Source organism: Cyprinodon tularosa, unplaced genomic scaffold (genome assembly GCF_016077235.1).
Source record: "Cyprinodon tularosa strain WSP-4 unplaced genomic scaffold, ASM1607723v1 ctg985, whole genome shotgun sequence".
NCBI lineage: Eukaryota > Metazoa > Chordata > Actinopteri > Cyprinodontiformes > Cyprinodontidae > Cyprinodon > Cyprinodon tularosa.
This window is the reverse complement of record NW_024039768.1, coordinates 29,309-167,500: the sequence shown is the minus strand read 5'-3', so window position 1 is coordinate 167,500 and position 138,192 is coordinate 29,309. Positions and strand designations below refer to the sequence as shown.

General features: G+C 48.0%; 2 protein-coding genes across 3 annotated transcripts in view; one reads left to right on the top strand and one right to left on the bottom strand.

The window, feature by feature from the left end:
• Nucleotides 1-11,165, top strand: part of LOC119777171 (prolyl endopeptidase-like) — an 18,705-nt gene extending 7,540 nt beyond the window's left edge. Inside the window, exons 8-15 of the mRNA XM_038275971.1 lie at nt 7,433-7,624; nt 7,746-7,943; nt 8,015-8,118; nt 9,223-9,359; nt 9,483-9,577; nt 9,645-9,776; nt 9,856-10,012; nt 10,809-11,165. Of these exons, the coding sequence (XP_038131899.1) occupies nt 7,433-7,624; nt 7,746-7,943; nt 8,015-8,118; nt 9,223-9,359; nt 9,483-9,577; nt 9,645-9,776; nt 9,856-10,012; nt 10,809-11,103 (1,310 nt within the window). The 3' untranslated portion in view covers nt 11,104-11,165. The remainder of the gene's footprint in view (nt 1-7,432; nt 7,625-7,745; nt 7,944-8,014; nt 8,119-9,222; nt 9,360-9,482; nt 9,578-9,644; nt 9,777-9,855; nt 10,013-10,808) is intronic.
• An 8,445-nt stretch (nt 11,166-19,610) lies between these two features.
• Nucleotides 19,611-126,954, bottom strand: LOC119777173 (ephrin type-A receptor 7-like). 2 transcript variants are annotated; one of them, XM_038275974.1, is made up of 18 exons: nt 121,008-121,187; nt 83,732-83,796; nt 82,140-82,812; nt 49,903-50,058; nt 46,011-46,340; nt 43,107-43,231; nt 39,045-39,297; nt 37,567-37,675; nt 34,768-34,823; nt 34,323-34,448; nt 34,059-34,244; nt 25,959-26,020; nt 25,750-25,866; nt 25,590-25,676; nt 21,963-22,115; nt 20,953-21,143; nt 20,714-20,878; nt 19,611-20,643 (listed from the first exon to the last, which is right to left on the bottom strand). In XM_038275974.1, the coding sequence occupies exons 1-18, from the start codon at nt 121,084-121,086 to the stop codon at nt 20,529-20,531; spliced, it is 3,048 nt and encodes a 1,015-aa protein (XP_038131902.1). In that variant the 5' UTR covers nt 121,087-121,187; the 3' UTR covers nt 19,611-20,528. The 2 variants fall into 2 exon arrangements, with proteins under 2 accessions (XP_038131902.1, XP_038131903.1); XM_038275975.1 differs by lacking the exon at nt 121,008-121,187 and adding an exon at nt 126,895-126,954 and having other exon boundaries at nt 19,612-20,643.
• Between the last annotated feature and the right edge of the window lie 11,238 nt (nt 126,955-138,192).

Below are 138,192 nucleotides of genomic sequence, written 5' to 3'. Positions count from 1 at the left end.
AGAGCTAGCTGGTAGCTTAGCTAATATGGCTCTGATGTCCCAGAGCTAGCTGGTAGCTTAGCTGATGTGGATCTTATGTCCCAGAGCTAACTAGTAGCTTAGCTAATATGGCTCTGATGTCCCAGAGCTAGCCGGTAGCTTAGCTAATGTGGCTCTGATGTCCCAGATCTAGCTGGTAGCTTAGCTAATGTGGCTCTGATGTCCCAGAGCTAGCTGGTAGCTTAGCTAATATGGCTCTGATGTCCCAGAGCTAGCTGGTAGCTTAGCTAATGTGGATCTTATGTCCCAGAGCTAGCTGGTAGCTTAGCTAATATGTCTCTGATGTCCCAGAGCTAGCTGGTAGCTTAGCTAATGTGGCTCTGATGTCCCAGAGCTAGCTGGTAGCTTAGCTAATATGGCTCTGATGTCTCAGAGCTAGGTGGTAGCTTAGCTAATGTGGATCTGGTGTCCGAGAGCTAGCTGGTAGCTTAGCTAATGTGGATCTTATGTCCCAGAGCTAGCTGGTAGTTTAGCTAATGTGGCTCTGATGTCCCAGAGCTAGCTGGTAGCTTAGCTAATGTGGATTTTATGTCCCAGAGCTAGGTGGTAGCTTAGCTAATGTGGATCTTATGTCCCAGAGCTAGCTGGTAGCTTAGCTAATGTGGCTCTGATGTCCCAGAGCTAGCTGGTAGCTTAGCTAATGTGGATCTTATGTCCCAGAGCTAGCTGGTAGCTTAGCTAATGTGGATCTTATGTCCCAGAGCTAGGTGGTAGCTTAGCTAATATGGCTCTGATGTCCCAGAGCTAGCTGGTAGCTTAGCTAATGTGGCTCTGATGTCCCAGAGCTAGCTGGTAGCTTAGCTAATGTGGATCTTATGTCCCAGAGCTAGCTGGTACCCAATGGCTTTGCTTTCTCAGGCAGAGCATTATGACTGCTGCCAGAAGGTCCTGCTTGGTTCTTGTACACTAAACTTTATTAAAAATGATTTAGGGAGTAATGTCGTTAACAATGGAGACAAAAGGGAGGAGAGGAAGAACAAGGGATGAGAACTAAGGGGAGAGAGAGAAAAAAGGAAGAGGCAGATTTCAGAACTCTGTGGTTTCTGTTTTTGTGAGAACTTCTCAGACCGGGTGTCAACACTTCCTGGGTGCAATGTGGTTCTGGTTCCTCTGGGCCCGCAGTAACATCTGGTTCTGGTTCCTCTGGGCCCGCAGTAACATCTGGTTCTGGTTCCTCTGGGCTCCCAGTAACATCTGGTTCTGGTTCCTCTGGGCCCGCAGTAACATCTGGTTCTGGTTCCTCTGGGCCCGCAGTAACATCTGCTTCTGGTTCCTCTGGGCCCGCAGTAACATCTGCTTCTGGTTCCTCTGGGCCCGCAGTAACATCTGGTTCTGGTTCCTATGGGCCCGCAGTAACATGTGGTTCTGGTTCCTCTGGGCCCGCAGTAACATGTGGTTCTGGTTCCTATGGGCCTGCAGTAACATCTGGTTCTGGTTCCTCTGGGCCCGCAGTAACATCTGGTTCTGGTTCCTCTGGGCCCCCAGTAACATCTGGTTCTGGTTCCTCTGGGCCCGCAGTAACATTTGGTTCTGGTTCCTCTGGGCCCGCAGTAACATGTGGTTCTGGTTCCTCTGGGCCCGCAGTAACATGTGGTTCTGGTTCCTATGGGCCCGCAGTAACATCTGGTTCTGGTTCCTCTGGGCCCGCAGTAACATCTGGTTCTGGTTCCTATGGGCCCGCAGTAACATCTGGTTCTGGTTCCTCTGGGCCCGCAGTAACATCTGGTTCTGGTTCCTCTGGGCCCGCAGTAACATCTGGTTCTGGTTCCTATGGGCCCGCAGTAACATCTGGTTCTGGTTCCTCTGGGCCCGCAGTAACATCTGGTTCTGGTTCCTATGGGCCCGCAGTAACATCTGGTTCTGGTTCCTCTGGGCCCGCAGTAACATCTGGTTCTGGTTCCTCTGGGCCCGCAGTAACATCTGGTTCTGGTTCCTCTGGGCCCGCAGTAACATGTGGTTCTGGTTCCTATGGGCCCGCAGTAACATCTGGTTCTGGTTCCTCTGGGCCCGCAGTAACATGTGGTTCTGGTTCCTATGGGCCCGCAGTAACATCTGGTTCTGGTTCCTATGGGCCCGCAGTAACATCTGGTTCTGGTTCCTCTGGGCCCGCAGTAACATGTGGTTCTGGTTCCTATGGGCCTGCAGTGACGTGTGGTTCTGGTTCCTATGGGCCCGCAGTGACGTGTGGTTCTGGTTCCTATGGGCCTGCAGTGACGTGTGGTTCTGGTTCCTATGGGCCTGCAGTGACGTGTGGTTCTGGTTCCTCTGGGCCCGCAGTAACATCTGGTTCTGGTTCCTCTGGGCCTGCAGTAACATCTGGTTCTGGTTCCTATGGGCCCGCAGTAACATCTGGTTCTGGTTCCTCTGGGCCCGCAGTAACATCTGGTTCTGGTTCCTATGGGCCCGCAGTAACATCTGGTTCTGGTTCCTCTGGGCCCGCAGTAACATCTGGTTCTGGTTCCTCTGGGCCCGCAGTAACATCTGGTTCTGGTTCCTCTGGGCCCGCAGTAACATCTGGTTCTGGTTCCTCTGGGCCCGCAGTAACATCTGGTTCTGGTTCCTATGGGCCCGCAGTAACATCTGGTTCTGGTTCCTCTGGGCCCGCAGTAACATCTGGTTCTGGTTCCTCTGGGCCCGCAGTAACATGTGGTTCTGGTTCCTATGGGCCCGCAGTAACATCTGGTTCTGGTTCCTATGGGCCCGCAGTAACATCTGGTTCTGGTTCCTCTGGGCCCGCAGTAACATCTGGTTCTGGTTCCTATGGGCCCGCAGTAACATCTGGTTCTGGTTCCTCTGGGCCCGCAGTAACATGTGGTTCTGGTTCCTATGGGCCCGCAGTAACATCTGGTTCTGGTTCCTCTGGGCCCGCAGTAACATCTGGTTCTGGTTCCTCTGGGCCCGCAGTAACATGTGGTTCTGGTTCCTCTGGGCCCGCAGTAACATCTGGTTCTGGTTCCTCTGGGCCCGCAGTAACATCTGGTTCTGGTTCCTCTGGGCCCGCAGTAACATCTGGTTCTGGTTCCTATGGGCCCGCAGTAACATCTGGTTCTGGTTCCTATGGGCCCGCAGTAACATCTGGTTCTGGTTCCTCTGGGCCCGCAGTAACATGTGGTTCTGGTTCCTATGGGCCTGCAGTGACGTGTGGTTCTGGTTCCTATGGGCCCGCAGTAACATCTGGTTCTGGTTCCTCTGGGCCCGCAGTAACATGTGGTTCTGGTTCCTCTGGGCCCGCAGTAACATCTGGTTCTGGTTCCTCTGGGCCCGCAGTAACATCTGGTTCTGGTTCCTATGGGCCCGCAGTAACATGTGGTTCTGGTTCCTATGGGCCCGCAGTAACATCTGGTTCTGGTTCCTCTGGGCCCGCAGTAACATCTGGTTCTGGTTCCTCTGGGCCCTCAGTAACATGTGGTTCTGGTTCCTATGGGCCCGCAGTAACATGTGGTTCTGGTTCCTATGGGCCCGCAGTAACATCTGGTTCTGGTTCCTCTGGGCCCGCAGTAACATCTGGTTCTGGTTCCTCTGGGCCCTCAGTAACATCTGGTTCTGGTTCCTATGGGCCCGCAGTAACATGTGGTTCTGGTTCCTATGGGCCCGCAGTAACATCTGGTTCTGGTTCCTCTGGGCCCGCAGTAACATGTGGTTCTGGTTCCTATGGGCCCGCAGTAACATGTGGTTCTGGTTCCTATGGGCCCGCAGTAACATCTGGTTCTGGTTCCTATGGGCCCGCAGTAACATCTGGTTCTGGTTCCTCTGGGCCCGCAGTAACATGTGGTTCTGGTTCCTATGGGCCTGCAGTGACGTGTGGTTCTGGTTCCTATGGGCCCGCAGTGACGTGTGGTTCTGGTTCCTATGGGCCTGCAGTGACGTGTGGTTCTGGTTCCTATGGGCCTGCAGTGACGTGTGGTTCTGGTTCTTCTGGGCCCGCAGTAACATCTGGTTCTGGTTCCTCTGGGCCCGCAGTAACATCTGGTTCTGGTTCCTATGGGCCCGCAGTAACATCTGGTTCTGGTTCCTCTGGGCCCGCAGTAACATCTGGTTCTGGTTCCTATGGGCCCGCAGTAACATCTGGTTCTGGTTCCTCTGGGCCCGCAGTAACATCTGGTTCTGGTTCCTCTGGGCCCGCAGTAACATCTGGTTCTGGTTCCTATGGGCCCGCAGTAACATCTGGTTCTGGTTCCTATGGGCCCGCAGTAACATCTGGTTCTGGTTCCTCTGGGCCCGCAGTAACATGTGGTTCTGGTTCCTCTGGGCCCGCAGTAACATGTGGTTCTGGTTCCTATGGGCCCGCAGTAACATCTGGTTCTGGTTCCTCTGGGCCCGCAGTAACATCTGGTTCTGGTTCCTCTGGGCTCCCAGTAACATCTGGTTCTGGTTCCTCTGGGCCCGCAGTAACATCTGGTTCTGGTTCCTCTGGGCCCGCAGTAACATCTGCTTCTGGTTCCTCTGGGCCCGCAGTAACATCTGCTTCTGGTTCCTCTGGGCCCGCAGTAACATCTGGTTCTGGTTCCTATGGGCCCGCAGTAACATGTGGTTCTGGTTCCTCTGGGCCCGCAGTAACATGTGGTTCTGGTTCCTATGGGCCTGCAGTAACATCTGGTTCTGGTTCCTCTGGGCCCGCAGTAACATCTGGTTCTGGTTCCTCTGGGCCCCCAGTAACATCTGGTTCTGGTTCCTCTGGGCCCGCAGTAACATTTGGTTCTGGTTCCTCTGGGCCCGCAGTAACATGTGGTTCTGGTTCCTCTGGGCCCGCAGTAACATGTGGTTCTGGTTCCTATGGGCCCGCAGTAACATCTGGTTCTGGTTCCTCTGGGCCCGCAGTAACATCTGGTTCTGGTTCCTATGGGCCCGCAGTAACATCTGGTTCTGGTTCCTCTGGGCCCGCAGTAACATCTGGTTCTGGTTCCTCTGGGCCCGCAGTAACATCTGGTTCTGGTTCCTATGGGCCCGCAGTAACATCTGGTTCTGGTTCCTATGGGCCCGCAGTAACATCTGGTTCTGGTTCCTCTGGGCCCGCAGTAACATCTGGTTCTGGTTCCTATGGGCCCGCAGTAACATCTGGTTCTGGTTCCTCTGGGCCCGCAGTAACATCTGGTTCTGGTTCCTCTGGGCCCGCAGTAACATGTGGTTCTGGTTCCTCTGGGCCCGCAGTAACATCTGGTTCTGGTTCCTATGGGCCTGCAGTGACGTGTGGTTCTGGTTCCTATGGGCCCGCAGTAACATGTGGTTCTGGTTCCTCTGGGCCCGCAGTAACATCTGGTTCTGGTTCCTCTGGGCCCGCAGTAACATCTGGTTCTGGTTCCTCTGGGCCCGCAGTAACATGTGGTTCTGGTTCCTATGGGCCCGCAGTAACATCTGGTTCTGGTTCCTCTGGGCCCGCAGTAACATGTGGTTCTGGTTCCTATGGGCCCGCAGTAACATGTGGTTCTGGTTCCTATGGGCCCGCAGTAACATGTGGTTCTGGTTCCTATGGGCCCGCAGTAACATCTGGTTCTGGTTCCTATGGGCCCGCAGTAACATCTGGTTCTGGTTCCTCTGGGCCCGCAGTAACATGTGGTTCTGGTTCCTATGGGCCTGCAGTGACGTGTGGTTCTGGTTCCTATGGGCCCGCAGTGACGTGTGGTTCTGGTTCCTATGGGCCTGCAGTGACGTGTGGTTCTGGTTCCTATGGGCCTGCAGTGACGTGTGGTTCTGGTTCTTCTGGGCCCGCAGTAACATCTGGTTCTGGTTCCTCTGGGCCCGCAGTAACATCTGGTTCTGGTTCCTATGGGCCCGCAGTAACATCTGGTTCTGGTTCCTCTGGGCCCGCAGTAACATCTGGTTCTGGTTCCTATGGGCCCGCAGTAACATCTGGTTCTGGTTCCTCTGGGCCCGCAGTAACATCTGGTTCTGGTTCCTCTGGGCCCGCAGTAACATCTGGTTCTGGTTCCTCTGGGCCCGCAGTAACATCTGGTTCTGGTTCCTCTGGGCCCGCAGTAACATCTGGTTCTGGTTCCTCTGGGCCCGCAGTAACATCTGGTTCTGGTTCCTATGGGCCCGCAGTAACATCTGGTTCTGGTTCCTCTGGGCCCGCAGTAACATCTGGTTCTGGTTCCTCTGGGCCCGCAGTAACATCTGGTTCTGGTTCCTATGGGCCCGCAGTAACATCTGGTTCTGGTTCCTCTGGGCCCGCAGTAACATCTGGTTCTGGTTCCTCTGGGCCCGCAGTAACATGTGGTTCTGGTTCCTATGGGCCCGCAGTAACATCTGGTTCTGGTTCCTATGGGCCCGCAGTAACATCTGGTTCTGGTTCCTCTGGGCCCGCAGTAACATCTGGTTCTGGTTCCTATGGGCCCGCAGTAACATCTGGTTCTGGTTCCTCTGGGCCCGCAGTAACATGTGGTTCTGGTTCCTATGGGCCCGCAGTAACATCTGGTTCTGGTTCCTATGGGCCCGCAGTAACATCTGGTTCTGGTTCCTCTGGGCCCGCAGTAACATGTGGTTCTGGTTCCTCTGGGCCCGCAGTAACATCTGGTTCTGGTTCCTCTGGGCCCGCAGTAACATCTGGTTCTGGTTCCTCTGGGCCCGCAGTAACATCTGGTTCTGGTTCCTATGGGCCCGCAGTAACATCTGGTTCTGGTTCCTATGGGCCCGCAGTAACATCTGGTTCTGGTTCCTCTGGGCCCGCAGTAACATGTGGTTCTGGTTCCTCTGGGCCCGCAGTAACATGTGGTTCTGGTTCCTATGGGCCCGCAGTAACATCTGGTTCTGGTTCCTATGGGCCCGCAGTAACATCTGGTTCTGGTTCCTCTGGGCCCGCAGTAACATGTGGTTCTGGTTCCTCTGGGCCCGCAGTAACATCTGGTTCTGGTTCCTCTGGGCCCGCAGTAACATCTGGTTCTGGTTCCTCTGGGCCCGCAGTAACATGTGGTTCTGGTTCCTATGGGCCCGCAGTAACATGTGGTTCTGGTTCCTCTGGGCCCGCAGTAACATCTGGTTCTGGTTCCTCTGGGCCCGCAGTAACATCTGGTTCTGGTTCCTATGGGCCCGCAGTAACATCTGGTTCTGGTTCCTCTGGGCCCGCAGTAACATGTGGTTCTGGTTCCTCTGGGCCCGCAGTAACATGTGGTTCTGGTTCCTATGGGCCCGCAGTAACATCTGGTTCTGGTTCCTATGGGCCCGCAGTAACATCTGGTTCTGGTTCCTCTGGGCCCGCAGTAACATGTGGTTCTGGTTCCTCTGGGCCCGCAGTAACATCTGGTTCTGGTTCCTCTGGGCCCGCAGTAACATCTGGTTCTGGTTCCTATGGGCCCGCAGTAACATCTGGTTCTGGTTCCTCTGGGCCCGCAGTAACATGTGGTTCTGGTTCCTATGGGCCTGCAGTGACGTGTGGTTCTGGTTCTGGTCCCTCCTGCAGGGCTGCTGCCGTGGGTCCGGCTGGTCGACAGCTTTGAGGCTCAGTACTCCTATGTGACCAATGAGGGGAGCCTGTTCACCTTTCGCTCCAACCTGGACGCCCCGCGGTACCGCCTCATCAACATCGACATCCAGAACCCGGACAGACAGAACTGGAGCACGTTGATCCCGCAGCACGACAAGGATGTTCTTGGTGAGACCCCCCCCCAGAAGAACTAGGAGATAACCCAGAAGTTACTACATTGTTCTTCTGCCGTCTTCATTGCTGACCTTCCTCTGTTTCTATGGTTACCGTTCTCCTCTGTCTGCTGCAGGGTTCGTCTCCTGTGTGAACCAGCACCATCTGCTGGTCAACTACGTCCATGACGTGAAGGACATCCTGCAGCTGTTTGATCTGAGCAGCGGTCAGCTCATCAGGGACCTGCCCCTGGACGTGGGGACCATTGCTGGAGTCAGCTGCAAGAAGAAGCACTCCGAGTTCTTCTACAAGTTCACCTCCTTCACCACTCCAGGTAACCCGCCTCATTTCTCCTAATGGGCGCTACAGCAGCAGGACGCAGTATCATCAGCTTCTGTGTTCCAGGAATCATCTACCACTGCGACCTGAGCACCTCCAACCCGGAGCCCCGGGTCTTCAGGGAGGTGGAGGTCAAAGGCATCGACCAGGAGGACTTCCGGACCAGCCAGGTGAGTCCTCTCAGGGTCCCGCTCTTTAGGTTCTCGCTCTGAGCGTTCCCGCTCTGAAGGTTCCCGCTCTGAGGGTTCCCGTTCTGAGGGTTCCCGCTCTGAGGGTTCCCGTTCTGAGGGTTCCCGCTCTGAGGGTTCCCGCTCTGAGGGTTCCCGCTCTGAGGGTTCCTGTGAAGAGGACTTTGTTCTGTGAAGAGACTGTGAAACCTGCCTTTATCTGACAGCAGGAATTATACCAAGATAATAAATAAATATATAACATTTTGCATTAGAGATAAAAACGTCCGTCCGTCCGTCCGCTTGATAATCCAGAACTTAGTTTAGTTTCATCTGGTTTAATTCTGTAAAAATACACGTTAAGGAACCTTAGACTATCAGATTATTAATCCTTAGTTGCAGCACTAGTCGGGTCAGAACCAGCTGAGGAGAACTCTGGAACCTGCTCTGCAGCTGAAAGTCCGATCTGTTGGAACCATCCAGATGGTTCTGCTGGCTTTGGGCCATGAAACGTCTCCTAAACTGAAGGTTCTTCTCTGAAGACCAGGATCTTCTGCTGTGGGTGGGTCAGAACCAGGAGGCCTCAGGTCTGGTTTCCTCTGCAGAACTTTAGATGTTCCCTCTTCTCCCCCGGCCTGGGGGACCGGCTGGACTTCGGTACCGGACGACCCAAAGGCCTGTTTGGTTCTGATCCTCAGAAAGTCCAGTTCCTCCAGAGGTTTGATGTTCTGTTGGGTGATCAGTGAGGGAACGGCGCCACCTGGAGGAGAAAACTACAGACTCCACAGAACTGGAATGACAAAGTCTGTGAGGAAGGTTCTGGACGGATGGCCCGGTTCGGTTTGTTCCGACGGGTTCATGTCTTCATAATTAGATATAAAGATGGAACCTGAGGTTCTGTTCAGGTTCTAATAAAAACTGGACCAGACGTTTAGGCCGGACTAAAGGTTCTCCTCCTTCGGGTTCTGTTGGAGTTTTGAGCAGAACCAGATGTATTCTGGGCCTCAGAACTTTCCTCTGGTTCTGTCTCTTTCTGCTCCAATCGGAGCCAATAGAGTTGTTCTACTAGTCTGATCTCGTCCTGTCCGGTTCTGGTCCGGTTCTCAGGTTTTCTATCCCAGTAAAGACGGAACCAGGGTTCCCATGTTCCTGGTTCACTCCAAGGACCTGAAGCGGGACGGAACCAACCCGGTCTTCCTGTACGGATACGGAGGCTTTGAGGCGTCCATCCAGCCTTACTACAAGTGAGTGACTGCAGCCGGTTCCGATCCGGTTCTGTTTATAGAACGCTGGTTCCCATTGGATCCGGATCAGCTGCTGGTTTGGTTCCAACAGAACCAGGTTCTGAGTTCTGTTTCCTGATGCAGTGTGGCCTACCTGCTGTTTGTGCGACACCTGGGGGGGGTCCTGGCCGTGGCCAACATCCGAGGAGGGGGAGAGTACGGCCTCACCTGGCATAAAGGTACCGGTGCCGTCACAGAACCGGGTCGACCATGGTGACCCGCTCTGATCATCTTCCCTGTCTGCAGCCGGAACGTTAGGGAAGAAGCAGAACTGCTTCGATGACTTCCAGAGCGCCGCCGAGTTCCTGATCCAGGAGCAGTACACCGCCGCCAGCCGCATCGCCATCAACGGCGGTTCTAACGGAGGCCTGTTGGTCGGTGAGTCCGGGGTTCTACAGGAGGTTCTGGAGAATGACCCGTCTGTGTTTGGATTAAATGATGGCGGTTCTGTTCCCAGCGGCCTGCATGATCCAGCGCCCGGAGCTGTTAGGCTGCGTGGTTGCCGAGGTGGGAGTCATGGACATGTTGAAGTTCCACAAGTTCACCATCGGCCACGCCTGGACCACCGACTACGGCTGCTCTGACGACCCCCAACAGTTCCAGTGGCTGATCAAGTACAGAAACCACTCTGCAGCAACCGGCTCTATCAGAACCGCTTTTCAATTCAATTCATTTCTATACTCCAATTCACAGCAGCTGCAGAACTATAGAGATAGAATGAAGCAGAATGATGAAAAAGGGGTCCCTATGTCCTCCAGCAGTCTAAGCCTATAGCAGCAGAACTATAGAGATAGATCAGGATAACCTGAGCCACTCTAACTAGAAGCTTTATCAAAAAGGAAAGTTTTAAGCCTAGCCTTAAAAGTAGACAGGGTGTCTGCCTCACGGACTAAAACTGGTAGTTGGTTCCACAGGAGAGGAGCCTGAGAACTAAAAGATCTGCCTCCCATTCTACTTTTAGAAATTCTAGGAACCACTAGTAAACCTGCAGATTGAGAGCGAAGTGCTCTGTTAGGAACATAAGGAACAATCAGATCTCTGATATCAGATGGAGCTTGGCCATTTAAGGCTTTATTATCAGAAACCAGTTTAATCCAGATGAAGTGACTGACTAATCAGCTTCTTTTTCAGAGACTCCGGTCCAAAGACTAGAACTTCTGTTTTGTCTGCGTTCAGAAGCAGAAAGTCTGTAATCTATGGATTATAATCCAGCTTCATCTGGATTATAGACAGATATAGAGGGCAGCACTGAGGAAACATTAAACTAGTCATCCATAGATCCACTTTCTAGTGCTTTTATGTTTTCTGTTGTGGGGTGAGTCACACTTTAAAGTCCCCTGCAGAGTTCAGTTTCCTGTGATGCTGATGGTTCCTGCTCTGACCTTTATCCACCGCCCTCCTTGTCTCCAGGTACTCTCCTCTCCACAACCTGCCTGAGCCGCCGTACGCCGGCCCACCGTACCCGGCGGTGCTGCTGCTGACGGCTGACCACGATGACCGCGTGGTGCCCCTCCACACGCTGAAGTTCTGCGCTGCCCTGCAGCACGGTGTGGGCAGCAGCCCTCAGCAGCAGCAGCCACTCATGGTCCGTGTGGACACGCGCAGCGGACACGGAGCGGGAAAGCCCACGGCGAAGGCCATCCTGGAGGACACGCACATCTTCTCCTTCATCGCCGAGACGCTGGGACTCGGCTGGAAGGACTGAACGGGATGATCCTGTTTGGAGTTCTGTTGGAAGCTTTCAATAAAACTTGATTCTGATCCGCAGCCTCCTGTCGTCTTTCAGAGAAATCCACTGGAACCACAGATCAGACAGGAAACGGGCGACCCGGGATGCTGTGGATCCAGCGGGTCGACCCGGTTCAGGTCCTCTGGTTCCTTTGATGCAGCGCTCCGCTAACATCTGCAGAACCCAAACAGAACCTGATGGTTCCTTTGGTTGTTTCTGGAGGACAATGGACGTCGGGTCCCTTTCAGAATCTTCTCCCTCTTCTTCTTCTGGCCCATTTCCTTTGCTTTCATCAGTGGTGGTCCAATCAGAAGGGTTAGTTCCACGTTCTCTTCAAGGAGGAAGCTGCTCTGATTCCCCTGCAGAGTTCTGAGCTGGTTCCATGGAGGAGAACCGGATCAGAACCTCTTCCAGTGTTCAGCTTCTCTGCTGCTTTTAGTCTGAAATCACAGCAGCTGCTGCTGAAGCTGAAGGTTCTGGTTCCAGAAGAACCAAATCCTTCCAGAACCCGGCAGCCATTAGTCTGAAGGAGCTCTAAGCAGAACCGCAGGATGAAGCTGCTGGGTTTATAGAACATCTGGTATCCTTCAGAACCTCTGCTTCAGAACCTCTGCTTCAGAACCTCTGCTGCAGAACCTCTGCTCCAGAACCTCTGCTTCAGAACCTCTGCTTCAGAACCTCTGCTTCAGAACCTCTGCTCAGAACCTCTGCTCCAGAACCTCTGCTCCAGAACCTCTGCTGCAGAACCTCTGCTCCAGAACCTCTGCTCCAGAACCTCTGCTCCAGAACCTCTGCTTCAGAACCTCTGCTTCAGAACCTCTGCTGCAGAACCTCTGCTCCAGAACCTCTGCTCCAGAACCTCTGCTGCAGAACCTCTGCTCCAGAACCTCTGCTCCAGAACCTCTGCTGCAGAACCTCTGCTCCAGAACCTCTGCTCCAGAACCTCTGCTGCAGAACCTCTGCTCCAGAACCTCTGCTCCAGAACCTCTGCTGCAGAACCTCTGCTCCAGAACCTCTGCTCCAGAACCTCTGCTTCAGAACCTCTGCTTCAGAACCTCTGCTGCAGAACCTCTGCTCCAGAACCTCTGCTCCAGAACCTCTGCTGCAGAACCTCTGCTCCAGAACCTCTGCTCCAGAACCTCTGCTGCAGAACCTCTGCTCCAGAACCTCTGCTCCAGAACCTCTGCTGCAGAACCTCTGCTCCAGAACCTCTGCTCCAGAACCTCTGCTTCAGAACCTCAGCTGCAGAACCTCTGCTCCAGAACCTCTGCTGCAGAACCTCTGCTCCAGAACCTCTGCTCCAGAACCTCTGCTGCAGAACCTCTGCTTCAGAACCTCTGCTGCAGAACCTCTGCTTCAGAACCTCTGCTGCAGAACCTCTGCTCCAGAACCTCTGCTCCAGAACCTCTGCTCCGGAACCTCTGCTTCAGAACCTCTGCTCCAGAACCTCTGCTGCAGAACCTCTGCTCCAGAACCTCTGCTGTGGAACCTCTGCTTCAGAACCTCTGCTCCAGAACCTCTGCTCCAGAACCTCTGCTCCAGAACCTCTGCTCCAGAACCTCTGCTGCAGAACCTCTGCTCCAGAACCTCTGCTTCAGAACCTCTGCTCCAGAACCTCTGCTGCAGAACCTCTGCTCCAGAACCTCTGCTGCAGAACCTCTGCTGCAGAACCTCTGCTCCAGAACCTCTGCTCCAGAACCTCTGCTCCAGAACCTCTGCTGCAGAACCTCTGCTGCAGAACCTCTGCTCCAGAACCTCTGCTCCAGAACCTCTGCTGCAGAACCTCTGCTCCAGAACCTCTGCTTCAGAACCTCTGCTCCAGAACCTCTGCTGCAGAACCTCTGCTCCAGAACCTCTGCTTCAGAACCTCTGCTCCAGAACCTCTGCTGCAGAACCTCTGCTGCAGAACCTCTGCTGCAGAACCTCTGCTTCAGAACCTCTGCTTCAGAACCTCTGCTCCAGAACCTCTGCTTCAGAACCTCTGCTCCAGAACCTCTGCTGCAGAACCTCTGCTCCAGAACCTCTGCTTCAGAACCTCTGCTGCAGAACCTCTGCTGCAGAACCTCTGCTGCAGAACCTCTGCTTCAGAACCTCTGCTTCAGAACCTCTGCTGCAGAACCTCTGCTGCAGAACCTCTGCTGCAGAACCTCTGCTTCAGAACCTCTGCTGCAGAACCTCTGCTGCAGAACCTCTGCTGCAGAACCTCTGCTCCAGAACCTCTGCTTCAGAACCTCTGCTCCAGAACCTCTGCTGCAGAACCTCTGCTCCAGAACCTCTGCTGCAGAACCTCTGCTCCAGAACCTCTGCTTCAGAACCTCTGCTCCAGAACCTCTGCTGCAGAACCTCTGCTCCAGAACCTCTGCTTCAGAACCTCTGCTCCAGAACCTCTGCTGCAGAACCTCTGCTCCAGAACCTCTGCTTCAGAACCTCTGCTCCAGAACCTCTGCTGCAGAACCTCTGCTGCAGAACCTCTGCTGCAGAACCTCTGCTTCAGAACCTCTGCTGCAGAACCTCTGCTGCAGAACCTCTGCTGCAGAACCTCTGCTGCAGAACCTCTGCTTCAGAACCTCTGCTTCAGAACCTCTGCTCCAGAACCTCTGCTTCAGAACCTCTGCTCCAGAACCTCTGCTGCAGAACCTCTGCTCCAGAACCTCTGCTTCAGAACCTCTGCTGCAGAACCTCTGCTGCAGAACCTCTGCTGCAGAACCTCTGCTTCAGAACCTCTGCTTCAGAACCTCTGCTGCAGAACCTCTGCTGCAGAACCTCTGCTGCAGAACCTCTGCTTCAGAACCTCTGCTGCAGAACCTCTGCTGCAGAACCTCTGCTGCAGAACCTCTGCTCCAGAACCTCTGCTTCAGAACCTCTGCTCCAGAACCTCTGCTGCAGAACCTCTGCTGCAGAACCTCTGCTTCAGAACCTCTGCTTCAGAACCTCTGCTCCAGAACCTCTGCTGCAGAACCTCTGCTCCAGAACCTCTGCTGCAGAACCTCTGCTTCAGAACCTCTGCTGCAGAACCTCTGCTCCAGAACCTCTGCTCCAGAACCAAGGCGTTAAAGGTGGACCGGGTTGTTCTGACAGAACCTGACGGCCACTAATGTTCGGGGAGCTTAGCTCCATGCTGCAGTTCAGTGAGTTGGCCACTAGATGGCAGCGTGACTCTGCTACATGGCAGCAGGTCTGGATCTGTTGGCTGTGAAGGTTCTGAAGGAGGCAGGAGACCTGAAGGTGGATGCGGCCCTCAGGAGGTTCTGATCAGACTGAAGGAGGTGAGGCGCTGGGAGAAGGAGGAGGATCTGCTGCATTAATGAGATGGACCCGCCATCAGCCTCAGTGAGGCTCCCAGGGGCCCCAAGCCTTCATCTTTTTCCCTTCCTTCATTCAGCAGCTGCTTTCAGCTCTTTGTTCCTCAGGAGGAACGAGCTTTTACGTCCTGAGCCTCCCTGTCCTCCTCCAGTTGTTTACCTTCTCCTCCTTATGAAGCTCAGATTAATCCTCCAAAGCCGATTTGAACCTTTGTTCATTTTCTCCTTCACAGTAGCTTAGTGGAGGATCTGCTCCTCTTTCTGCAGCTTTCTTCTGTCCGGGAGCATCTTCTTCCTCCTCCTCCTCCTCTTTAGCTGCAGGTCTCTACAGGTTCTTGTCCAAAAAAACAGGAACAAACATGGAAGCTGAGACCAAACTGAGGAGTTTAGCTTTAGATTCCATTAAATTCATTAAATCAATCAGCAATGAATTAATAAAAAAATTACAATTTAACAGAGAATAGATTTATATTTTCTCCTCCAGCTCGGCTCTTAGTCTACATTTAGTTTGACCTTTTATCATCATACATGATTAAAAAGTCAAAACAGACATAAAAACCTGGATGACTCTTAACTTTCTGCTTCTGAATGCAGACAAAACAGAAGTTATAGTCTTTGGACCAGAGTCTCTGAAAAAGAAGCTGATTAGTCAGTCACTTCATTTGGATGGGATTAAACTGATTTCAGATAATAAAGTAAAAAATCTTGGTGTTATTTTTGATCAGGACCTGTCATTTAAATCCCAGATCAAAGAGGTTTCTAGAATTTCCTTCTTTCATCTGAGGAACATTGCAAAAATGAGCAATCTGCTGTCCAGGGGTGATGCTGAGAAACTAGTCCATGCATTTGTTACTTCAAGGCTGGACTATTGTAATTCTTTACTATCAGGAAGTCCACAAACTGTAGTTAAAAGCCTTCAGCTGATCCAAAATGCTGCAGCCAGAGTTCTGATGAAAATTAAAAAGAGAGATCATATCTCTCCTATCCTGGCTTCTCTTCATTGGCTTCCTGTTAAATCAAGAATAGAATTTAAAATCCTCCTTCTCACATGTAAAGCCTTAAATGGCCAAGCTCCATCTGATATCAGAGATCTGATTGTTCCTTATGTTCCTAACAGAGCACTTCGCTCTCAATCTGCAGGTTTACTAGTGGTTCCTAGAGTTTCTAAAAGTAGAATGGGAGGCAGATCTTTTAGTTCTCAGGCTCCTCTCCTGTGGAACCAACTACCAGTTTTAGTCCGTGAGGCAGACACCCTGTCTACTTTTAAGGCTAGGCTTAAAACTTTCCTTTTTGATAAAGCTTCTAGTTAGAGTGGCTCAGGTTATCCTGAGCTATCCCTATAGTTCTGCTGCTATAGGCTTAGACTGCTGGAGGACATAGGGACCCCTTTTTCATCATTCTGCTTCATCTATCTCTATAGTTCTGCTGCTATAGGCTTAGACTGCTGGAGGACATAGGGACCCCTTTTTCATCATTCTGCTTCATTCTCTCTCTATTCTCCCACTCTGCAGAATCTGTTAGTTCAATCTCTAACGTTCTGCTCTCTCTGCTTTTTCTCATAGTAGCTTCATCTGGTCTGTTCCTGTTTGGCTGTGACTCCATCCTGGAGAGAAATATCAGCTGTGCTGCTGCCATCAACACCTTTGTTTCTAGATGCTGGAGCTTGGCCTGTTTTCCAGTGTAGTCCTGTTTCTCTGACTGTGACTAACTGGATGTGCTCTCTTCATCCTCTGACATGGGAGCTGGCTCGGAGCTCGTCTGCCTGGCTGCGTGTTTCCTGGACGGGGCCGCCTGTGGAGCTGGTTGACAGTTGCCTTTTGTATCTATGCTTCTTTTTCTATGTCTGCTTCTGTCTCCTTGAACCCCAGTGGGCCTCAGCAGATGGCCGCTCACACTGAGCCTGGTTCTGCTGGAGGTTTCTTCCTGTTCAAAGGGAGTTTTTCCTCTCCACTGTCGCTACAAGCATGCTTAGTGTGAGGGATTGCTGAAGAGTCAATGAGTCGATGCAATCAGCTGGTTTTCCTTAGATAGAAAACTTTGAATCAATCTGACTGGATGATCTGGATCTATAAAGTGACCTGAGATGACATGATGTGAATTGGAGCTATAGAAATAAACTGAATAGAATTGAAATGAAAATAATGTTTTTGTTCTGCTCCCTGCTTAATGTTTTTCTGCAAGTCAGAGTCACCCATAGAGGGGGCCGAGCAGCAGGGCATCCACCCCTGGGGGGCGCCCCTGCTGAAGCTCCCAGGCCTGATCTGCTGGTCCTGCTGGTGGATCTGGGGCCTGAAGAAGCGATTCTATTAGAGGATCATCTTTCAGGGAGAAAAGGGGAGGAGGGTGATCCTCTGATCAGAAGCAGCAGCTCTACCTTCTGATGCTGCTTGATGTCTGAAGGTAAAAAGTGAAAGGCTAACCTTAGCTAACCCGCTCTGAAGCACAAAGATCTACAGCGAAGAGATCCACACACATGTGCTTACATCTGGTCTGACATTCCGGATCCTCTGGATGGTTGGAAGGAGGAACTAATATCAGTTTCAGGCTGATGAGGAGAGAGAGGAGCTAAAGCTGCAGTAATGAATGAAACAAACAGAGGAGCAGAGCTGGGCTGTGTAGGAGGCGCCAACAGATTCACTACCAGATGAAACTCATTAAGCCTCCAACTCCAATCCTCAAGTCCAATAAAACTGTAATATAAAAAGTATGGATTGGTGCTGCAGCTTTATGAGATAAATAAAATGGTCTCATTGTGTATGCATGCTGTGATCTCATTCGCTCTGACCTAAACAATCAGCCATGTCCAGGTTTGTGACAATAGGAACCTTCCCTGCTTGCTTTAGGAACTGGTTTTAACCATAAGGGTCTTTGGCTCAGCATTAACACGTTAACTTATTAACAATGAAAGCCGACTTATGAGTCAGCAGATATTCATCTGCAAGAACAGCAGCTGGAGTGTTCTCTGTCTGTTCATTTAAATCCAACGATCTGGAATATACTTCCTAAAGTCTAACAATATTAGCTGACGTAAAGCATCATGGTTGACCTTGGAAGCAGCGCTCCACTTATTAAAGGGAACGCCTTTCTGTCTGCCAAACTCAACATACGTTTGTCCAAAAGTTTTCTTTTTCTGTCAAAACTTTTGTCTAAATGCTTCTGGGACCGACTTAAAAGCTTGTTAGACAGCAGCTTTAACCGGATCGTATCTTTTAAAGGAAGCACTGCCAACACCTTGAGCTTTACCAGGAAACTTGCATTTTCACTAAACAGGCCAGGTGTCCCCAGCAACGCGCTCAAATGCTGCAAAGAATGACTCAACCTCAGATTCTCTGAAACAGGCACTAACGAAATACACTTACTAATATCGAATGGCATCGCAGACATGGAGGTGGAACCTGGTGTGACAGAGGCAGGGGGGGGGGCGTGATTCTGGGCCTCCAGCTGTATATCAGCCTCTATGTCCCGCCTCCTGATCTTTCTCCTGTCCTGGGCTTTTTCCTCTGCCTCCATCTGGAGACGCGCCAACCTCCCCTCCAAACGTTCTCCATCTCGTCCTTCTGAGCTCACAGAAGACGTGGATCATAGCGAGGGATGAACCAGGTGTCTGCACTGCAGCAGCCTCAGACAGATCAGCTCTTTGATCACACCAACCCCCACCAACCTTTCCACATTCCCATCACTCTGCCCCACAGCATCATACTGCCACCACCATGCCTCACTGCAGAGAATGTGTTCAGGTTGTCCTGCATGTCTCCTGCGATCAGATGTTCTCCTCCCTCATCTCCACTCCTCCATAAAACCTGATTTAAGGTGTAAAGAAATGAAGACGGCCAGATTCTAGTTTGTATGGAAGTTTTTTAATAAGACGTTTAAATATAGCAACAGCCATCAGAGTTCAATCTACAGGTAAAAATCATAAAAAAAACACTTTATATTCCAAAGGTAGAGCTATGGTTCGGTAGAACCGTTACACAGTGAGCAGATAGATCAACCAACAATCAAACAAATTATAAAAATAGATTTGCCTTTTCCAGGTTTATATTTACAGTAATAAACACCCCCCCCCCCGCCCCACTGTGAGCTTCGGGTCCAAATCAACCAGAACCAGATCAATCAAAGCTTCCTCTGAGGACAGAATAAATACAGATAATAGATTTAAAACAGGACAGCTTCCAGAAACCAGAACATGATGAAAAAGGTCAACCAGATTCTATAGATCTATAACACATAGAGTGAACCATTTCATGCTTATCCTTAAGTAGCTTCAGTGGTTCTGGTTTACTGAGAAATAAAACCCACTTTAACCAGAATCAAACACCCTCTGAATTTAACCCCCCCATTGGGGAGCAGAGTGGGGGTTAACCCAGAGTGGCAGTCTGTGGGAGTGGGGTTCGAACACAGAACTTCTGGATTTCAAGCTCTATGCCCTAAACACTCAACTTTCTGTTTCTGTTCTTTTAAAGGAAAAGTTCAGTCAGCAGGAAGAATCAATGGATCATTATTTATACCTTAAACTAAAACGTTTACCGTGATTTAATGAATTTAACGTTTATCAGTAAAATAAATTAAAACAATATTTTTCATCTCGATCACTGAGTCTGGGAGCGGCCATTTTTTCCCAAATCTAGTAGCCCCTCCCTCCTGCCATCTTCCAGCAGTGACGTCACGGTGCGGTAAGCCTAGCGCCATTCTCCCAGCTTTCCAAGCTAAATCAATGGGAACTACTAGACACATCTGCAATCAACAACAATTATTGAAGATTTCCAGAGGACTTCACCATTGAAATTCACCAGAGCTATAGTGAAACTGACAATGCCCACGTGCATGGCAGCTGGATGCTGGAATACATCGGGTAAAAGTGAAATAAAGAGTTATTCCACCTTTCTGATTCCTGATCCTCCACGGACGGGTTGGTCGTTGGATCGCCAACTTGAAGAGGGAGGATTTGCCATCGAACTTCTGGCCAGAGAAAAAACCCGTAATATGTAGCCAACATTTGGAAGAAGAATGTTTTCAAGATGACTTGGATAATAGCGCGTTGTGACAAACACCAGATACAGCACTGGGACTTGATCAACAGCCGATACCGCACCGTGACAATGTCACTAACCAGTAGGTGGCAGTAGTGTTCTTTGACAAACATGGATGCCTCCAGTATAGCACATTCACATGAAAATGACTCTGAATTAAAAACACTGATCATTTATTGAACAGGATGGAATCATTTCAGATTTAAAGAACTTTAAAAAGTTTAAATTCTGATTATGAGCGACTTTTCCTTAAACAAACTACCTGAAAATAATATGAATTAATCTTCATTTTAACTCCAATTATATGATTATTCTGTTTGTTTGGCTAAAGAATATTTTTTATGTTATCAACCAATGAGAGCAGAGCAACAGAAACCAACCTGATTGGGTGTGTAGCGGGAGGGCGGGGCTTAAAGTCAGTGTAGATGAGCTCCATGTTTGTCCAGTCTGTGGGACGCCACCCTCCTTTCTTTGCAACTTATACTTTATATTAATTAAAAGCAAATAACATAATTTTATGAAAATAGAAAAAAAACATTTTTTCAGCTAATTTTCTCCCAGTTGTCTGACCCCTGTAGCGCCCCCTGGTGGCCCCCTCTGTAGAGGAGGGAACCTGGGCGGGTTTGGATGGAGGAGCTGCTCAGACTGAAGCCTCCATCTTGAACTTTTTTTACAATGTTCTTCGCGTGACGCAGCGGTTCCTCATCCGGCACGAAGAAAAGCACCAAGGAGGAGAGAAGTTGGAACCTTTCACTGCGTTCGTTTCACCATCAGACTCAATGGGCCAGAAGCAGCGTGCCGCCGCCGCCGCTGACTAAAGCCCCGCCCACATCGACGAAGCCAGCAGCCCTCAGCGTTGGAGCGGCGCCGGATGGCCACATCAGAAGGTTTGTCTTAAAGGGTTGTTCCACCAAAATCAGCCGCCGGGCCAAAGCTCTGGTCCGGCCAGCAGAGGACAGGAAGGACGTGCAGCGCGGCTCCTCTGAGGTCCTCAGGTGAAGGAATGGAAGCGGAGTCTTCCTCTCGGTGTGCCAGAGCTCCTCCGTCGGCGCTAGGCCCGCTCCACCGGTCAGACCTGCACCCCCCGGCCATGCATCTGGATCACCTGCGCCCTGAGCGTCTGAATGGCGGCCAGGATCAGCTTCTGATGGTCCAGGGAGGTGATGCCGAGGCTCAGGACGTCCCTGCGGACATACAGAAACATTCAGAAGCCGTCCGTCTGGACTGACGCTCGGAGCTGGAGGAGCCACTCACTGCACGGTCATCCGGGCCACAGATTCCAGGTAGCAGTACCCGGCCGCGGTGAAGTTGTCCTTGTATCGACCCATGTCCACCGCATCCAGCCACTCCCCCACGGAGCTGAAGGACGAGATGGTGGGCAGCGGCGGCTCGGCCAGGCCGATGGAGGAGCTCAGGGTCCTGGAGGAGCAGAGATGTTAAAGCTTTGGACGCGGCAGGCATCAGAAAGCAGAGCCGTGCGGCGGCGGTGGTACCTGCGGGCCAGAGTGGACGAGCTGATCCCGTCCGGAGAGCAGACGCTCTTACTGAGCGCCGAGTGGATCTGGCTGAAAGTGGGCCGCTCCGTCCGCTCCTTCTGCCAGCAGTCCAGCATCAGCTGATGCAGATGTGGAGGACAGTTGACCGGAGCCGGCAGCCTGAAGCCGTCCTCGATGGCCTTGATTACCTGCAAACAGGAAGTCCAGAAGGTCAGGTGACCAAGTTCTTCCTGTGATGCAGGAAGGAAGCTGGATGTTCTCCTAATGAAACAGACTCGGTTTACTCTGGACCTGCTGCTTCCAGAGAACCACTCCTGTGGACGATTCTAGAACCAGAGGGGAACCAGAACCCACCACAGGGAACCAGAACCCACCACAGGGAACCAGAACCCACTGCAGGAACCAGAACCCATCACAGCAACTAGAACCCATCACAGGAACCAGAAACCACCACAGGAACCAGAACCCACCGCAGGAACCAGAACCCATCACAGGAACCAGAACCCACCACAGGGAACTAGAACCCACCACAGGAAACCAGAACCCACCACAGGGAACCAGAACCCACCGCAGGAACCAGAACCCACCACAGGAACCAGAACCCATCACAGCAACTAGAACCCATCACAGGAACCAGAAACCACCACAGGAACCAGAACCCACCGCAGGAACCAGATCAGCAGGAGACCAACACTCCTGAAACTGCTAACTAATTAGCCTAGCCCCCCCCCTCCCACCACTAACCAGCCTTATCCTGCTCCAACCGCTAACCTGTTAGCCATTGTTAACCGGTCAGGCTGGGTTCTTCATCAGCTGGTTCTGCTCAGGAACTCCTTATTGGTTCTGAGCATTCAGTAACAGAGCGGGGAGGGGGGACTATCTGCAGCTTTGTAAATTAAATGTCTCATTCTAGACAGAGGGATGAGCAGCCAGTGGGGGTGAAGCAGATTCAGGGCTCCTCCCTGGGGGGTCTGGGTCCAGAGCTGATTGAGACTGAACCAACTCACATCCTGGGTTCCCATGTCCCAGTAGGGTCTCTCTCCGTAGGACATGACCTCCCACATGACGATGCCGAAGCTCCAGACGTCAGAGGCTGAAGAGAAGCGATGGTACTGGATGGCTTCTGGAGCGGTCCACAGAACCACGCTCTTCCCCCCATGCTGCAGGAAAAGGAGACAGAGTTAGACAGTTCTAGATCCGTTCCAGAACCTGGTGCAGAAGAACCAATACTAGAACAGTTCTAGAAGCTGCTGCAGTAGAACCAATACTAGAACAGTTCCAGAACCTGCTACAGTAGAACCAATACTAGAACAGTTCCAGAACCTGCTGCAGTAGAACCAATACTAGAACAGTTCTAGAACCAGGTTCAGTAGAATCAATACTAGAACAGTTCTAGAACCAGGTGCAATAGAACCGATACTACCACAGTTCCAGAACCAGGTTCAGTAGAACCAATACTAGAACAGTTCTAGAACCTGCTGCAGTAGAACCAATACTAGAACAGTTCCAGAACCTGCTGCAGTAGAACCAATACTAGCACAGTTCCAGAACCAGGTTCAGTAGAACCGATACTAGAACAGTTCTAGAGCCAGGTTCAGTAGAACCAATACTAGAACAGTTCTAGAACCAGGTGCAATAGAACCGATACTAGCACAGTTCCAGAACCAGGTTCAGTAGAACCAATACTAGCACAGTTCCAGAACCAGGTTCAGTAGAACCGATACTAGAACAGTTCTAGAACCAGGTGCAATAGAACCGATACTAGCACAGTTCCGGAACCAGGTTCAGTAGAACCAATACTAGAACAGTTCTAGAACCTGCTGCAGTAGAACCAATACTAGAACAGTTCCAGAACCTGCTACAGTAGAACCAATACTAGAACAGTTCCAGAACCTGCTGCAGTAGAACCAATACTAGAACAGTTCTAGAACCAGGTTCAGTAGAATCAATACTAGAACAGTTCTAGAACCAGGTGCAATAGAACCGATACTAGCACAGTTCCAGAACCAGGTTCAGTAGAACCAATACTAGAACAGTTCTAGAACCTGCTGCAGTAGAACCAATACTAGAACAGTTCCAGAACCTGCTGCAGTAGAACCAATACTAGCACAGTTCCAGAACCTGCTGCAGTAGAACCAATACTAGCACAGTTCCAGAACCAGGTTCAGTAGAACCGATACTAGAACAGTTCTAGAGCCAGGTTCAGTAGAACCAATACTAGAACAGTTCTAGAACCAGGTGCAATAGAACCGATACTAGCACAGTTCCAGAACCAGGTTCAGTAGAACCAATACTAGCACAGTTCCAGAACCAGGTTCAGTAGAACCGATACTAGAACAGTTCTAGAACCAGGTTCAGTAGAACCAATACTAGAACAGTTCTAGAACCAGGTGCAATAGAACCGATACTAGCACAGTTCCAGAACCAGGTTCAGTAGAACCGATACTAGAACAGTTCTAGAACCAGGTTCAATAGAACTGATACTAGAACAGTTCTAGAACCAGGTTCAGTAGAACCAATACTAGAACAGTTCTAGAACCAGGTGCAATAGAACCGATACTAGCACAGTTCCAGAACCAGGTTCAGTAGAACCGATACTAGAACAGTTCTAGAACCAGGTGCAATAGAACCGATACTAGCACAGTTCCGGAACCAGGTTCAGTAGAACCAATACTAGAACAGTTCTAGAACCTGCTGCAGTAGAACCGATACTAGAACAGTTCCAGAACCTGCTACAGTAGAACCAATACTAGAACAGTTCCAGAACCTGCTGCAGTAGAACCAATACTAGAACAGTTCTAGAACCAGGTTCAGTAGAATCAATACTAGAACAGTTCTAGAACCAGGTGCAATAGAACCGATACTAGCACAGTTCCAGAACCAGGTTCAGTAGAACCAATACTAGAACAGTTCTAGAACCTGCTGCAGTAGAACCAATACTAGAACAGTTCCAGAACCTGCTGCAGTAGAACCAATACTAGCACAGTTCCAGAACCAGGTTCAGTAGAACCGATACTAGAACAGTTCTAGAGCCAGGTTCAGTGGAACCAATACTAGAACAGTTCTAGAACCAGGTGCAATAGAACCGATACTAGCACAGTTCCAGAACCAGGTTCAGTAGAACCAATACTAGCACAGTTCCAGAACCAGGTTCAGTAGAACCGATACTAGAACAGTTCTAGAACCAGGTTCAGTAGAACCAATACTAGAACAGTTCTAGAACCAGGTGCAATAGAACCGATACTAGCACAGTTCCAGAACCAGGTTCAGTAGAACCGATACTAGAACAGTTCTAGAACCAGGTTCAATAGAACTGATACTAGAACAGTTCTAGAACCAGGTTCAGTAGAACCAATACTAGAACAGTTCTAGAACCAGGTGCAATAGAACCGATACTAGCACAGTTCCAGAACCAGGTTCAGTAGAACCGATACTAGAACAGTTCTAGAAGCTGCTGCAGTAGAACCAATACTAGAACAGTTCCAGAACCTGCTGCAGTAGAACCAATACTAGCACAGTTCCAGAACCAGGTTCAGTAGAACCGATACTAGAACAGTTCTAGAACCAGGTTCAGTAGAACCAATACTAGAACAGTTCTAGAACCAGGTGCAATAGAACTGATACTAGCACAGTTCCAGAACCAGGTTCAGTAGAACCGATACTAGAACAGTTCTAGAACCAGGTTCAGTAGAACCAATACTAGAACAGTTCTAGAACCAGGTGCAATAGAACCGATACTAGAACAGTTCCAGAACCAGGTGCAATAGAACCGATACTAGCACAGTTCCAGAACCAGGTTCAGTAGAACCAATACTAGAGCAGTTCTAGAACCAGGTGCAATAGAACCGATACTAGAACAGTTCCAGAACCAGGTTCAGTAGAACCGATACTAGAACAGTTCTAGAACCAGGTTCAGTAGAACCAATACTAGAACAGTTCTAGAACCAGGTGCAATAGAACCGATACTAGCACAGTTCCAGAACCAGGTTCAGTAGAACCGATACTAGAACAGTTCTAGAACCAGGTTCAATACAACCAATACTAGAACAGTTCTAGAACCAGGTTCAGTAGAACCAATACTAGAACAGTTTTAGAACCAGGTGCAATAGAACCGATACTAGCACAGTTCCAGAACCAGGTTCAGTAGAACCGATACTAGAACAGTTCTAGAACCAGGTTCAATAGAACCGATACTAGAACAGTTCTAGAAGCTGCTGCAGTAGAACCAATACTAGAACAGTTCTAGAACCTGCTGCAGTAGAACCAGAACATCTGGATCGGACGCCACTCAGCCGATCCAATCAGAACCAGTGGCTGATGTTAAACCAGGTCTCAGCCAGTAGAACGGGACTCGGATTGAGACTCCTAATTGGTTCAGTAAAGAGCCAATCACAAGCTGAGGTTGCTGGAGTGTAGATTTGATGGGTTTCCATGGAAACCAGACTGATAACTGGGAAGAATGTGGGAAAATGTTGAAGCACCATCTAATAGTTGGAGTTCTGGTGCTGTTGGGATGCGGTTCTGACGCAACCGGCTGAGTTGGACCTGGTTTAGCATCCGTCAGAAGAAGAGGTTCTGCTGCTTGATGCATGTTGGTTCTGATAAAGACAGAAGGAACTGGTGGAACATCTTACCAGCGTGGTGTAGATGGCCTCGATCTTTTCCTCCTGAAGAGGCCTGAAGCCTGAAACCTTGCAGGTCAGGTTGGAGTTGACCAAAACCTGGAATGAGCAGAACAAGGAGTGAAGCTGGTTCTGAGGTGGAGAACGCCGCGCTCTCCTCCATCTGCCTCACCTTGTGCGCCGCCAACCGCTTGTGGACAAAGCCCATCTCAGTGAGGTACTTCATGCCTGAAGCCACGCCGCTCAGCATGTCCATCAGCTGCATGGCGCTCAGCTGGCCTTCGTGTTTCTATGGAGACAGAGGGGAGTTAGCTGAGCGGAACCAGCAGCGCCGCCGTTCTGTCATCACGCTCGCCAACAGGGCCCGAAAATCAAGCGTACCCTGAGGAAGGCGTCCATGGCGCCGTTGGCCATGCTCTCCTCCACGATCATCATGGTGTTTCCTGCAGAAACACAGGGATCTGTCAGAGGAGAACGGACCAGAACCAGTCGGTCCGGTTGGTTCTGCAGCTGCACACAGTCAGGGTTCATTAGGGCCAATCAGGCGGCCCGGTTCTGGGCTCAGGTAGAACCAATACTAGAACAGTTCTGCTGCAGTAGAATTAATACTAGAACAGTTCTAGAACCTGCTGCAGTAGAACCAATACTAGAACAGTTCTAGAACCGTTACAGAACCTGCTGCAGTAGAACCAATACTAGAACAGTTCTAGAACCTGCTGCAGTAGAACCGATACTAGAACAGTTCTAGAACCGTTACAGAGCCTGCTGCAGTAGAACCGATACTAGAACAGTTCTAGAAGCTGCTGCAGTAGAACAGATACTAGAACAGTTCTAGAACCTGCTGCAGTAGAACCAATACTAGAACAGTTCTAGAACCTGCTGTAGTAGAACCGATACAAGAACAGGTCTAGAACCGTTACAGAACCTGCTGCAGTAGAACCAATACTAGAACAGTTCTGCTGCAGTAGAACCGATACTAGAACAGTTCTAGAACCTGCTGCAGTAGAACCAATACTAGAACAGTTCTAGAACCTGCTGTAGTAGAACCGATACTAGAACAGTTCTAGAACCGTTACAGAACCTGCTGCAGTAGAACCAATACTAGAACAGTTCTAGAACCTGCTGCAGTAGAACCGATACTAGAACAGTTCTAGAACCGTTACAGAACCTGCTGCAGTAGAACCGATACTAGAACAGTTCTAGAAGCTGCTGCAGTAGAACCAATACTAGAACAGTTCTAGAACCTGCAGCAGTAGAACCAATACTAGAACAGTTCTAGAACCGTTACAGAACCTGCTGCAGTAGAACCAATACTAGAACAGTTCTAGAACCTGCTGCAGTAGAACCGATACTAGAACAGTTCTAGAACCGTTACAGAACCTGCTGCAGTAGAACCGATACTAGAACAGTTCTAGAAGCTGCTGCAGTAGAACCAATACTAAAACAGTTCTAGAACCTGCAGCAGTAGAACCAATACTAGAACAGTTCTAGAACCTGCTGTAGTAGAACCGATACAAGAACAGTTCTAGAACCGTTACAGAACCTGCTGCAGTAGAACCAATACTCGAACAGTTCTGCTGCAGTAGAACCGATACTAGAACAGTTCTAGAACCTGCTGCAGTAGAACCAATACTAGAACAGTTCTAGAACCTGCTGCAGTAGAACCAATACTAGAACAGTTCTAGAACCTGCTGCAGTAGAACCAATAATAGAACAGTTCTAGAACCTGCTGCAGTAGAACCAATACTAGAACAGTTCTAGAACCTGCTGTAGTAGAACCGATACTAGAACAGTTCTAGAACCTGCTGCAGTAGAACCAATAATAGAACAGTTCTAGAAGCTGCTGCTGTAGAACTAATACTAGAACAGTTCTAGAAGCTGCTGCAGTAGAACAGATACTAGAACAGTTCTAGAACCTGCTGCAGTAGAACCGATACTAGAACAGTTCTAGAACCTGCTGCAGTAGAACCAATACTAGAACAGTTCTAGAACCTGCTGTAGTAGAACCGATACTAGAACAGTTCTAGAACCTGCTGCAGTAGAACCAATACTAGAACAGTTCTAGAACCTGCTGTAGTAGAACCGATACTAGAACAGTTCTAGAAGCTGCTGCAGTAGAACTAATACTAGAACAGTTCTAGAACCTGCTGCAGTAGAACCGATACTAGAACAGTTCTAGAACCTGCTGCAGTAGAACCGATACTAGAACAGTTCTAGAACCTGCTGTAGTTGAACCGACACTAGAACAGTTCTAGAACCTGCTGCAGTAGAACCGATACTAGAACAGTTCTAGAACCTGCTGCAGTAGAACCAATACTAGAACAGCTCTAGAATCTGCTGCAGTAGAACCGATACTAGAACAGCTCTAGAACCGTTACAGAACCTGCTGCAGTAGAACCATTGCTAGAACAGTTCTAGAACCTGCTGCAGTAGAACCAATAATAGAACAGTTCTAGAAGCTGCTGCAGTAGAACCAATACTAGAACAGTTCTGCTGCAGTAGAACCAATAATAGAACAACTCTAGAACCGTTACAGAACCTGCTGCAGTAGAACCGATACTAGAACAGTTCTAGAACCTGCTGCAGTAGAACCAATACTAGAACAGTTCTAGAAGCTGCTGCAGTAGAACAGATACTAGAACAGTTCTAGAACCTGCTGCAGTAGAACCGATACTAGAACAGTTCTAGAACCTGCTGCAGTAGAACCGATACTAGAACAGTTCTAGAACCTGCTGCAGTAGAACCAATACTAGAACAGTTCTAGAACCTGCTGTAGTAGAACCGATACTAGAACAGTTCTAGAACCTGCTGCAGTAGAACCAATACTAGAACAGTTCTAGAACCTGCTGTAGTAGAACCGATACTAGAACAGTTCTAGAACCTGCTGCAGTAGAACCAATAATAGAACAGTTCTAGAACCTGCTGCAGTAGAACCAATACTAGAACAGCTCTAGAATCTGCTGCAGTAGAACCGATACTAGAACAGCTCTAGAACCGTTACAGAACCTGCTGCAGTAGAACCATTGCTAGAACAGTTCTAGAACCTGCTGCAGTAGAACCAATACTAGAACAGTTCTAGAACCTGCTGCAGTAGAACCAATACTAGAACAGTTCTAGAACCTGCTGTAGTAGAACCGATACTAGAACAGTTCTAGAACCTGCTGCAGTAGAACCAATACTAGAACAGTTCTAGAACCTGCTGTAGTAGAACCGATACTAGAACAGTTCTAGAACCTGCTGCAGTAGAACCAATAATAGAACAGTTCTAGAACCTGCTGCAGTAGAACCAATACTAGAACAGTTCTAGAACCTGCTTCAGTAGAACCGATACTAGAACAGTTCTGCTGCAGTAGAACCGATACTAGAACAGTTCTGCGGCAGTAGAACCAATACTAGAACAGTTCTAGAACCTGCTGTAGTAGAACCGATACTAGAACAGTTCTAGAACCTGCTGCAGTAGAACCAATAATAGAACAGTTCTAGAACCTGCTGCAGTAGAACTGATACTAGAACAGTTCTAGAACCTGCTGCAGTAGAACCAATACTAGAACAGCTCTAGAACCTGCTGCAGTAGAACCGATACTAGAACAGTTCTAGAACCTGCTGCAGTAGAACCGATACTAGAACAGCTCTAGAACCGTTACAGAACCTGCTGCAGTAGAACCATTACTAGAACAGTTCTAGAACCTGCTGCAGTAGAACCGATACTAGAACAGTTCTAGAACCTGCTGCAGTAGAACCAATTATAGAACAGTTCTAGAACCTGCTGCAGTAGAACCGATACTAGAACAGTTCTAGAACCGTTACAGAACCTGCTGCAGTAGAACCAATACTAGAACAGTTCTGCTGCAGTAGAACCGATACTAGAACAGTTCTAGAACCTGCTGCAGTAGAACCAATACTAGAACAGTTCTAGAACCTGCTGTAGTAGAACCGATACTAGAACAGTTCTAGAACCGTTACAGAACCTGCTGCAGTAGAACCAATACTAGAACAGTTCTAGAACCTGCTGCAGTAGAACCGATACTAGAACAGTTCTAGAACCGTTACAGAACCTGCTGCAGTAGAACCGATACTAGAACAGTTCTAGAAGCTGCTGCAGTAGAACCAATACTAGAACAGTTCTAGAACCTGCAGCAGTAGAACCAATACTAGAACAGTTCTAGAACCGTTACAGAACCTGCTGCAGTAGAACCAATACTAGAACAGTTCTAGAACCTGCTGCAGTAGAACCGATACTAGAACAGTTCTAGAACCGTTACAGAACCTGCTGCAGTAGAACCGATACTAGAACAGTTCTAGAAGCTGCTGCAGTAGAACCAATACTAAAACAGTTCTAGAACCTGCAGCAGTAGAACCAATACTAGAACAGTTCTAGAACCTGCTGTAGTAGAACCGATACAAGAACAGTTCTAGAACCGTTACAGAACCTGCTGCAGTAGAACCAATACTCGAACAGTTCTGCTGCAGTAGAACCGATACTAGAACAGTTCTAGAACCTGCTGCAGTAGAACCAATACTAGAACAGTTCTAGAACCTGCTGCAGTAGAACCAATACTAGAACAGTTCTAGAACCTGCTGCAGTAGAACCAATAATAGAACAGTTCTAGAACCTGCTGCAGTAGAACCAATACTAGAACAGTTCTAGAACCTGCTGTAGTAGAACCGATACTAGAACAGTTCTAGAACCTGCTGCAGTAGAACCAATAATAGAACAGTTCTAGAAGCTGCTGCTGTAGAACTAATACTAGAACAGTTCTAGAAGCTGCTGCAGTAGAACAGATACTAGAACAGTTCTAGAACCTGCTGCAGTAGAACCGATACTAGAACAGTTCTAGAACCTGCTGCAGTAGAACCAATACTAGAACAGTTCTAGAACCTGCTGTAGTAGAACCGATACTAGAACAGTTCTAGAACCTGCTGCAGTAGAACCAATACTAGAACAGTTCTAGAACCTGCTGTAGTAGAACCGATACTAGAACAGTTCTAGAACCTGCTGCAGTAGAACCAATACTAGAACAGTTCTAGAACCTGCTGCAGTAGAACCAATACTAGAACAGCTCTAGAATCTGCTGCAGTAGAACCGATACTAGAACAGCTCTAGAACCGTTACAGAACCTGCTGCAGTAGAACCATTGCTAGAACAGTTCTAGAACCTGCTGCAGTAGAACCAATAATAGAACAGTTCTAGAAGCTGCTGCAGTAGAACTAATACTAGAACAGTTCTAGAACCTGCTGCAGTAGAACCGATACTAGAACAGTTCTAGAACCTGCTGCAGTAGAACCGATACTAGAACAGTTCTAGAACCTGCTGTAGTTGAACCGACACTAGAACAGTTCTAGAACCTGCTGCAGTAGAACCAATACTAGAACAGTTCTGCTGCAGTAGAACCAATAATAGAACAACTCTAGAACCGTTACAGAACCTGCTGCAGTAGAACCGATACTAGAACAGTTCTAGAACCTGCTGCAGTAGAACCAATACTAGAACAGTTCTAGAAGCTGCTGCAGTAGAACAGATACTAGAACAGTTCTAGAACCTGCTGCAGTAGAACCGATACTAGAACAGTTCTAGAACCTGCTGCAGTAGAACCGATACTAGAACAGTTCTAGAACCTGCTGCAGTAGAACCAATACTAGAACAGTTCTAGAATCTGCTGCAGTAGAACCGATACTAGAACAGCTCTAGAACCGTTACAGAACCTGCTGCAGTAGAACCATTGCTAGAACAGTTCTAGAACCTGCTGCAGTAGAACCAATAATAGAACAGTTCTAGAAGCTGCTGCAGTAGAACTAATACTAGAACAGTTCTAGAACCTGCTGCAGTAGAACCGATACTAGAACAGTTCTAGAACCTGCTGCAGTAGAACCGATACTAGAACAGTTCTAGAACCTGCTGTAGTTGAACCGACACTAGAACAGTTCTAGAACCTGCTGCAGTAGAACCAATACTAGAACAGTTCTGCTGCAGTAGAACCAATAATAGAACAACTCTAGAACCGTTACAGAACCTGCTGCAGTAGAACCGATACTAGAACAGTTCTAGAACCTGCTGCAGTAGAACCAATACTAGAACAGTTCTAGAAGCTGCTGCAGTAGAACAGATACTAGAACAGTTCTAGAACCTGCTGCAGTAGAACCGATACTAGAACAGTTCTAGAACCTGCTGCAGTAGAACCGATACTAGAACAGTTCTAGAACCTGCTGCAGTAGAACCAATACTAGAACAGTTCTAGAACCTGCTGTAGTAGAACCGATACTAGAACAGTTCTAGAACCTGCTGCAGTAGAACCAATACTAGAACAGTTCTAGAACCTGCTGTAGTAGAACCGATACTAGAACAGTTCTAGAACCTGCTGCAGTAGAACCAATAATAGAACAGTTCTAGAACCTGCTGCAGTAGAACCAATACTAGAACAGCTCTAGAATCTGCTGCAGTAGAACCGATACTAGAACAGCTCTAGAACCGTTACAGAACCTGCTGCAGTAGAACCATTGCTAGAACAGTTCTAGAACCTGCTGCAGTAGAACCAATAATAGAACAGTTCTAGAAGCTGCTGCAGTAGAACTAATACTAGAACAGTTCTAGAAGCTGCTGCAGTAGAACCGATACTAGAACAGTTCTAGAACCTGCTGCAGTAGAACCGATACTAGAACAGTTCTAGAACCTGCTGTAGTTGAACCGACACTAGAACAGTTCTAGAACCTGCTGCAGTAGAACCAATACTAGAACAGTTCTGCTGCAGTAGAACCAATAATAGAACAACTCTAGAACCGTTACAGAACCTGCTGCAGTAGAACCGATACTAGAACAGTTCTAGAACCTGCTGCAGTAGAACCAATACTAGAACAGTTCTAGAAGCTGCTGCAGTAGAACAGATACTAGAACAGTTCTAGAACCTGCTGCAGTAGAACCGATACTAGAACAGTTCTAGAACCTGCTGCAGTAGAACCAATACTAGAACAGTTCTAGAACCTGCTGTAGTAGAACCGATACTAGAACAGTTCTAGAACCTGCTGCAGTAGAACCAATACTAGAACAGTTCTAGAACCTGCTGTAGTAGAACCGATACTAGAACAGTTCTAGAACCTGCTGCAGTAGAACCAATAATAGAACAGTTCTAGAACCTGCTGCAGTAGAACCAATACTAGAACAGTTCTAGAACCTGCTTCAGTAGAACCGATACTAGAACAGTTCTGCTGCAGTAGAACCGATACTAGAACAGTTCTGCGGCAGTAGAACCAATACTAGAACAGTTCTAGAACCTGCTGTAGTAGAACCGATACTAGAACAGTTCTAGAACCTGCTGCAGTAGAACCAATAATAGAACAGTTCTAGAACCTGCTGCAGTAGAACTGATACTAGAACAGTTCTAGAACCTGCTGCAGTAGAACCAATACTAGAACAGCTCTAGAACCTGCTGCAGTAGAACCGATACTAGAACAGTTCTAGAACCTGCTGCAGTAGAACCGATACTAGAACAGCTCTAGAACCGTTACAGAACCTGCTGCAGTAGAACCATTACTAGAACAGTTCTAGAACCTGCTGCAGTAGAACCGATACTAGAACAGTTCTAGAACCTGCTGCAGTAGAACCAATTATAGAACAGTTCTAGAACCTGCTGCAGTAGAACCGATACTAGAACAGTTCTAGAACCGTTACAGAACCTGCTGCAGTAGAACCGATACTAGAACAGTTCTAGAAGCTGCTGCAGTAGAACCAATACTAGAACAGTTCTAGAACCTGCAGCAGTAGAACCAATACTAGTACAGTTCTAGAACCTGCTGTAGTAGAACCGATATAAGAACAGTTCTAGAACCGTTACAGAACCTGCTGCAGTAGAACCAATACTAGAACAGTTCTGCTGCAGTAGAACCGATACTAGAACAGTTCTAGAACCCGCTGCAGTAGAACCAATACTAGAACAGTTCTAGAACCTGCTGTAGTAGAACCGATACTAGAACAGTTCTAGAACCTGCTGCAGTAGAACCAATAATAGAACAGTTCTAGAACCTGCTGCAGTAGAACCGATACTAGAACAGTTCTAGAACCTGCTGCAGTAGAACTATTACTAGAACAGCTCTAGAACCTGCTGCAGTAGAACCGATACTAGAACAGTTCTAGAACCTGCTGCAGTAGAACCGATACTAGAACAGCTCTAGAACCGTTACAGAACCTGCTGCAGTAGAACCATTACTAGAACAGTTCTAGAACCTGCTGCAGTAGAACCGATACTAGAACAGTTCTAGAACCTGCTGCAGTAGAACCGATACTAGAACAGTTCTAGAACCTGCTGCAGTAGAACCGATACTAGAACAGTTCTAGAACCTGCTGCAGTAGAACCGATACTAGAACAGTTCTAGAACCTGCTGCAGTAGAACCGATACTAGAACAGTTCTAGAACCTGCTCTAGTAGAACCGATACTAGAACAGTTCTAGAACCTGCTGCAGTAGAACCGATACTAGAACAGCCCCCCCACCTGTGGTGATGACCCCTTCCAGGCGGATGATGTTCCCGTGGTCGAACTGTCCCAGGATTCCGGCCTCGCTCAGGAAGGAGCGCCGCTGCTGGTCGGAGCAGCCGGCCCTCAGCGTCTTGATGGCCACCGGCAGCTCTCTCTTACTGGGGAGCCTCAGGCAGCCGCGGCACACCTCCCCAAAGTCACCTGCAGGGGGAAACGGAGAGCAGAACTCAGGTTGGGATGTCAGAACCAGGTGCGAACCAGCACCAGCGGGTCCGGTACCTGTGTGCATGATTCTCTCTATCTTGATGCTCTGGTTGTCCAGCTCCTTGGCGAAGGCGTGCACGGCCTGCAGCAGGTCCTCACAGGTCTCCGGGTCGATGTAGGTTCTCCGGGTTGGGATTTTAACTGGAATCACAGAGACTTCCTCAGTGTTGCTTCAACAGACATGATCAGACAGGAAACAGGAAGCTCATTAGAGTCTAACTGGGAGTTAGCCCAGTAACCTCCATCAGCAGAACACAGAGACCAGTTCAGCATGAAGCGCTTTGATGTCCAATCAGTTATTTCTGCTCTGCTCTTTCTGATCAGAACCAAATGGACTCTTTTATCTGACGTCTCATTTCTCTTCAGAGTGTAATGAGCGCAGGTCCGACGATCGGAGAGGAGCCGCCCAACAGAACCCAGCAGAACCTCTGATAGCTGTGATGTTAGAAGTGGGACTTACACTGGAAGTAAAGTTCCTCGTCTCCTTCCTGGGAAGCTTTGCTGTAGCCGCACTGCCTGCAGAGATAAAAACACAAAAGGCTGATTATCACCACAGATCTGACTGCAGAGGGATTATTGACGCCTCAGAGGAGGAACTCAGGCTGCTGTTTAATGGCAGAGAAGCAGTTTGTTCACAGCTCTCATCTGGATGAGCGCCGTTCCACCATGATCCGTCCGATGGATGGAAAACTGAGAGGTTTTTCCAGTCGACTCGATAGATTAAGGTTCTGATGTTAAACCCTGAAAAAGCCCAACCCTTAAATCCCACTTGGTTCTGCTGGGAGCCGGTCCCGACCCTACGCAGGGTCCAAAGCGGGTCGCTGTGGTTCTGCAGGTTCCAGCTGATTCTGATGGTAACAGCCGGTTAATCAGCTGCAGAACCACAGGGACCCTGAACCTGACCGCGTCCTGCTCTCTCTCCCTGACCTGCAGCATCGGATCGGGCTGACCGGCGGCTGAAAGGTCAGGATTCTGAAGAAGCTTCAGCTTTAAGGTCCGGTTACCAAGGAAACTGAACTTTACTTATTTTCTGTTTGGAGCAAGTTAATTATTTATTTTTGGACATTTTATTGTATTTCCTGTTAATTTCCGTTTCCTTCTGAGAGAACAGGTGAGGAACACCAAGGTCTCTCAGCATCTGATCCAAACTAACAGCAGGTCCAACCAGATCAGAACTTTCTTCTCTTTTAACTGCTGATCCTCAGGATTAAATCCAAACCCAAAGAAATCAAGTTCCAGAAAAGCCAGATGGGCGGAGCTTCAACAAAATAACCGACTGAATGAGAAATCAGCATCTTTATCATCAGCTTTATGATCCATGAAGCAGTTCTGATCCGGTTCTGAACGGGTCTGAGATCCTCCAGCCCGTCTGGAGTCTGAAGCTCGTCGCTTCAATCTGAGGAAGACTTTAGATGGCTTCAATCTTCATCACAAAACGAGGAAATCAGAAAGATCCAGATTATTATTTTGGGGGATTAAATGTGTCTTATGTGATGGAAAGCATGAAACCCAATGAATGTTTGAGGAATCAGAACCAGCAGATCAGAACCAGCAGATCAGAACCAACAGATCAGAACCAGCAGATCAGAACCAGCGGGTCAGAACCAGCGGATCAGAACCAGCGGATCAGAACCGGCAGATCAGAACCAGCGGGTCAGAACCGGCAGATCAGAACCAGCGGGTCAGAACCGGCAGATCAGAACCAGCAGATCAGAACCAACAGATCAGAACCAGCAGATCAGAACCAGCGGGTCAGAACCAGCAGATCAGAACCAGCGGGTCAGAACCGGCAGATCAGAACCAGCAGATCAGAACCAGCAGCTTCTGTTTGCTTCCTTCACGTTGTTTTAGTATTTTAATCAGGAGGGTTTATGTTATTCAGGCTCCTGTTGGCCGCCTCCTCTCAGGAGGTCCAGTGGTTCTGATGGCCCAGCCTCTGGTTCTGCCCCCCCCCAGTTTTCTTCCATCACATCTTTGTCTCCATCTCTCATTTCCTGCCTGCTGTCTCGTCTCTTCCTCTGAGCCACATGTTTTCTCTCTAACCCCTGATGGAAGGTGAGTTACGACGCCTGGAAATAAATTCCATTATTGCAGCAGAAAAATCTCACCCTGAGAAATGCAACAGAATCCAACCTTTAACTGCAGAGCATTTATTTAGAGGAGCGTTCAAAACAACTCAGTCTGCAGCCATGAAACATTTTTCATTTCTGATGTTACTCAGAAGCTGAACTAAATTTCCATAAACTTTAGAACCTTTGACTTCCTGTTTCTCTGGGATGTTCGTTACTTGACCAGCTGACCAGAGAACACGCTGTTCCAGGCAGGAACTGGACCTGGAGCTTCTGCTCCAAACTGTCCTTTTAAAGCAACCAGAGCAGAACCCACATGAGAAGCAGTTTGAGTGTTTCTGGGGAACGGCAACGGTCCGACTGTTAAAGGATGGTTAGTTTCTGTCCCACACTCTTGTTAAACTGAACCTGAGCTTTCAGATAGCAAACATACCTGATCCAGAATAGTTAGTTATCCTGAGCTACCTCTAGAGTTCTGCTGCTATAGGCTTAGACTGCTGGAGGACATAGGGACCCCTTTTCATCATTCTGATTCACTCTCTCTATTCGGCCAAGCTGCAGCTGTGGCCGCTCACACTGAGCCTGGTTCTGATGGAGGTTTCTTCCTGTTAAAGGTAGTTTTTCCTCTCCACTGTCGCTTCAATCATGCTTAGTGTGAGGGATTGCTGCAGAGTCAATGAGTCGATGCAAATGTAAATCATGGCTGTAGGCTCATCCAGGAGGAGCAGGTCTGGAAGTGACTGGATGCAGTCAGCTGCTTTTCATGAAATGAATCCAGCCTGACTGATTCTCTCTGTAAAGTGAGCTGATGGGAAGTCTAGTTAATCGGCTCTATAGAAATAAACAAACAGTCCAGGAAGGTCAGAACTTCGCTAACAGAACCTCAGATATCTGGACTGGTCCTCCATCATCCAGAGTTGGATTTTACTGGGATGATTGAATCAGTCGCTGCAGTTTTATCGCCTCTGAGTCGCTCGGCTTTAAAGTTTCCATCTAATGATTTTTCTGAAACGAGGGATTTTATTATCAGGCCATAAAGGCTTATTTAAAGCAACGATTTATGGAAACCAAAGCTTCCCAGACTGCAGGATGAACACTGGTTCATATCAGCCAATCAGATGGACTCATTTACTGGCAGCTGATTGGATCCAGATGTTTGGGTTCAGGGAGGTGGTTCACTAGTGACCTACCTTCTCCAGATGAGCAGTCCCACCCCCATGGAGAGCAGCATGACGAGGGCGGCCACAGACACGATGATGATGATCACCACCGGGTTCTGTTCGCTGGACGCCAGGGCCACTGGAACCGACAGAACCATTCAGGAACCTCACAGACCTCACAGGAACACACAGACCTCACAGGAACATACAGACCTCACAGGAACCACACAGACCTCACAGGAACCACACAGACCTCACAGGAACCACACAGACCTCACAGGAACTACACAGACCTCACAGGAACTACAGACCTCACAGGAACCACACAGACCTCACAGGAACTACACAGACCTCACAGGAACATACAGACCTCACAGGAACCACACAGACCTCACAGGAACCACACAGACCTCACAGGAACCACACAGACCTCACAGGAACCACACAGACCTCACAGGAACTACACAGACCTCACAGGAACTACAGACCTCACAGGAACCACACAGACCTCACAGGAACTACACAGACCTCACAGGAACTACACAGACCTCACAGGAACTACACAGACCTCACAGGAACTACACAGACCTCACAGAAACACACAGACCTCACAGGAACTACACAGACCTCACAGGAACTACACAGACCTCACAGGAACTACACAGACCTCACAGGAACATACAGACCTCACAGGAACCACACAGACCTCACAGGAACTACACAGACCTCACAGGAACTACAGACCTCACAGGAACATACAGACCTCACAGGAACCACACAGACCTCACAGAAACCTCACAGACCTCACAGGAACATACAGACCTCACAGAAACCTCACAGACCTCACAGGAACACACAGACCTCACAGGAACCACACAGACCTCACAGGAACATACAGACCTCACAGGAACTACACAGACCTCACAGGAACTACAGACCTCACAGGAACATACAGACCTCACAGGAACCTCACAGACCTCACAGGAACATACAGACCTCACAGGAACATACAGACCTCACAGAAACACACAGACCTCACAGGAACCACACAGACCTCACAGGAACTACAGACCTCACACGAACACACAGACCTCACAGGAACCTCACAGGAACACAGCTAGCCTCCTGCTAGCTGTTAGCAGCCTTTATCTAAAGCGACTTCCTGCCTGCTTAAACGCAGCCAGAGCGCAGCTTCCCTCACAGTCGTCCCGGGGAACCGGCAGACTGGCCTCCTCTCATCCAGCTTTTAAATCTCCTTATGGGTGCCGGGAGGTTAGGTCTCCTCACTGCTAATGTTTTACAGAACCAGGTCATCCTGACAGCTTCATCAGGCGTCTAGATGTCATTTCCTCTTTGATAATCCTGACCTCATCTGGTTTAAACATTTTCCATCCCAACCTCGTCTGAAAAACTGAAAGCAGCTTCGTCCCTCGTGTCCATCATTTAAAAACTTTAACAAGACAGTAAAATACCACAGAGACACGATGAGGGACAATCGAAGGACTTACGCTCTCCCAGAGTCTGCAGCTCCAGGGGGGCGCTGTACGCACCGTAGTCAATGGGGGGAGGGGAGGAGGAGGAAGAAGAGGAGGAGGAAGTAGAAGAGGTTGATGAGAGAGAAGAGGAAGAAGAGAAGGAGGAAGGAGCTGGACTTAAGAAGGGACGGATGAGGAAGACATAAGTGGTTCCTGGTTTCAGGTTATGGACGCTGATCCGAGTGGCTGATGTCTTCACGGTGGAATAACTCTGATCCTTCTGTTCCTGCAGAGACATGAGGACATGGGGACATGGGGACATGGAGGACATGGGGACATGGAGGACATGGGGACATGGGGACTCTTTTAACAGCTGCTCAGATCTGTTGATCTCTTTCATTGCAGTTTGGGACAAATGAAGACAAATCCAGCTGGACATAGATCCTTTGTCTTCATCAGATGTCCTCCATTTGAATGGAGGTAGTGTTTCTAGATGTTTAGGATCAGGTGATCTAAACCAAACAGGCATCATTCAATCCTGTCTTTGGTTTCATCATTTTCTGCTGTTTGTTTGTTTGAGTGAAAATGCTGCAGGAACAACCGTCTGCTGAGAATGAAATCGGCTCCTAGTTCCTGTTCCTAGCACCTGTTCCTAACCCCTAGTTCCTGTTCCTAACCCCTAGTTCCTAGCTCCTGTTTCTAGCTCCTATTGTTTCTGGCTCCTAGTTCCTGTTTCTAGCTCCTAGTTCTTGCTTCTGGCTCCTAGTTCCTGTTTCTAGCTCCTAGTTCTTGCTTCTGGCTCCTAGTTCCTGTTTCTAGCTCCTAGTTCTTGTTTCTGGCTCCTAGTTCCTGTTTCTAGCTCCTAGTTCTTGTTTCTGGCTCCTAGTTCCTGTTCCTAGCTCCCGTTCCTAACCCCTAGTTCCTAGCTCCTGTTTCTAGCTCCTAGTTCCTGTTTCTAGCTCCTAGCTCCTGTTCCTAGCTCCTAGTTTGTGTTTCTAGCTATTAGTTCCTGTTTCGACCTCCCAGATCCTGTCCCTAGCTCCTAGCTCCCATTTCTAGCTCCTAGATTGTGTTCCTAGCTCTTAGTTCCTGTTTCTAGCTCCTAGTTCCTGTTCCTAGCTCCTGTTTATAGCTGCTAGTTCCTGTTCCTACCCCCCAGTTCCTGTTCCTAGCTCTTGCTCTTGTTTATAGCTGCTGGCTACTAGTTCCTGTTTCTAGCTCCTAGTTCCTGTTCCTAGTTCCTAGCTCCTGTTTCTAGCTCATAGTTCCTGTTTCTAGCTCCTAGCACCTAGCTCCTGTTACTGGCTCCTGTCCATAGCTCCTGTTTCTAGCTCCTAGTTTCTGTTCCTAGATCCTGTTCCTAGCCCCTAGTTCCTGTTTCCTGCTCCTAGTTCCTGTTCCAAGCCCGTAGTTCCTGTTTCAAGCACATACTTCTTGTTCCAACTCCTGTTTCTAGCTCCTAGTTCCTGTTTCTAGCTCCTAGTTCCTGTTCTAAGCCTGTAGTTCTTGTTCCTAGCTCCTAGCTGCTGTTTCTAGCTCCTAGTTCCCGTTCCTTACACCTAGCCCCTGTCCCTAGCTCTAAGCCTGTAGTTCCTGTTTCTAGCTCCTAGCTCCTGTTCCTAGCTCCTAGCTGCTGTTCCTAGCTCGTGTTTCTAGCTCCTAGCTCCTGTTCCTAGCTCCTAGCTGCTGTTCCTAGCTCCTGTTCCTAGCTCCTAGCTCCTGTTCCTAGCTCGTGTTTCTAGCTCCTAGCTCCTGTTCCTAGCTCCTAGCTGCTGTTCCTAGCTCGTGTTTCTAGCTCCTAGCTCCTGTTCCTAGCTCCTAGCTGCTGTTCCTAGCTCCTGTTCCTAGCTCCTAGCTCCTGTTCCTAGCTCCTAGCTGCTGTTCCTAGCTCCTGTTTCTAGCTCCTAGCTCCAGTTTCTAGCTCCTAGATCCTGTTCCTAGCTTCTAACTCCTTATCTTAGCTTCTTACTAGCAGACTATGTGGGTATTCCTACAGACTGGGCGTTCTGTAGGTCAGGCATACACTGTAGGATTTTTGTTTTTTTTAGATGACTTTCAGTTATTCAGCAATTTTGGGGATCAGGGATCATAACACATGGGCTCCTGATGAGAAATGTAGGGTTGCAAGAAAATAAACCTGTTTGATATTTTGGTTGTGGTTTGTAAGTGAATCGCGTGTTGAAGCGGAGAAATTACCAGACTGAGAACTATTTCCTCAGAGATTTTCACATCACGCATTCTTACTAGTTCTTACTAGTACTAGCTCTATTTATTCTGTTGCATGTCAGGATTGTTCCCCGACCTGTCGGAGGTCTGAGCGTCGGTTCCTACAGTATGAGGACATGAAACACGAGCTCTGACCTTTAGCCTGAGCAACTGATTCTGACAATTTGAGTCGGGCTGCAAGCAACAATTGAAAATATCACACAGTGTATCCCAGGCTTTAGGGTTAGCAAATCAATGCACCAATAATCATTTGCACAAACAACATGGCCGCACTGTCGGACCTCCCATAGGTGCATGTGTTCTGCTGGCTGACCCTACAGCAATAATTCCTTTAAAAAATTGTGCCCTTTATGATGTCATTTGGGGGGAAAAAACCTCCCTCCATCTGAACCCGCCCTCTAGCAGAAGCTATCTCTCTGCTCACTGACACCGAGCATCCACACAGACATGGCTAAGCCAGGAGCTAAGCTAAGAGCTAAGCTAAGAGCTGAGATAACAGCTAAGATAACAGCTAAGATGAGAGCTAAGTCAAGGGCTAAGCTAAGAGTTAAGTTACGAGCTAATGTAAGAGCAAAGCTAAGAGCTGAGCTAAGAGCTAAGATAAGAGCTAGGATACGAGCTAAGATAGGAGCTAAGCTATGAGCTAAGATACGAGCTAAGATAAGAGCTAAGCTAAGAGCTAAGATAAGATCTATGATAAGAGCTAAGATAAGAGCTATGCTAGGAGCTAAGCTAAGAGGTACTCTAGGAGCAAATCTAAGAGCTAAAATAAGAGCTAAGCTAAGAGCTAAGCTAGGAGCTAAGCTAAGAGCTAAGATACGAGCTAAGATAGGAACTAAGCTATGAGCTAAGATACGAGCTAAGATAAGAGCTAAGCTAAGAGCTAAGATAAGATCTATGATAAGAGCTAAGATAAGAGCTATGCTAGGAGCTAAGCTAAGAGGTACTCTAGGAGCAAATCTAAGAGCTAAAATAAGAGCTAAGCTAAGAGCTAAGCTAGGAGCTAAGCTAAGAGCTAAGATACGAGCTAAGATAGGAACTAAGCTATGAGCTAAGATACGAGCTAAGATAAGAGCTAAGCTAAGAGCTAAGATAAGATCTATGATAAGAGCTAAGATAAGAGCTATGCTAGGAGCTAAGCTAAGAGGTACTCTAGGAGCAAATCTAAGAGCTAAAATAAGAGCTAAGCTAAGAGCTAAGCTAAGAGGTACTCTAGGAGCAAATCTAAGAGCTAAAATAAGAGCTAAGCTAAGAGCTAAGCTAGGAGCTAAGCTAAGAGCTAAGATAAGAGCTAAGATAAGATCTAAGATAATAGTTAGATAGGAGCTAAGCTAAGAGCTAAGCTCAGCAGCTGTTGACTGAGTGTGTGGTTTTGTCTCATTGTTGTAAAGTGAGGTCCTCATAGCTAATCTGCTAACGTTCTGTTCAGGAGTGAGGAATGCTCTGCTTAGGGTCATTTTCAGGGTTAGGGCGAAGAAAGGGCTGAAAATCACCGGCAGTCGACGCATGGTCCTCACTACATATAGCAAGATCAGAGAGGGTGTGTTGGTGTAGAAATTCAGCTGTAGATTTCATCCTTTCTAACCTGTCAGGGATCCAGATGTGAACCAGTTTATATCATCTGGCGCCGTAGATCAGCTGGTTAAGTTTTAACAGAACAGTTTAACCCTTTAACTTCCTGCTGCCGCTCATCCAGGAGGTTTAACATCTTCATAGCTTCATATCCTGTCTATTCGTGTATTTCTGTTTTTCCCTCTCCAGAGCAGAATTTAAAGCGCAGCGGTTTGAGTCATTTTTGAGCCGCCTTACAGGTAAGTGCATGGAACCAAAGGTTCTGCTGGGAACCAGAAAGGTTCTGCAGCTCTTTACCTTCTCGTAGTACTTGACTTCATACTCGGTGCGGCTGCTGTTGGGGTAGGAGGGCTCTCTCCACACCAGCGTAACGCTCTTCTCCTCAATCTTCTCCGCTCGCAGCTCGCTGACCAGAGATGGAGCTGCAGAGGAAGAGGAGGAGGAAGAGTTAACAGGTGATGGTGGTGAAGGTGAGGAACGGCCATGAGGCGCAGGAGGAGGACTCCATGGTGCAGCTGGAATGTTTGCTCTAAAGTTCTTCTGAACCAAAGTGTCTCCTTGATCCCTGGTGAACGAAGCGTTGCTAATGAAATGTTCTGTAATGACTCCACTCACTGAACAAACAACCTCATTACTGACAGAACAGCAGCGCTTTGCTTCTGCCAACAGATGACAGGCTGGGAGCCCCAGGCTCCGCCCCCTCAGCTGAACTGCTAATTAAATCAGAGCTAATTAGCTCTGGAATGAGCTGTCAGAGAGAGAAACAGGGCTGATGCAGGTCCAGTTAGAACCATCAGAACTTCTCCATCGTCTCTGACCACAAACATCATCTTCCTGTCTTCATTCTTCTTCCTCCTGGCCTCCATCATCCATGGAGGAACATCAGCGATCTCTGCTGCTTCAGACAGCTCTGCTTCCAGAACCATCATCCACCACCAGCTGGAAGAACATCTCACAGCGTGGATCTCCATGAAGGAGAGAAGCCTGGTGTTCTCCTCAGAGGAGCAGTCAGTTCTCCGGGCTCGGATGTTCTGGGATGGCCATCATGGATCCGATGGATCAGATCTTCAGGTGTTTGTTGGAGCATCCAGGAACCAGCTCTGTGATGGTAGGAGGTGGATCATGGTTGAACATCTCCTCCTCTGTGATGGAGAAAAGGATCTCCTGAGATCTCCTGGGCGATGGAAACCACCTTCCAGATCCCAGAGTGAGGAAGAGGAGGAGCAGCTCCTGGACTGGTCTGCTCCACACTGGTGAAGAATCCAGATGTCTGGTTCTGAATCAGATCAATCTGGATCTGGATCTTGGAACCTTTGGTCCAATCAATTAATGTCTTAGACCTCCAACCTCCTCAGAGGTGGAATCCTCAACCTGCTGCCTGGAGGTCTGGAGGGGTCAGAATGTTTGGAGCTTCTCAGCTAAAGTCAGAAGGTTTCTCCTGAAGGCAGCAGATCTAAAGCTTAGCCTCTGTTCTCCAGAGGAGGGAGGGTTGGATGGACTGTCTCCCAGAACCTCGGGTGCTCCTCCAGAATCAGACTGATCCAAGAGATGAGAAGCAGAACCTGGAGGTTCTCCACCTCCTTGTTACAGGAGAACCAGATGAAAGACAGCAGAGCAGGAGGACCTCGACGTCTGCAGCTTTCCCATCTGAAGGTTGGAGCGTCTGACTGGAGCTCAGCTGCAGTTCCTCCATGAGGACGGAGGTCAGGACCTGCTGACAGAAATCTGATGTTCCTCCTAATCTGAGCGTTTGGGCAGAAGGTTTCCTGTTCCCGGGTTTAAACACCCAGAGGCTCCATCAGTAATCCTAACCTCCACCTCCAGCAGCCCTTTCCTTTGGGGGGGAGGGGTGGGGGTGGCGGGGGGACTGAGCGTGTTTGGAGCGTGCCTCTACTCATGCATCACTAATCCCCGGCTGCCCCAGGAGCTTAATGCCGAACCGATCCCCTGTTCCTTTTCACATTCCCACCGTGGAAAATCTCCCCTCTTCCCCCGGTGGCCTGGAAGCTCCTGATAAAAGCTGGTCTGAAATGGAGGAACCACTTCCTCTATTAACGATGGAAAGAACTCCGCTTGCTTTATGCACCCTGCTGGATGTAAGGCGGGGACCAGAACTCTGTGGATTGGAAGTGACCCTAGTGAATCAATGTGTTTAGAAAAGATCCCTTAGAAATACACCCAAGCACAACTAACAGGATTGGAGGGAAGAAAAACAACCTGCTGGACGAGACGAGAGAAATGATTCTTTAAGAATATGATGGTGAGAAACAGAGAGAAGCTGTGAGGAAGGAAATATTGGAAGATTGACAGGAAATGAGGAAGGAAATATTGGAAGATTGACAGGAAATGAGGAAGGAAATATTGGAAGATGTGACGGGAAATGAGGAATTAAATAATGGAAGATTTGACAGGAAATGAGGAAGGAAATAATGGAAGATGTGACGGGAAATGAGGAAGTAAATAATGTAAGATTTGACTAGAAATGAGAAAGGAAATAATGGAAGATTTGACAGGAAATGAGGAAGTAAATAATGGAAGATTTGACAGGAAATGAGGAAGGAAATAATGGAAGATTTGACAGGAAATGAGGAAGGACATAATGGAAGATTTGATAGGAAATGAAGAAGGACATAATGGAAGATGTAATGGAAAATGAGGAAGAAAATAATGGAAGATGTAACGGGAAATGCGGAAAGGAAATAATGGAAGATGTAACAGGAAATGAGGAAGTAAATAATGGAAGATGTAACAGGAAATGAGGAAGTAAATAATGTAAGATTTGACTAGAAATGAGGAAGGAACTAATGGAAGATTTGAAAGGAAATGAGGAAGGAAATAATGGAAGATTTGACAGGAAATGAAGAAGGAAATAATGGAAGATGTAATGGGAAATGAGGAAGGAAATAATGGAAGATTTGACAGGAAATGAAGAAGGAAATAATGGAAGATGTGACAGGAAATGAGGAAGGAAATAATGGAAGATTTGACAGGAAATAAGGAAGGAAATAATGGAACAATGGAAGTCCAGTGACTCCATTCCTGCAGAACTGTTCTCAGAGAGTCTGAATATTCTGCAGGAATTCTGACAGAAGTCCAAACTGTCGGTACTGGACTCCTAATCAGAACCTCTGCTGTGCTTCCTGGTTTCCTCCTTTTGGAGGAACCTGTTTGGTTCTGGTTCCTGGCTGAACAGGGACTCACCGGGCTGACTAGTGGACACGTTGACCTGGGTGTAGAACCTTTTGCTGGGCAGCAGCTCCGACACGCCGTTCAGCGCCTCCACCGTGAAGGAGTAGTTGGCGTTGGGCAGCAGGTTGACCACCGTCACCGTCCGCTCCATCAGGCCCACCTGCTGAGGAACGAAGCCCACGCTGGGCCCGCAGGGCTCGCAGCGCGCCGCCACGCAGCGCTGGCAGCCCACGCTGTAGGTCAGGTCCACGCGGCCCCCGGCGTCCGAGGGCGGGGCCCAGTCCAGGACCAGGGAGGACTGCCTGAGGGAGAACACCAGGTCTCTGGGTGGGGAGGGTGGCCCTGCAGGAGGACAGAGGTCGGCGTTAGTTCTTTCACCTTCTGAGAGCTGAGCTATGATTGGATGTAACGTCTCAGCAGCACCGCTTGCTCCATCACCTCAGCTCCATCACCTCAGCCCACAGTCTGAGGTGGAGCTGCAGAAGCACCCTGAAAATAAACATAAAGATAAAGAACAACCCTGATCCGCATCAGATGGAGCCGCAGTAGGATGGACCTCTGCAGGAGATCAGATGTCAACATCCACAACATCTGGGTGAAGAAAGTTCTGATGGAGTTAAACTGGATGAACAAACACAGAATTATCAGAGCTCCTCCTTCTCCAGGAAGGAGATGATCTGTGCAGGAACACCTCAGACAATAACAATCAAACACTAACATGTTTGAAGAACATCTGAAGAACGTAGAACCAGAGCAGCCGGAATCATTTGATTCGCTTTCCAACCGTTAGATGTTTCCTCTCAGACTCTGATGGCGTCCTGCTCCACTGAGCAGATCTGGACCCTGGAAGCTTTAGGAACACCTGGTCTTCAGCCTCCATCTCTGACTGTGGTTACTGGGAGCAGAACCTTTACCAGCCTGACAGAACTGGAGAGCCCAAACGCACTGAGCCTGTGCAGTCTGGGCGTTCCCATTTATGGGCTGTCAGAGGGAAACACTTCCTGGCTGGACTGGATGACAGGACTTCTGTGGACTCTGTCCCCCTGTCCTCTTTGGCTGCTGTGTGCTTGGCTGGATCATCTGCAGCAGGGATGCGTCCTCCACCGTCCCGCAGGAATAAAGGTATGCAGCTGCTGACAGGAAGAGGGAAGAAGAACTGCAGGAAACTTTCTGATCCAACATGTTTCTTATCTGCTGGACTGGAGGACACTTGTCCTCGGTGCCTGTCCATCGGGTCTCCCATTCAGATCTTCTGATCCACTTGCTTCTTTCTGCTGGTTTTTCCTGTGAACCAGAAGGTTCTGTTGCGTCCTTAAAGTCATCAGAATCATTTCCCTTCATATAATCCTTCATTTTAAAGGCAGATATGGAAAACTTCTCTGAGGTTCTGTCTGTTTTATGATCTATTTGGCTTTAGATCCAAAATCATAACCAGATTTTATTTCCTAAGACCAACTTCGATGTTCTTAGATGTTTCAAAGGAACCAAAAGTCAGGAGAAAAATGTGTTTCTGCTGTTTGGTGATGGAGCAGGAGATACTAGAAGCTGCAGCTCAGGAAAATCTCCGCTCACAGGAAGTCAGTTTCCTTCTGGTCTCAAGAATAAACTTTAAAACATCATAAAAGCTTATTTAGGGCCATAGAAACCAAACGTATCTCTGCCACCGCCGTCCATCACTGCTCGCCAAGTCGGCTTTCACTGAATCATGGAGACGTTTCTCTGTTAAACTCAAACATTTTGCTCAGATGCTCCACCTGAGTGGATCAGAGTGGATTTTTCTTCTTCTTGCGAACGTGTAGACCGTCTGAAGAGGTAAATGTGGGCTGGGTTCTATGCGAGCAGTTGATTGGAGAACGGAAAGAGAAGTAGTTTTATTCCCTGTCTGCCTGCGGACACGAAAGATGGCTTTCTGAAACTTCTGGCTAATTTTAGGTTTGTACCTTTATTGTCTTTCCCTTAAGGAAAGATGAAACCAGTAGAGCCGAAGGATTTTATTCCCTTAAGGAAAAAAAAGGTTAGCTAAGGGGATTCAGGTTTATTCTTTCCTGTATTTATTCCCTTGAGGAAAAATGAAAAAAGATGGCGGAAGAGAAGTAATTCCTGATAATTGATGGTTTGTGTTTTTTTTAAGTCTTTTCCCTTAAGGTACAATGAAAAAATGTGTTCCGAAGGGGAATACAGAGTTTAGAAGGGCTCTAAGGATTTTGTAAAAACTTCCTTAAAAGAAACAACCCTTCCCAGTTGCTGCCTGTCTATTATTCTGGTGAAGATTCCCAGTCATCCAGGTCAGTCATTCCAGAAAGTTCAAAAACATCCACTGGACTGGAAGACGTTTCAGACATGGAAACAAACTCTGAGGCTTCCTGTTCGGATCTTTTTCCCTGACCTGGTTCTGACTCCCGCATGTTCTCCGGGGCTGCAGCGTCTGGAAGAATGTGGGCGGCGCCCGCCGCATCTCGCTGGCAGCCCCCCGGCTGGATCCTACCGGCTGGATCCTACCGGCTGGATCCTACCGGCTGGTTCCTACCGGCTGGATCCTACCGGCTGGATCCTACCGGCTGGATCCTACCGGCTGGATCCTACCGGCTGGATCCTACCTTGCCCTCTGACGATGGACTGAACTGTCGCCCTAACCCCAACCCTGCAGATCCGCTTCATAATAAATGTTTTTAAGAAATCTTACTTCCTATCTGCTTCAAAAAGTGGGTCTTCTGTTCTGAGAATTGATGGTTTTTGTTCTGCAGCTGTTAGATTTCTAGTATTTCATTATTGGTGTTTCGCTACTTGTCATCCTTTTAAAACCTGATCTGGGTCATCTGAGCACGCTCCCTGGGAGAAGACCAGTCCTTTACCACCCATCCTGGGATGCATCCCCTTTGCACCCTAGCAAGGTGAGTCTGGCCCTGTTGCAGCCTTTGTGTCGGTCTGCAAGGTGAGTCTGGCCCTGTTGCAGCCTTTGTGTCGGTCTGCAAGGTGAGTCTGGCCCTGTTGCAGCCTTTGTGTCGGTCTGCAGGGTGAGTCTGGCCCTGTTGCAGCCTTTGTGTCGGTCCTGGGCTCTGCAGGGTGAGTCTGGCCCTGTTGCAGCCTTTGTGTCGGTCCTGGGCTCTGCAGGGTGAGTCTTGCCCTGTGCAGCCTTTGTGTCGGTCCTGGGCTCTGCAGGGTGAGTCTGGGGCCACTCACGCCTGCTATTGAGCATATTCTCCTTCTAAACTATTTCTAAACAAGGAGACTTATGCGCATAAAGATCAGGTGTTTGGATTCTGGGGTTCAGAGAAACATGAATCACTAAGCTGCAGCTACAGATCCACTCAGCTCTGCATAACATTCAATAATCTTCATAGGTGATGTAATAACTGGGTGTCTGTAGGACACGCCCCCTTCCTGGGGTTATTGTTTTTGTTTCTTTGTTTTCTCTTTCCTTTGATCCATGAAAGCAAACGGTTGGGCTGCCATCCATCACTGGGTTCTCAGCGCTGGACACGGGGAAGAGGAGGTGTCCCTGAACTGGATGGAGGAGATGGAGTCACATCCTGAGCTGCAGATCTTCATGTGTTTCTTTGTCTCTTTCTGACTGATTCCTGATTGGGTCGGCGCTGCTCAGACCCGATGGTTTGGATCTACTCACACTTCAAAATGAGGAGAGGTGAAGGAGAGGTAGAGGACGCAATAAATCAGATATAGAGCTGAGGAAGATGAGGGAGTAATGGCTGAGGTGAAGAAGAGAGGAGGAGGAGGAGGAGGAGGAGGAGGAGAGGAGGAGAAGAGGACAGGGGGTGAAGGACGGGTCAATGGATCTTTGAGGAAAAAATGGAATCAGCTGAGATAAATGTACAACCAGAACCATCAACCTGGATGACGACATGGATCTATATAGATCAGCACATATAGATTGTGATGTCCTTACGTGTGCAGGGGGCAGAGGGGCTGTCCAGAGGAGTCCGGAAGTGGTCTTCTTCGCACACACACACCACAGATCCTTCCTCCTCCGCCACGCTATTGGCAGGACAAGGAAAACACTCCTGCTGTCTGGAAGACATCTTGTAGGATCCGGGGGGGCACGCTGCGAACAGAACACACTGCATCAGAAACGCTTCCTGAACATTAGAGCATCACAGAGCAAAACCATCCATCCTACTGCCACCCAGACCCGCAGCAGACGGCAGACGACCAGAACCAGTCAGGGACCAGAACCAGTCAAGGACCAGAACCAGTCAAGGACCACACCCGCAGCAGCCTGCAGCATGAAGATAACATGGAAACACTGAAGAATGAGCAGAGAAGGTCCTCAGAGATACCACCATCTTTAAAGGAACATCGACCCAATCAGGGACCAGAACCAGTCAGGGACCAGAACCAGTCAGGGACCAGAACCAGTCAGGGACCAGACCCAGTCAGAGAACAGAACCAGTCAGGGACCAGAACCAGTCAGGGACCAGAACCAGTCAGAGAACAGAACCAGTCAGGGACCAGAACCAGTCAGAGAACAGACCCAGTCAGGGACCAGAACCAGTCAGGGACCAGAACCAATCAAGGACCAGACCCAGTCAGGGACCAGACCCATTCAGGGACTAGAACCAGTCAGAGACCAGAACCATTCAGGGACCAGAACCAATCAAGGACCAGACCCAGTCAGGGACCAGAACCAGTCAGGGACCAGAACCAGTCAGAGAACAGACCCAGTCAGGGACCAGAACCAGTCAGGGACCAGAACCAATCAAGGACCAGACCCAGTCAGGGACCAGACCCATTCAGGGACTAGAACCAGTCAGAGACCAGAACCATTCAGGGACCAGAACCAATCAAGGACCAGACCCAGTCAGGGACCAGAACCAGTCAGGGACCAGAACCATTCAGGGACCAGAACCAATCAAGGACCAGACCCAGTCAGGGACCAGAACCAGTCAGGGACCAGAACCAGTCAGAGAACAGACCCAGTCAGGGACCAGAACCAGTCAGGGACCAGAACCATTCAGGGACCAGAACCAATCAAGGACCAGACCCAGTCAGGGACCAGAACCAGTCAGGGACCAGAACCAGTCAGGGACCAGACCCAATCAGGGACCAGAACCAGTCAAGGACCAGAACCATTCAGGGACTAGAACAAGTCAGAGACCAGACCCAGTCAGGGACCAGAACCAGTCAGAGAACAGACCCAGTCAGGGACCAGAACCAGTCAGGGACCAGAACCAGTCAGGGACCAGACCCAATCAGGGACCAGAACCAGTCAAGGACCAGAACCATTCAGGGACTAGAACCAGTCAGAGACCAGACCCAGTCAGGGACCAGAACCAGTCAGAGAACAGACCCAGTCAGGGACCAGAACCAGTCAGGGACCAGAACCAATCAGGGACCAGAACCAATCAGGGACCAGAACCAATCAGGGACCAGACCCAGTCAGGGACCAGAACCAGTCAGGGACCAGAACCAGTCAGGGACCAGAACCATTCAGGGACCAGAACCAATCAAGGACCAGACCCAGTCAGGGACCAGAACCAGTCAGGGACCAGAACCAGTCAGAGAACAGACCCAGTCAGGGACCAGAACCAGTCAGGGACCAGAACCATTCAGGGACCAGAACCAATCAAGGACCAGACCCAGTCAAGGACCAGAACCAGTCAGGGACCAGAACCAGTCAGAGAACAGACCCAGTCAGGGACCAGAACCAGTCAGGGACCAGAACCAGTCAGGGACCAGACCCAATCAGGGACCAGAACCAGTCAAGGACCAGAACCATTCAGGGACCAGAACCAGTCAGAGAACAGACCCAGTCAGGGACCAGAACCAATCAGGGACCAGAACCAGTCAAGGACCAGAACCATTCAGGGACCAGAGCCAGTCAGAGACCAGACCCGCAGCAGCCTGCAGCATGAAGATAACATGGAAACACTGAAGAATGAGCAGAGAAGGTCCTCAGAGATACCACCATCTTTAAAGGAACATCGACCCAATCAGGGACCAGAACCATTCAGGGACCAGAACCAATCAAGGACCAGACCCAGTCAGGGACCAGAACCAGTCAGGGACCAGAACCAGTCAGGGACCAGAACCAGTCAGGGACCAGACCCAATCAGGGACCAGAACCAGTCAGGGACCAGAACCAATCAAGGACCAGACCCAGTCAGGGACCAGAACCAGTCAGGGACCAGAACCAGTCAGGGACCAGACCCAATCAGGGACCAGAACCAGTCAGGGACCAGAACCAATCAGGGACCAGAACCAATCAGGGACCAGAACCAGTCAGGGACCAGAACCAATCAGGGACCAGAACCAATCAGGGACCAGAACCAGTCAGGGACCAGACCCAATCAGGGACCAGACCCAATCAGGGACCAGTACCAGTCAGAGACCAGAACCAATCAGGGCAAATGAAGCAGGCAGTGCGTGTCGCTCTGACTCCCATCATGATGAAGAGCTTCCAAAGGCAACATTCCACCCGTTCCATTAATATTAATAACCCTGATAGAGGAGGAGAGGAGAGGAGAAACAGTGAGGAGGAGAAAACAACTCTGCTGGAACCAACCGCCAACAGGAGGTTCTGTCTCCTCCTCTCAGACAGAACCTCCTGGTTCTCCTCCTCTCAGACAGAACCTCCTGGTTCTCCTCCTCTCAGACAGAACCTCTTGGTTCTCCTCCTCTCAGACAGAACCTCCTGGTTCTCCTCCTCTCAGACAGAACCTCTTGGTTCTCCTCCTCTCAGACAGAACCTCCTGGTTCTCCTCCTCTCAGACAGAACCTCTTGGTTCTCCTCCTCTCAGACAGAACCTCCTGGTTCTCCTCCTCTCAGACAGAACCTCTTGGTTCTCCTCCTCTCAGACAGAACCTCCTGGTTCTCCTCCTCTCAGACAGAACCTCCTGGTTCTCCTCCTCTCAGACAGAACCTCTTGGGTCTCCTCCTCTCAGACAGAACCTCCTGGTTCTCCTCCTCTCAGACAGAACCTCCTGGTTCTCCTCCTCTCAGACAGAACCTCCTGGGTCTCCTCCTCTCAGACAGAACCTCCTGGTTCTCCTCCTCTCAGACAGAACCTCCTGGGTCTCCTCCTCTCAGACAGAACCTCCTGGTTCTCCTCCTCTCAGACAGAACCTCCTGGTTCTCCTCCTCTCAGACAGAACCTCCTGGTTCTCCTCCTCTCAGACAGAACCTCTTGGGTCTCCTCCTCTCAGACAGAACCTCCTGGTTCTCCTCCTCTCAGACAGAACCTCCTGGGTCTCCTCCTCTCAGACAGAACCTCCTGGGTCTCCTCCTCTCAGACAGAACCTCCTGGTTCTCCTCCACTCAAACAGAACCTCCTGGTCCCCCCCCCCCCAGCAGCTCCTGCAGGAACACCTTGTGAACCGAGTTGGACCCTCAGAGCTGCTGCTCACTGGATACGTTGTTTATTGTAGCGTTTCTCTATGAATCTGGACATCCCGCCATCCACCTTCAAGGTCGCCTCCATCATGTAACCATGACTACAAGCCTCGAATCACTGAGTGCTGCAGTGTGATTGGCTGATTAGAAATGAGCGTTAACAAGGACATTGGCAGGTGTCCCTAATAAAGTGGCCGCTGAGTGAAGATGTGCTATCTAAAGGCAGGCAGTCAGATACAGGTTGGGGGGGGCATTTCAGAGGACCAACCTGAGAGACCTCGAATCTGAGAACCATTAGAACCGACGGTTCTGATCTGAGAACCATTAGAACCGACGGTTCTGATCTGAGAAACATTAGAACCGACAGTCAGACTCCAAGCAGGTGAGGAGAGGAAGGCAGGATGCTGGTCTGATCAGCAGCTCAGCTCCTCTGCTCTGCTGATTAGACACTGAGCTGCAGGACATAGAGCTGCAGGACATAGAGCTGCAGGACATAGAGCTGGACCACATCTGGATCAGTTTCTCCTCCTTCCAGGCGTCAGGCAGCAAAGCATCAGCCTGTTTCTGAGCTCAAATTGTTTAAAGATTCACAGTTAAAAATATTTAGCAAAAAATGTCTAAAAATAAAAAAGGTCTGGATCACTAAGGAACCCATTAGCAGTCGCCACCTGGATGGAGCAAAACCTTCTCCAGGGACATGGTGGACATGATGGACACGGTGGACATGATGGACACGGTGGACATGATGGACATGGTGGACATGATGGACACGGTGGACATGATGGACATGGTGGACATGATGGACACGGTGGACATGATGGACACGGTGGACATGATGGACACGGTGGACATGATGGACATGAATGTTTTTTTCTATATGGTCCAGTTCTAACCAAAAGCTTTTAAACAAACATGTTGGAAACTCTGTGGAAAACAAGGAGAAACTTTTGTTCCATGTCGGAGGCGGAGGTCAGGAAGGAGGCGCAGCAGCAGCGGCTGAGTGGGAGGGCTGGATGTGGGTGAGTATTGATCGGCGCCCCCCTGAAGCGCTGCAGCTTCGTTCCTTCGTTCGGGTTTCCTTTCTTCCTCCCTCCATCTTTCCTCATGGCGGGTGCTCTCCTCACACGCAGCTCTGGGCCGCCGCCAGGCAGGAAGCAGCCGTGCGTGTGAGTCTGCGTGCGAGGGCGATGAGAGGGTCGATAGAAACCCACTCGTTGTGTGAGGAGGGGGGGGGCACTAAAGCTGCTGCTATGATCACTGTAGATCTGAAAGAGGTGCATCGATCGTTACTTCCGGGTAGAAGAACGCCATCATGGACGCTGCGTGTTTACAGATCATCATCCAGGCAGGAAAATGTTCCTTTATGATGAGCAGCTTTAATAATTCCCTCTGGTTCCGTTTGCAAACAAACGCTCCCAGTAATCGATGTTGACTGAAGCATCGTGATGCAGATTACTGGAGATGCAATCACAGAAATTTGGCAGGAACATTTCTGAGAAGATAAGCTGATTATTCAGTCCCAGTCTGCAGCCAAACTAAAACAAAACCAGCAAACTTCCAAAGGACCCCCCCCCCCCCCCCACACACACACACACACAGAGAAAGATGAATAAAATCTGCTCAGTGTCTGCCTCAAATATTTTAATTCCTCTTAAAATATTTGAATTCCTCTTAGAGAAAAATGCAGATTGTCGAGGTACGGCTGGAGGCTGGTTGAGGACCAGATGCAGCGATGAAGACGCAGATATGATCCTTGTAGGTTAAATGGAAATCCCAAAGGCAACAAAAACACAAAGAAACAACAGGAACCAGCTCTGAAGAACTGCATAGGGAGACAGACAGAGACTATCAGCTGATACGGAGCAGGCGTGGATGGAAGGGACTAGAAGGGAGCTGGGGAAAGGAGACGGGCAGAAGGGGGCAGCAGAGAGCAACTAAAGACTGCTGAAATATAACAACTAAACCAAAAGAGAATTACTTAGATAACTGAAAACTCTAAACTCAAAGTCCAAAAGGTGAAACCCATGACACAGCTGAGCAGGAAGCAGCAGGAAGTCTGACCGTAGAACTAGAGCATCCAGACCGCCAGCACACAGGGTGTAGCAGGCGACCGTCAATGGTCTGGTTCCTGAAACCAAACTGGAAAAAAATGGAAATTTAAGAACCAGGAAAGAAGAACTGAAGAAAACTGGAATCAGCGATCTACCACATATAGATCTATGTTCTTATCTTCCAGATATAAAGCTGTTTATCTACCAGATCTAGATCTATGTTTTATTTACTAGATCTAGATAGATATGGGGAGTGGTGGCCTAGTGGTTATGGCATAGAGCTTGGAATCCAGACGTTCTGAGTTCGAGTCCCACTCCCCTCTGGCTCCCTGAGCGAGACCCATAACCCCACGCTGCTCCCTGGGCGCCGCACAATGGCCGCCCACCGCTTTGGTTGCTCTAAACAGTGGAATGACAATAAAAGCTGGAAGAAAAGAAAGACGTCTGAGAGGCCAAAGAGGAACCAGCTGCAGAAGAATGATGATGTTCGTCTGACCAGCCGTCATTTCCTGCTGGTTCTACAGGATTAAAGCGAAGGACAGAACTAGGAGCAGACGATGAAGCTCTGCTTCCCATCATGGGAAACAGGAGGAGGTCTTTCTGCTGAAGACATCTTCAGCTAACTGTGTGTTTTTAGGCCTTTTCATCCTGATCAGTAGGAGCAGCAGAGACTCTGCTGAAAGCTCAGTTTGGTTGAACATCAGCAGCATTGCTCCTCTTTCCTGGAGTCAAAGCTGCAGATCAGGACGCTGACTGCTGCTCCCCTCCCTGCTTCCTTTGCTCACTTTCCTGCATCCGTCTTTATGAGTCAATTATTTCCCTCTAAATGAGCCACAGCAACAGTAAGTAAAACCCTGAGAATGAAAACAGTCAAACTCTTCATTTTCCTGGTGGGTGGACGACTTCCAGAGCTCAGCTGCAGCTCATTTCCATAACTCCGCCGCCCACTCAGCCATCCATCATCTTCTGGGTTCCTGCACAACAATTAATGCTGCAGAGTATGAAGGAGGCAGGACGCCATCCTGGGGGGCGGGGCTTAACCTGCCCAGGAGAACTGAGGTCTGACGGTCTGAAATCCGTCTCCATCTTATTTCTATTTTATTTTCCAAAGCTGCTTTTTTCAGCAGCATCAGACCTAAAACTACTTCTGGAACCAGAACCTCACAACTGAGCAGCAGAAGCAGAAATAAACAATCATCGGGTCAGCCTGTTACCATGGAAACATGAGGGGTCAGAGGTCAGCAGTGGGAGCAGCTGGTGGGGTCAGACTGCAGCTCAGAGGCTCAGAGCCGTGAACAAAACCAGGAAAACAGAAGCAGAACCAACTCAGCTCCAACTATAGAACCAGAGGAGCGTGAAGGTTGGACCTGATGGACCTGATGGACCTGATGGACCTGATGGACCTGATGGATCTGATGGACCTGATGGATCTGATGGACCTGATGGATCTGATGGACCTGATGGATCTGATGGACCTGATGGACCTGATGGACCTGATGGACTTGATGGACCTGATGGATCTGATGGACCTGATGGACCTGATGGACCTGATGGATCTGATGGACCTGATGGATCTGATGGACCTGATGGACCTGATGGATCTGATGGATCTGATGGACCTGATGGACCTGATGGACCTAATGGACCTGATGGACCTGATGGACCTGATGGATCTGATGGACCTGATGGACCTGATGGACCTGATGGACCTGATGGACCTGATGGACTTGATGGACCTGATGGATCTGATGGACCTGATGGACCTGATGGACCTGATGGATCTGATGGACCTGATGGATCTGATGGACCTGATGGACCTGATGGACCTGATGGACCTGATGGATCTGATGGACCTGATGGACCTGATGGATCTGATGGACCTGATGGATCTGATGGACATGATGGATCTGATGGATCTGATGGACCTGATGGACCTGATGGACCTGATATATCTGATGGATCTGATGGATCTGATGGACCTGATGGATCTGATGGACCTGATATATCTGATGGACCTGATGGATCTGATGGACCTGATGGATCTGATGGACCTGATGGATCTGATGGATCTGATGGACCTGATGGATCTGATGGACATGATGGATCTGATGGATCTGATGGACCTGATGGATCTGATGGACCTGATGGACCTGATGGATCTGATGGATCTGATGGATCTGATGGACCTGATGGACCTGATGGATCTGATGGACCTGATGGACCTGATGGACCTGATGGATCTGATGGACCTGATGGATCTGATGGACCTGATGGACCTGATGGATCTGATGGATCTGATGGACCTGATGGACCTGATGGACCTAATGGACCTGATGGACCTGATGGACCTGATGGATCTGATGGACCTGATGGACCTGATGGACCTGATGGACCTGATGGACCTGATGGACTTGATGGACCTGATGGATCTGATGGACCTGATGGACCTGATGGACCTGATGGATCTGATGGACCTGATGGATCTGATGGACCTGATGGACCTGATGGACCTGATGGACCTGATGGATCTGATGGACCTGATGGACCTGATGGATCTGATGGACCTGATGGATCTGATGGACCTGATGGATCTGATGGACATGATGGATCTGATGGATCTGATGGACCTGATGGACCTGATGGACATGATGGACCTGATGGATCTGATGGACCTGATGGACCTGATATACACTATATTGCCAAAAGTATTTGCTCACCCATCCAAATTATTGGAATCAGGTGTTCCAATCACTTCCATGGCCACAGGTGTATAAATTCAAGCACCTAGGCATGCAGACTGTTTTTACAAACATTTGTGAAAGAATGGGTCGCTCTCAGGAGCTCAGTGAATTCCAGCGTGGAACTGTGATAGGATGCCACCTGTGCAACAAATCCAGTCGTGAAATTTCCTCGCTCCTAAATATTCCACAGTCAACTGTCAGCTGTATTATAAGAAAATGGAAGTGTTTGGGAACGACAGCAACTCAGCCACGAAGTGGTAGGCCACGTAAACTGACGGAGCGGGGTCAGCGGATGCTGACGCGCATAGTGCGAAGAGGTCGCCAACTTTCTGCAGAGTCAATCACTACAGACCTCCAAACTTCATGTGGCCTTCAGATTAGCTATAGAACAGTGCGCAGAGAGCTTCATGGAATGGGTTTCCATGGTCGAGCAGCTGCATCCAAGCCATACATCACCAAGTGCAATGCAAAGCGTCGGATGCGGTGGTGTAAAGCACGCCGCCACTGGACTCTAGAGCAGTGGAGACGCGTTCTCTGGAGTGACGAATCGCGCTTCTCCATCTGGCAATCTGATGGACGGGTCTGGGTTTGGCGGTTGCCAGGAGAACGGTACTTGTCTGACTGCATTGTGCCAAGTGTAAAGTTTGGTGGAGGGGGGATTATGGTGTGGGGTTGTTTTTCAGGAGCTGGGCTTGGCCCCTTAGTTCCAGTGAAAGGAACTCTGAATGCTTCAGCATACCAAGACATTTTGGACAATTCCATGCTCCCAACTTTGTGGGAACAGTTTGGAGCTGGCCCCTTCCTCTTCCAACATGACTGTGCACCAGTGCACAAAGCAAGGTCCATAAAGACATGGATGACAGAGTCTGGTGTGGATGAACTTGACTGGCCTGCACAGAGTCCTGACCTCAACCCGATAGAACACCTTTGGGATGAATTAGAGCGGAGACTGAGAGCCAGGCCTTCTCGTCCAACATCAGTGTGCGACCTCACAAATGCGCTTCTGGAAGAATGGTCAAAAATTCCCATAAACACACTCCTAAACCTTGTGGACAGCCTTCCCAGAAGAGTTGAAGCTGTTCTAGCTGCAAAGGGTGGACCGACGTCATATTGAACCCTATGGATTAGGAACGGGATGTCACTTAAGCTCATATGTGAGTCAAGGCAGGTGAGCAAATACTTTTGGCAATATAGTGTATCTGATGGATCTGATGGATCTGATGGATCTGATGGACCTGATGGACCTGATGGACATGATGGATCTGATGGATCTGATGGACCTGATGGACCTGATTGATCTGATGGATCTGATGGACCTGATGGACCTGATGGATCTGATGGATCTGATGGACCTGATGGATATGATGGACCTGATGGACCTGATGGACCTGATGGATCTGATGGACCTGATGGATCTGATGGATCTGATGGACCTGATGGACCTGATGGACCTGATGGATCTGATGGATCTGATGGACCTGATGGACCTGATGGACCTGATGGATCTGATGGACCTGATGGATCTGATGGACCTGATGGATCTGATGGACCTGATGGACCTGATGGATCTGATGGATCTGATGGATCTGATGGACCTGATGGACCTGATGGACCTAATGGACCTGATGGACCTGATGGACCTGATGGATCTGATGGACCTGATGGACCTGATGGACCTGATGGACCTGATGGACTTGATGGACCTGATGGATCTGATGGACCTGATGGACCTGATGGACCTGATGGACCTGATGGACCTGATGGATCTGATGGACCTGATGGATCTGATGGACCTGATGGACCTGATGGACATGATGAATCTGATGGATCTGATGGACCTGATGGACCTGATGGACATGATGGACCTGATGGACCTGATGGACATGATGGACCTGATGGATCTGATGGATCTGATGGACCTGTTGGACCTGATGGATCTGATGGACCTGATGGACCTGATGGACCTGATGGACCTGATGGACCTGATGGACCTGATGGACCTGATGGACCTGATGGACCTGATGGATCTGATGGACCTGATGGATCTGATGGACCTGATGGACCTGATGGATCTGATGGACCTGATGGACCTGATGGACCTGATGGATCTGATGGATCTGATGGACCTGATGGACCTGATGGACCTGATGGACCTGATGGATCTGATGGACCTGATGGATCTGATGGACCTGATGGACCTGATGGATCTGATGGATCTGATGGACCTGATGGACCTGATGGACCTAATGGACCTGATGGACCTGATGGACCTGATGGACCTGATGGACATGATGGATCTGATGGATCTGATGGACCTGATGGATCTGATGGACCTGATGGATCTGATGGATCTGATGGACCTGATGGACCTGATGGACATGATGGATCTGATGGATCTGATGGATCTGATGGACCTGATGGACCTGATGGATCAGATGGATCTGATGGACCTGATGGATCTGATGGACCTGATGGATCTGATGGACCTGATGGACCTGATGGACCTGATGGACCTAATGGACCTGATGGACCTGATGGATCTGATGGACCTGATGGATCTGATGGACCTGATGGACCTGATGGACCTGATGGATCTGATGGACCTGATGGATCTGATGGACCTGATGGATCTGATGGACCTGATGGACCTGATGGATCTGATGGATCTGATGGATCTGATGGACCTGATGGACCTGATGGACCTAATGGACCTGATGGACCTGATGGACCTGATGGATCTGATGGACCTGATGGACCTGATGGATCTGATGGACCTGATGGACCTGATGGACCTGATGGATCTGATGGACCTGATGGACCTGATGGACCTGATGGACCTAATGGACCTGATGGACCTGATGGATCTGATGGACCTGATGGATCTGATGGACCTGATGGACCTGATGGATCTGATGGACCTGATGGACCTGATGGACCTGATGGATCTGATGGACCTGATGGATCTGATGGACCTGATGGATCTGATGGACCTGATGGACCTGATGGATCTGATGGATCTGATGGATCTGATGGACCTGATGGACCTGATGGACCTAATGGACCTGATGGACCTGATGGACCTGATGGATCTGATGGACCTGATGGACCTGATGGACCTGATGGACCTGATGGACTTGATGGACCTGATGGACCTGATGGACCTGATGGACCTGATGGATCTGATGGACCTGATGGACCTGATGGACATGATGAATCTGATGGATCTGATGGACCTGATGGACCTGATGGACATGATGGACCTGATGGACCTGATGGACCTGATGGACATGATGGACCTGATGGATCTGATGGATCTGATGGACCTGATGGACCTGATGGACATGATGGACCTGATGGATCTGATGGACCTGATGGACCTGTTGGACCTGATGGATCTGATGGACCTGATAGACCTGATGGATCTGATGGATCTGATGGACCTGATGGATCTGATGGACATGATGGATCTGATGGACCTGATGGATCTGATGGACCTGATGGATCTGATGGATCTGATGGACCTGATGGACCTGATGGACATGATGGATCTGATGGATCTGATGGACCTGATGGACCTGATGGACCTGATGGATCTGATGGACCTGATGGACCTGATGGACCTGATGGACCTGATGGACTGATGGATCTGATGGACCTGATGGACCTGATGGACATGATGGATCCTGATGGACCTGATGGACCTGATGGACCTGTTGACCTGATGGATCTGATGGACCTGATAGGACTGATGGACCTGATGGATCTGATGGACCTGATGGATCTGATGGAATCGATGGACCTGATGGACCCTGATGGACATGATGGATCTGATGGATCTGATGGATCTGATGGACCTGATGGACCTGATGGTCAGATGGATCTGATGGACCTGATGGATCTGATGGACCTGATGGATCTGATGGACCTGATGGATCTGATGGATCTGATGGACCTGATGGATCTGATGGATCCTGATGGACCTGATGGACCTGATGGACATGATGGATCTGATGGACCTGATGGATCTGATGGACCTGATGGACCTGATGGATCTGATGGACCTGATGGATCTGATGGACCTGATGGACCTGATGGATCTGATGGACCTGATGGACCTGATGGACCTGATGGATCTGATGGACCTGATGGATCTGATGGAACTGATGGAACTGATGGATCTGATGGATCTGATGGATCTGATGGACCTGATGGACCTGATGGACCTGATGGACCTGATGGACCTGATGGATCTGATGGACCTGATGGACCTGATGGACCTGATGGACCTGATGGACCTGATGGACCTGATGGACCTGATGGATCTGATGGACCTGATGGATCTGATGGATCTGATGGACCTGATGGATCTGATGGACCTGATGGACCTGATGGACCTGATGGACCTGATGGATCTGATGGACCTGATGGACCTGATGGACCTGATGGACCTGATGGTTGATCAGCTGCTTCCAGGATGGAAGGACCTCCTCCTTCATCAGTTCCTCCGCTGAGAGCGGTTCTCCTTGGACCCGAATGGCTGCTGTGTAAACAGCAGCTCTGCTCTGATTGGCTGAAAGTTGGTCTGACATGCTAACAGAACCTGAACAGAACCAGCGACACCGAGTCACACCGAGTCACACCGAGTCACTGCAGCAGCTGAAGGGACATCAGGGAGGGTTGGTAGCCAATCACATCGCTCTCAGAGCATTGAAGAAAACACTGTGAGCTGTCAGGACCTGTGAGCTGTCAGGACCTGTGAGCTCCCCCCGGGGGAACAGTGGGCTGCCATTGTGCGTCGCCCAGAGAGCAGTGTGGGGTTAAGGGTCTTGCTCAGGGACCCAGTGGCAGGCTGTGGGGATTGAACCTTCTCAGTGCAATGCTCTATCCGCTGGGCCAGCAGAGGGCGCTGTAGGTGAGCATGTGTGCTGGTTTGAGGACAGGACGGAGCTCCAGCTGCAGCATCATAAACATCTGTGATCTAGAGCCGTGTTTTATAGATGTTTGATGCTCTTCCTGCAGGAAGGCTGAGAATCTGAGGAAAGAGTCAGACTCGGAGGTTTGAAGCCGTCATCTTCTGGAGGACTCGCTGACTAGGCATCCTCCATGTTGGAGCTGTGGAGCAGAGGACTTCTCTCCAGGTCCCCAGGGTCCACTGCCCACCATGTTTCAGTCTCTGCACACCTGCATCACCTGATCCCATTTATCCACAGCACTCATTCCTTTAAGGTGTCTGGAGGTAGGAGACCATCTAGAACCTAATGTGGACCCCGAGGACCAGGGCTGAGGACCTCTGCTGTCCTCCGGCTCTATGATAGAAATTTCTGTGAGGATAATGAGAGTTTAGCAGGAGAACTGTGAAGGTTGAAGGCACCTTCATCCTTCCTTTAGAGGAACCATGTAGTCTGAAGGAACCTTTAAGAAATGATTCCCAGCAGGTTCCTGCTCTGATGGTTTTCCTTTATTTAACCCGTTCAGGAGCAGAAAGCTCCATTTAGTTCCACCACAGATCCTGGATCCTTCAACCTGCTGCTTGTTCTCCTCCTCTTTACATTTTTCTACGTTGCTGCTTCTGTTTGGGTTTTCTTCGCTGCTGGAGAAATTGAAATATGTAAACGGACCAAGTTCAGAAAGACCTGGAAAAATAAAGAGCAGAGAAAGAATGAGGAAGAAAAGAGCTTTGCCATTAGGGAGTATTGCTTTTCTCCCAGAGGGAGTATTGACTCGGCGCGGTTAGATGGGACGCTTCACACCAACATCTTTCCTAACTCTCAATGTTTGCTGCGGTTTGTGTCGAGGAATCAATCGAATAGAAAGTCCCACAGAGCGAGCAGACACATCAGCTCTGATGTCAGAACGCTAATTGGCCTTTTCCTCCTGTGAGAAGCACTGAAGGTCTCTGGCTGAAGGACGAGGGGCCATGGGAGAAGCCAGACAGGCGGAGAGGGAGCCGAGTATTGATTCTACAGGAGGACAGAGTCGGGTGGAGGAAAGAAGGATAGGTCAGCATGAATTCAGGGGGCCTTAATCCCCCCATGCAGAGTTTAATGGTTCAGCCCGGTGGAGGAGGCTGGCTGTGGTGCAGAGGACGGATCGATCCAAACCGTCACAATGGGAGGAAAACTTTTGTCTTTAAGAAAAAACAACTGATAGTGAAGAAAACGAGGAGCTGGCACGTCAGAGACGGAATAATGGATGGTGATCAGGCAGGGTCTGATGGTGGGCGGAGCCACAGCACATTGACCATCAGTGACAGCATCAGTAAAGGTGGGTGATCATCCAGGTGCATCCTCCAGGTGGCGTAACTAGAAACCTACTGAAGGACTTCCTATAAACAGAACCAAACCAAGGCTGATGGAGCTCACATGTTTTACCAGCTGGGCAGCAACCAGAAGCATTGACCAATCAGAGTGAAGCGTTATGACATGTGAGTCACCTGAAGGTCACCAATGAGCACCATGATAAAGGAGTAGTCTCCTTTCCCTTCCTGTGAGCCTCGTTAGCCTCATTCCTGCTCCAAAGATTCAGAGAACAGGTGGATGAAGGTTCCTGGGCTTGCAGGGCGTCCCACTGGGGTCAGTCCTCGGCCCATTCTGTTCATCTAGATACGCTTCCTCTAGGACCAGTTATCAAACTGCCTGGGAGAAGTTTCTACTGTTTGCTGATGATACTAAGCTACTTCTGTCCATCCATCAGATGACAGGGATTAAAGGTCTGAAAGACGTAAGAACCTGGACTACAGAGAACAGGGACCAGGGACACACCGCTCCATGTTTTCACTTCTGATCCGATTCCCATATTTCACCGTCAATCTCTGCTACTAAATACTAAATACTTTCTGATATCAGAGCTTTGTTTGCTTTCATTCCTCTTTAATGTTGAGGCCAAATGTATTAGTCCTCCAAAACCCTGACCCCCCAGGGTGCAGACCAGGAAGCAGATTCCTAGTTTAACAGACCTCTCTGCAGCTTCTCTACTGTTACCCACTCTTTACTCCATCCAGACAGTGTCTTGCCCACGAGCAAAATCTAATAAATTAGCAAAGATTCCCAAAGGAGTAAATCATGATAATCTAATTAAGATTAAAATAACTCCAATTGGGGAAAAAGTGGTTTACCTCATTAAAACCACCAGCGGATGTTAAGTGGCGTTAGCATAAAATTCCACCGTTAAAATCTTTACCAATATAGACGTGTTAGACGTCATTGGAAAGCTTAGATTCTCCACAATTCAACCATCAAGATCATTTTATGGACACAGTGAGCATTAAAGCACAATTAACACAGATGTAAACAAAATGTAAACAAACAAAGCAGCGTCCAGAAGCCATTTTATAAATCCAGTCTTTATTGTTTATACTCCATTCTTCCATAAACATCCGCAGATTAAAATTAATCCAGCAGATTAGTAATAAGAATATTCCATGATGAGAAAATCGCCCATAATGTCCGGTTGTTGACATCAGCAAAGTTAGCTGGTCATAGCTTATTCTCAGCATCTTGTAATATTTATTTCTAATACTTATTTCCTCGGTCGTTAGCCGCCATGTTTGGTCTGGATCTTTACGTCGTCTTCATATCTACAAGACACACGTGTCTGCATATTTTTATGATGCGATATGAGCGAGATAGAGTCCCCGAAATCTGACTTCCTGTCACTTCCTGTCAGCCAGTGATGCGTGATATGACACGTTATTATTCTCTGCTGCTATTGGTTCAGACCACGTGGGCTGTTGGGCTTTGTAGCCAATGAAATAAGGTTTCAAACAAGCCGATGTGTGCCGGGTATTTAAAGGGGAACCGTGTAAACAGGCTTGCATTAGAGAGACACAGCCAGCTGCGGCTGGAGCAGCTCCAAGCTCAATGATAGCAATGGTCCTATTGTTTGAAGTTTGAACGCTGATTTATTCCAATGTCAGCAAAGGCACAGGGTTTTTTTTAGCTTGAAAAGCAGCAGTTTCACCATCTTTTATAGATTTTTATGTTATTATAGGTGTAAAAATTCTACATTTGGTTATATACATTGAGTCTGAAAAAAAGTGGAAAAAACTTGTTTCATAAATGTTTTGTGGAAATCAAAATGCTTCAGTGTTATTCTATGGGTTTAAATAGCGAAGCAAAGCATAATAAAAGCATTTGGCACATTTGGAGACACTGGTGACACCAACAGTCAAAGCCAAACCGCTCTGGAACTTTTGAAGCTAGAGGTCTGAAATATTCTGCATTTATGGTTAACATGATGTAGAACAAATGTAATACAATGAGCTCTGCCTTTTCTCAATCATGTCTTTATTACTGCTGTTCAAAAAACACCTTTAATTTCAGAGAATAAAAAACAACAACTTTGAGTCATGTTAGAACTGATGCAGCTTAGTCTGTGTTCTACTCACCCAGTTTGAATGTATATATTCAGAAACCAGATGGTGTTAGCTATCAAATAAAGTATTGCTCATGTAATCTGGGCTGACACTTCCTAGGTATTTGCTTTTCCATTTGGGTATGCAGAATGAACAAAAAAATTCCCCAAACGAGGTTTATGTTAAGACTTAAGATCTCTTTCCTCTAAAAGTTTGCTAGTTAATGACTTGATCTCTCATAATCACATTGATTTATGTTGCTTTACAGAAACCTGGCTGCAGCAAGAGGATTATGTGAGCATTAATTAGGCAAACTCCTAGTCGTTGTAGTAGTTATGCTACTATAGGCTTAGACTGATGGAGGATATAGGGACCCCTATTCATCATTGAATCGGGTTTACACTCCAATAGAACTTTCAGATTAAGGCACATGGCAGCAGTGCTACCCACTGATCCACTGAGCAACCAGATCCAGTTCCAACCAGGTTATTTAAGGAGGTATTCCCTTTGATCTCCTCCTCCATTCTAGATGTGATTAATCTATCTCTGTTACAGGGATATGTACTTAAAGCTTTTAAGGTTGCTGGAATTAAACCTCTGCTTAAGAAACCGTCTCTTGACCCAGATGTCTTGGTCAATTATAGACCTATATCCAATCTTCCTTTCTGATCTAAAATTCTTGAGAAAGTAGTTGCCAAACAAGTGTGTGATCACTTCCACCATAATGAACTTTTTGAAGAGTTTCAGTCTGGCTTTAGAGCTCATCATAGCACTGAAACAGCTCTGGTGAAAGTCACTAATGATATTCTCATGGCCTCAGATAATGGACTTGTATCTGTGCTCGTCCTGTTGGATCTTAGTGCTGCATTTGATCCAGTTGATCATAATATTCTTTTAGAAAGACTTGAATATTTTGTTGGAATTAAAGGAACAGCTCTAGACTGGTTTAAATCTGATCTATCTGATCGAATTCAGTTTGTTCACGTTAATGATAGATCTTCCACATGCTCAAAGGTTACCTGTGGAGTACCACAGGGATCAGTGCTAGGACCAATTCTCTTTACTTTATACATGCTCCCAATTGGTAGAGTTATTAGACAGCATGGGATTAATTTCCACTGTTATGCTGATGATACCCAGCTATATCTGTCTATAATCCAGATGAAGCTAACCCATTACATAGATTACAGGCATGTCTTGAAGACATAAAAACCTGGATGACTCTTAACTATCTGCTTCTGAATGCAGACAAAACAGAAGTTTTAGTCTTTGGACCAGAGTCTCTGAAAAAGAAGCTGATTAGTCAGTCACTTCATTTGGATGGGATTAAACTGATTTCAGATAATAAAGTAAAAAATCTTGGTGTTATTTTTGATCAGGACCTGTCATTTAAATCCCAGATCAAAGAGGTTTCTAGAATTTCCTTCTTTCATCTGAGGAACATTGCAAAAATTAGAAATCTCCTGTCCAGGGGTGATGCTGAGAAACTAGTCCATGCATTTGTTACTTCAAGGCAGGACTATTGTAATTCTTTACTATCAGGAAGTCCACAAACTGTAGTTAAAAGCCTTCAGCTGATCCAAAATGCTGCAGCCAGAGCTCTGATGAAAATGAAAAAGAGAGATCATATCTCTCCTATCCTGGCTTCTCTTCATTGGCTTCCTGTTAAATCCAGAATAGAATTTAAAATCCTCCTTCTCACATATAAAGCCTTAAATGGCCAAGCTCCATCTGATATCAGAGATCTGATTGTTCCTTATGTTCCTAACAGAGCACTTTGCTCTCAGTCTGCAGGTTTGTTTGGCCTGTTTTCCAGTGTAGTCCTGTTTCTCTGACTGTGACTAACTGGATGTGCTCTCTTCATCCTCTGACAGGGGAGCTGGCTCAGAGCTCGATACAATAAGCTGGTCTTCCTGCTCTTCAACAGATCTTTAATTTTATTCCCTTCAGATTTTATTTCTTCATTCTAAACTGGCATTTCGATGGGGGAACGGCTCTAGAAGGGTTCCTGCCTCATGTCTTCCCCTCTGCAGGATAGCAGGTGCTAACAGAGCTGCAGCCTCTTTATTCAGCAAACATTCAATCATTCCTCTCAGCAGCAGAGTCTCTCCCAGCCTCACATGATCCTGATCATTCTTTCTCTCACTTCTTTCTGTGAAACGTGACTCATCACTAGTGCAGGACGTCTCCGACAGCAAACAGCCTAGAACTAGATGGAACAGATCTACCCCATGGATCAGGCCCATGTGTCCCTTTAAGGACCTCAGCTGATCAGAATGAGCAGAACTCCTCCGATTTGAACCAGACAAGTTTTTCTCATCTGAAGCGGACCTGTTGGGTCCGTTTAGCAGATCTGATCTATCAGCCACGTCTCCTCTGACCTCAGAAGCCGTTTCTCCTTCAGCCAAACAGGAACTTTAGACAAAAGCTTCAGTCACAAAACTCAGTTTTTTTCTGATGTTTAGCTTTTATTTCTCTCCTTTTTTTTAAGGATCGATAACATGTTGCCGCCTCTCATCCATCTTCTGACGCACTTTCCTCATCATCCCTTCCTTCCTCTCCATCAGCCTCCTGGTGAAAATCACATCAGCAAGTGGAACAGTGCAGAAAAATCTCTCCTTTCTGAGGAAGGAGATTAGGAGTAAACGGGGCGACTGGATTTAAATAAAGATCATCTTCCCTGTGGTTCGTCCTGGGAGCGGAGTGTGTGTGATGGCTGTGAGATAGGCGGAGCCTGGGGGGCATGTGTACGCTGCTGATGCTGCATTAACGTCTTAACCTGCACACCAAATGAGATTTTTCAAATCCAGCAGAGTTCAGAGAACAAGCACAAAGCAGCAGGTGGAGAAGATGCAAATGCTAAAACCTGAAGGTCAGCAGCGGCTCCATGGCTCACCTTCAGCAAGGAGGAGCAGAAATCTTCACTTGAGAAGTTTCAGGTCCCTGAACGCACCGTCCTTCCTGTCACAGGGCGATGCGCTGAGGAAGCCCTGCTGTTTGGCTTCTCTGATTAGCAGGAGAAGAACGATGGAACAAGGAAACATCTCAGATCAGAGTCTGAAGACGGGGAACCAGCAGCTGCAGAGTGGAGGCCACTGATTAACTAACTAATCTCCAAGAGGAAACCAAATGAGAGCAAAACTTACTTTGTTCTCAGGAAACAGAACAAAGCAGCTAAAATCGCTTTCTATGAGTTATAAATGGCCGACGGTGAGTTGAAGTGAATGACGTCCAGAGCCCAGAATGAGTCACAGCCTGTTTCTGGCAGATTGATCACAGCAACTAGTTGCATGTTTCCTTCCAGCAGCGACACTAATACCTCCTCTGCCTGATTGTTGCTGCTTCTATGATTCACAGTCAGTCCTGCGTCTGCCTGGAATCCCTGCGTCTGCCTGGAATCCCTTCGTCTGCCTGGAATCCCTCCGTCTGCCTGGAATCCCTGCGTCTGCCTGGAATCCCTTCATCTGCCTGGAATCCCTTCGTCTGCCTGGAATCCCTGCGTCTGCCTGGAATTCCTTCATCTGCCTGGAATCCCTTCATCTGCCTGGAATCCCTTCGTCTGCCTGGAATCCCTGCGTCTGCCTGGAATTCCTTCATCTGCCTGGAATCCCTCCGTCTGCCTGGAATCCCTTCATCTGCCTGGAATCCCTTCGTCTGCCTGGAATCCCTGCGTCTGCCTGGAATTCCTTCATCTGCCTGGAATCCCTTCGTCTGCCTGGAATCCCTGCGTCTGCCTGGAATTCCTTCATCTGCCTGGAATCCCTCCGTCTGCCTGGAATCCCTTCAGTGTGTAATCAGCTCCTTTTCTTTGCTACCTGCCATGAACTCTCCTCTGCTTCCAGCTGCTTAAACTGCAACAGGAGGCGCTTTCTCCTCCTGCTGTTTGTTTATCCGCCTCCAAACGCTTCAGAGCGACGCCACCGAGTCACCGCCATTACTTCCTGTCTGAAGGTCTGGTTTCCGTGAGAATCGGGTGACCAGACGTCCTCTTTTTCCTGGACATGTCCTACTTTTCATACCTACAAAAATGTCAGGGAGGAATTTCTAAATCGTTCTGGATTTCGGTGCAGCAGAATCGAGCCGTGAGCTCTAGGGATGGTCCGGGTCCGCGGCCCCCGAAGCATACCGTCATCGGGTCGGGTTCAGACCCCCCCCCAAAAAAAGGGTTATTTTCAGAATCCCAAATCTGTTCTCCCTACATCTAGGGATGGGAATCGAGAACCGGTTCCTGTTCAGAAGCGGTTCCGTTTGGCAGCTCGTCTAACGGTTCTCTGAACGGTTCCAGGCAGAACCAGAGCCTGGCGCTGGGCAGCACGACTTACGTCCCGCTTTCTACGTAACTTACGCACACGGCATTGATTAAGCAAGTAGGACCTGACCAGGCGTAAGTCTAGAAAAGCAAAACAAAAAAAATGCCGTCCCATCGGGTAAAGCGATCGAAAGTTTGAATGTAAAGAGGCGATAACATCCGCGGGAGGAAATGCATCCAACATGCAGAAACACCTGCGCTCACAACATGGCGTAGATCTTAACGAATGCCATGTTTCTGATGCTTCCAGACAGAAGCTAAAGTTACGACCAGCATGGAAGGAAACTCTGGTGGTTAGTAGCTAGTTTTCTATCACTGGCTGAGCTTAATGTGGTTCCTAGTAAATCAGAGGCCATTTCTGGAAATAAACCAGTTTCCTTCCTCTCTTTGGGGTTATTATGGGAGGGTGCCTTCCTCGTTAATCCAGCCCTTCATTTCCAGCATGTTTAATTAGAACTACTGGTAGCTGGAATTCTTACATGATTCTATCTATTGCAATGGATGCAACGAAACATGCTACCAAGTTCCTCTGCAGCTCAGGGAGCCAGAGAAAGGTGGCGCTCATGTATTTAAATCAGGGGGAGGTGAGTTTATTTCCAGAAATTTAAAGTAATGCTTTTCCATTAAACAGAAGCCTTCTCCATTAGAATTAGACGACTGTGAGGAGACGGGCAGCCTGGCTGGATCAGAGGCTGCAGCTCCCGTTCACCGCCTTCTGTTTCCACCGAGGCAGGCAGAGATAGAACGTCCCAGGAGAAGGTAGACCAATGTCATCGTGAACTCACCAAGTTCATTGTTTCACAGAATCGATAAGAGAATAGAATCGTTTACCAGAATCGAGAAGGGAATTGGAATTGTGAAATTTCCTGACCCTACCTACATCAGAACTGCTCTGATTTCATCTGTCGAACCAAACATCGCTGCAAAGTTCTCTCCTTTTGGAGCAAGAACCTTGGTTGATGTAGATGGGTCAACAGGGGGCGCTGTAGGCTATTAAACACATGTGAAAACAACATTAAGGGGTTCTGGTTCTGGTCCAGAGTTACAGGCAGCAACACCAACCAGGGCAGGAAGGCAACAAACACAGAAAGGCAGGAAAACGAAGCGAAGAAGAAGAACCAGCCTTCATCCTCATCTCCTCACTAGATCCAGAGGATGGGTTTAAACTGCCACTGTGACCTCAGGATGACCTTCAATCTCTGCTCATCATCATCATCATCATCATCATCATCATCATCATCATCATCATCATCATCATCATCATCATCATCATCATCATCATCATCATCATCATCATCATCATCATCATCAGTCCAGAAGCTTCTGTCCTCACTGCAGATAATCTGCAGCTTCTCTGACGTCTCACTCTGGTCCAGGATCGCTGCAGATGACAGAACTTCAGCACCATCCCCTGAAGGCCCCCGGGGGGCCGAGGCAATTTGTCCCATAATGGAGGACATTACCTGCTCCACAGCGCAGACTGCTGCAGCAGAGAAGCTTTTCCTCCTTAAAGCAGACGCCAGATGAGCTGAAGAGGTTTAATCAGGTTCAGCTTCTGACTCCAACAAGCAGGTTTGAATGGAAGGAAGGAAAATCACAGGAGAAGCTGGAAAGATGGAATGAATCCCTGACAGAGAGCGACCTTCTGCTGCAGCAGCTGCTTCAAGGCTTCCTGGGATAAACACACGGCTGATGGAGGTCAGACAGAAGCACAGACAGAAGCACAGACAGAAGCACAGACATCAGGTCAGTCAGGATGTTCTTAAGCTGGAACCCTGAACTCAGTCTGGTTCTGTTCTGCTGGTTTCCTTCAGCAGTTTCCAACCTAGCAGCCAGAAACAGCAGCTGGACCTTCTGCCCTGATAATGCTCCTCATGTTCTGCAGCTCCTCTGCCTGATGCTCCGCCCCCATCACTGCCTCATCTGCACGCCGAGCCTGATGCTCCGCCCCCCATCACTGCCTCATCTGCACGCTGTGCCTGATGCATCATCCATCCATCCATCATCCATCCATCATCCATCCATCATCCATCCATCATCCATCCATCCATCATCCATCCATCATCCATCCATCATCCATCCATCATCCATCCATCCATCATCCATCCATCATCCATCCATCCATCCATCATCCATCCATCCATCCATCCATCCATCCATCCATCCATCCATCCATCCATCCATCCATCATCCATCCATCCATCCATCCATCCATCCATCCATCATCCATCCATCCATCCATCCATCCATCCATCCATCATCCATCAATCCATCCATCCATCCATCCATCCATCCATCCATCCATCCATCATCCATCCATCCATCCATCCATCCATCCATCCATCCATCCATCCATCCATCCATCCATCCATCATCCATCATCCATCCATCCATCCATCCATCCATCCATCCATCCATCCATCCATCCATCCATCCATCCATCCATCCATCCATCCATCCATGTATCTTCAGGTGTGTCTTCATCAGTCTGCTAGAGGAAATGTTGGTCATAGATCTTTCTTTCCATTCCTCTAATGGGGGATTCTTGGTGGTGCTGCCCCCTGCTGTCCTGATGACAACAGAACCAGAAATCTCAGTGTGACTTTGCTCCAGTCTGGATCAGCTTCTCTGTGATTTATCCTCAGTCAAACCATCACCCACCTCCTGAAGGAGGATGATGAGCTGCTGCGTCACTACGAGTCCTACAGGTGATTGTAGAACAGCTGCTGATTATACATCCTAACAATGTGTGCGTGGTAAACAAGCGTAGCTGAGCCATGAAGACAGATGGACTCTGTTCTGGATAAATAACACACATGAGCCTCCCATGCAGTGGCACTGAGTGCATATGTGCTGTTTGTTTGTCTCTGGGTGTGCACGTGAGGGTGCACGTGCAGCGTGTGAGCATATGCAAGTGCACGTGTCCAACAGAGCCTGTCCTACACTGCCATGCATATGTGAGGGCGTGTGCAGCCATGGGGGAGGTCTGGAGCATGGAGGCGCAGGTGTCTGTGGAAATGCTTCTCTTTCATCAGTGTGTGTGTGAAAAGCTGCCTGATGACAAATGACAACAAAATGAGGAAATCAGGAGGGCAGAGAGCCAAGCTGGCACAGACTGGCATGGCAGTGGCTCACAGGAGCCGAGAGGACGATGGGTCCTGAATGCTGATACAGAGAAGACACTGGTCCACGTGTCCAACCCCACTCACTCAAAGACCTGCAATCAGAAGGTCTGTCATCTGCAGTTGTATTCCTTGTGAGGAGTTTGCAGGCAGGTATGTTCTCAGTGGTCCTTCTGAAGGTTCCTCTGATGGTCAGTAACTGCTCTGCAGCTGAAGGTTCCTCTGATGGTCAGTAACTGCTCTGCTGCTGAAGGTTCCTCTGATGGTCAGTAACTGCTCTGCTGCTGAAGGTTCCTCTGATGGTCAGTAACTGCTCTGCATCTGAAGGTTCCTCTAATGGTCAGTAACTACTCTGCAGCTGAAGGTTCCTCTGATGGTCAGTAACTGCTCTGCAGCTGAAGGTTCCTCTGATGGTCAGTAACTGCTCTGCAGCTGAAGGTTCCTCTGATGGTCAGTAACTGCTCTGCTGCTGAAGGTTCCTCTGATGGTCAGTAACTGCTCTGCAGCTGAAGGTTCCTCTGATGGTCAGTAACTGCTCTGCAGCTGAAGGTTCCTCTGATGGTCAGTAACTACTCTGCAGCTGAAGGTTCCTCTGATGGTCAGTAACTGCTCTGCTGCTGAAGGTTCCTCTGATGGTCAGTAACTGCTCTGCTCTGCTGCTGAAGGTTCCTCTGATGGTCAGTAACTGCTCTGCTGCTGAAGGTTCCTCTGATGGTCAGTAACTGCTCTGCAGCTGAAGGTTCCTCTGATGGTCAGTAACTGCTCTGCTGCTGAAGGTTCCTCTGATGGTCAGTAACTGCTCTGCAGCTGAAGGTTCCTCTGATGGTCAGTAACTGCTCTGCTGCTGAAGGTTCCTCTGATGGTCAGTAACTGCTCTGCTGCTGAAGGTTCCTCTGATGGTCAGTAACTGCTCTGCTGCTGAAGGTTCCTCTGATGGTCAGTAACTGCTCTGCTGCTGAAGGTTCCTCTGATGGACAGTAACTGCTCTGCAGCTGAAGGTTCCTCTGATGGTCAGTAACTGCTCTGCAGCTGAAGGTTCCTCTGATGGACAGTAACTGCTCTGCAGCTGAAGGTTCCTCTGATGGTCAGTAACTGCTCTGCTGCTGAAGGTTCCTCTGATGGTCAGTAACTGCTCTGCTGCTGAAGGTTCCTCTGATGGTCAGTAACTGCTCTGCAGCTGAAGGTTCCTCTGATGGTCAGTAACTACTCTGCAGCTGAAGGTTCCTCTGATGGTCAGTAACTGCTCTGCTGCTGAAGGTTCCTCTGATGGTCAGTAACTGCTCTGCTCTGCTGCTGAAGGTTCCTCTGATGGTCAGTAACTGCTCTGCTGCTGAAGGTTCCTCTGATGGTCAGTAACTGCTCTGCAGCTGAAGGTTCCTCTGATGGTCAGTAACTGCTCTGCTGCTGAAGGTTCCTCTGATGGTCAGTAACTGCTCTGCAGCTGAAGGTTCCTCTGATGGTCAGTAACTACTCTGCAGCTGAAGGTTCCTCTGATGGTCAGTAACTGCTCTGCTGCTGAAGGTTCCTCTGATGGTCAGTAACTGCTCTGCTCTGCTGCTGAAGGTTCCTCTGATGGTCAGTAACTGCTCTGCTGCTGAAGGTTCCTCTGATGGTCAGTAACTGCTCTGCAGCTGAAGGTTCCTCTGATGGTCAGTAACTGCTCTGCTGCTGAAGGTTCCTCTGATGGTCAGTAACTGCTCTGCAGCTGAAGGTTCCTCTGATGGTCAGTAACTGCTCTGCTGCTGAAGGTTCCTCTGATGGTCAGTAACTGCTCTGCAGCTGAAGGTTCCTCTGATGGTCAGTAACTGCTCTGCTGCTGAAGGTTCCTCTGATGGACAGTAACTGCTCTGCAGCTGAAGGTTCCTCTGATGGTCAGTAACTGCTCTGCAGCTGAAGGTTCCTCTGATGGACAGTAACTGCTCTGCAGCTGAAGGTTCCTCTGATGGTCAGTAACTGCTCTGCTGCTGAAGGTTCCTCTGATGGTCAGTAACTGCTCTGCTGCTGAAGGTTCCTCTGATGGTCAGTAACTGCTCTGCAGCTGAAGGTTCCTCTGATGGTCAGTAACTACTCTGCAGCTGAAGGTTCCTCTGATGGTCAGTAACTGCTCTGCTGCTGAAGGTTCCTCTGATGGTCAGTAACTGCTCTGCTCTGCTGCTGAAGGTTCCTCTGATGGTCAGTAAATGCTCTGCTGCTGAAGGTTCCTCTGATGGTCAGTAACTGCTCTGCAGCTGAAGGTTCCTCTGATGGTCAGTAACTGCTCTGCTGCTGAAGGTTCCTCTGATGGTCAGTAACTACTCTGCAGCTGAAGGTTCCTCTGATGGTCAGTAACTGCTCTGCTGCTGAAGGTTCCTCTGATGGTCAGTAACTACTCTGCAGCTGAAGGTTCCTCTGATGGTCAGTAACTGCTCTGCTGCTGAAGGTTCCTCTGATGGTCAGTAACTGCTCTGCTCTGCTGCTGAAGGTTCCTCTGATGGTCAGTAACTGCTCTGCTGCTGAAGGTTCCTCTGATGGTCAGTAACTGCTCTGCTGCTGAAGGTTCCTCTGATGGTCAGTAACTGCTCTGCTCTGCTGCTGAAGGTTCCTCTGATGGTCAGTAACTACTCTGCAGCTGAAGGTTCCTCTGATGGTCAGTAACTGCTCTGCTGCTGAAGGTTCCTCTGATGGTCAGTAACTGCTCTGCTCTGCAGCTGAAGGTTCCTCTGATGGTCAGTAACTGCTCTGCTGCTGAAGGTTCCTCTGATGGTCAGTAACTGCTCTGCTGCTGAAGGTTCCTCTGATGGTCAGTAACTGCTCTGCTGCTGAAGGTTCCTCTGATGGTCAGTAACTGCTCTGCTCTGTTGCTGAAGGTTCCTCTGATGGTCAGTAACTGCTCTGCTGCTGAAGGTTCCTCTGATGGTCAGTAACTGCTCTGCTGCTGAAGGTTCCTCTGATGGTCAGTAACTGCTCTGCTGCTGAAGGTTCCTCTGATGGTCAGTAACTACTCTGCTGCTGAAGGTTCCTCTGATGGTCAGTAACTGCTCTGCTCTGCTGCTGAAGGTTCCTCTGATGGTCAGTAACTGCTCTGCTGCTGAAGGTTCCTCTGATGGTCAGTAACTGCTCTGCTGCTGAAGGTTCCTCTGATGGTCAGTAACTGCTCTGCTGCTGAAGGTTCCTCTGATGGTCAGTTACTGCTCTGCTGCTGAAGGTTCCTCTGATGGTCAGTAACTGCTCTGCTGCTGAAGGTTCCTCTGATGGTCAGTAACTGCTCTGCTGCTGAAGGTTCCTCTGATGGTCAGTAACTGCTCTGCTGCTGAAGGTTCCTCTGATGGTCAGTAACTGCTCTGCTGCTGAAGGTTCCTCTGATGGTCAGTAACTGCTCTGCTGCTGAAGGTTCCTCTGATGGTCAGTAACTTCTCTGCTGCTGAAGGTTCCTCTGATGGTCAGTAACTGCTCTGCTCTGCTGCTGAAGGTTCCTCTGATGGTCAGTAACTGCTCTGCTGCTGAAGGTTCCTCTGATGGTCATTAACTGCTCTGCTGCTGAAGGTTCCTCTGATGGTCAGTAACTGCTCTGCTCTGCTGCTGAAGGTTCCTCTGATGGTCAGTAACTGCTCTGCTGCTGAAGGTTCCTCTGATGGTCAGTTACTGCTCTGCTGCTGAAGGTTCCTCTGATGGTCAGTAACTGCTCTGCTGCTGAAGGTTCCTCTGATGGTCAGTAACTGCTCTGCTCTGCTGCTGAAGGTTCCTCTGATGGTCAGTAACTGCTCTGCAGCTGAAGGTTCCTCTGATGGTCAGTAACTGCTCTGCTGCTGAAGGTTCCTCTGATGGTCAGTAACTGCTCTGCTGCTGAAGGTTCCTCTGATGGTCAGTAACTGCTCTGCTCTGCTGCTGAAGGTTCCTCTGATGGTCAGTAACTGCTCTGCTGCTGAAGGTTCCTCTGATGGTCAGTAACTGCTCTGCTGCTGAAGGTTCCTCTGATAATTTCCCTCAGTGTGAACATGGAGTGGAATAATGACTGCTGCTGATCCTCCAGCAGGAGGAACATGAATCAGTCCGTCTCACTGGGGTTAAGTGGGGGTCACATAGATCTATACACTGATTCTGGGCAGATAGAAACCCATTAAAGTGGGCTGAGGTGTAGATGGAGACAGGAGATTGGAGCACATTCTGTGTTATTGCTTCAAATCAGGGTTAAACCATCGATGTTTCTCTAAGGAACGGAGAGGAAGTCTGATCCAGCAGACAGAGCCGCTCTTTAAACTGATGACCAGAATGGACCCTGCAGGGTTCTGATTCTGGTTTTATAGCTCTGGGAGGGAATATACTCCTACTCTCTCCTTTTGACAATATCAAACATTTACAGTGTTAAACTGTAAATATTTTCATAATAAAAGTATTATTAATACATAATTTATTATAATATTTAGTATTTTTGTACATGTTGAATAAAGCGTTGAGTGAAGCACAGGGTTCCTGATTCTGATCTTTCCATGTCTGAACAACACAGATCCGGTTCTTTCCAGTGAGACCCAGACCACCAGGCTCTGTGGTCCACCTGGACCATCAGAGGAACCTGAGTCCCAGATTAATCTTTTCACATGTGACCTGAACGGCCAGGTCACAGTCACCTGAACCTCATTAATACTCAACAAAGGCCACTAATCTGCATCTCGCTTCACAGAAGCAGGAAGAAAAAACATCCATCATGGCGGATCTTTATTTTCCACATTTTTTGAAAAGGTTGAGTGTGAATTAAAAGAGATTCAGCAGAATGTTCTCCTGTTGATGTTGAATTAATATTTCCATCAGATGTTTCTCCTCTTGCCTCCATCACTTGTTCTCATTTACTGCTTCGGATTAAATGATATTTCTTTTTAGTTTGTTATTATTTTCATTGTTTTGAAGTTGTTTTTCTTGTGAGGAGAGAACTAGATGATGATGATGATGATCAAGCAGGGGAAGGTTTCTCCCAGGAAGGACCTGCTTTTATCCAGCTATGCTGCTGCAGGTGACTGATCACCGCCCCCAATAAACCTGCCCCCCCTTTAATACGTTTTAAACTTCTCCTTTGAAGTCTGATAGTAAAGGATGGGGGACAGAAAGGTCCAGGTAGACATTCAGCGAGTCTCATTCTCCATCTGTGTCTTCTCTCCTCTTGTGTTTATTGATTATTATTATCATTAAACCCTAACAGGTTCTGGGTTCGAGTCCCACTCCCACACACTGCCACTCTGGGTCCCTGAGCAAGACCCTTAACCCCCCACTGCTCCCCAAGGGGATGGGTTAAAGGATTACTCCAGTGTGAGATCAATAAAGTTAAAATATTATTATTATTATGACCTTCCTCCTCCTCATCCTCATCCTGTCTTCTCATATTAGATGCACTCAGTTTTTACGCAGAGCGACCGACTGTGAAACCAGGAGGCAGCTCTTTATTCCTGCAGCTCTCCATCATTCGCTCCTCCTATCATCCTCCCTTTTATTCTGTAAAGATGGAGGGAGGTGGAGACGCTGAATAGTGAGTTCTTGGCGTCCCTCCAGCTCCCATTTTCAACAACTGGGGACATTTTAATGGTCTCTGCCAGTGAGCACGCTCAGAGATGAATGTAGGAATGTTTCTGCATTTATATTTCTGTCTGCGACTGTTTGCTCAGCGCTGCGCGGCGCACCATCTAAATAAATTCATCAGATGATGAAGTCAGAGGAACGTGTTTGCCTTCCTCCTGGGAGAATGGGAATTATTGCAAATGAAATGGCGGAGAAGACCGGAAGGAGGTGCTGGAATAAGGAGGAACATAAAAAGCAGGAAGTAAACCTCCCTGTGTCACACGATGAAGAGCCGAGCAGGACAGGAGAATCATGTGACGAAGGTCACATCAGAACATCTCAGAGCTGCTCCAGCTCCAGCAGCTCTGTCACCTGGACCTTCTGGGCAGCTTCTCTCCAGCAAACAACCCACAGAACAAGGAGAAGGTCAGGAGGCAGCAAGGAGATCAGAGGAGAATCAGAGGAGGAGGGACGGCAGGTTGCACGCCGCAGAAGGAGCTGAAGGTTAGAGGAGGTGATGATTCCATCACTCATTTCCTCCCATGAGGTTCTGCTGGTTCCATAATCAGACAGGAGATCGAGTTTGCTCATCAGCATCAGCTCAGATCTTCTGGTTTAGGTTCTCCTCGCATTTACTAACATCTTCAGTGGATTTGAACTTGCAGCTCTTTGTTTTCAAACCCAGAAGATTCCAGGTTCCACCAAAGAGGAAGCAAAGTCCATCCTTCCTTCCTCCACAGCATCAGGAAGGAGAGGAGCAGCTTCGAGATGTTTCCAGGCGTGTTCCAGCAGAGTCCAGTCAGAAGAACAACAGTTTAACAGGAACCAAGGACCAACCAAGGACCAACCAAGGACCATCTAAGGACCAGCCAAGGAACAGCCAAGGGCCAACCAAGGACCATCTAAGGACCAGCCAAGGAACAGCCAAGGGCCAACCAAGGACCATCTAAGGACCAGCCAAGGACCAGCCAAGGACCAGCCAAGGACCAGCCAAGGACCAACCAAGGACCATCTAAGGACCAGCCAAGGACCAGCCAAGGACCAACCAAGGACCATCTAAGGACCAGCCAAGGACCAGCCAAGGACCAGCCAAGGACCATCTAAGGACCAGCCAAGGACCAGCCAAGGACCAGCCAAGGACCAGCCAAGGACCAGCCAAGGACCAGCCAAGGACCATCTAAGGACCAGCCAAGGACCAGCCAAGGACCAGCCAAGGACCAGCCAAGGACCAGCCAAGGATCAGCCAAGGACCAGCCAAGGACCAGCCAAGGACCAACCAAGGACCAGCCAAGGACCAGCCAAGGACCAACCAAGGACCATCTAAGGACCAGCCAAGGACCAGCCAAGGACCAACCAAGGACCAGCCAAGGACCAGCCAAGGACCAGCCAAGGACCAGCCAAGGACCAGCCAAGGACCAACCAAGGACCAGCCAAGGACCAGCCAAGGACCAGCCAAGGACCAACCAAGGACCAGCCAAGGACCAACCAATGACCAGCCAAGGACCAGCCAAGGACCAGCCAAGGACCAACCAAGGACCAGCCAAGGACCAACCAATGACCAGCCAAGGACCAGCCAAGGACCAGCCAAGGAAAGCAGGGAAATGTTGAATAGCTCATGCTGTATTTTTCCAGGACAACAAGGAAGGAAGGAACTCCCCACATGACGTGGAAGATATGATCCACAGTGTTACGTTCAAAATTGTAGGTTTATGATAAAGAAACTCTCTCTCTCTCACTCTACTCAGCAGAAGCCTTTTATTAGCAGATCATAACACATGGGTTGGGTTACAGAACAGTGTTCTTCTGACAAGGCAATTGATTGGGTCATAGGACAAAATGCTCCTCTTGATTGAATCACAGCAGGATGCAACAGTGTGACTTTGCCTCATGACCCAATGATTGAATCACAGGATAGCAGGATGCAGGTCACAAAATCTACGACCCTCTTGATGGATTCAGAGCACACAAATGTAGCATAATTTTATAATTATAACTCTAACACACAGTCATCCACCCATTTAAATTCAGCCACTAATTCCATGGTCTTTCCATGTAGACCCCAATGACTGAGGAAGTTGGAAGCGTTCCCACTGACAACATTAAAAAGGAGATAACTGAGGATGATGAAGCAGCAGAGGTTACAAACTCAGCAACTATAATTCTGCAGCTTGTCCAGAATCAAGAGGTAAAAGGAAGGTTTTAATGATAGCATAACAGAGCTGCTGAGGCTGTCGCTAGTCCAGAGACTAGCAGATTTCAGGTGCCCCATCCCAGTGGTCCCAGTCTGCTATCCAGTAACTCCAGCCCCCATCCTGCAGGCTGGAGCTCCCAAAGAAAAGCCTCAAAGTTCAGTTTTACATCAGCGTTGCTCAGCGCCTGAATGTTGAGGCGTTTGACGCCTCCAACGTTGCTGCGGCACGTCTGAGGACTGAATCACCGTGTGAAACCACACACACCGTTAGCATGACACACGCAGCACAAAGCACCCTTCACACCCCTCATGTTCACCACAGGAGAAAAACCACCAGGCTGATCTGCCGGACTCAGCCAGAAGCAGAGAAGTTCTACCTGAACCGGTTCCTCTGGGTCCCCTTCCTAAATCTGCTCAGTTATTGAAGCATCGCTAAAGGCTGAAAGCAAGAAGACGGAAGCTGCACAAACCAAAGCTCTGCTTCCTGTGGAGCTTCATCCTACCTTCACAGCTGCTGTGTCCCTCCTCGTAGCCCGCGCTGCAGCTGCACTTCCCGATGGGCACCAGCCACTCGCCCTCAGCGCTGCAGTGCATCCTGGGAGGGCTGTCCGTGTCCAACTCAGAGTTGTTGACACAGGCGCCGCGGACCTCCACCAGAGTGGCGAAGGCCGCCTCGGCCACCGTGTCGGGGAACACGGCCAGGTTCTGGACGGTTGCCAGGCAGCGTTTGTAGTAAACACGCACGGCCACCAGAGCGACGCAGGCGCCGACATCCTGGAAGGCCAGATGGAAGCCCTTCCTGTTCAGGTGGCCGATCTCTCGCACCTCAGTGTTCAGCTTCATCTTCCTCTCTCCTAGGTCGCCCTGAGTGAAGCTCTCATCTGCAGCGATGGTATCGATCTTGGTGTAGCGGTCCTCCCGTGTCACCCCATCCAGGTCCCGGTCCGACTCCACGTACAGAAGATTGAAGGTCTCCTTGCAGGTCCCGGCCACGCCGGGGATGCTGTTACAGTCACGCAGCGTGAACTGAAGCTCCACAAAAATGCGCTGTCCTCCTCGGCGGGTCACCCAGCCCGTCTGCAGCCAGTTGTTCTGCTGGGTGGGCTCCATCACATTGCACACCTGGTAGGTCCGGATAGGTTTGTACTTCTCGTCCACGCCGCTGATCTCCTCCCACTGAGAGATGAAGACAGCAGTGGGAAGGAAATTGTTAAACACGGCCTTAGAGACACCAAAGACACCTTTACTGTCAGCTTGGACTCAAACATTGATCTGCTCCTTATTTCAGCAAACAGAAAACAAACGGAGAGGAGATCCATCCGATACAGGCTTTAAACTTTTTTAAACTTATTCCTCAGTAAGAAATCCAAAAAGAATAATATTTCTGTTGTTCTTTGAGATTCATTGTTTTCATAAGCAGCAATGTGAACATCTGCACCTGTGGAAAAAACTAAAAATATCAAAGTTTTGTTAAAAACATTTCATCTAAAATCATCTGTATGTGACCAAAAAACAGAACCTAGAAAGGAGTTTATTCATCAGTGAAACGACCTGAACGACTGAAGCTCAGAAGAAGAACTGCTTCATGAGGATTTCTCATGAAGCAGCTGCCAGTGAGGACTGATGATCAGAGATCATGAGGTAATAAACTCCACTCCAATGCGTTGAGGAACCACAGCAGCTGGAAGGTGAACCTGCAGCTGACAGCAATATAATCAACCCACACCACCTGGAATGCATTTGTTGGCCCAAACGGCGCCTCTGCGTGCTGTTCATTTATTCCACATCCAATGTGTGTGTGCAGGCTGAGGTCAGGTGGGAAGCGTGTGACAAACTGTGATGGCAGAGGGCCATTCTTTAAAAAAAGCCCATTTGTCTTGCAGCCATAACTTATCACAAATGATATCGATCGACACGAAGGGGAACATTTATCTGCAGCAGCGGCCGTGTGGCTGTTTGGACCTGCCGTACACCAGCCCAGATTACAGCCATTGATTAATGGAGACGATAAGCTGTGAGGGGAGGCGAGGATCAGCTGTGAAGTGGAGCCTGCAGAGTGTGAGACGGAAGAATGAACAACTACAAGCAGACTTACTCCGTTGGGGGGATAAGAGGTCCAGCCGAGCTCTGCCTGTGTCTCCTTGGAGTTCAGCAGCACCACTGCAGGAGAAAAACACAGATAGAGAAAAAAGTAAACACATCAGAGGGAGGCTCCTTTAGGAGAAAAACTCAACATCCGTGAGGGCAGCAGGAAGCTGTCCGGTTTACTGCCTTAAATGGGAGTACTACGGTAAGTACGTCCAAATACTCTAAGACCCACAGTGTTCTGCTGGCTTTGGGGGCTCAGGGATTGGACCAGGCTCAGAAGGTTCTGGTTCCTGCCTGGTATGTTTGGGTGTCTCCTGCTTGGTACCAGCTGTAGGATCAAGGTGCCCTCCCTGCACTGATGCTGGATGCTTAAGGATTCTTTGTCAATTATGAGGCGTACCTAAAATTCCACAGCAGGACGGGTGAAAATACTACATATTAAACCAATTAAATAATAATTATAATATTTGAAAATAATAATCAATTAAACAGGCTGATTCTTCCTGGAATACTATCATGGTGTGGAATGGGGAAGCTGCTAGTTTCAGGACCACGGACAGAGAAACACAGCCAGTGCAAAACGTCCTGTAGAAGGAGGGCGTTTCAGGACCACGGACAGAGAAACACAGCCAGTGCCAAACGTCCTGTAGAAGGAGGGCGTTTCAGGACCACGGACAGAGAAACACAGCCAGTGCCAAACGTGCTGTAGAAGGAGGGCGTTTCAGGACCACGGACAGAGAAACACAGCCAGTGCCAAACGTGCTGTAGAAGGAGGGCGTTTCAGGACCACGGACAGAGAAACACAGCCGGTGCCAAACGTCCTGTAGAAGGAGGGCGTTTCAGGACCACGGACAGAGAAACACAGCCAGTGCCTAACGTGCTGTAGAAGGAGGACCGTTTCAGGACCACGGACAGAGAAACACAGCCAGTGCCTAACGTGCTGTAGAAGGAGGATCGTTTCAGGACCACGGACAGAGAAACACAGCCAGTGCCAAACGTCCTGTAGAAGGAGGGGCGTTTCAGGACCACGGACAGAGACGCTGCAACCCCATATCTGTAATCTAGATGGCTCATTCAGGACCACGAATAGTGAAAGATTTGGCTCCACTGAAACTTCTGCAGTAAAGAAACAGGAAGTGAAACTGCTCCAGAATGTAGACCAATGAGAACCAACAGAACTAAAGCTGGTTCTGGTGGAGGAGAAGTTTATAGTCATAGAACCAGACAACCTGACATCTGTTTGCTTTCACACTCCTCTGAATGTTTTTAAGAGTGAATAACTTCAGTCCTCTTCAACACCTGATGCACAAACAGTCCAGTCTGGTGTCGACAGACCATTACCTCGGTTCACAAATGCAGTGGTCATAATGTTATGACTGATCAGGTCAATAAGTTCTATGTTTCACTAACTCGTTGGACAGAACGCCTCCCAAACTGGGAATAGGGAACGTTGACACTGAGCCTGGTTCTGCTGGAGGTTTCTTCCTGTTCAAAGGGAGTTTTTCCTCTCCACTGTCGCTACAAGCATGCTTAGTGTGAGGGATTGCTGAAGAGTCAATGAGTCGATGCAATCAGCTGGTTTTCCTTAGATAGAAAACTTGGAATCAGTTTGATGATCTGGTTGAATTATCTCTATAAGGTGACCTGAGATGAGCTATAGAAATAAACTGAATAGAACTTAATTGAATCCTTCCTCACTAAAAGCGAAAATTTCAGCCCCGAGCTGCTTTGGCATCACAGTTTCTCCGTCCTCCACCATCATGGTCGTATTTTTGAGCAGCAGAGTCAGTTGCTTTGTACAAATCTGGTGAGTCAGGAGCTGCAATCTCACTGAGTCACATCTAACGACACAAATCTGTGGTGATGCATGTAAAGCAAGTTCAGGGTTGAAAATAAAGCTGTCAGTGTACCGACTGAGCTGACCCCTGGTGTCATCTCTGAGTCAGAGGGAGAAAGGCTGCTGCGACGGGACCCACAGAGACTGATAACAGCACAAGGACTTGTTCCTCCTCTTGGATCCGCTTGAAAAGGAGACAGAGGATCATTGGACAGAGTGCAGGGACCAGGAGAGATCCTTTAAACGCTTCACTTTTGGAGGTTAACACCAGCGGGCACCCAAAGCTCGGCTCTGTGGTTCACTGATAACAAGGAGGCATTTGGAGAAGATTAGAGAGTAAGAAGGCAGGGATGTTGGAGAAACACAGAGGCCGAAGGGAAAGAGAGGAGTAGAAAATAATCAGTGAAGGAGGCTGAAAGAGAAACATGAAAGGGAGACTAGAAAGAAAGAAGCTGGCAAAGGAGAGCAAGAAAAGAAAGAAGCGAAGCAAACAGATAATTCACAGAGGAATCAGTCAGACAGACATTCAGAGCTGCAGCTATGATCACTCTGTGAATACAGCAGCCCTGTAATCAAAGCCTCTTTCAGCACACTAATGGGTCTGCAGGGCCAGGAGGGCCCAGAAACACTGGGGGGGGGGGGGACAGGTGAGGGACGGGGGGAGGAACAGGTGAGGGACGGGGGGAGGAAAGCTGAAATAAAGAAAGAAAATGTTTTCTTTCCTCTCAATGAGCTCTGATCTGAAAAGCTCTTCACACATAATTGTCCTTCATTATGGAGACAAAGGAGGTCTGAGCTTCTTCCAATGAGCCTTTTTAACAAACACCTCAGGTTCTTCCTGGTCCCAACAGATGGTGGCGCTAGAGTTCGCTCTATGGCCTGCTCAGACTGGTTTTATTGGGACCGGCTGGAGCTGGAATCCTCCTCATTTCCAGAGACTTCCTCTCTGTGCTTTTGATGTGAATGAAATAATAAATAATAAAGAGACATTTCTGTCCAGCTCTGGAGCTTTGGACGGGGACAAACAGCAGCGGCTGGAAAGAAGCATTTCTAGATTCCATTCAGAGAAAACCTGAGATGTTAAAGCAGCAGAAACATAAAGCTGAAGATGTCCTTCAAACAGGAAGGGACGTAATGAGGATGTTTGCTTCTGCTTGCAGGTCATTCAGCTTTCATGATGTCTGCCTTTAAAATAGAACGACGGCTCAGGAAAGAAGAAGAAGGACTCTTTTCCTTTTCTGATGCGTTTTTAATCTAAAAGTTTAATATTGGAGGTTCTGTTAGATGAAGACAGAGTGGGTTCATTATCCAGAACCTGTGCTTGGAGCTTGGCTAGATCAGCTCCATGTTGGTCAGGGTAGTCCTCAGAAAGCAGATGGAGAAACAGAAGCCAAGAGATGCTGGACTAGAAGGGGTCAGTGAGGACATGGTCCACAGGATGATCTCCAGCAGGTCAGAGAAGGCCAGGGGTCAACGACAGGAAGGATTTCTAACATTAACATGACAGTTCTGGGCTCTAGAAATAAACACTTAGAGCAACCAGAAGCTGTAGCTCCCTCTGTCAGCGGGTGACTATGAACCCATCAGAGCGTTGGTTAGATGCTGAGAACAGATCAATCTGTGGATCATTTTCTACAAATGGTTAAAAACCAAAGTGAGGTAATAATCTTTGGACCAGAGGAGCAGAGATCCAGAGTTAGATCCCAGCTTCAGCCGCTGCAGCAGAAACCACTGATTATGGCTGAAACCAGGATGGACTCAGACCTGAACCTGCAGAGGCTCAGAAAGACCGTTACTGATCCAGATCACCTGAAGAACAGCTCCAGGATGATCAGCTGGATCTAGAAAAATATCTATAGCAGAACTGATCACTGCAACAGTGTCTTCATAGGTAGAACTAAGAAAGTAGATCAGACAGCTGATCCAGACGCTGCTGCCTGCGTCCTCACTAGAACTATAGAAAGTAGATCAGACAGCTGATCCAGACGCTGCTGCCTGCGTCCTCACTAGAACTATAGAAAGTAGATCAGACAGCTGATCCAGACGCTGCTGCCTGCGTCCTCACTAGAACTATAGAAAGTAGATCAGACAGCTGATCCAGACGCTGCTGCCTGCGTCCTCACTAGAACTATAGAAAGTAGATCAGACAGCTGATCCAGACGCTGCTGCCTGCGTCCTCACTAGAACTATAGAAAGTAGATCACATCAGCCCGGTTGTAAAGTCCTTTCACTGGCTCCCTGTAGCTCAGAGAATAGAATTTAAAATCCTTCTGTTAGTCTAGAAATCACTAAATAGACCAGCACCTCAATCCATAATAGATCTGTTGTCGGTGGATCTACCTCCCAGACCACTCAGGTCTTCTAGATCCAGCCTGCTCTGTCCACCCAGAACTAGAAGCAAACATGGAGAAGCAGCATCTATGCTCCACGGATCTGGAACAAACTCCCAGCAGCATCTATGCTCCACAGATCTGGAACAAACTCCCAGCAGCATCTATGCTCCACAGATCTGGAACAAACTCACAGCAGCATCTATGCTCCACAGATCTGGAACAAACTCACAGCAGCATCTATGCTCCACAGATCTGGAACTAACTCCCAGCAGCATCTATGCTCCACAGATCTGGAACAACCTCCCAGCAGCATCTATGCTCCACAGATCTGGAACTAATTCACAGCAGCATCTATGCTCCACAGATCTGGAACAAACTCCCAGCAGCATCTATGCTCCACAGATCTGGAACAAACTCCCAGCAGCATCTATGGTCCACAGATCTGGAACAAACTCACAGCAGCATCTATGCTCCACAGATCTGGAACAAACTCCCAGCAGCATCTATGCTCCACAGATCTGGAACAAACTCACAGCAGCATCTATGCTCCACAGATCTGGAACAAACTCACAGCAGCATCTATGCTCCACAGATCTGGAACAAACTCCCAGCAGCATCTATGCTCCACAGATCTGGAACAAACTCACAGCAGCATCTATGCTCCACAGATCTGGAACTAACTCCCAGCAGCATCTATGCTCCACAGATCTGGAACAACCTCCCAGCAGCATCTATGCTCCACAGATCTGGAACTAATTAACAGCAGCATCTATGCTCCACAGATCTGGAACAAACTCACAGCAGAATCTATGCTCCACAGATCTGGAACAACCTCCCAGCAGCATCTATGCTCCACAGATCTGGAACTAACTCCCAGCAGCATCTATGCTCCACAGATCTGGAACAAACTCACAGCAGCATATGTGGTCCACAGATCTGGAACAAACTCCCAGCAGCATCTATGGTCCCCAGATCTGGAACAAACTCACAGCAGCATCTATGCTCCACAGATCTGGAACAAACTCACAGCAGCATCTATGCTCCACAGATCTGGAACAAACTCACAGCAGAATCTATGCTCCACAGATCTGGAACTAACTCCCAGCAGCATCTATGGTCCACAGATCTGGAACAAACTCACAGCAGCATCTATGCTCCACAGATCTGGAACAAACTCACAGCAGAATCTATGCTCCACAGATCTGGAACAAACTCCCAGCAGCATCTATGGTCCACAGATCTGGAACAAACTCACAGCAGAATCTATGCTCCACAGATCTGGAACAAACTCCCAGCAGAATCTATGCTCCACGGATCTGGAACAAACTCACAGCAGCATCTATGGTCCACAGATCTGGACCAAACTCACAGCAGCATCTATGCTCCACAGATCTGGAACAAACTCACAGCAGAATCTATGCTCCACAGATCTGGAACAAACTCACAGCAGCATCTATGGTCCACAGATCTGGAACAACCTCCCAGCAGCATCTATGCTCCACAGATCTGGAACTAACTCACAGCAGCATCTATGGTCCACAGATCTGGAACAAACTCCCAGCAGCATCTATGCTCCACAGATCTGGAACAAACTCCCAGCAGCATCTATGCTCCACAGATCTGGAACAAACTCACAGCAGAATCTATGCTCCACAGATCTGGAACAAACTCCCAGCAGCATCTATGCTCCACAGATCTGGAACAAACTCACAGCAGAATCTATGCTCCACAGATCTGGAACAAACTCCCAGCAGCATCTATGCTCCACAGATCTGGAACAAACTCACAGCAGCATCTATGCTCCACAGATCTGGAACTAACTCCCAGCAGCATCTATGCTCCACAGATCTGGAACAAACTCACAGCAGCATCTATGCTCCACAGATCTGGAACAAACTCACAGCAGCATCTATGCTCCACAGATCTGGAACAAACTCACAGCAGCATCTATGCTCCACAGATCTGGAACTAACTCCCAGCAGAATCTATGCTCCACAGATCTGGAACAAACTCCCAGCAGCATCTATGCTCCACAGATCTGGAACTAACTCCCAGCAGCATCTATGCTCCACAGATCTGGAACAAACTCACAGCAGCATATGTGGTCCACAGATCTGGAACAAACTCACAGCAGAATCTAGTTTCCACAGACCCCCGGGGAACAAACCCCCCAGCGCATCTAGGGTTCCCAAAAATTTCGGGAAAACAAACTCCCAGCAGAAATCTTTTGCTCCACAGATCTGGAACAAACTCCCAGAAAGCATCTATGGTCCACAGATCTGGAAAAACCCCCCCAGCACTTTCTATGCTCCACAGATCTGGAAACAAACCACGGGAGGAAATCAAAGCCCCACAGATCTGGAACTAACTCCCGCAGCATTTTATGGTCCACAGATCGGGAAAAAAACCACGGCAGCTCTAGCTCCACAGATCGGGGAAAAAAACTCACGGCAGAATTTCTATGCCCCCAACAAAATCTGGAAACCAAACTCCCACAGCACCCTTTAAATGGTCCACAGAGGGGGAAACCCAAACCACAGAAAAATTTCTATGCTCCACAAAAATCTGGAACAAACTCCCAGAGAATCTATGCTCCACGGACCCGGAAAAAACTCACGGGCCAGCATCTATGCCCCCGGGATCGGGAACAAACCACAGCACATCTAGGCTCCCCCCCCCCCCAAATTTAAAAAAACCCCCCCCCAAAAAAAAAATGGGTAAAAAAGGGGGAAAAAAAAAAAAAAAAAAAGGGGGGGGGAAAAAATTGGGGGAAAAAAAGTAAAAAAAAATTAAAAAAATTTATTTGGGAAAAATATAGGAAAATTTTTTTTGTTAAAATTTTGGGAAAATAATTTTTTGATTTATATAAAAATTGGGAAATTTTTTTTGAAAATTTAAAAAAATTTTGTTTAAAAAATTGGAAGAAAATTGGGAAATTTTTGGTTAGGGAAATTTGGAAAAAAAAGGGAAAAGTTTAAATTTTTAAGGATTAAAAATAAGAGAATTTAAAACCCCAGGATTTTAAAAAATTAAAAAAAGATTTTGCTTCCCAAAATTTTAACAAACTCACGAAGAATATTCCCAAAATCTAACAAACCCCACCACATCTACTCCACAGATTTAACAAACCCCACGAAATCTAGGGTTTCCACAATCTAAAAAAACTCACACAAAATCTATCCCCCAAAAAATTCGGGAACAAATTTCACAAAGCATCTATGTTTCCACAGATCGGGAACTAATTTCCCAGCAGCATCTATGCTCCACGATCTGGAACAACCCCCCAGCACCCAATCTTGCTCCACAGATCGGAATAATTCAAAAGCAGAACAAAGCTCCAAATTTTTGGAAACCCAATTAACAGCAGCATCTATGCTCCAACAGATCGGGGAACAAACCAAGCAAAATCTATCTCCACAAAATTGGAACAACCTCCCACAGCACCCTATGCTCCCAAATCGGGAAAACTAACTCCCCAAGCAGCATCTATGCTCCACAGATCGGGAAACAAAATCACAGCGGGAAATTAGGGTTTCCACAGATTTTGGAAAAACTCCCAAACAGCATCTAGGGTTTCCACAGATCGGGAAAAAATCCCACCCAGCATCTTTTTCCCACGGGATCGGGGAAAAAAAACTCCCAGCGGGCTCTATGGTCCACGTTTTCGGGAAACAAACTCACCCCAGCATCAATGCTCCAAGATCGGGAAACAAATTTCCCCACCCCAGCATCTAGCTCCACAGATCTGGAACAAACTCAAGCAGCTTTCTATGCCCCCACAGACCCGGGAAACAAACTCCCAGCAGCATCTATGCCCCAGATCTGGAACAACTCCCGCACATCTAGCTCCACAGATCTGAAACAAAATCCCAGCAGCATCTATGCTCCAAAAGATCTGGAACAAAACCCCAAGCAGCACCCATGCTCCACAGTTGGAAACAAAACCCCCAGCGGGCCTATGCTCCACAGATCGGGAAAAACCCTCCCAGCAGCATCAAAGCCCCAAAGATTTTGGAAAATTTAATTAACGGGCGGGCCATCTATGCCCCACAGACCCTGGAACAAACCACAGCAAAAATTCTTTGCTCCACAGATCTGGAAAAAACCCTCCCAGCAGCATCTATGCTCCACAGATCTGGAACTAACTCCCAGCAGCATCTATGCTCCACAGATCTGGAACAAACTCACAGCAGCATATGTGGTCCACAGATCTGGAACAAACTCCCAGCAGCATCTATGGTCCACAGATCTGGAACAAACTCACAGCAGCATCTATGCTCCACAGATCTGGAACAAACTCACAGCAGCATCTATGCTCCACAGATCTGGAACAAACTCACAGCAGAATCTATGCTCCACAGATCTGGAACTAACTCCCAGCAGCATCTATGGTCCACAGATCTGGAACAAACTCACAGCAGCATCTATGCTCCACAGATCTGGAACAAACTCACAGCAGAATCTATGCTCCACAGATCTGGAACAAACTCCCAGCAGCATCTATGGTCCACAGATCTGGAACAAACTCACAGCAGAATCTATGCTCCACAGATCTGGAACAAACTCCCAGCAGAATCTATGCTCCAGGGATCGGGGAACAAATCACAGCAGCATCTTTTGGCCCCCACCGGACTGGACCAAACTCACAGACCTTATGCTCCACAGATTTTGAAACAAACTCACGGCAAATTCTTTTGCCCCCACAGATCTGAAAAAAACTCACAGCAGAAATCTATCCCCCACAAAATCGGGGAACAAACCACAGCACATATGTGGTCCACGATCTGGAACAAACCAAAGCAAAAACCCTTTGGTTCCACAGTTTCCTGGAACAAACCCCCCAGCGCATTTTATGGCCCACAGATCGGGGAAAAAACTCCCACCCCAGCATCTATGCCCCCACAGATCTGGAACAAACTCACAGCGAAATCTATCTGCTACAGATCTGGAACTAACCCCAGCAGCACCCTTAGGGTTTTCCCAAAACGGGAAAAAAACTCACAGCACATTAGGGCCCCACGGGTTTCGGGAAACAAACTACAGCAGAATCTATGCTCACAGATCGGGAACAAACCCCCCAGCAGCATCTATGGTCCACAGATCTGGAACAAACTCACAGCAGAATCTATGCTCCACAGATCTGGAACAAACTCCCAGCAGAATCTATGCTCCACGGATCTGGAACAAACTCACAGCAGCATCTATGCTCCACGGATCTGGAACAAACTCACAGCAGCATCTATGCTCCACAGATCTGGAACTAACTCCCAGCAGCATCTATGGTCCACAGATCTGGAACAAACTCACAGCAGCATCTATGCTCCACAGATCTGGAACAAACTCACAGCAGCATCTATGCTCCACAGATCTGGAACAAACTCACAGCAGCATCTATGGTCCACAGATCTGGAACAAACTCCCAGCAGCATCTATGCTCCACAGATCTGGAACAAACTCACAGCAGCATCTATGGTCCACAGATCTGGAACAAACTCCCAGCAGCATCTATGCTCCACAGATCTGGAACAAACTCCCAGCAGCATCTATGCTCCACAGATCTGGAACAAACTCCCAGCAGCATCTATGCTCCACAGATCTGGAACAAACTCCCAGCAGCATCTATGCTCCACAGATCTGGAACAAACTCACAGCAGAATCTATGCTCCACAGATCTGGAACAAACTCCCAGCAGAATCTATGCTCCACAGATCTGGAACAAACTCACAGCAGCATCTATGCTCCACAGATCTGGAACTAACTCCCAGCAGCATCTATGCTCCACGGATCTGGAACAAACTCACAGCAGCATCTATGCTCCACGGATCTGGAACAAACTCACAGCAGCATCTATGCTCCACGGATCTGGAACAAACTCACAGCAGCATCTATGCTCCACAGATCTGGAACAAACTCACAGCAGAATCTATGCTCCACAGATCTGGAACAAACTCACAGCAGAATCTATGCTCCACAGATCTGGAACAAACTCCCAGCAGCATCTATGGTCCACAGATCTGGAACAAACTCACAGCAGAATCTATGCTCCACAGATCTGGAACAAACTCCCAGCAGAATCTATGCTCCACAGATCTGGAACAAACTCACAGCAGCATCTATGCTCCACAGATCTGGAACTAACTCCCAGCAGCATCTATGCTCCACGGATCTGGAACAAACTCACAGCAGCATCTATGCTCCACGGATCTGGAACAAACTCACAGCAGCATCTATGCTCCACGGATCTGGAACAAACTCACAGCAGCATCTATGCTCCACGGATCTGGAACAAACTCACAGCAGCATCTATGCTCCACGGATCTGGAACAAACTCCCAGCAGAATCTATGCTCCACAGATCTGGAACAAACTCACAGCAGCATCTATGCTCCACAGATCTGGAACTAACTCCCAGCAGCATCTATGCTCCACGGATCTGGAACAAACTCACAGCAGCATCTATGCTCTACGGATCTGGAACAAACTCACAGCAGCATCTATGGTCCACAGATCTGGAACAAACTCCCAGCAGCATCTATGCTCCACAGATCTGGAACAAACTCCCAGCAGAATCTATGCTCTACGGATCTGGAACAAACTCACAGCAGCATCTATGGTCCACAGATCTGGAACAAACTCCCAGCAGCATCTATGCTCTACGGATCTGGAACAAACTCACAGCAGAATCTATGCTCCAAAGATCTGGAACAAACTCCCAGCAGCATCTATGCTCCACAGATCTGGTTAGTTTAGAGCCTCCTTTGACTGATGGAGATAAACTGCTAACTGAGGAATAGCTTTTATTCCATTCTATTCAGTTTATTTCTATATAGCTGATTAACATCTTGTCATCTCAAGGCAAAGTTCACCCAGATCATCCAGTCAATTGCTTTTATTTTCCTTCTGTTGGTTTGTAATTCCTGTAAAGAACTTTAAATCTTTGAACTGAACTAACGCAGCTCGGCTGCCGAGTTAAACGTCTCAGACACATTCAGGCTCCGAGGACTGAAACCCAACCTGGAATAATCAGGCAGCGCAGCATCGTCACATCGTTCCTCCTCAGTCAGCTGTTCTGGTGGGTTTCTGTCATCCTTCAGTAAAACTTATTTCTATGTTCACTTCCTGAACCCGGTCGGTACCGAAGGACAGTGGGAAACATTTCAGCTGCTGCCCTGAAATCCCTTCAGCTTCAACGCTTTAAATCAAAGCAACAATAATCTGACTTTATTCACAATTCCTGTATTTTTTAATAAATGAAAATAATCCTTTTTCCGTTTGAACAGAAAAACTCTCAGACTGAGTGAACTCAGCCCGCATGCAGACTCCAGGTTGTTTGGTCTTCCTACTTCCTCTCCTCCTATCATCCTGATTTTCCTGCTTTTTTCCAACCTTCCTGCCAGAACCAGAGCAGAATCTGAATGACCACCTGTGAGGCGAACGGCTTCGGCTGGAATAGAGCGAGCGTGTTCTCCACAGGAAGGCCTTTCAGGGAATCAGTACAGCTTTAGGAAAAACAGAGGAAGGACAAATGCTTTCAGAGGTCAGAGGAACATCTGCAGCTTCAGGGGAAAAAGATCTTATTCTGGTTAGATTGATTCTTTGGGTTTATCTGGGACGGACATTAAGGAGGAAACTAAAATAATCGGAAACAAAGAAGTCTGACTCATTCAGCTCTGAAAATCATTTACTGTCAGAATTATTGTGAACAGCTGGTAGTTCAACAATGTCTCGCTGTCTCCCAACGCGGCGCTGCAGAGAGAGAGAGTTAGGACCCTCCCAGCCACTGAGCTACAGACAGTTCCAGCATCGGCTGCAGCTCATTCTCACTCATTCAGTCATTTTCTCCTCTAAATGGATGAAATGACAACATTACTACTCTGTACCTGAAAAGATCAGCAGAGACGTTTCAGGTTTTAATAAATGAATCATGCTTAATCACAAATCTCCTTTAGAAGAGAGACCTGGCCGAGGCAGCGGCCAAATCTCAACAAATACAAACAGAACAAACATCAAGTAACATTTTAATTATGAAAGAAGAACAAAATGTAAAAACCCAGAAGGAGACTCTGAATAAAAGATGTCTCCATCATCCAGTGTTCTTTACAGGAGATTTCATGTCATCAGGGACACGATGGTTTCTAACTTTAGCTCTTTCTGTAGATTCTTCCACCTCCAAGGTGCTGAGTAAGAAAAAGCACTTTTACTCTATTTGGTTGCAACTCATGGCCCATTTCAGAGCAGCCGTCCTGAGGAGGAGAGCGGATCGGAACCAGAACACAGAGAGGATGATCGTTTACTGCAGAGCAGAAGAATCCACCGGGTCATTTACAGTTATGGTCTTCCAAGTCATTTAAGACTTCTTTAAAATCATTTCGATGGTTTTTCAGATAAATTCTATTCAGTTTATTTCTATAGCTCCAATTCACATCAGGCTCATTGTGAGCGGCCATCTGCTGAGGCCCACTGGGGTTCAAGGAGACAGAAGCAGACATAGAAAAAGAAGCATAGATACAAAAGGCAACTGTCAACCAGCTCCACAGGCGGCCCCGTCCAGGAAACACACAGCCAGGCAGACGAGCTCCGAGCCAGCTCCCATGTCAGAGGATGAAGAGAGCACATCCAGTTAGTCACAGTCAGAGAAACAGGACTACACTGGAAAACAGGCCAAGCTCCAACATCTAGAAACAAAGGTGTTGATGGCAGCAGCACAGCTGATATTTCTCTCCAGGATGGAGTCACAGCCAAACAGGAACAGACCAGATGAAGCTACTATGAGAAAAAGCAGAGAGAGCAGAACGTTAGAGATTGAACTAACAGATTCTGCAGAGTGGGAGAATAGAGATAGAATGAAGCAGAATGATGAAAAAGGGGTCCCTATGTCCTCCAGCAGTCTAAGCCTATAGCAGCAGAACTATAGAGATAGCTCAGGATAACCTGAGCCACTCTAACTAGAAGCTTTATCAAAAAGGAAAGGTTTAAGCCTAGCCTTAAAAGTAGACAGGGTGTCTGCCTCACGGACTAAAACTGGTAGTTGGTTCCACAGGAGAGGAGCCTGAGAACTAAAAGATCTGCCTCCCATTCTACTTTTAGAAATTCTAGGAACCACTAGTAAACCTGCAGATTGAGAGCGAAGTGCTCTGTTAGGAACATAAGGAACAATCAGATCTCTGATATCAGATGGAGCTTGGCCATTTAAGGCTTTATATGTGAGAAGGAGGATTTTAAATTCTATTCTGGATTTAACTGGAAGCCAATGAAGAGAAGCCAGGATAGGAGAGATATGATCTCTCTTTTTCATTTTCATTAGAACTCTGGCTGCAGCATTTTGGATCAGCTGAAGGCTTTGTAGGTGAAAGTGCATTATAAGGCGTGTCTGAAAGTCCACAGCAGGACGGGTAAAAAAATATTACAAATAAAACCAATTAATTAGAATTTTTAAAAATAATGATCAATTAAACAGACTGATTCCACCTGGAATATTATTGTTGTGTTGAACGGGAAAGCTGCTAGTTTCAGGACCACGGACAGAGACGGCTGCAACCGGCCCAAACCTGTAATCTAGATGGCTCATTCAGGACCATGGATAGAGAAAGATTTGGCTCCACTGAAACTTCTGAAGCAAAGACACAGGAGGTGAAAGTGCTTCAGAACATAGACCAACCAGAACCAACAGAACCAAAGCTGGTTCCGGTAGAGAAGTTCATAGTCCAGTTCCTTCCAGGAACCAGACACCTGTTTGCTTTCACACTCCTCTGAATGTTTGTAAGAGTGAATAACTTCAGTCCTCTTCAACACCTGGTGCACAAACAGTCCAGCCTGGTGTCAACAGACCATTTCCTCAGTTCACCAGTGCAGTGGTCATAATGTTATGACTGATCAGTTCAATAATTTCTATGCTCCATTAAGAGGGGCGGGTTGTCCTAGTGGTTAGACCAGTAAGCTTGTACTCTGAAAAGGGTGCTAGTACCCGGTTCGGTCCCAGGGCCTGCGCTCTGTGTCCCTAAGCAAGACCATTAACCCCACACTGCTCCCCGGGCGCCGCACCATGGCGGCCCACTGCTCCACAAGGAGATGAGTTAAATGCATCCTTTGTTTCTCTCCCCATATATTCACCTCCTTCTAAGTCACCATTGCTGGTTTGTCCTCATTTCTTTGCCCCCTTGTTTTCAGTTTTCCTGGTTTTCAGTATTTTGGGGATTTTGTGGATTATATTTGATTGTTGCTTCTGTTACAATTTTTGTTATTAAATCTGCAAGAAACCGCTTTAAATTAATTCTCTGCATTTGAGTTCTCCTAAAACCTCCACCCAACCTGACGGAGACTGAGACTTGATTTACAGTTCAGCTTTTTTAAGGTTTTTCTCTTTTTTTTCAGTTCTTTCAGTTCTCTTCATCATCAGCCTTTAGAACCTCCATCAGCCTGTAGAACCTCCATCAACAGCCTTTAGAACCTCCATCATCAGCCTGTAGAACCTCCATCATCAGTCCATAGAACCTCCATCATCAGCCTGTAGAACCTCCATCATCAGCCTGTAGAACCTCCATTGTCAACCTGTAGAACCTCCATCATCAGCCTGTAGAACCTCCATTGTCAACCTGTAGAACCTCCATCACCAGACAGTAGAACCTCCATCATCAGCCTGTAGAACCTCCATCATCAGCCAGTAGAACCTCCATAGACAGCCTGTAGAACCTCCATCATCCTCCTGTAGAACGTCCATCATCAGATCATAGAACCTCCATCATCAGCCTGTAGAACCTCCATCATCAGCCTGTAGAACCTCCATTGTCAACCTGTAGAACCTCCATCATCAGCCTGTAGAACCTCCATTGTCAACCTGTAGAACCTCCATCACCAGACAGTAGAACCTCCATCATCAGCCTGTAGAACCTCCATCATCAGCCAGTAGAACCTCCATAGACAGCCTGTAGAACCTCCATCATCCTCCTGTAGAACGTCCATCATCAGATCATAGAACCTCCATCGTCAGCTTGTAGAACCCCCATCATCTGACAGTAGAACCTCCGTCACATGTCTTTAGAACCTCCATCATCAGCCTGTAGAACTTCCATCATCAGCCAGTAGAACCTCCATTATCATCCTGTAGAACCTCCATCATCAGCCTTTAGAACCTTTATCATCAGCCTGTAGAACTTCCATCATCATCCTGTAGAACCTCCATCATCAGCCTTTAGAACCTTTATCATCAGCCTGTAGAACCTCCATTATTCCTGGATGACTCTTAACTTTCTGCTTCTGAATGCAGACAAAACAGAAGTTATAGTCTTTGGACCAGAGTCTCTGAAAAAGAAGCTGATTAGTCAGTCACTTCATTTGGATGGGATTAAACTGATTTCAGATAATAAAGTAAAAAATCTTGGTGTTATTTTTGATCAGGACCTGTCATTTAAATCCCAGATCAAAGAGGTTTCTAGAATTTCCTTCTTTCATCTTAGGAATATTGCTAAAATGAGCAATCTCCTGTCCAGGGGTGATGCTGAGAAACTAGTCCATGCATTTGTTACTTCAAGGCTGGACTATTGTAATTCTTTACTATCAGGAAGTCCACAAACTGTAGTTAAAAGCCTTCAGCTGATCCAAAATGCTGCAGCCAGAGTTCTGATGAAAATGAAAAAGAGAGATCATATCTCTCCTATCCTGGCTTCTCTTCATTGGCTTCCTGTTAAATCCAGAATAGAATTTAAAATCCTCCTTCTCACATATAAAGCCTTAAATGGCCAAGCTCCATCTTATATCAGAGATCTGATTGTTCCTTATGTTCCTAACAGAGCACTTCGCTTTCAATCTGCAGGTTTAATAGTGGTTCCTAGAATTTCTAAAAGTAGAATGGGAGGCAGATCTTTTAGTTCTCAGGCTCCTCTCCTGTGGAACCAACTACCAGTTTTAGTCCGTGAGGCAGACACCCTGTCTACTTTTAAGGCTAGGCTTAAAACTTTCCTTTTTGATAAAGCTTCTAGTTAGAGTGGCTCAGGTTATCCTGAGCTATCTCTATAGTTCTGCTGCTATAGGCTTAGACTGCTGGAGGACATAGGGACCCCTTTTTCATCATTCTGCTTCATTCTATCTCTATTCTCCCACTCTGCAGAATCTGTTAGTTCAATCTCTAACCTTCTGCTCTCTCTGCTTTTCCTCAGAGTAGCTTTGCCTCGTCTGTTCCTGTTTGGCTGTGACTCCATCCTGGAAAGAAACATCAGCTGTGCTGCTTCTATCAACACCCTTGTTTATAGATGTTGGAGATCGGCCTGTTTTCCAGTGTAGTCCTGTTTCTCTGACCGTGACTGAGTGGACGTGCTCTCTTCATCCTCTGACATGGGAGCTGGCTCGGAGCTCGTCTGCCTGGCTGTGTGTTTCCTGGACGGGGCCGCCTGTGGAGCTGGTTGACAGTTGCCTTTTGTATCTATGCTTCTTTTTCTATCTCTGCTTCTGTCTCCTTGAACCCCAGTGGGCCTCAGCAGATGGCCGCTCACACTGAGCCTGGTTCTGCTGGAGGTTTCTTCCTGTTCAAAGGGAGTTTTTCCTCTCCACTGTCGCTACAAGCATGCTTAGTGTGAGGGATTGCTGAAGAGTCAATGAGTCGATGCAATCAGCTGGTTTTCCTTAGATAGAAAACTTTGAATCAATCTGACTGCATGATCTGGTTGATCTGGATCTATAAAGTGCCTTGAGATGACATGTGTTGTGAATTTGGCGCTATAGAAATAAACTGAATTGACTTGCATAGAGGTGAATCTCAAACGGAGCGTTTATGGAGATTCTTGTTATTCCTGGAAGAATCTTTCTGATTGTGGATTAAATCCGTTTATCTGAGCAACGACTCAAAGGATTACGGAGGAACCGCCTCCCAGCTCTTTCCTTCCAGCTGAAGCAGCATCCAGGGCCCCGGAGCCGTGGCCCCAGGGTCCAAACAACTAATTAGTCTGGAAAATGACTCGGTGCAGACCAGCATCTTCCTCCAACGGCTTCCATAAATGAAGGAAGAGATCAGGGAAAAATGTAGATTTTTTCTGAATAACACAATTCTCTTTTCCAGCAGATGTTAACAGGAGAACATTGTAAAATGAGGGCTGGAAAGAGGAAGAGGAGGATGAAGAAGAAGGTTCTGCTGGCAATGAACCGCTGGAGCAAATGAGGAGTTTAATGCGGCTGCATCTCCTTTGGGTTCTTTAGTGTTGGAGCAGTTTGCTTCTGCCTGAATGTTTTTAGAGGGAGGCAGAAGTTCTTGCATGTTCTGCTGGGTTCTGTTTCACCGGCAGAAGAAGTCATCAGTCAGGGAACATCTCTTTGAATTTCATTGGAGCAGCACTCGGATTTCATCAATAAATAACCTGCTTCTGGCATTCCGGCCTCTCCCCACCGGCTGCTGTTGCTCTAGTCATTCATCACCTCGTCTGGATCGTTGAACATCTTCCTCAGTCAGACGCAGATATTCTCTGCAGTTCAGGACTTTAGTTGGTGAGCGGCGCTCAGAAGCTGTGAATCTGACTCTTTCTTTTAAGTCCTGAACCAGAGAACAGGCATGATCCATAGTTTGGATGAAGAGCTGGAACAGTCAAACCTTCTGCCTTTTCAAAGCCAAGCTTGGTTTTCAGCACACTGACCTTAAGCAGAACTTCTCTCTTTAAAGGTTCGGCCCGTCTGGATATTGGATCATAGAAATTCAGAGACAGTGAAATAAACTAACAGGAGTGGAACCACTGAAAGACCAGCTTCTGGTTTTGGTTTGATGACAGGTCCAGAGAGCCGCGTTGCTGAGGAACAGCATCCGGGTTGGAAGTGAATCGTTTTATTAATGTCATCCATTGGGATCATGTCTGTGCTGCTTATGAATCGTTCAGGATTCTAGGTCAAATGTGGTCTTGCTTTGCAGATCTTGTAGAACAGAAACAGAACTAAGGTCTCCTCCATCTTCCCCTCCTCTCCATCTCCGAGTTCTTTCCTCTCCCATCATCCTTCACTCCTCCTCTGCTGGTTGCAACGGCAGGAAGGCGGACCGGAGAACCGGACCGTTGATGGTTCTCTCTGTTCTGCTGCCCTGCGGCTGCGAGTCGCAGCCCGTTATGGAGCCGCTGACTGATTGGCTGTCGGCCTCATCGATCCCCAAGGTCGCTCTGCCGGCTATTGACCAATGTCCCCGCGCCCTTCTCCCTCCATCATTGTCACCCTCTACTTCTCCACCTGCTCCTCTCTCCGTTCATTGCCTAATCCATCACTTACCTCATTTCATCTCTAGATCTCCCTCTGCTTTCTCCATTCATCTGTCTGTCCATCTATCCCTCCTTCCCTCCCATCAACTCGTCTTTGTCCAAAGCTGCACTTCTTTATCGATGTAGCACAGATCGATGGCGAGGATAACGGGCTGGGCCTGCGGGGAACCGGCGGCGACTGAGCGATCCCTCAGACGTAAGGAGGACGTGGCCGGAACATTTCGGGCACAGAGTGAAGATGGATTAAAGCAGGAGGGAGGGAGGGAGGGGAGTAGAGCAGGAAGACGTCTGCAGGTGGGATGAGAGGAGCTGATGTCTGAGGGAGATGTGCTGCTTTCAGGTGACCCTCTTCTGTCAAAGATCTTTATTGGTCTTCAGCTCTGCTCACATCCAGCTCTGACTGGTGGCTGGCGGCCTGGACTCGGGCCTGGACTCGGGCCTGGACTCGGACCTGGACTTGAACCTGGATGGTTCTTCAGGACTGAACGGGACACTGCTGGGTTTTAGAACCTGGATCTGAACTGTTCTGTTTCTAAACTAACTCAGAACCACAGAACCGGCTTCTGTTCAGTTCTAATAATATTTCCTAATTTGTGGAGAGAAAAGGTCAAAGTGATCAAACATTTCTCCATGTTGAGTCCAGTTATCAGAAAACTATTTGATCTAATTTATTCAAATGTTTGGGTCTCATGGTTCTTAGAACTTAGTGGATCAAACCAAACCAGCTCAGTCACCTCCTGCGGTGGTTCCGGCCTGAGCGCCCCTGATTAACCATTCGAGGGTTTGATTGTAGCTGGATGGTCAGATCTAAGCGCCGCTGATCCTGATATGCTGGAAATGATGCTGATAGAGCAGAAAGGGATCCTCTGTACACCCTGAAAACTAAGAGCACCCAAAGTTTTCACTCTTCGTTCAGGAACTTCCCTTCATTTATGTTTTTTTTTTTTTTTTTGGAACTGGAGATTTTCTTCATTCTTGATTCCCAAAGATTAGCCCAGTTTCTCATTTTATTGGTTTCCAGTCGGATTCCAGCCTGGTTGTAGAAAACATGAAAAGAAGATGCACACTGGATTCTCTGCAGGAGTAGAGGCTCAGGTCAGTGACTTCAAAACTCAAACCAGGAACAAGAATAAGCATGAAAGCCATAAAGCCATAAACATCAGTCTGAGCCCAGAGGAGGGAGTGAAGTCCAGAGGAGCAGAACTCCATTGTTTGCTACTGAGCCGGTACCAAGGATCCAGGAGAGAAGAGGAGCAGCGACCAGCAGCAGCCAGAGCAGGCGGAGGATCCGAGGGAACCAGGAGGGTAAATCCAAGCCATGGTCAGAAGACAGGCCCAATGTCGACATCAGACGGAATCCAGGTAACAGCCCAGAACAAAGGACGGGCAAACAGAGCAGAACGGGGGCTCAGAGGTCCGTGGACAGGAACAGGTCAGGAACCAGAAGAACTAAACACAGGGAACGATAGAGTTAGTCTCACTAGAAACTAGAATAATCTGGCACCAATGGCTGGAAACCAGAGGCATAAATGGCAGCAGGAAAAGGTGGACCAGCTGAATGCATCGACTCATTGACTCTTCAGCAATCCCTCACAGCGAAGTGACAGTGAAGAGGAAAAGGACTTCAGAGTATTCAGTGGACCAGAACCAGCAGATGAGCCAGTACCAAAGTATCAGACTGTAGATGTTTCCCTCTTCTATCAACATGCATCCTGGTTTTTCATCTCCGAACAGCTTCTGGCAGGAATCTGATCCACTTCCACTTCCACGTCCACTTCCTTTTCCAAGTGGTTTCCCAATTCAACCAGAGGAAAAACAGTCAGCAGAAAACCTCTGTCCTACTTATGTAACCTTCATTACACCCCACCACCCCCCCCCCAGATGGACGTCCCTGCAAACCCGTCCACCCCTCCTCCCATCGGTGGCCCATAGATGCCTCCTTTCAGCAGAGTCATGCTGATGCAGCTGCTCTAATTCACCTTCCATTATTCATGGAGGTGCACATGTTCTCCTCTGGTCTCCACTCTGAGAATCAGCTGATAGAGCTCTGAGTCCTGAAGCTGCTGCTGGTTTTTATACCAGGAATGGAAAGTTTCTGCTTTAAGCACATTCAGCTGAAAATATTCTCACATCTGATCCCAAAGATCCCGGATGGGGGGCAGCAGGAACGGCGCTCAGCGTGGTTATGCAATCAGCTGAGCTGCTGCCTCAGTGAGCAGCACACGGTCGCTCTCATTACCTTCACCTCACGCAGCATTTCTGATGCTAACTGGCCGGATCCGCAGCAGCAGATGGGATCAGGGTTACATAAGACAGACAGATCTCATACTTACAGCTCAGAAAACACTCATGTAATGAGTTCAGTTCAGTTTCAGTTCTATTCAGTTTATTTCTATAGCTCCAATTCACTTTATAGATCCAGATCAACCAGATCATCCAGTCAGATTGATTCAAAGTTTTCTATCCAAGGAAAACCAGCTGATTGCATCGACTCATCGACTCTTCAGCAATCCCTCACACTAAGCATGCTTGTAGCGACAGTGGAGAAGAAAAACTCCCTTTGAACAGGAAGAAACCTCCAGCAGAACCAGGCTCAGTGTGAGCGGCCATCTGCTGAGGCCCACTGGGGTTCAAGGAGACAGAAGCAGACATAGAAAAAGAAGCATAGATACAAAAGGCAACTGTCAACCAGCTCCACAGGCGGCCCCGTCCAGGAAACACACAGCCAGGCAGACGAGCTCCGAGCCAGCTCCCATGTCAGAGGATGAAGAGAGCACATCCAGTTAGTCACAGTCAGAGAAACAGGACTACACTGGAAAACAGGCCAAGCTCCAACATCTAGAAACAAAGGTGTTGATGGCAGCAGCACAGCTGATATTTCTCTCCAGGATGGAGTCACAGCCAAACAGGAACACCCGCTCCATCATCATCATCATCATCATCATCAGCCACCTGCCTCCATCTTGTTTCTTTTGTTCGCTCCACTGGTTCCTCTGACTCGGCGTTGCTGAAAAGCCTGGATGAGGCGGATGGTCTGAACCCGAGTCCTCAGCGGCAGAAGATGGCCGCTGATGTGTTTCTGTATTCAGCCTGAGACGGTCAGAAACGGTCGTCTGGGTCAGAGTATCAGATAAAAACCATTGAAATGATTTTAAAGAAGTCTTAAATGACTTGGAAGACCGTAACTGTAAATGACCCGGTGGATTCTTCTTCTCTGCAGTAAACGATCATCCTCTCTGTGTTCTGGTTCCGATCCGCTCTCCTCCTCAGGACGGCTGCTCTGAAATGGGCCATGAGTTGCAACCAAATAGAGTAAAAGTGCTTTTTCTTACTCAGCACCTTGGAGGTGGAAGAATCTACAGAAAGAGCTAAAGTTAGAAACCATCGTGTCCCTGATGACATGAAATCTCCTGTAAAGAACACTGGATGATGGAGACATCTTTTATTCAGAGTCTCCTTCTGGTTTTTTACATTTTGTTCTTCTTTCATAATTAAAATGTTACTTGATGTTTGTTCTGTTTGTATTTGTTGAGATTTGGCTGCTGCCTCGGCCAGGTCTCTCTTCTAAAAGAGATTTGTGATTAAGCATGATTCATTTATTAAAACCTGAAACGTCTCTGCTGATCTTTTCAGGTACAGAGTAGTAATGTTGTAATTTCATCCATTTAGAGGAGAAAATGACTGAATGAGTGAGAATGAGCTGCAGCCGATGCTGGAACTGTCTGTAGCTCAGTGGCTGGGAGGGTCCTAACTCTCTCTCTCTGCAGCGTTACAATACACCAAAAATATAAAATATATTTAGATTTTTTAACCTCAGTATATTAACTTCAATAATATCTGAACATTTGAGTCCATTTTAAACTCAAAGCTGTGCTCAGACAGCAAGTCTTGGACTCCAGTCTCTTTCTATTCAGTCTGACAGAGCAGAGCAACGCAGACAATGAGAGGAAGACTAAAGAAAAAGGACAGGCAGAAAGCTGCAGCCAGCAGAGCTGCTTTAAGCTGCTTCTGGACCATCAGATGCATTTTTTATCAGCCTCCACATTCTTGGGGGGTTGGGCTAAAAGCATCCTGCCTGTGCCCCCGTCCTGTCTTCATATTCATGCACAGACCAGCTAAAACGATAAAGAGGTGAACAGAGAGGGACTGTCGCATGTCTCCAGTGTGAGAGGACGCTTGTCCGTCTCCCAACAGAGGAGGTTCCGGTTACAAACATATGCTAATGAATTCATCACTAACTGTGAGCTGCAGGGCATTTCCTGAGCTCCGAGCTACACTCTGGTCCCAGAGAGGACCTGACGGAGAAATGAAACGCTAACAGCAAACAGAAGAGGCGAGGAGAAGCAGGAATACAGCAGAAGCTCCTTCTGAAGGACAATTATTCATCTAATCCCACTTTATTATCATAAGAATGAATTAATCCCAACATTAGAGCAGAAACAGAGTTAATCTAGGAGGAGACGTCTGTCACAGTAACCCTGAATCATTTCTGCTCATCTAATGTTTCAGTCATGAACAGATGCTTTAAAGACGTTAGTGTTATGACTCGTCATCAGGATTACAGGAGAAGTCAAGCAGCTCCAGCGAAGGATGGACTTCTCTGATTTTCCAGAACAAACGTTCCACCCTGATAAAGAAACGGCTCCAAGTTTGTCATCAGTTTGGTTCTGTGCAGAGAATATAGGTAGATAAAGATTGTCAGCAGATTTAGAGAACGTTCCTCAGCTACGTTGTCATCATAAACCAACAGCTAGCATCTCTGATGCTAACCCCAGTGGCTATAGTAGAGAGAGGCCTCAGTGATGGTGTCCTCTGCTGCCAGCGCTGTTCAGAACTTACTGATGATCACTTCCTGATTATCCCTTCAGAGAAGAAGCTTTCTTTGAAGTCTGAAGGAAGTCCGCCGTACCTGATAGCTTCGGCCCAGCAGGTCGGGCGGCGCGCGCTAGCTCAGGCCTCGCTGCCATAACCACAGGCTCCACTGGAGCAGAACATCTGCTGCCTCTAAGAGGAGGAACTGTGCCTGAGCAGGTTTATTTAGAAATAGTTTTAATGCTGATATTTGCAGCAGATGGATCGTGCTCTAACGTTCTGCTGGATGTTTTATTATCTGATGTAAACAGATTATTTCAGACTCTTTTCTTCTTTGTCTCTCTCTCTGTTTTGGACCTTGAGTGTTGATTGACTAGAGATAACAGAACATCTGAACATAAATCCTCCAAATTATGCTGTTTATTTCTACTAAAGGCCCGGTTCTTTTGGTGTTCATCTGTCCTGCTTTATTCCTGGAGTGAAAACCATGGAGTGGACCATGGATATCTCTTCAGGAGCATGAAGAAGGCTGGCAGTCATACTGTAGCTCCTGCATCACCTAATCCACCAGGACTTGATATGGAAGCTGTTCCTCACCTAAAGAACTGCAGAAGGTGCGAGAAGAACACCACCCGCTCCATCTACAGATGAAGGAGCCACTGGGATTTAAACCATCAGGCTCTTGGCCTCCTGAGGGAAAGCAGTTCATCATTCATGGTGAATTGGATCCATCTTCACTGAACCTCATAGAAAGCGACTCAAGCAAATCGAGGACCAGCAGTTTTCTAGTTCTTTAATCTTCTCTTCCCCTTTTAGCGCGGCAGGCGGGTTTCTCCTCCTCTGAGGCTCTACAGGTGGATGTTGGGAGTTAACTGTGGGAAGCATAGAGAGGACTCGTGCTGCAGCTGTTCCTGGATGGTGTGAACGGCTGAGGTTTGAAGAGGCGTTCATGTTTCTTCAGTGATTGACAACCTCTGACTGCTCAGCATCCCTGCTCACTGATTGGCTAGCTGGCACACCCACATATTGAATGGCAGCAGGATAACCTGATTATCAGAGTAACAGCTGCTGCTGAGCTGCCAGATTACCTGGTTGGTTGTCAAGGCTGCAGGTTCTCTGACTGATTGGCTGACTGACTGACTGACTGACTGACTAAAGAGGAAGGCAGTAATTATAACAGAGAAACAGCAGAAGTCGTCTTCCACTGATGACATTCTGATTGCAATCATAACTGGGAGCGTAGAGATGCACACAGAGTCACAGAGTCACAGAGTCACAGAGTCACAGAGTCACAGAGTCACAGTCACAGAAAACAACAAAACTTCTGCATGTGTGAAGCATGAGAGAGAAACTAGAATCTACTGAAGAAGCAGCAGCGCTTTCCTTTGGTCCACTGGTCCTCAGACCAGTTCCTGGGGTGACCTTCCAGGATCTGGTTTGGTTTGGAGACTGCTGCCCCTCACTGCTGCCCCCTCACTGCTGCCCCTTCACTGCTGCCCCTCACTGCTGCCCCTCACTGCTGCCCCTCACTGCTGCCCCTTCACTGCTGCCCCTCACTGCTGCCCCTCACTGCTGCCCCCCACTGCTGCCCCCCACTGCTGCCCCTCACTGCTGCCCCCTCACTGCTGCCCCTTCACTGCTGCCCCTCACTGCTGCCCCTTCACTGCTGCCCCTCACTGCTGCCCCCTCACTGCTGCCCCTTCACTGCTGCCCCTTCACTGCTGCCCCTCACTGCTGCCCCTTCACTGCTGCCCCTCACTGCTGCCCCTCACTGCTGCCCCCCACTGCTGCCCCCCACTGCTGCCCCCCACTGCTGCCCCTCACTGCTGCCCCTCACTGCTGCCCCTCACAGCTGCCCCTCACTGCTGCCCCTCACTGCTGCCCCTCACTGCTGCCCCTCACAGCTGCCCCTCACTGCTGCCCCTCACTGCTGCCCCTCACTGCTGCCCCTCACTGCTGCCCCCCACTGCTGCCCCTCACTGCTGCCCCTCACAGCTGCCCCCCACTGTTGCCCCCCACTGCTGCCCCTCACTGCTGCCCCTCACTGCTGCCCCCCACTGCTGCCCCCCACTGCTGCCCCTCACTGCTGCCCCTCACTGCTGCCCCTCACTGCTGCCCCCCACTGCTGCCCCCCACTGCTGCCCCTCACTGCTGCCCCTCACTGCTGCCCCTCACAGCTGCCCCTCACTGCTGCCCCTCACAGCTGCCCCTCACTGCTGCCCCCCACTGCTGCCCCTCACTGCTGCCCCTCACAGCTGCCCCTCACTGCTGCCCCTCACAGCTGCCCCTCACTGCTGCCCCTCACTGCTGCCCCTCACTGCTGCCCCTCACAGCTGCCCCCCACTGTTGCCCCCCACTGCTGTGCCATCCTCTCCAGAAGTCTGTAGTTTGCTAACAAAGCCATCGCTCTTTAGCACGGATTACGAGTCCGCCGCGTCAGACCACCCAGTATCTGAAACCATCAGGGAGCCTCAGACGTTGTCTGTAGCTCATAGCCCCCCCTGCTGATCTCACCACTCACAGAGGTTGAAAATAGTCATTTTTCACATTTCTGCTCTTTTATTTTTGGGTTTTTTTGGGATTTCTTCACTGAATCTTTTCTCTCCCTTCAGTGGGAGATTGCTGCTCCCTGAATGCAGGAGCAACTGACTGCTGAACTCCTTTGCTCCTCACGCTATCAAGCTGTACAACCTCCTCACTGGGGGGAAGGAGAAGGTGACAGGAAGAGGGACAACGGTCCCCCCCCCTCCTTGGACACCTGATGCCAAACATTACTTAATGTCCCTCATGTGCAATATTCTCTCTCTGTGCAATAACTGTCCTCAGCTCTCTACTGCAGATATTTTTATATCTATGGGAAACATATTCCAGGACATTACAACTTTTTTATTTTTAATGCTTTTCTTTACTATATTCACTCCTTTTATAGTGTCTGTTGTTTTTATCTTTAACAGCATCTTGCTTTAACTGTTTGTGCTCATAGAAGCTACTGGAAGCAGAATTTCCCTGAAGGAGTAAATAAACGGAGAAATAAAGCTGAGTTCACGTCTAAAGAAAGCAGCCAGGATTTCTCCCACTCTGCACTTTTAACAGCCTCGCCCTCCTGCTGCTGCGTTAACCTTCCTCACCGCATCACATCCTCTGCTCAGACGAGCTGCTCCGTGTCAGTGTGTTAACCTGCCTCAGCTGCTTGATCAGGTCATTACTCCCTCTGCCTTCGACATCACTGACCTTCATCACCATCATCATTTCATTACCAGGGAGCTGCTCTGCAGGGGGCCTTTCCAGAGTGAGAAGGTGTGGGGGCCATCGTAACAGCATCCCTGCCTCTGGATTTATGTATTTATTCACCAGCTGGGAAGCTGCTTTTTAAAAGGTCAGGCAATTTTCCAGGTCACTGCCCAAACCCACACAGAGAAGGTGTGAGCATCCAGAGGACGGCAGACATGACAGATACCGGCTGAAGCACCGAGGCTACAGGAGATATTGGCAGGTAGACACTCAGTGCATGTGAGCACGAGCGCAGCCCACGCTCCAGCATTGTGCATGTGCTAATGGTGCATGAGGGAAGGTGAGTGTTTGTGTTGGTGGCTGTCTGCACAACGGCTGCTGTGGTTAATGAGTTTGAAAGGTCAAACGTTTCTTGGAAAGATTAATGGGCTTCCCTGGTTTACGATCCGCAGACGGACACAGCTCCAACACCGCCATCATTAGCATGGCAGAGAGCGCGCCGCGCAGCAAGAGGATAGCATGCAGCTACAGCAACGGCACAGCCGGGTGAACAGGAGGACGTCACCTTCAGACAAAACCAGTCGGACATTAAAACAGAACGTTCTAAACAATCTGCAGTTTCTGTTTTACACTGAGCCTCAGATAAACTAACCAGCAAACATTTGTCATTCTAACTTTTTGAATCTGCTTTAAACTGGCTTCCATTTCGAAGCAAAGGTCCCTGATGACCAGGAAAGGTCCTAGTCAAAGCGGGTCCTTACACTAGCAGTACGTTGCTGTGATAGAGAAGAGGAACATTGATCCTCAGATCATCCTGGAACATCTCCTGGTTCCAGTAATCCTTCCCCTCATCGTCGTTCACCAAAGATCCAGAAAACGAAATCAGACCCAATGCCACAGGCGGCCATCTTCAACAGATAGCTGGTTAACATCTGATAAAATCATCACAACTTTAAATGGTGATAAGAGCTGAAGAAGAAAGCATCATGGAGGCTACAGACAGAGAAAGAACATTTAACGATGTCGTCTTCCTTCACAGAATCCCTGCTGTTGAAAGGTCAAAGTTCACCTTATCTCAGTGGGTGTTCATCTTCAGTTTCATGTCAGTTTCTGGTAGTTCCCATAATTACAATGCTACCTGAAGGCAGCATTTAACACCCAGTTAAAATAATTTGTGGAATTCCATCTTTTTATATTTGCAGTATCAGACATATTTAATCCCAGGGGGATGGAGAACTAATCCATGCCAGACTGAACCTCTGACTTTCATTACAGTTGGAAAAAAAACAGGCCTCTGGAATGACGCCTGAAAACATCCAAATAAAACATCTTCCTTGTGTTTCTCTTGTTTGAGCTCCCATAGTTCCTCTTCCTCCCTCCTCTTCCTCTTGTTCCTCCTCCTCCCAATGGTCCACAGTAGAAATCAGCTTGTCTGGAGCTGGGTCGGTTTCAGGTTTTTTCTGGTTTGCCTGCTGCTTTCACCTTCATCCAGTAGATGTAGACTAGAGGCTTCACCTGCAGGGGTTGCGCCCGTTGGCTCTGCCTGCACACCTGTTACTCACCACCTAATCATCCTGGAGCTTTAGCCTGCCAGCACCTGTTGCCTGACTGCTGGCCAGTTATGGTACAGAGACTCTCTGAGACAAACTTTCAGTTATTGACTCTCGTTGTCTTCCTTCTCTCAGGTGTTTCCTCATGACGCCATGGATCCTCCTTATGAGGACCTTGCTCTGGTTTTCTAGATTCTCTCTCCTCGTGACGCCGTTGATTGTTGCCCACCGGTTGCCAGAGTTCCTCCATCATCATCCTCACTTTGATCACAAGCAGTTCCTGGATTCTCCAGCTGGCAGTCGGATCGCTCCTCTTTCCTCCTCCAAGCCTGAGTAAACTTGTCCGCCTTCCACCTTGCCTCTGGAACCTGGACCCCCACAAGGAACCAAGACCAAAACCCACACCCCCTCCCTTCTGGGTGAAGGTAAACTTCAAGCCAAGTAAGATTAGTTTGTTTAACTTTCCGTAAAAGTTCAAAGAATCCACTGGACTTGGTTTCTAAAGTTTGAAGACGTTTCGCCACCTCTCCAGGAAGCTTTCTCAATTCAATTTGTTTAACTTCTTACAAAAATAAAACTGCCAACAACCTCAAACTCATCCTCTCCCATTTTCTGCTCAGTACTGAGCAGACGACTCCCTGAGCCATGAGTCCCTCCAAGGACCTAAACCATTTACTGAACCATTCCTACTGCTTAAATAAACTTCATTTATCTGGTTACCTGTTCTCCTGTGGTTCTGCATGTGGATTAAGAGACTGGAAACCAACATGACCCATCTGTGCTGAATCCAGACATCCTTCAGGCTTATAGACATCATCCCGTGACGGAGACACACACAGATGATGCTTATCAAACGATGCCTTCAGCCTCCTGGTAAAAAGCCACGAAAACAAGTTTTATCCCGATGTGGCGAATGTCTGAAGTTCCACTGAAACCTCTCTGCTCTGGATGAAGTTATCTTACTGATTTAAGGTATTTAGACTGATGTTCTCATGTCAGCTAATGTTGTGAACCTGACCACCCCTCTCCACCAAACGTCCTGAATGACAGCAGAGACTGTGGATCCTTAGAGGTTGATATATTTTAGTTTAGCCCACTGATGGACACAATGAGGGGAAAACTGGAACTGGACTTAGTGGATGCTTATGGGCCAGATGCACAACCCTTTAAACCTCCACTTACTCTCCCTCCTCTCATATTGTTCCAAACAAGAACTTGAAGCTTTCACAGTTAAAAAGATGTTCAGTTGCCCCTAGAACCGTCCCCTCCCCCAGATTAATGCACCCGCTGTTTACCCTGACAGGAAGACACCCAGAACACAGCATCCTGTCAGAATCACAGCTCTGCAAACTAAACTAAACATGGAATCTGAACCTGGTTTAGACTTCTTTGATCCAGTTGAACTTTCAGAGTTAGCAAAACTATTGTCTTCATCTAAGCCTTCAACCTGGATGTTAGATCCAGTTCCATCCATCCATCCCTCCATCTATTTTCCATCACGCTTATCCCAGCTGGGGTAGGAAGGGGTGCTGGTGCCTACCTGCAGCTGTCTACGGGCGAGAGGCGGGGTCCACCCTGGACAAGGCAACATGGACACAAACAGGACAGACAACCATTCACACACACACTCACATCTAAGGAGAATTTAGAGAAGCCAATAAACCTAACAGTCATGTTTTTGGACTATGGGAGGAAGCCGGAGTACCCGGAGAGAACCATCACATGCTCAGGCATGGCAGCAGTGCTACCCACTGATCCACTGAGCAACCAGATCCAGTTCCAACCAGGTTATTTAAGGAGGTATTCCCTTTGATCTCCTCCTCCATTTTAGATGTGATTAATCTATCTCTGTTACAGGGATATGTACCTAAAGCTTTTAAGGTTGCTGTAATTAAACCTCTGCTTAAGAAACCGTCTCTTGACCCAGATGTCTTGGTCAATTATAGACCTATATCCAATCTTCCTTTCTGATCTAAAATCCTTGAGAAAGTAGTTGCCAAACAAGTTTGCGATCACTTCCACCATAATGAACTTTTTGAAGAGTTTCAGTCTGGCTTTAGAGCTCATCATAGCACTGAAACAGCTCTGGTGAAAGTCACTAATGATATTCTCATGGCCTCAGATAATGGACTTGTATCTGTGCTCGTCCTGTTGGATCTCAGTGCTGCATTTGATCCAGTTGATCAGAATATTCTTTTAGAAAGACTTGAATATTTTGTTGGAATTAAAGGAACAGCTCTAGACTGGTTTAAATCTGATCTATCTGATCGAATTCAGTTTGTTCATGTTAATGATAGATCTTCCACATGCTCAAAGGTTACCTGTGGAGTACCACAGGGATCAGTGCTAGGACCAATTCTCTTTACTTTATACATGCTCCCAATTGGTAGAGTTATTAGACAGCATGGGATTAATTTCCACTGTTATGCTGATGATACCCAGCTATATCTGTCTATAATCCAGATGAAGCTAACCCATTACATAGATTACAGGCATGTCTGAAGACATAAAAACCTGGATGACTCTTAACTTTCTGCTTCTGAATGCAGACAAAACAGAAGTTATAGTCTTTGGACCAGAGTCTCTGAAAAAGAAGCTGATTAGTCAGTCACTTCATTTGGATGGGATTAAACTGATTTCAGATAATAAAGTAAAAAATCTTGGTGTTATTTTTGATCAGGACCTGTCATTTAAATCCCATATCAAAGAGGTTTCTAGAATTTCCTTCTTTCATCTGAGGAACATTGCAAAAATGAGCAATCTGCTGTCCAGGGGTGATGCTGAGAAACTAGTCCATGCATTTGTTACTTCAAGGCTGGACTATTGTAATTCTTTACTATCAGGAAGTCCACAAACTGTAGTTAAAAGCCTTCAGCTGATCCAAAATGCTGCAGCCAGAGTTCTGATGAAAATGAAAAAGAGAGATCATATCTCTCCTATCCTGGCTTCTCTTCATTGGCTTCCTGTTAAATCCAGAATAGAATTTAAAATCCTCCTTCTCACATATAAAGCCTTAAATGGCCAAGCTCCATCTGATATCAGAGATCTGATTGTTCCTTATGTTCCTAACAGAGCACTTCGCTCTCAATCTGCAGGTTTACTAGTGGTTCCTAGAATTTCTAAAAGTAGAATGGGAGGCAGATCTTTTAGAGCTCGTCTGCCTGGCTGTGTGTTTCCTGGACGGGGCCGCCTGTGGAGCTGGTTGACAGTTGCCTTTTGTATCTATGCTTCTTTTTCTATGTCTGCTTCTGTCTCCTTGAACCCCAGTGGGCCTCAGCAGATGGCCGCTCACACTGAGCCTGGTTCTGCTGGAGGTTTCTTCCTGTTCAAAGGGAGTTTTTCCTCTCCACTGTCGCTACAAGCATGCTTAGTGTGAGGGATTGCTGAAGAGTCAATGAGTCGATGCAATCAGCTGGTTTTCCTTAGATAGAAAACTTTGAATCAATCTGACTGGATGATCTGGTTGGTCTGGATCTATAAAGTGACCTGAGATGACATGATGTGAATCTATAGAAATAAACTGAATAGAATTGAATTAAACTTCTGACATTAATCAAATTGAGAAAACTCTGCTGGAAAAGACATCCAGCAACCAGAGAACAGGAAGGAGGAGGAGCTTTCATTGTTTAACTCCTGTAACTTTACCAGAAGCTGGAGATGTTTCCGTCTTCCCTTTATTACTGGACTAAAAAGCAGGATATTATAGACTGAGGACCAATGATCATGCTGGTATTTAACATGGCCGCTGGGACAATAAAATTTCATAACTACACATTATTATCATTATTAATATTCATAGTAAATGGAGCACATAAATGCTGCTGAATCCAGAAGAACGGACCGCTCTTCTTCAGCTTTTTTGGGGTTGATTTAAATGTTTCACATAAATCAAAGTTTTTCCTCCTTTTCTGATCAAAATATTGTTTTTCCTATTCCACAGTGAGACGAGTCAGTGGGACACATCTAAACGACTAAAAGCCGTCTCCTTCATCCTCAGCAGACTCATCTATCATATTTAAACATCCATGCTGGTGATCTAAAAGCAACACAAAGAAACTTAATCACTTTCTGAATCATTGCTGAGTGACGTGAGCAACATGCTGATGGAGAAAGCTGACTGATGGTTCTGACTTCCCAGCTCCTCTGTTTGGATCTCTTCCTCTTCATTATTTCTAGTGTTGCTCCGATGCCCGATACCGATACCTGGCTGTCAGTATCGGCAGATACCATCTGCTTGAAATTGTTCTGTGTGTATCTATGAAGAACTGCATCCTACCTGGATGTAAAATAATCAACATCATGGCTTCATGTCAAGCTGCTGCCTTCCTTTGTGAAGCAGGAAAAAGACTAAAACAAAGTGAATCCAGTAGAACTTTTATTGCCTACCTGGAATGGGTGACAATAGTGGAAGAAACTTTTGGCTCTGAAGATGGTATCCGTGCCCTAGTTGTTGGTACTCACCGATACCGATACTACCATCTTAGAGCCGGATTGGAGCCCCACCAGATACTGGTATCAGTGCAAAACTATTTATTACCTAACTTCTAGATTCTGTTTATCTGCGTTCAGTCATGGAGTGACAGGATTTTTCTTTTCCTGATCCAACCTGAAGCAGCAGCAGGATGATTCTAATTGACCTGACATGGAAAAACAAGCCAATTAAAGCAAAAAGCAACAAAACAACAAACTGAGGATATTTTCAACAGCTAGTGAATCACAGAGTGGCCTGAGATATTCGTTGAGGCATCTAATGAGGCATTCAGTGAGGCATCTGATGAGGCATCTGATGAGGCATAGAGTGAGGCATCTAATAAGGCATTCAGTGAGGCATCTGATGAGGCATAGAGTGAGGCATCTAATAAGGCATTCAGTGAGGCATCTGATGAGGCATAGAGTGAGGCATCTAATAAGGCATTCAGTGAGGCATCTAATGAGGCATAGAGTGAGGCATCTAATGAGGCATAGAGTGAGGCATCTGATGAGGCATAGAGTGAGGCATCTAATAAGGCATTCAGTGAGGCATCTAATGAGGCATAGAGTGAGGCATCTAATGAGGCATAGAGTGAGGCATCTAATGAGGCAATCAGTGAGGCATCTAATGAGGCATTCAGTGAGGCATCTAATGAGGCATTCAGTGAGGCATCTAATGAGGCATTTAGTGAGGCATCTGATGAGGCAATCAGTGAGGCATCTAATGAGGCATTCAGTGAGGCATCTAATGATGCATAGAGTGAGGCATCTGATGAGGCATTCAGTGAGGCATCTAATGAGGCATTCAGTGAGGCATCTAATGAGGCATTTAGTGAGGCATCTGATGAGGCAATCAGTGAGGCATTTAATGAGGCAATCAGTGAGGCATCTAATGAGGCATTCAGTGAGGCATCTGATGAGGCATAGAGTGAGGCATCTAATGAGGCATTCAGTGAGGCATCTAATGAGGCATTTAGTGAGGCATCTGATGAGGCATACAGTGAGGCATCTGATGAGGCATACAGTGAGGCATCTAATGAGGCATACAGTGAGGCATCTGATGAGGCATAGAGTGAGGCATCTAATGAGGCATACAGTGAGGTATCTGATGAGGCACATAGTGAGGCATCTAATGAGGCATAGAGTGAGGCATCTAATGAGGCAATCAGTGAGGCATCTAATGAGGCATTGAGTGAGGCATCTAATGAGGCATAGAGTGAGGCATCTAATGAGGCATACATTGAGGCATCTAATGAGGCATAGAGTGAGGCATCTAATGAGGCATACATTGAGGCATCTAATGAGGCATACATTGAGGTATCTGATGAGGCACATAGTGAGGCATCTAATGAGGCATAGAGTGAGGCATCTAATGAGGCATCTGATGAGGCATAGTGAGGTTTCTGATGAGGCATCTAATGAGGCATCTAATGAGGCATAGAGTGAGGCATCTAATGAGGCATACAGTGAGGTATCTAATGAGGCACATAGTGAGGCATCTAATGAGGCATACAGTGAGGCATCTAATGAGGCATCTGATGAGGCATAGCGAGGTTTCTGATGAGGCATTTAATGTAGCATCTAATGAGGCATTTAATGAGGCATTGTTTGACGATATGTTTTCACAATACTTGGGTCATAATACAATATTATCATGATATTGCAATACCACTGTATACTCTGCGATATATCATGAAGTCCTCTGAGCCTCATCAGGTGGAAGCAGAGTGAATAGAGGGGAATATTTCTTTGCTCTGGTTCAGCAACAGGAGGAGGAGGGGAAGTCTTTGTTCTGCTGTAATCCTTTCTGCTCCTGAGACACGTTTTTCCTGGAGGACATCTCCCTCCCTTCATTTCCTCACCCCTTTTCCTTTGACCTTCCGCTGCCTCTCTCTCTCACGCTTATCGCTGCCCAAAGTGATGGAGTCTCTGTGGCCTTGACAGGTGAATGCTGCAGCGCTTTGTTTGCCACGTCCACAAATCACTCAGGTCTGTGAGGTCATGAACATGTGATCTAAGCCAGACGACTGAAGCATTCGTCCAACACATCAAACAGTCCTGTGAGATTATCAGGCAGCAGGCAGACAGCTGGCTGGTTAACTCCACTCAAATATTAAAGGAGAAGTTCGGTTTTTTACACTTTAAGCCCATTTTCTGTAGTGTCCAGGATGAAATCGAATGATCGACACCAAAAGTTTGACAATTGGTCCTGTCTCTGCTTTTTGGCTCATTTAGAATCCCCCCCTGGCTGCTTTAGAATGGCTAGCATAGAGCATGTCCGATAATGTCCTTAAAACAACCTTAAACGTTCTTTTTTTTAAATATGCTACTCACCGGGTCGTCAGCGCTGTTCAATGACGTTCCAAAAAAAGTTAAAGAAAAAACGTTCCTGTAGTGTTTTATTTAGCATTTTGTAAATCCCATTGAGTTCTGTAGGAATAGTCAATATTCCGCTGCCACCGGAAACGGAAATGGGGCCTGTTTACACAGTTGTAGTCTTTTCGCTTCACTCTGTGTACTCCGACGTCGAGGTGCTAACGTTTCTGTTAAACACTTTAAAAAACTCTGAAAATGGAATACGAAAGGTGGATTCTTGATTCTCGACGTCGGAGTACACAGAGTGAAGCGAAAAGACTACAACTGTGTAAACAGGCCCCATTTCCGTTTCCGGTGGCAGGGGAATATTGACTATTCCTACAGAACTCAATGGGATTTACAAAATGCTAAATAAAACACTACAGGAACGTTTTTTCTTTAACTTTTTTTGGAACGTCATTGAACAGCGCTGACGACCCGGTGAGTAGCATATTTAAAAAAAAGAACGTTTAAGGTTGTTTTAAGGACATTATCGGACATGCTCTATGCAAGCCATTCTAAAGCAGCCAGGGGGGGATTCTAAATGAGCCAAATAGCAGAGACAGGACCAATTGTCAAACTTTTGGTGTCGATCATTCGATTTCATCCTGGACACTACAGAAACTGGGCTTAAAGTGTAAAAAACCGAACTTCTCCTTTAAATGCAGTCTTTTTGTCCGCTTCTGTTTGCATCTTAAGATCTTTATAAATCAGAACCAAAGTTTGAACAAACTTTAAAAAGACTCATCAGAATCCCTGGTCAGTAAAAGCAAAATAATAAGCTGAGACCGGCCCTGATCCACCATGAAGAGCATTGCTCAGAGATAAAACTTGTTTGTCTTCTTTCAGAGGCTGGATTGTCCCTCCTAGGCACCCATATGGAGGACAGCCTTAGAGGTAGAATCATCTGAGTCCTCAGTAAACATTAAAGGTTCTCATTTCATTAATGTTTCTGGATATTCTTTGGATCCAGCAACATAGAACAACAATAATAAATCTGGACTTTATCCACAGAAGCCCCTCCCAGTTGCTTTGGGACCTTCTCTGTGTCTAATGTGCCTAAAATGTTTATAATGTTTATGGTTAGTAGATATGGGACCTCCAGGCATTAAGACCTTCTGTTTGAAGACCTTGTTCAAGTAAACTTCCTCTGACTTCACCTCAGGATCGATGCAGACAAACTGAAATCAATCAGAAAATAAAGTCCACAGATTTCAAACATATTTAAAGAACGAGACGAACTTCAAGCTGCAAACATCTCAGAGTCTGAGCAGGAAACCTGCTACCTGAGGACCGACGGCGCTTCGCTGAGGATTCAAATAAAAAAAATAAATATTTCTCTGATTCCCGATAAAATTCCCAAGAAACAGTTCTTCAAAATTTAAATAAAATTATACTGAGCCCGTACACCCCATCCCCCCCCCGCAATATTGTTTAGCTGCTATGAGCCTGAGCTGCAGGTGAGGATGAGGATGTAATGGAATGAAGAAAATAAAAAAAACAGGTTCTGTGACCCCTCAGCCTGCAGGGGAGGGGCTGAGGGAGGGGGAGGCGCGGGAGTAAATGAGATCCCGATGAGATGTCAAGGTGTGTTAGAGCTGAGGAGCAGGCAATGAGGAGAGAGAGGGTGGAGGAGGTAAGGTGGACACCCTCCACCCAGAAAGATGTGTGCTAAGTCAGCTCTGAGGAGGAAGAGGAGGAAGATGAAGAGATGGAACAAAGAAAACAGGAAGGAGGAGAAAAAAGGATCTTCTAGCGTCTGATTGGGCATCAGGTCACCATCCAGTTTACCTGGAGCTTCATTAATCACAAAAAACCAGAAGATGGAGGAAGAACTTCCTCTCTGTCACAACATGAACTGAAGACCCGATGGCGTCTAAGTCTGAAAGATCCAGGAGTCCAGGAGCTGGAGCCACCTTCTGGAGCTGCAGCCACCTTCTGGAGCTGCAGCCACCTTCTGGAGCTGCAGCCACCTTCTGGAGCTGCAGCCACCTTCTGGAGCTGAAGATATCACCGGCTCCCCTGCCTGAGAGGAACCTGAGTCTGAGCTGCAGCAACCATCAGGCTGGAAGGAGAACATGTGAGTAGAATCCACTCTGGTCCAACCCTGAGCCAACCAGCCTCTCCTTCATCACAGCAGCCTGCCTCACTGATCAGCATCTGGCTGCAGAACCTCCAGGTTCCTCACATCTCCGAGCAGATCAGCAATAATTGATGGAGCCAGAAGCAGAGATCTGCTGCTCCGCATCCTCAGCATCAGGACCTCAGAGAAACTAAGTCCAGAACAGAAGAAGACTTCCTGTTCCTCTGAGCCTTCAGCCTGTCAGCATCAGAAGATCTGGTTTATTTCTACAGACATGTACCAGAACCTCCAGAACCTGACGGAACCCATCATCCATCAGAACCCAGAAGCAGCAGCACCGGATCGGAGGCAAACTCCGCTCCGAGCTGCGCGCTGAGGAGCCTCAGCCTACCTTCCTCTCCTCGGCAGTCTTGGATCCGCTTCAGGAATAAAATCCACAGCAGCACCGTCAGGGTTCTACAGGGATCCATGGTCTCTGGCTCCGCTCTGCGGGGTTCTGCTCATTTCTGTCCGCCTGTCGCAGCAGAGACGCGTCGTCTAGATGCTGCGCTGCGCAGCCACCGTCTGGATGACGGAGCCGGTCAGCTCGCGGGGATATTTCTATACTCGGGGGCGGGGTCAGGACGGCGAGTGGCGCCCGGATGAGCCAATGGCAGGAGGCGTGGGTCCGCGAGCGAGGGAAGGCCGACCAATCAGCGAGCTGCACACCTGGATGAGGAGCAGCTCTATGTAAAATGTCTGTGCTGAGAGGAGCTGGAGGAGCTCAGATCAAAGCTTTAACCCCTGATGGATCAACATCCATCCTTCTAGTCCCTGAAGCTGCAGGGTCAGCCATGTTCTCTGCATGTTCCTCTGATCTCCTCCACCTTTCCTCAAGCAGCTTTCTGCAGGTCATGAGTGAAGATCTGCTGAAAGCTGCAGGTTTCAAACCAAGGATGAGAAATGAGAGGAATCCAGGCAGCAGAACTTTATTCTTTCTTTATTCAAACATGTTTTTTTCATATTGGTCCATCACAGCGCCACCCCCCACCCCCCCACCCCGCTCTTCTCAGGCTGTCAGAGAACAAGACGTATTAAAACAGGAAACAATGTTTCAGGGGTTTGCATCACTGCATCTGAACTACAGATCTATAGAATGTCTGCAAAGAAAGTCGAAGCCCCAAAATCATCGCTGACAAAGGCTGTGATCCACCCTCCTCCCCTGGAGAGGAAGGGCTTCCCCTGCTGGAGGCTGTTTAGTGCCTCAAAACTTCCAAAGAAGTTGTTCAGATTATTCCGGAATTCAGCATCAGATGCATCTACGGGGGGTGGGGGGGGTGCAGTCTGTGATCATCCGAATGCCTCCTCCTGGTGTTGCTGTCATCGTGGAAAAGATCCTGGTTCTTCTGACTGTCGTTCTTCTTCGCTGATCTGATGGTTTAAGTCGCCACACGCTGTCCTCAGAGCCTCTTTATCTCCAGCTGAGTTCAATTCTATTCAGTTTATTTCTATAGCTCCAATTCACATCATGTCATCTCAGGTCACTTTATAGATCCAGATCAACCAGATCATCCAGTCAGATTGATTCAAAGTTTTCTATCTAAGGAAAACCAGCTGATTGCATCGACTCATTGACTCTTCAGCAATCCCTCACACTAAGCATGCTTGTAGCGACAGTGGAGAGGAAAAACTCCCTTTGAACAGGAAGAAACCTCCAGCAGAACCAGGCTCAGTGTGAGCGGCCATCTGCTGAGGCCCACTGGGGTTCAAGGAGACAGAAGCAGACATAGAAAAAGAAGCATAGATACAAAAGGCAACTGTCAACCAGCTCCACAGGCGGCCCCGTCCAGGAAACACACAGCCAGGCAGACGAGCTCCGAGCCAGCTCCCATGTCAGAGGATGAAGAGAGCACATCCAGTTAGTCACAGTCAGAGAAACAGGACTACACTGGAAAACAGGCCAAACAAACCTGCAGACTGAGAGCAAAGTGCTCTGTTAGGAACATCAGGAACAATCAGATCTCTGATATCAGATGGAGCTTGGCCATTTAAGGCTTTATATGTGAGAAGGAGGATTTTAAATTCTATTCTGGATTTAACAGGAAGCCAATGAAGAGAAGCCAGGATAGGAGAGATATGATCTCTCTTTTTCATTTTCATTAGAACTCTGGCTGCAGCATTTTGGATCAGCTGAAGGCTTTTAACTACAGTTTGTGGACTTCCTGATAGTAAAGAATTACAATAGTCCAGCCTTGAAGTAACAAATGCATGGACTAGTTTCTCAGCATCACCCCTGGACAGGATATTTCTAATTTTAGCAATATTCCTCAGATGAAAGAAGGAAATTCTCTCCTCTCCTCTCCTCTCCTCTCCTCTCCTCTCCTCTCCTCTCCTCTCCTCTCCTCTCCTCTCCTCTCCTCTCCTCTCCTCTCCTCTCCTCTCCTCTCCTCTCCTCTCCTCTCCTCTCCTCTCCTCTCCTCTCCTCTCCTCTCCTCTCCTCTCCTCTCTGCAATGAGCAATAAGCAGCCATGTCTTCACTGTGATCAATTTTAGGGTTCGTTCCTCTGGTCCCCCCTCCCCCTCCTGTTTCTTAGGGATATTAGAGTAAAACTCGTGTGACTTCCTCAGGGAAGCTGCGCTGCTGGACGTCTTCCTGAGTCTCTAAACACGTATGCAGAGCAGGTAAAGTCTCAGACGCTCACCCTCATCCTGCTGTCTGTAGTATATATAGTATATATAGTATATATAGTATATATACTATATATACTATATGTAGTATATATAGTATATCATCACTACTATATTATCCAGAGGAGAGGAGAACTTCTCTCCTGGGGATCAGTTGCTGGTCTCCCTATATCCCCCCCACACTGAAGCGTTTCCCCAGGAAATTGCTCCCTGCAGGGAAACAAAGCAAGACCCACACATGCATAATCAGGCACCTACACATAGATGTTTGCACATAGATCCACACAGCATTTTAAGACGTGATTAGCTGGCAGACATTAATCACAGCAGCAGTTCCTAATGAAATCAGATCACAGATTCACTCTGATGATGCTGCTGCATTATTTTCATTGCCTTATTTAGTGTTTCTGGCTGCTGGTGATTTCATCACAGTGATCAGTGATTAACACCATCAGAGCATCACGTCCACATGAGGGCCGACTGCAGATCACAGCTCGCAGGTCGGTAGAAAGCTGAGCTGTCGGCACATAATGAGTCCTCCTGAGGTAATTAGTTCTAGGAACAAGACTCTGCGCCGTCATCATCAGCGGTGCGGATCAGGAGACTAAATGCTCTCAGAGGTGGAGGAGTTACCAGATATAAGAGGAGGAGATGAACTCCTTCACCTGATGAACGTCTCTCCTCATCTCTGACCTTCCATGTTTGGCCCCCATTCAGCTCCAACCTTCATCCTGAAGCAGATTTGATGAAGAAGAGAAACATAAACGAGTTTTATTGGAGAAGATTCTGCAGTTTAACTCCGGTTCTTCTGCCTCATCTGATGGGTTTGGTCCTCAAACATCTCAGAAACATTCATGTTTATGAAGACCTGCACATGGTCATCCATAGATAAGATTCAGTCATCAGGAGGATTGGGCCTGAAGCTCTGCAACATGTCTGACAGGTGGTCTGCAGCCTCGTCTCTCCTCCACCTGATCACCTTCTTCCAAAGGATTGATGCTGCAGCTGCCAGTCAGACACATTCATGGAGATCAGCCTTCCTGTAAGGAAAATCTTTCATATTCAAATCAGAGGCAGATTTTTAGCACCAGTGGGAACTGAATGGATACCAGTGTTCCCAGTTCAAAGGGTCCATGCATGGAAAACAAAACACCAAGGAGTCCTTTCTACACCTTTCAATCTTTTCCTCCTTTTCTCCTCAAGAACATTAATCTGATCATCGTTTAATAATTTCATCAGTCTCCCTCCAATGAGACTTCAATCAAAGACTATCAGGAAAACCACTTTGAATGAACCTGCTGATGCTTCAGCGTTGGCACCACAAACATCTCACCTTCTTCTCTCCAGAGGAGAGTCTGTAGATCTGCAGCTCCTAGAGCCATGCTGTAATCACCGCTGTAGACTTCCTGCTGCACCAGCAAAGATGATTTTTTCAGGAGAAAATCTGAGATCAGAGATTTAGTTTCAGTCAAATTTTCCTCTCTTCCATCCAACCCTTAGAGACGAGTCTGTCTGAAAACACAGCTCACTGCTCATCATAACTAGAAGCTGATTTTGCAATGTTTCTATGTTGCATTTGTTGTTTTCTGTTGTTTCTGATTTTCCTGCTGAGATCTGATGGAAGGAGAAGCAGGCAGAGTCAGTTTCCCTGGAAAAGGCAGTGAAGGCAGCGAAGGCAGCGAAGGCAGCGCTCCAAGGGGCTCCTTACGCTAACGCTAACACCTGAAACAGCTCCTGACGCCCTGCTGACACTATTTACAGCACTTTGTTTAATTAACGCTGGGGGCTCAGAGGAGCACCTTACTGTATGTTTGTTAGCATCAGAAACAACAAGGAGGCGACAGAAACCAAAGACTGAGTCACACAGCAGCTCCTGGTCCATCTGAGCTTCAGCCTCGGCAGCTTTGCTGCTTTTCCTGCTGGAGCTTTAATGTTAAACAGCAGAATAAACAGTAACGTGGTCCTAATCTGGCCTCCCACTGCTGCTGCACATCATAATTATGTAAATGAAAGGAAAGCAGCTCATTGCTGAGCTCTGATTGCTTCATGAGGGGTGCTGTCCCTCACTTTAGGAATATAAACCCCTGTAATTATGCTTGGCAGGCTGAACACTCACAGGAAAATCTACAAACACAGAGATGTGGAGCTGATTGGTTTCACTGGTGGAGCCTCGCTGGTGCAGCTCTAATTACGGCTGCATTGTTCTCCATCACAGGCCTAAAAGGTTGAACCGGAACTAGTCCTACATGGCCGTTCAGCTGGAGCCACTCGTCAATCACAGTCGCCACCGCTTAGACTGAGCTTTGAATAAACGAGTCATTTTGTTTGTGAAGCAGATCAGAGCGACTGGGTTCTTAGGGAATGTTTACCTGAATGCATCTCTGAAAAACATCCCTTCTTTCTTATATTCTGCTTCTTCCACAGATCAGTCCTGCAGGTCAGGCTTGGAATCCAGAACCCTGCAGGAAGGCGGCCTTGCAGGACTGACGCTGAGCAGACCGGATCTAAATCACGTCTCACACCGACAGGCTGAACTCCATTTTACTCCTGGGTCAATTTCACTTATTCAGGATTTTGAGTAAATCTCTTGTCTTCATTCTAAACTCTTTAAACGTGTTTAACATGAATTTAACCTTCATGTCTGGAGATAAAGCTGCAGCTTATTGTGTGAGCGGGAGACAGCAGTTCTGATATTTCATCATCTTAGCGGATCAATGCTTTGCTTCTACTCATTCTACATGTCTCATTTCTACACATCAGAGATGGATCCATCCAGTTTCCTGATTCTGTTGTCATGATCTGGGCACTGATGACTGATTTATTAGTTATTTTCTTTAACTTGCTTAACTCCGCCCAGTTTTAATTTGCTCTTATCTGATCCACCTGTTCCAGTTCCTATTTAAGCTGCCTGTTTCAAGCCACCAGTTCCAGATTATTTGAGCCGAGTGTGAGAGTTCTCTAGAGTACCCCTGACCTGTTTCTGTCTCTGGACTCCTGAGTTGGGTTTGACCCACTTCCAGTCCAAGCTCATCTCATCCACCTGCTGGTTCTGCTTTATACTCTGCTCAGCCCAGCTATCAGAGCCAGATCATTGTTTGATTATATCAGATGTTTGTTCTGTTAGTTTGAGTTATTTCTGAGGTTCGTGTTTCCGTCCCCGGAGGCCTGTGGGTTGAGAGGACTTTGGTGTTTGTTTTGTCTCCTGATCGTGTCCTGGCTCATAGATGGAGACAAGTTTAAAGTTCTGCTGGAATTCTGATACAATGTCTTGTCTCTGTCCCTCAACCACTCAGTCTGCCTGTCTGCATCTGTGAATGTTGCTCTCTGCTGGACTCATAGAGCTCTAAACCTGCTTTCCTGGAACCCTGGATCTGTCTGTTCCTCTTGAGATAGGAACCCCTGACTGTGCTGCGGACTCCTGGATTCCAGAACTGTCCTGTCTGATCTGTTTTCTCCAACCTGGGTCGGATTCCTGCCTGCTCACTGGGGTTGCTGCATCGGGGACTCTCTGGGTGGCTCTGCACCGCAGCTGGTTTGGTGAGGATGGACTGAACTGTTAAACCAGGTAAGCGACTCACACAGATAATCATCTCCCGTCAGATGATCCCTACCTGTGTTTCTCTCAGTGATTGGCTGCTGTTCCTCATCTGCTGGCTTCTGCCTGCTTTGCTTCACTCCTGGAACTCTCTGGGCGGCTCCTGCAGCTGTGTGGAGAAATCATCTGACTGGTTTCCACTCCTTCTTCTGGGCACGGACAGAATGAAGAACCAGGTTAGTGACTCACGTGCTCGTTATTGTTTACCGTCTGAGTGTCGTGGTCACTAACCTGAGTGTCCATCTCTACAGATATTCCAGTATGCAGGTCCCAGCTGATGAGCTGCAGTACTCTGAGCAGTCAGTAAAGCTTTCCATTTAAACCTATTCTGTCCCTGAATTCTGTCTCCTACTTTCTGAGCCTTGACACCTGTAATAAACCTGGAAATGGTTGCAACTGTAAGAAGCAACTCGGACCAGAAGGGAACCTGAATCTTCTTTTTGAAGCACCAATTTGTGCCTTTTATTGTGAAGCAGTGGCATGGCATGGGTGGAGGAGGGGTGGGGGTAACACCTTCAGTTTATATAAATAGCCTGCAGATGTTAATATGGTATCAAATCTTCATGTTGGTCTGTTATCACCCAACTGGCTGTGTTAAAACAAAAGATTCAATTAAGCTGAAATATAAGTCAAACCGAAATATTTATCAACAAAAGTCATTTAACTCCAAGTCAAACCTAATTAAACCTAAAACCATAAACAATGAAATTACCTTCCAGCCTTGATATCTAAGAATCCCGGTTTATCTTAAAGAGTTTAAAATGAGGGGGGGCCTTGGGGCCTGTTTGGCTGGACCCAAGGCACACCAGAGGCCCAGCACACCAGAGGCCCCGGCAGGGCCGGACAGCCGGGCGTACACCGGCCCAGACCCCAAGCCACATTCCCAACAGAACCCAAACCCCCGGCAACACGCCCCCAGTGCGGCGCCCTGCTCCATGGGCGCCGCACTATGGCAGCCCACTGCTCCCCAAGGGGAGGGGTTAGATGCAGAGAGGGAATTTCATTGCTCTGTACAGCTGACAGTGGAATGACAATAAAACCTTAGGAAAAAAAACACCATCTACCTTCTAGATAAGCGATTGTTTATATTCTGTTATTGTTCCTGATAGTAAAGGCTAGGCGCACCTAGCTTCTTTAGCTAGTAGCCAGGAACCAATGAGGGGCTGGTTTTAGGGACTCTTCACTTATTATTTGGCATTCAGATGTAAAGTGCATTGATACTTGGGGAGGAAAAGTCTTGGTTAGGGTCTCTAAATGAGCCGGTTCTCCAGTCCTGGGTCTGCCAGTCTGGGTATTGGAATTAGAAGCAGCACCTTGTTTCTCAGTTTGTTGGTTATTTGTTGTTCTGGTAGCTGCTGGGGTCACTGGTCGAGTCGCATCATTTCCATGACCAGCATTGACTTCCAGTAAGTTCATCTTCATTTCCAAGGCAGCCGTCCTCTGTGGAAGCTTGTCCAAGTCCCGCGGGGTGATCAAAATAAGAATGTTGAAATAGCAGATTGTTCTGTAAAGATTGTTTTTTTTTCTAAGTTTGTCACTTTGGCAAAGAGAAAAGAAGGTAAAAGTAAGAAAAATGAGAAGAAGTGAGGAAGAGATGCGTCTGAGCAGCCGAAGAAGTTGACGGGAACCGCAGACCTACGGCCAGAGCTACAGGCGGCCACAGCAGTAGAGAACACGGTCCGTTCAAACTCCCCCTGAATCTGGGAGAATCTCTCCTCAAGGTGGAAGTAGACTGGGTCCCTTAATGAGGGCTTCCACAGACCTCCCCAGCAGACCCCCCACTACTCTGTCCAGCTTCCTCCTCTTTCACTGCATCAAGCTCAGTACCAGGTGGGGAGTGAGCTGGTTGCGGTGGAAGCTCCGCCTCCATTTTCACCTAAGACAAAAGGCCAACATGTGGAAAAATAAGATTTTAAGGTCGGTCATCAAACTGCTGCATAGGGTGTCCAGAAAATATCCTCCTTAACAGGGAACATTTTAACCTGACCAACTCCCGGATGTTGGTAAGCTGTTGGTTTCAAATAAACCACATGAAGAACTTTCTCCTGATCTGATGATCTGAGCAGTAGAAATCCAAACAGGACGGCTTCCAGCAGGCCTTGGAGACATGGCTGAGGAGGATTAAAGGATGGAGAAACAAAGGAACAGCTGAAGCTCTGGAAGCAATTAGACTGGCTGGAAGTCGTAGAAACAAACGTATAAAACCAAGACTGAAAATTAGACCTGAACAAATCAGAACGGAACAAATCTGTTTTACATAGAGTCAGCTGTAACGGGTGGGATTAGCTGGCTGTAAACCATCTTTAAAACCGGTTTTAACTTCAGTTTTCTGCTAGAACCAAACAGATCATCCTAGCTGGTGAAGTACAACAGCCGCCATCTTTAATGGACTTTGATCAGTAAGTTGTTAGAAACCATCTGACCCTGATCCACAGCCATCTGATGGAAGCCTATCAGAGTCCTGGACTGTAACCGTAATGTTGGACTGGCCACCACCTCAGCCTTGATCATGACCAGTAGGATTACTGAGCAGAAAAGTTACTCCAACCCACCAGCAGAGATCAGACTCAGTAGAACCTCTGAGGAACAGAGATTCCTCCATGGTGGCGATGAGGACTGGCCCAGCTAAAGCTTAACAGGCTGGAACAGCAGCGCAGTCAGACTTTATACCATGCAGACGTTCTCAGGATGTGGAAGTTTGGTTCTACCTTCAGATTCAGCTCTTAGTTTCCATTCTAACTGCAGCAGATCTAGAACAGCTTCTGTTATTTTTGTCTCTGACCATCAGTGGACAGAGTCCAGCAAACGCTGCATGGCTCCATATCAGCTCTTCCTGTCCTTCCTCTCACTGAAGATCATCCTCTTCCTTCTATTTTTAGTGTCAATCATTTATTTGTGCCTCTGCTCTTCTGTTGCCGTCGTTCTTTCTCCCAATCCTCTTTGTCGTTTATTATTCTGCGAATCCTCGTTATCTGCAATCTCCCTTCCTGATCCACCCCTCCCAGCGGCAGCTTAGGGTTCAGTTGGCAGCTGGTGGGTTGTAGGGGTGGAGGAGGGGCCTGGTTAAGACTGGCATTTATTCCTCTGCTTGGCACAGAGAGCTGCTGTTAGATTGGAGCGCCAACCTGCTGGCAGTGCCAGTGTTGAAGGTTAGGCTGGCTCTGAACCAGTGCTACCAGTTAGCCTCCATCTGTTCAGCAGGGGGACTGCGTGCCGTGACCACCACATGCAGGACCTTCCCAGGCAGCCGAACACATATTACACTCTCAGCATGATGGTGAAATCACCACAAATCCACAGGAAGCGGCGTCTTCCTCCTCCCAGCTCTCTGGGATTTCTGCATCAGGGACACAAACGTCCCCAGATTTAATCTGCTCCATCAGCGATGGCTGCGTGTCTGCTGGCTTCATCAGGCAGAGCAGTAACCTGACCAATCGGTGAGAGCGGCCCTGTGATGGACAGGCCAAGGTCCTCCAACACAGAAGAAGATTATTAGATTTAAAGGGCATAAACCACAGAACAAGACAAGTTTGTGACGTTTAATATCATACAAATAAAGGGAAGATTAAAATAACTCATCCTAGATGTTGATGAACACAATATTCTCATCCAATTCTTTGTTCTATTTGAAGGTGAATCAGCTGACAACGAAATCACTGTAATGGGCATGTCCCTATTACATTTTATTGTCCTAGAAAACAATGTTACGCTACATGGACAGCCGTCGAGCACTAGGACCTAGCGGAAAATCGCAGCTGAAGCTGAAGCCTACTTCCCTGCGTTTAGACCCGCCCACAAGCTCCTGATTGGCCCTCCGTCTTCTCTTGTGTGAATCCGGTCTGTGATTGGACGGCAGGTCTGCAAAAGACGACTGCAGGTGAGAGAATCTGTTGCTGTCAATCAGGCGTTTTTCCTTCTCTGGTTGTATTAATTACAATTAATTAAAGTTTATTAATTTACAGGAATCTTTGAATCGGCGCCATGTGCTTCAGAGCGTGTTTGGTTATTAGACTCACAGCCAGGAGGTCTGAGAAGGAAAGAGAGACTTTAGAGACTTCCTTAAAAAGTGTGAGTTAGATTCATAGACGTGAGAAACATCCGTCCTAAAACACCTTCAGTGCTCCAAACTATGAAGCTCTCTAGAACCTTATAAACTATATTTGTTCTATTAAAAGTACTAATAAATGTATTATTGTTAAATATTATATTATCATCAAAAAAGGGGAAAAAATACAATCTATGAATGTAATTTCATAAATCCAAATTTCTGTGTAAAACAAAGTGTTTAATCTACATGGATTGTTGTCCAGTTGTTCATCTCATGCAGTTTATTTTGTCCAGAGAGGAAAAGAAGAGATGCAAGAGAAACAAAGAACTACTAGAAAACATCCTTTTATATCAGAGTGATCCGCCATCGCAGCGAGAGTGATCCGCCATCCCAGCGAGAGTGATCCGCCATCGCAGCGAGAGTGATCCACCATCGCAGCGAGAGTGATCCGCCATCGCAGCGAGAGTGATCCGCCATCGCAGCGAGAGTGATCCGCCATCGCAGCGAGAGTGATCCGCCATCAAAGCGGGAGTGATCCGCCATCGCAGCGAGAGTGATCCACCATCGCAGCGAGAGTGATCCGCCATCGCAGCGAGAATGATCCGCCATCAAAGCGAGAGTGATCCGTCATCGCAGCGAGAGTGATCCGCCATCGCAGCGAGAGTGATCCGCCATCGCAGCGAGAGTGATCCGCCATCGCAGCGAAAGTGATCCTCCATCAAAGTGAGAGTGATCCGCCATTGCAGCGAGAGTGATCCGCCATCGCAGCGAGAGTGATCCGCCATCGCACCGAGAGTGATCCGCCATCAAAGTGAGAGTGATCCGCCATCACAGCGAGAGTGATCCGCCATCAAAGCGAGAGTGATCCGCCATCGCAGTGAGAGTGATCCGCCATCGCAGCGAGAGTGATCCGCCATCAAAGCGAGAGTGATCCGCCATCGCAGTGAGAGTGATCCGCCATTGCACCGAGAGTGATCCGCCATCAAAGTGAGAGTGATCCTCCATCAAAGCGAGAGTGATCCGCCATCAAAGTGAGAGTGATCCGCCATCAAAGTGAGAGTGATCCGCCATCAAAGTGAGAGTGATCCGCCATCGCAGTGAGAGTGATCCGCCATCCCAGCGAGAGTGATCCTCCATCAAAGTGAGAGTGATCCGCCATCAAAGTGAGAGTGATCCGCCATCAAAGTGAGAGTGATCCGCCATCAAAGTGAGAGTGATCCGCCATCGCAGTGAGAGTGATCCGCCATCAAAGCGAGAGTGATCCGCCATCGCAGTGAGAGTGATCCGCCATCGCACCGAGAGTGATCCGCCATCAAAGTGAGAGTGATCCGCCATCGCACCGAGAGTGATCTGCCATCCCAGCGAGAGTGATCCTCCATCCCAGCGAGAGTGATCCTCCATCAAAGCGAAAGTGATCCGCCATCAAAGTGAGAGTGATCCGCCATCAAAGTGAGAGTGATCCGCCATCAAAGTGAGAGTGATCCGCCATCAAAGTGAGAGTGATCCGCCATCGCAGTGAGAGTGATCCGCCATCCCAGCGAGAGTGATCCTCCATCAAAGCGACAGTGATCCGCCATCGCAGTGAGAGTGATCCGCCATCGCACCGAGAGTGATCCGCCATCAAAGTGAGAGTGATCGCCATCGCACCGAGAGTGATCTGCCATCCCAGCGAGAGTGATCCTCCATCAAAGCGAGAGTGATCCACCATCAAAGTGAGAGTGATCCGCCATCGCAGCGAGAGTGATCCGCCATCGCAGCGAGAGTGATCCGCCATCAAAGCGAGAGTGATCCGCCATCGCAGTGAGAGTGATCCGCCATCGCACCGAGAGTGATCCGCCATCAAAGTGAGAGTGATCCGCCATCCCAGCGAGAGTGATCACCATCGCAGCGAGAGTGATCCACCATCGCAGCGAGAGTGATCTGCCATCGCAGCGAGAGTGATCCTCCATCAAAGTGAGAGACTTCCTTAAAAAGTGTGAGTTAGATTCATAGACGTGAGAAACATCCGTCCTAAAACACCTTCAGTGCTCCAAACTATGAAGCTCTCTAGAACCTTATAAACTATATTTGTTCTATTAAAAGTACTAATAAATGTATTATTGTTAAATATTATATTATCATCAAAAAAGGGGAAAAAATCCAATCTATGAATGTAATTTCATAAATCCAAATTTCTGTGTAAAACAAAGTGTTTAATCTACATGGATTGTTGTCCAGTTGTTCATCTCATGCAGTTTATTTTGTCCAGAGAGGAAAAGAAGAGATGCAAGAGAAACAAAGAACTACTAGAAAACATCCTTTTATATCAGAGTGATCCGCCATCGCAGCGAGAGTGATCCGCCATCGCAGCGAGAGTGATCCGCCATCGCAGCGAGAGTGATCCGCCATCGCAGCAAGAATGATCCGCCATCAAAGCGAGAGTGATCCGCCATCGCAGCGAGAGTGATCCGCCATCGCAGCGAGAATGATCCGCCATCAAAGCGAGAGTGATCCGCCATCCCAGCGAGAGTGATCCGCCATCGCAGTGAGAGTGATCCGCCATCGCAGCGAGAGTGATCCGCCATCGCAGCGAGAGTGATCCGCCATCGCAGCGAGAATGATCCGCCATCAAAGCGAGAGTGATCCGCCATCGCAGCGAGAGTGATCCGCCATCGCAGCGAGAATGATCCGCCTTTAAAGCGAGAGTGATCCGCCATCCCAGCGAGAGTGATCCGCCATCGCAGCGAGAGTGATCCGCCATCGCAGCGAGAGTGATCCGCCATCGCAGCGAGAGTGATCCTCCATCAAAGTGAGAGTGATCCGCCATTGCAGCGAGAGTGATCCGCCATCGCAGCGAGAGTGATCCGCCATCGCAGCGAGAGTGATCCGCCATCGCACCGAGAGTGATCCGCCATCAAAGTGAGAGTGATCCGCCATCGCAGCGAGAGTGATCCGCCTTCGCAGCGAGAGTGATCCGCCATCGCAGCGAGAATGATCCGCCATCAAAGCGAGAGTGATCCGCCATCGCAGCGAGAATGATCCGCCATCAAAGCGAGAGTGATCCACCATCGCAGCGAGAGTGATCTGCCATCGCAGCGAGAGTGATCCTCCATCAAAGTGAGAGACTTCCTTAAAAAGTGTGAGTTAGATTCATAGACGTGAGAAACATCCGTCCTAAAACACCTTCAGTGCTCCAAACTATGAAGCTCTCTAGAACCTTATAAACTATATTTGTTCTATTAAAAGTACTAATAAATGTATTATTGTTAAATATTATATTATCATCAAAAAAGGGGAAAAAATCCAATCTATGAATGTAATTTCATAAATCCAAATTTCTGTGTAAAACAAAGTGTTTAATCTACATGGATTGTTGTCCAGTTGTTCATCTCATGCAGTTTATTTTGTCCAGAGAGGAAAAGAAGAGATGCAAGAGAAACAAAGAACTACTAGAAAACATCCTTTTATATCAGAGTGATCCGCCATCGCAGCGAGAGTGATCCGCCATCGCAGCGAGAGTGATCCGCCATCGCAGCGAGAGTGATCCGCCATCGCAGCAAGAATGATCCGCCATCAAAGCGAGAGTGATCCGCCATCGCAGCGAGAGTGATCCGCCATCGCAGCGAGAATGATCCGCCATCAAAGCGAGAGTGATCCGCCATCCCAGCGAGAGTGATCCGCCATCGCAGTGAGAGTGATCCGCCATCGCAGCGAGAGTGATCCGCCATCGCAGCGAGAGTGATCCGCCATCGCAGCGAGAATGATCCGCCATCAAAGCGAGAGTGATCCGCCATCGCAGCGAGAGTGATCCGCCATCGCAGCGAGAATGATCCGCCTTTAAAGCGAGAGTGATCCGCCATCCCAGCGAGAGTGATCCGCCATCGCAGCGAGAGTGATCCGCCATCGCAGCGAGAGTGATCCGCCATCGCAGCGAGAGTGATCCTCCATCAAAGTGAGAGTGATCCGCCATTGCAGCGAGAGTGATCCGCCATCGCAGCGAGAGTGATCCGCCATCGCAGCGAGAGTGATCCGCCATCGCACCGAGAGTGATCCGCCATCAAAGTGAGAGTGATCCGCCATCGCAGCGAGAGTGATCCGCCTTCGCAGCGAGAGTGATCCGCCATCACAGCGAGAGTGATCCGCCATCAAAGCGAGAGTGATCCGCCATCGCAGTGAGAGTGATCCGCCATTGCACCGAGAGTGATCCGCCATCAAAGTGAGAGTGATCCACCATCGCACCGAGAGTGATCCGCCATCCCAGTGAGAGTGATCCTCCATCAAAGCGAGAGTGATCCTCCATCAAAGTGAGAGTGATCCGCCATCAAAGTGAGAGTGATCCGCCATCAAAGTGAGAGTGATCCGCCATCAAAGTGAGAGTGATCCGCCATCGCAGCGAGAGTGATCCGCCATCAAAGCGAGAGTGATCCGCCATCGCAGTGAGAGTGATCCGCCATTGCACCGAGAGTGATCCGCCATCAAAGTGAGAGTGATCCACCATCGCACCGAGAGTGATCCGCCATCCCAGCGAGAGTGATCCTCCATCAAAGCGAGAGTGATCCTCCATCAAAGTGAGAGTGATCCGCCATCAAAGTGAGAGTGATCCGCCATCAAAGTGAGAGTGATCCGCCATCAAAGTGAGAGTGATCCGCCATCAAAGTGAGTGATCCGCCATCAAAGTGAGAGTGATCCGCCATCAAAGTGAGAGTGATCCGCCATCGCAGTGAGAGTGATCCGCCATCCCAGCGAGAGTGATCCGCCATCAAAGTGAGAGTGATCCGCCATCAAAGTGAGAGTGATCCGCCATCAAAGTGAGAGTGATCCGCTATCACAGTGAGAGTGATCCGCCATCAAAGCGAGAGTGATCCGCCATCGCAGTGAGAGTGATCCGCCATCGCACCGAGAGTGATCCGCCATCAAAGTGAGAGTGATCCGCCATCGCACCGAGAGTGATCTGCCATCCCAGCGAGAGTGATCCTCCATCCCAGCGAGAGTGATCCTCCATCAAAGCGAGAGTGATCCGCCATCAAAGTGAGAGTGATCCGCCATCGCAGTGAGAGTGATCCGCCATCGCACCGAGAGTGATCCGCCATCAAAGTGACAGTGATCCGCCATCGCACCGAGAGTTATCTGCCATCCCAGCGAGAGTGATCCTCCATCCCAGCGAGAGTGATCCTCCATCAAAGCGAGAGTGATCCGCCATCAAAGTGAGAGTGATCCGCCATCGCAGCGAGAGTGATCCGCCATCGCAGCGAGAGTGATCCGCCATCAAAGCGAGAGTGATCCGCCATCAAAGTGAGAGTGATCCGCCATCGCACCGAGAGTGATCCGCCATCAAAGTGAGAGTGATCCGCCATCCCAGCGAGAGTGATCACCATCGCAGCGAGAGTGATCCGCCATCGCAGCGAGAGTGATCTGCCATCGCAGCGAGAGTGATCCTCCATCAAAGTGAGAGTGATCCGCCATCGCAGCGAGAGTGATCCGCCATCAAAGCGAGAGTGATCCGCCATCGCAGTGAGAGTGATCCGCCATCGCACCGAGAGTGATCCGCCATCAAAGTGAGAGTGATCCGCAATCGCAGCGAGAGTGATCCGCCATCGCAGCGAGAGTGATCCGCCATCGCACCGAGAGTGATCTGCCATCCCAGCGAGAGTGATCCTCCATCCCAGCGAGAGTGATCTGCCATCGCAGCGGACGTGGCGATGCAAAGCTAGACAGCTAGATAGCGGTTAGCTAGAAGCCTTCAAAGTGTCACAAGGCGTGACGTTTCTACTCCTTTAATGAAGTCCTCGTTCCACAACCACCTAAAACTGAAGAATAAAGGAATAAAGCTTATTTTATTTACTAAAATCAGTGTTTCAATCTGAAAAATTCTCACAGAAAGAAAAAGATAATTGAATCGTCTTTTTGAATTTTATTGATGTAATCACTGCAGTCTTTGGCGCTCAGACCTCGGCAGGAAGGATTAGCGCTGAATTTTGTTTTGATGTACATGAACAGCGATGAAGAACAGAGATGTTCCCCCCCAGGCCTGAAACTGGTTGAGGAGTGGAGATAGATGGAGTTGGTCAGTCTGTAGACTGCTGGTTGGAGAGATGGTCTGCTGAGCTGTTTGGGGAGATCCAGTGAGCTGATACTGGATGCTGATTGGGCTTCATGGAGGCGCAGCTCAAAGCTGATTGGCCTGTTGGAGGCGGATCAGGAAAAGTAATCAGTTTATTCTAATTAAACTTCATTTCAGTTAGCATCCATGAATGAACAAAATGAGAGAAATTAGCATGTTAGCACAAATTAGGACCTTAGCATGAGCTAACGTTAGCCAGGTAGACTGTATACAAGGAAAACACACACATAGGTCTAAATAAGAAAACACACATTCATCCACTGATAAACATTCTCTAAGAAAATAACGTTTGTAAACTTTAGATGCTAAACCTGAAAGTTACAGGTTTAGCGCCCCCTGTGGCTAAAAGTTACACAGTATTGATTTAATCAAAGCAGAATTTGATGTAATTTCTTAGATAATTAGACATCAGTCTGTTTTTGAAAACGCTGTCATCTTAACAATGGTGTGTCTGACAGAACGAAGGAGTCATTATGAAAGAGAAAAGCTTCTTCAGCTCTGACTTCTGTTTACATGCTGATATAAACCAGACAGAAGACACGGATGAATCCAGCCGTGTGCGACGGTCAGACCGGACCGGATGCAGAGCAGAGAGACGCGCTGCAGCTGCTTTAGTTTGAATGTTTTTGGTTTGAGGAGTTCCAGAATGACTCCTGCACAGAGCAGATGCTGAGTAGAAGAGACAAGATTATAGAAATGTGATGATGTCATCGTCAGACTGATGCATCCATAAAGGACCAATAGTTTTACATTATTTAAAAATGTCATCGAGCATCTTCAAAGTTTATCAGAAACTACAGAAACGTCCAGAATCCAACTAAAACTGTTCAGTGAAACAAACACGATGTTTCATCAATATCCTTCATTGTTTTTATTTGAATGTTTATTATATTTTATTAACCTAAAATCTGTAGTGTAGTGAACATTAATTCTCTATTTTTAAACAAGTTTTGAAGAGTTATAACTGTTTTTAGTTTTTTATATTTGTATTTTTCATGTAAAAATTCTTACTGTTGTGTTTTTTAGGTTCAGGAACGACAGATGAAAACTAACCTTTTGGCTAATTCTGGTATATTTGCAGGAAAGCGTATTAAAGAACGCTGTCAAATAAATAAATCTGAAATTTCCCAACACGCCTGAACTCACCAGGATGCAGTGGTGATCAT

Excerpts from the sequence above, each read along its gene's own strand:
- LOC119777173 (XM_038275974.1), bottom strand. The coding sequence starts at position 121,086 with ATGGATCCCTGTAGAACCCTGACGGTGCTGCTGTGGATTTTATTCCTG. Across the intron at positions 46,341-49,902 it reads CCCCTCTGCCCCCTGCACAC|GGCCACCCTCCCCACCCAGA; the intron begins GTAAGGACATCA and ends GTCCTCCTGCAG. Across the intron at positions 34,449-34,767 it reads CGAGGAACTTTACTTCCAGT|TTAAAATCCCAACCCGGAGA; the intron begins GTAAGTCCCACT and ends CTGTGATTCCAG.